The 122731-nt window shown below is 40.8% G+C and overlaps 2 protein-coding genes and 4 non-coding genes across 6 annotated transcripts; 4 read left to right on the top strand and 2 right to left on the bottom strand.

Annotated features, from left to right (window-relative positions):
- Positions 1-4717: 4717 nt before the first annotated feature.
- Positions 4718-71207, bottom strand: LOC119721534 (B-cell lymphoma/leukemia 11A-like). Its single transcript, XM_038191613.1, has 3 exons — positions 71153-71207; positions 17139-17552; positions 4718-9409 (listed from the first exon to the last, which is right to left on the bottom strand). The coding sequence occupies exons 1-3, from the start codon at positions 71205-71207 to the stop codon at positions 7293-7295; spliced, it is 2586 nt and encodes an 861-aa protein (XP_038047541.1). The 3' UTR covers positions 4718-7292.
- Positions 71208-71573: 366 nt separating this feature from the next.
- LOC119721533 (protein TsetseEP-like) lies at positions 71574-72218 on the bottom strand. The gene is made up of 2 exons (XM_038191612.1): positions 72110-72218; positions 71574-71956 (listed from the first exon to the last, which is right to left on the bottom strand). Exons 1-2 carry the CDS (start codon positions 72216-72218, stop codon positions 71574-71576), a joined length of 492 nt encoding a protein of 163 aa, XP_038047540.1.
- Positions 72219-115048: 42830 nt separating this feature from the next.
- On the top strand, positions 115049-115120 carry Trnag-ucc. Its single transcript has one exon. It is a non-coding gene; the product is annotated as a tRNA-Gly (tRNA).
- A 1328-nt stretch (positions 115121-116448) lies between these two features.
- Trnag-ucc lies at positions 116449-116520 on the top strand. Its single transcript has one exon. It is a non-coding gene; the product is annotated as a tRNA-Gly (tRNA).
- Positions 116521-117389: 869 nt separating this feature from the next.
- On the top strand, positions 117390-117461 carry Trnag-ucc. Its single transcript has one exon. It is a non-coding gene; the product is annotated as a tRNA-Gly (tRNA).
- Positions 117462-118107: 646 nt separating this feature from the next.
- On the top strand, positions 118108-118179 carry Trnag-ucc. The gene has a single exon. It is a non-coding gene; the product is annotated as a tRNA-Gly (tRNA).
- The last annotated feature ends 4552 nt before the right edge of the window (positions 118180-122731 follow it).

Below are 122731 nucleotides of genomic sequence, written 5' to 3'. Positions count from 1 at the left end.
GGGTGGGGGGGGGGGGGAACGACATCAGTTCCCATCTTATTTTCCATTTGCTTTGGCTGTTTCTAATGGGACTGTTGGTTGGCCAGTACTCTTATCATATGATGTCATTTGGTTGTGCTGCGGCTATACCACAAAGCATTTTACCATATTTTTTTTTACCCATTTTGGGTCAAAAACCGTATTTTTTGCATAATGTCTCAGTTTTTCGTTCAACTTTTCTCATATTTGGCACCAATATTCTGTGAGGCAATATTCATCAAATTGCGCGTCTTTACGTACCAAGGTCAAGCTACATTTTTGGTAAAATCGTCACCTTTAATGATTTTCTTAACCCAAATTTGTCAGAACCCTTCATCGTTTCTCACGATGATCCTGTCCTATAGCTGTCTAGTTGGCTGAGAGATCTTTTTTTATCAATAAAAGAACTACTATTCTGCTTCATTCAAGATTTAAAAAAAAAGAAGCTTGGATCAAGCACAGAACTATGACCACCACGTACTATGACAAATTCTCCCAAATATAAAAGGTAATTTCTCTAGGAGTAATTGCATACAAGAAAGTGCAAGCCACCACCAAGTGTCGACTTTTGAAGTCTCGCATACAAACTTACTAAATATTGTTAATAACAATGATAATCTGCTCGGCAGGGTTTTATGTTTAACTACACATACATTATAATTCTAAAATCAAAATCAAAACACATACTGTAGTATATGAAAAGCCAAAAACACAACATGTTATAACACCTCCACCAAATGGACCATTAACATTTCAATTTCATTGATACATGGTTACACTAATCATTACAAGTCTTTAAGAATGTAGGATGTGTCCATGACAACATGGGTGCAAAATGAATAACATTTTATGGAAAGTGGAAAAGTGGCAAGAGAGTTAAAGAGTTGTGTATTTGTTTTGAAATTGTTTCATTTTAAAAAGGAGTTCTGAAAATTTTACTCTTAGTAAGCGACAATTACCTAATAGTTAAGTGTTAACATAGCAAGGGTACAACTTATAAGCCATACTTGAAAAATGTCAATTTTAAAGCATCATGAAAAGAAATAATAAGCTCCATAAAAATCGGACACTGTAAAGTCATTTTTAATGATACATTTATGAAATGAGTAACCCATCAAAGTAGTTGCTATAGTTTGTGTTCTGTAGGCACATATTTTTGTATCCTTTCATATTTGACATAAATTATACGGGGTCTTTTAACTTATGTTATTGTTCATACAGGGTGCCAACTAATCCAAAAAGAAAGAAAAAAAATCCATTTTCAAGTTTAAAACTTTGTTTTCATTTCTAGATACCAATGCATGAGGCACAATAGGTTAAAACAGGAATGATGTTGAATTACGGCACAAGATGACCCAGTTTAGACAAAAGTCTAAGTGTCGGATATCAAAGTCAATTTTCAATGACCCAAGCATTTATGAGTTACAATGAGTGGTTCTGATTTGCAACGTGAGCCACTTTTTACGATATGCAGGTTTTTCCAGGTCAAGACAAATTTAAAATTAGTATTTGAAACAAGAACCTTGGAACTGCGCAAGTACCCCCTCAATGGTTACAAAGGGGAGAGTTGGGGGAGACCACCAGGAGGGACCTTCCAATGCATTGCTGGTTGCGTCTCAGGCTCATGCAACAACGCTATGGGCTTGTGCACATTCAGAAGCAGAGTCGTGCCTATTTTATGCCACACATGTACGTTGTGAAAAATGATACCTCGTGGAGACCCGGGTAAAATACAGAACAAACGATTGTAAAGGTCTCCACAAGGCAATTTCTAAAGGTGAATAGGTCGCCACAAGGATTTCACGAAAAAAAGATATCTGGATTTTACCGTCAAAAACTAGGAATTTTCAAGTTATACTTATCTGTACCAAGTTAAAGTATTTTATGTAAGGGATGTAAGAATTTCAAACCCAGGAAAGTAATTTTGGTTAAAATAAGAGCATTTTGAGGGGCAAAAGAACAATTCATCTGGATAATAAGCTGACTCCAGCATATGGCTTGTATGAGAATAAAAAATTAAAAATACAAGCCAGGAAAACAAAACTGATATCATTTCGAACTTTACAATTAACAAACATAAAAATAAAAGCTTGAATTTCTGTCCTTATAGTTTAATGTGTCTACACACATGGAAGTACAAAGGATTGGAAATTTAAGGGCTCCAGTTTTATCTTACATTGAAGGGAATATAAAATACCTGTTAATAAAAAAAAATTATAACTAAATAAAAAGTAAAACTTGTCACCGTTTAATTGATGGCTTGGCCTGGTTAGACGGATAAAATCTTAGGCACTCATGAGTTTTTTCAAGTTGATTTCACAGATTTGGAGATGCATAACAATTTCTGCTTCCTTTTGAACTCTTCTTAGAGTTCCAAAACAGAACCATATTCATTCAAAATGCTTGCATTTTTGTGATTGAAAAATCAAAAGATAATTAAGTTACTACAAACACAGAGAAAAACTTGATGTTTTCATGTTAAGGTGCACTAGTCATATTCACATTGTGAAATAGAAGTTGTACATGATGATTGGTACAAGGACAATCTTTGACCAAACAGTGACCAAGACCATTGAAAAAAAGTGGCAATTACAATCATCGTGACAAGGAATCGTGTCATGCTGTTACTATGGTAACTGCAAGTTTGTTTCCCCCTCTAGTGTCACGACACGATATCTGTGCATACATAATGAACACCTACACAATCTCATCTGTTAATTACTGGAGTTAGGAATGCACCGATGGACAATCAACTTGGTTATGGTACGGTTGGAATATGGCTACTATACAGCCATGGCTGTAGCAATGACTTGGCTGTGGCTCACTAAATCCACTTCTCATAGCCATGTGTGTTACTACGAGCCGTAGTCTTTAGTGGGAACACCATTTTCTGGGAATATTCGAAACAAATAACTGTGACAACATCTTGTAAACAGGTAAACTAACAACTGTTAAACAAAACGCAGAATCTTTCTTCTTCAGATACAAATGTCTGTTCCTTAATGTGGGTGTTTTTCGTCAACCATAAAACATAAAAAGCACTCTTACCATGTAAGCCTGTTTCATACCTCACGCAAATTTCATTGCGAAGCAAATTTATTTGGGTTGCGGCGAACATCACAATAAAACTTCCACTGTTTGACGTCATGAAATTCGCTTCGCTTTCATTTTTTTTGCATGAATTATGAACCAGCCTTTATGCGACAAAACCAGGCAATGTACTACGAACTAACTTGTGCCTTCTGATAGCTGGGGGCATGGATATGGCTGCATCCGCACTATTGGGCTATGGACGACAGTTACACAAAAGTCTACGGAAGGTTGAATTGGTTGGGCTGCTTTATTCCATAGGTGTGCATGTAATTACCGGTCACAGCCAAGTTATACAGCAGCGGCCTTATATTCTAGGCCTGTCTTACAGAACATGCGTTATCGTTCTCAGTTGATCGTGCTTTTCGGATATGGGAGAAAGCACTGCCATGAGCAAATTTTGACTCGGTGATTCAAGAATGTGTGGCTTTTTTCACATAAAATTCTCCAAAGCAATCAAACAATAGGAATTGGGTCACAGTTTTCTTTGTGATTGAAGAATTTACATACAACATAAAACTAAGCCAAAAATAGGGGGGGGGGGCCTGCCTGGGCTTTTCAACTTGAGGGTACATCAATGTAGTATCTCAGTGCATCATGATGGGATCGTAATTTGTGTACATTTCAAAGTTCTGATACAAATTTTCTATTTAGATTTCTTAATTTTACTGACTTTCAGTAAATAGTGAACAAAAAGAAAACACTTGACTTTACAAGTCAATTATTATCAAATTTTTTTTTATCCCCCGCTAAATCTATTGTACACCATTAATATAATAATATTTAAAAAAAAAACCTACAAAGCATAAAATGCACACTACTACAGGGTGTAACCATAAAAACCATTAAATTTAGAAATATCGGATTGTACATGTATGTACTATTTTAATGTTTTAGAAACAGTGTCATGACAGTAGACAGGTTGTGCTAGACACATATATACATGTATTTATATCATATACGGTAACCGTATGTATTTCAGTCAGTTTTTGGAAATTCATTACTTTGACGTTACATAACTAGTGTTAAAAACTCTATATAAAAAGCAGCAATATGTGATTATAACAGACCATGGGTTCGGTCTGTGCAGGTGAAGAAAGTGTGTATAGAAGAATGGTTTTATTTGCATCAGATGGTTAAGAAGAAGGGGTTCACTGTAGATTCGTTCAAAAGATTTTGCATTACTTTGTGCATTACGTGTGGTTAACAATCTGACACACTTTCAAAATCACGTGGGAAAACTCCTTACTCTCGTCTATTTGGGATGAAGTGAATATCTTTCATCATCACAAACACCAGAGAGCAAATTCTTTTGACTTCCCCCTTGTAAAACACTCCAAAACCTTTAAGCACCAAAGCTAATGGTTTCATTATTTGCATAAAAATTCACAGTTTCACTTTGTATAGTTCCCCCAAAAAGGCCAGACTTCATTAGGATTGTAGATTTTTAAAATCTATAACTTGCTTTCAGCTTATACTATGGCTTCATTAAGGTTACTAGTAATTTTTTTTCTTCAAAGACTTTACATACGTTTACGTCAGTCTGACCTCCTTTCACACTAGTTTGACAGTTACTGACTAAATTCAGCTGCGACGTGATTCCATCTGGTAACGGCAAACTGTCACGTATTTCATACATGACAGAATCCACCGGGCATTAACAAAGCCCAAACGTTTTATTTTTTTTTCAAATCCAAACTTACTCGTGCTTATTATATAAAAAAATACACCGAAAAAAAAAAGCCAAACACCATTGTTTTTTTTTTTAATGTTTTGTTTCTCAATTCACGCAACAAGTAATTATAATATATAATTTTTATATTTGTATATTTGTAACAAAGAGCCATTTTGGAAGCCAGCTGCATTTCACAGTAATATTTACACGCATTATAATGCAGATTACAAACTACATACATTTAGAGCTGCGCAGTAACAGACAAATACGGAAAATAATAGAAAAAGGGCAAAAAAAACAAACAAACAAAAAAATCAAATGACAGGAACCATGTTCCCTCATTCACTTCACAGCTTTGGCAAACTGACGTTCATAAACGCTAACTTTGACTACGGCTACTCCAACCTTGTTGGGGTAGGACACATCTCTGGTTATACCAGCAGGAGGAGAAATGCATGATAGAAGCGCCACCACTTTTTCGTCTTCCCTCCAGTATGCAAAATAGCTACCTGTACCTCATTCTATAACATTCACAATATAATATACAAACTTACTGTATACACACAGCTGCAGGTGATACAACAAATAAACTTACTCCCTCCCCCACATTCAAGTTTCGAAGGAACTACGATCCGACCTACATCGTAAACCTTTAGACCATCAAGTCCAACTAATTCTGTGTATGTGTTACGCTGTACAATACACCCATTTTCAGCAAGAACAGGAAAAAAAACCGAAGAAATTTTCTTTAAATATTGCACAAGTCAACCTTCACACGTACCACACCAATTATTAATTAACATTTTTTTTAAAGATACATAATTGTATACAAAGTTCTGTGTATAGGTGCGTTTGACAAGTTGTGCAACTGTGACCTAATATTACTTGATGCACTCATCTGTTCAGCCGAGTCTTAAGCCGCATCCAAATCAGCCGTTTTGGGGCTGAGGCTTTGCGTTTTGACACACTATACAGTAAAAATCTGTGGCTGTGGTCAAAAATGCTCGTTTTGGACCCGGTCCTTTATCTGACCACACTTTGTGCAGCATATCGTAGAGCCGGAATTTCCCCTTTGAAAAAGGCAAGGGTTTTTTTTCTCTTCAAAGACCCTTGCCTAATGTCTATGAGATAATGCCAACGGAATATTTCAAGGCCGTGACAAAAAAACAGAGGCTTTTGACTCCCCTGCATTAATTCCAGGCCTCAAGGCTCGTTTAAAGACCAATCCAGACACATCAATTCTATCATGAAGGCCCCCTTTAATGGCGACAGCATTGTGCTAGCTATTGTTCACATAATCTTTCATGGGGCAGTTGCTTTGTACACTGATTCCTCCATTGAAGGGGGCCTCGTGAGTGTATACTGTGATAACGTACGTGCCTGGATTTAGTATGTGAAGCGATGGTCAATCGCACGACTGAAAATTTATCATGTGATGATCTTACACAAATTCCCCAGTGCTAGGCAACCATCACTATTGGACAATTATCGTATCGCACAATCCCACTATAAACCAGCCTTGAAACGGTGCGAGTTCATGCAAAATCTATGTATACTGCACATCCTTAAATCCAGTGCATTCTTGAGTTCCTTTTGTAATCCATTAATCTCCCTTTGAAAAATAAAGCAACAAATCGTGCACTCCATTCCAACAATGGAAACCGACAATCCCAAATACATTTTAAAAATTTAGAAACAAACAAAAAAATGGGGGGAAAATCCTCTCCCCAAAACACCAAAATTCTCGTTGTCTCTTGCTATAATGAAGTACAGAATTATGGGACTTTACAATATGCACACCACATTTCCCACAATCTGCGTGCATCAAATGCATTTCAATATTTTGAATATTTAAAGAAATGACTCCCTTTTCGGATTGTCATCAAAAGCATGTCAAAAACATTCTGTTTTTTATTGTAAAAAAAAAGTGTTGAATGAAGGTTTCAAGTTACACCCAATTCATTAAAAACGGGTTGAAAATACGGATAGATTTTGTTGGCTGAGATCTATATTTGATACAGTTTGGCCAAGAATAAGCGTCAAAATTAGTTGTACCGTATTTCGAGTTGCAAGAAATGTCTTGCTGACAAAATCCATACCACTCTCCACAGGTTTAGTTTACATAGCCCCTTTAAATCCTGAAACATGCATATTTGTCGTGATAATTTTTGTGAATTATTTCAATCAACTTCAATCATCTTTAGATTTCTTACGGAAACACCCATGTGATGCTGTACCATCAACTGTCTTAGAAACATGTCTGATGTCTGTATAAAACATTTCTCGCAATACACACGGTTCTGGAACATTTTGCTACAACTCAGTGGATTTTTACGGGTTCTTGCTGCAATGAATTGTTCACAAGATACCACTATAATTATTGCATACTCTGTTTCTTTTTTTAAGGTAGAAATGGATGAAATTGTATAAAGTGTGCATTTAATTGACAAATATCGCTAGGCGTACTGTATTCTTACTAGAATTAAGACCATTTGGACCAGTGGTGTTGTCAACGAGTGGTGCCTCTGATGTTTCCCCAATGGTTCTTCTTCATATGTTTCTCCAGCGTGCTGTAAACTGAGAAGGGCATGCCGCAGACTTCGCACTTGAAGACCTCCTTGGCCCCGTGCCCGTGGGTCTTCATGTGCCGCGTCAGCTTGCTGCTCTGTGCGCAGGCGTAGGGGCACAGCTCACATTTGTAGGGTTTCTCCCCAGTGTGGCTGCGGCGGTGAACCGTCAGATTGCTGCAGTTCTTGAATACTTTGCCACAGAACTCGCAGGTGCCAGTGCGGCGATCCATGGCCAGCTGCTTGGGGGACTTGTGAAGGGCCAGGCTACTGTAGGGCATGGTGGAGGAGGGACTGGAATGCGGGGGCCTGTCCGTGCTGTTACTTGCGCTGTAGTAACCTGGCAATGTCCCATTGGTGGCACTCGCTGAGGGACTACTCTGCGACGACAGCAAGACCGGAGAGTGACTGAAGGGATCTTTGCTGGGAAAGCTGCTCGGATCGGGCCCCCAAGCCGTAGTCGGGGGTTCCACCTTGATACGTTTGGTCACCTCCTCCAACCCTAACATAGCATTCCTTGGGGACCTGGTTGGGGATCTAAGGTGCTCCTTCTCTGGAGAACGGTAGCTGGGGCCAGCCAAGACCTCTCTCAGAAGCCCACCTTCACCGCTTCTCTGCTCTTTCAGGTACCGTTCCCGAGCAGCATGCTCTTCTAGTCTTGATGAATGGCGGCGGCTGCTACAGTACCTCTCAGCCATGGCCTGGTGGTAGGCTTCACTGTACTGCTGTATCTCACTCAGGCCTGTGTGTTTCATCACCTCACTCAGAAGTGAGGAGTGGTTCTCCTTTTCATCACGGTTGTCATCTCTATGGCTTGATGGTCGCAGGCCGTCAATATCTGACGATCTCTCGCCAACATTTGCCTCATCGCTGCTGACATCCTCCATTTCTTCCTCCTCTTCTTCTTCCCCCTCGTACTCCTCCGGTTCTTCTTCTTCTTCCTCTTCTTCTTCTTCCTCATTTTCATCATCGTCAATGGATGTGTCCTTGCTTGAAAACTTGGTCTCACTCATGTAGCGGTCCACTGCTGTTTTGATGAGGGAGCTGGCACTGGTCTCACCAGTCACAGCATCATCACTCATGTTTGGTTCTGAGGACGGTGATGTCAGGGTTGATGGTGGCTTATTTGTGTGGGTTTTCATATGTCGTTTGAGCTTGCTGGCCTGACTGCACGCATGGTCACAGAGTTGGCACTTGTAGGGCTTCTCACCCGTGTGAGACCTGCGGTGCACAATCAGGTTGCTCTGAAACTTGAACGTCTTGCCGCAAAACTCGCAGGCTTTCACCTTTGGTGAAAATGGGGACTTGAAGCGGGGACTGAAGATTTGGTAGTGGTAACCCTTCTTTTTGGGAGGGTTCTGTGGCCCCGCTGCGGCCAGCTCCCGTAGTCGCTGCGAGTACATGTCAATGTCTATTGCCCGACTGGTGGATGAGAATGACGAATGGGAACCTGGATCAAATCCTTGTGGTGGCATGAGCATCTGATTGTTCAGAGTAGCTCGCTCCGGTGCACCCAGTACATCCCGAAGTGTTACACACTGGGAAGGATTGATGGGATTGTGGTAAATCCTCTCCCCCATGGCCGGCAGCATGTGTTGCTCACTTGCTGGTGGATGCATATAGACAGAGAGTGGGTTGCCCTCTAGAGGGTGTACTGGGTGGTGGGCGTGGGGGCTGTGCACCAGCAGTGGGGGGTGGTGATGAGCTGGCGGAGCTGCAATGGAGGATGCTGGCAACATGGGTACAGCAGGAGGGAGGGGTGCTTGCGGAGGGGGAAGAGAAGGCCCAGTCGAAGACGAAGGTGTTGAAGAGACGGAGGGCAGGACAAGCTTAACAACACTATCAGGTGACTGCGGGGAGTACGTCTTCCTTGACACCTTAGCCTCGGCGGAGCCATGAGAGCTGGACTCTGACAGTGTACTGCTACTATCTCTGGCTTTCCAGGGTTGCTGATATATCTGCATGCCGTGATCACTTTGGACATGTTCCAAGAGGCTGGCAGCATTGTCAAACAAATCCTTGCAGGCATAGCAAATGTAGGTCTTGGACTGGTCGGGCTCTGTTCACACAAAAAACACAAAAACACCAAAAACGGGAATAAAAATTGGTGCATTGAAACACTAATGAATCAAATTGAAGGAAATATATATAACATTTGCTTTTGCTGTAATTTCCAAAAATGGATGGATTGGGGGGTTAGTATTTTATAGCAAATACTGTTACATTGACTTGATTGAAGTTTTGTGTTCGTAGATGCTGGAAAAACCAAGAAAAACCGATCATGTTCCCTGACCCCACTTAAGATGAAACGGAACAATTTATAGACGTCGGGGAATTGTAAGGTCAGGGACCCAGTCTAGCTGGTTTGTACCCGTTTGTAGATATGTAATCGATTGCAAACAAAATGCAGACTAATTAAATATGGTCAACTTGGGGCAGTATTTGAAAAAAGCCAGTTTGAAATCGATAAAAAATACCACTTTTCTTGAAAATGACAGCACACCAGGTGCTATGATTTTACAGGATGTTTGAGACTGTCTTCACTAACAGTCCAGTAAGGTATTTCATAATAATTCAGGGGTTTCCCTTAACTTTTTCCTTTACTGGCCGGCCGGGCCAGTAAACCAGAGTTTTCACTGGCCCGCAACCTTTTTCACTAGCCCACATGTTTTAATAGTAACTTTCAATCAAATCACCAAAAGCATTTTTGATAACATTTTTGATAATAAATTATGCAATATGAATACAATCGGCAATTATCTTAATCATGTACATAATATTGCATGTAGTTCCTTTTTAAGTAAAGTCAATGTTTCTTAAATCGTCCATGCTTTAACATAGAGCAAGGCTTTAATTAACAGGAATCAAATATAGGGGGAGAAGTTATAATCAAAATTTATGCAGTGTGCTTCGTTCCGAACTTAAGGCTTTAGGTGTTCTATTTCCGACATGTTTTGATAAAACACGAACTAAAAAAGCGTTATCTTGAGGAACAAGAAAACATTGCACACAGTCGTGGTATTAATGGGAGTTTACCAAGTTAGTATAAACTGAACTGTTTTAACTTGTTTGAAAATGAGTGAGAAGGCCAGTATTTAAAAAAAAAAACATCTCTCGCGCGCGCCATGCATTTCTAGCGAAGAATGGTGCAATCAGCGTGCCTAGCAAGAAGCGCTGCGGGCGGGCGACCCACAAACTTACGCTGGTCACGTCAATCCATAACGTTTTCTGGAGCACGGTCCACTTTACATTCACTAGTTTTTACATTAAAAATAGGCCCCTCGAATCTCATATTGTCCTCATCGTTTCGGTACATTCGTTTGATAGTGTTCAAGAAATCATCCCAAGAATCCGTTCGGGCACAAGTTTTGGCAGTGAAACTGTCATGAAAGTTTTCTCCTCACCACGTTGTATGATACGAATACGATGTTAACGTACGCACGTCCGTACCGTGTGGACTGCAGACGAAGTAAATCACGTGCGCTGCATGTGTGCACAATGTGTAATGGCAAATACACGTTGATTCGCCTCGTGTCGTGTTCGTCGTTGGGATTTCAATGCACAGCGCACTGCGAATATACATGGAGTGATATGAATTCAAACTACCAATGTTTTTATTTCAGTCGGCGTGGTAAAAGCATTCATGTGTTGTATCACCCTTAACTTTTTATTTTGATTGATTGAAAAATACTGTAGGGAAAATTTCGTTATTTTTATTTTTTTAACAGTTTTTTGACTCGCCCGTCGGACTACTGAGAGGAGGGTTTTGACTCGCCCGCCGCTGTTTTCACTCGCATTTGGCGAGCGAGCGACCGCTAAGGAAAACCCCTGATAATTTGGTATTTTTTTTTTTTTTTTTGGATGTTTGAAAATGTTGCATTCCCTTTAAGTCTTTGGTTTTTCAAACATCAAAGCACACCTCAGAATGAATGGCCTAGTGGGGAACCTTTTTCCTATTCTGGTAAACATGACAGATTCAACAGATATACGCTGCCCTTAAAAATATGAAATGGACCAGAACTTGAAATTCGGCTCATACATGGCTAGTGGCTCTATTGAACCACAAGTACATGAACCCCATACAATTCAAGTACATTGTACCAAAGAAGAAAAAACTCCTGAATCTTCAGCATGACAAATCCTGGATTTGGGGATTGGGCAGGATTTGAGCAGAAAAATTTCTCAAAATTTTAAAAAAGATGCAAAACAACACACATGTTGAGGTTTCAGCTCAGTGGATACTAGGCCTATCATGCACAATTTTGTTGGCGTCTCATAAACTGGATTCCGTTGCCAACGCATTTAAAAAAAACTGTGCCCACTGCCACTGGCACACTTTCTTAAACCACCTTCAATGATTGTTTGTCTCTGAATGATATCAATTCAGGCGGAGTAAATTCACAGGGTATTTGGTACAAGTCCTATCTCTGAGCGAGGATTTTCTGGTTAAATTGGTACACATAGTGTACATTTCCAGGTACATGTACATGCACAGATACAATTTGTACATTGTATGAGTTCAATATTGGACACATTGAAGTTATCGACTCATAAATATTACCTAATTCAAAAACCTGCCATACCTGAACAAACTGATAATAAACATCAACAATGGAATAATACATTTGAGTAAAAAAGTGATTATTATCAATTGCATTTAAGCACTTTGAGGTCATGGGAAATTGCTGTATTTTTTTGCATGGAAGATCATCAACCAATAATCAAATTGAAATTTTTTTTTCAAAAAAGTTGGCTTGCATTCCTCATTCTTCATAATTATACACTGTATCACGCGATTCTTCCAAATAATGCGGCATACACTATATGCACTGAATATTATTTTCTTATATTTTTTAAATGTTTTATTTACATACAGTACAGACATATTTGTAATAATATGAAGGCCGTTTTGAATAATGGCTAGCTGGCCTCTGCACTCCATGCATGAGCACAGTACAATGTCAATGTCAGGGTCTAGTGACCTCAAGGTCGTGGCATGTCTGGCAGACCTGGCTGGATATGCAAGCTGGCTGTCTGGCTGGAACGCTAGTTTACTTTATGGGCAATCATCGTTCTATTATTTCACTGCATCGGTCGTGGTTGGATGACTTTGCTTGTGCCTAATACACTGGTACTACTCTGTTAATATGTTTCTACCAGGCATATGTACATCATCAGGTTTCACAGCAGACATTTTACCACATAAGTACCGTATGTTCCCCAATCCTAACCCTAACCCTTACCCTACTAGGAATTGGGGAACATAGGTATTGGGGAACATAGGTATTAGGTGGACCCCATATGTACCCATGATATTCTCATTGCATGATTGCAACAATCAATAACAACTAATACACACCTGGCATCATTTAATTTAGCCATTTATAGACCTACGGGTTACAACTGCAGTTTTTTTCGTCTTCAGGTTTTGATTTCTTGCTGAACGACACTCGTACAGTGTACATGTACTTCATAAAGAAATATTTAGAGAGCCATAAAAATAAAGAGGGACAGTCCCTACTGAGTACTCTACATGTACATGTGTATATTACATGTAAAATGAAAGATATTCAGCCCAATCAAGTCCTTCACCAAGGCATAAATTAAAAAGCTTGTAAAAAGATTTATCCACGAAAATTAACTCGGCATATGGCACATTTTATTGCAGTACGTTACCTGCTTACATGTAGGCCCTAGTATACTTTTGTGTGTGTCCTAAGTTACATTTTCCCCCAATACGTGGCTAAAATGAGCCAAGAAGAGATTAAATGAACAAAGTGCATGTAGTGCAACTGCCTCATTTTAAAAATCGGTTGGTACAATTGGGCACAACTCTGTTATTTTTGCATTAAAAACAAATCGTTGTCTTCTTCAAAATCATAGGAAATAAACAGGGGTTGGCCCATTTGAAAGATTTTGTTGGTTTTTATGACATTTTCCTGCTTCTGTAAAGAAATTTGACCTCACAGAAACTCTGAACTACCTACCAGATGAGGTTTACAATCAAACTGAGTGGAGTACAGCAATGTCTGGATTAGATTAAAACAATTCTTAAGGAAAATACAGGAAACTTGCAGAGGACGCACAAACAAAATGGGTGTGACTTGGGTGTTCACATACATTTAACATTCAGAATTTGCGAAATGTATTAACTTTGTTATGATTTTCTTGGGCAATTTTAATTGGGTTAGAATTACGCATGATCATGTAGTACTCAAATCCCCAAAACAATTAACCAAAGAGAAACCACCGAACCAATTCTTGGTTATGACCGCCAAAACGCACCCCTGTGGTCAAAAGCTGTGTCCCCCTTCCTAAAGCAGGGGAGATATACATGTAAGGCTTAATGGTGCATACACAAATGTGTATATATGCAGTTCTTTCCGATCAAGGTACCGTTATAACTAGTTCCTGTTCAATTTCCCCCATTCTCATCAAACTTGTTATTCCATTGGTTCTGTGAAATCCGAACTTTAAAAAAAAAAAATACAAACTAAGATGTCAACGACCAAGCAAAGATAACATCCAGAATGCTATGGCAACGTGCAATTTCCATTCTCAAGTAGGATAAAGGATGCTTTTATCACCATGACGACGGGGACTAGTGTCCTCAGATACTAGCCAGACGGACAACATGGACACAGACAACATGACAATCAATGCATACATTTCCAGACACATTAACATCAAATGTGAGAATGGACACTGCTGCTCACTATTGCTTGTAATCATTCCACTTCAGTTGCCAGAATAATGAACATGTGTTCTGGCTTTTTAAAAATTTTTAGGAAAAATTACATGTTTTCCCCAGAGCGCAGAAGAGCGTGAAATTCTGTGGTGTTGCCATCTAGAGTTTGAGCCTACATCTTGCAACAATGCAAATGACTATATTTTTTTAGACTTGAACCTGCAACTTCCTAGCCACTGCAGATGTAAATGACTATCAAAAGTCAGGGAAAGGAATTCCAGCTTTTTTAGGTGTATATTTCAAATCAAATATGCCTCACCAAACCATTTTAAACCAAACAAAGAAACTAACACGCATTCGCATTCCCACTTGAAGTATTGGTTTCATGTACTTGAGCATTGTATGAAAAATGTTCATCTCAAAGTCTCTTCATACATGTACGAAGCTTTAATTGTTATCAACCTTGACGGACACCCAGCTTTGCAGCAATTGACCTATCGCAGTAGAATCGTGGTAGAATCGCGTCAACGCAGCTCGCGAAATATTGTCCAATTACATGATATACAAATGGACGGGGAACGTGCAAAATCTGAGACAAACAAAACTTTGTGTACTAAAACTCCATAGGGTTGTCTAAGGGGCGTGGCTAACTCCCAAACGGCAATAGGTCAATTGCAATACTTTTCAACATATTTTTTTGTTCAAATTAGATTTTGCCCTTCACCGATGTTTCAACACTGTATACTCAGTGATATTTTTTTGTTCTCACAAGTTTTAAGCATGTGTGTTTTATTTAAAACAGAAAAGGCTACTTTTTTTCTATCTTGCACGTTTTCAACCCTCTGAAAATACAATTTTATTGTGGTTCGTTTTGCGCCCATTATGCACAAAAAGATACGTCCAAATTAATGTTGGTTGGCAAATAATTCAAAGATTGTAAAGTAAATATTCCATCTAGCTAAACATGGTGGATTTTTTTTTTTTTTTAGATGTCTTATTCAAATGCGGATAACTTTTGTATTGCTAGAAAAACAGCAGTTAAATAGCACGCGGGGCGAGCAACTTAACAGGCAGGTTCATACTTTTATCATGAGAATGCGATGCGAATTTGATATCACGAAGCTTTCACTGCGAAGTTTGCCGGAGTTGAAATGTGTTAAACCTTTGCAAGTTGGCAGTGCGAAAACTTGCCTGACATCACAAATTCGCATTTGTGTTCGCTTTTAAGCCGAGTATGAACTGGCCTTTAGATATCAAATACAGAGTGACTTCATGATGACTTTCGAAGACACCATAGTTTTTAAACCTGCAATTTTGTCAAGAAAGAATTTTTGATTAAAGACTGGTACATTTTGCACGTGCCAGACTTTCTCCAAAGTTTGGAAATTACACGTCAGCAACGGGATACTGGAAATGCACTGAACAGAGTGCTTGGTTGCATGTAAAACAACTTCTCAAAGATGTACAATGTATACAAGGATTCGCTAGACCGCATCATATCCAAGGTTGCTGGTAACCATTTCTTTGAGCTCTCATTGAACAAATGGTTGTTCACCCGTTGCCTGGATCGACACTTCCGTAAAGTGCAGAACATGTACATATATGGAAAGTACACTACTAAGTGACCTCCCCGGTACCCACAAAACAGTGTTACTGTCCTCTGTGCATTGTGGGCGGAGATGATTGGATCGTTCTATCAGCAGAATACAACAATCATTATCTATCTTCAACTTGCAAGTATCTCTCTCTGCACCGGGAGTAGGTCCTCCTCACCTGAATACTTATTAAGGTTTTTTTTGCATGCAAACCACTACCTTACAACTGTCACTTTGCGGCTTTTATCAAATGTAAAAATCTAAAAGCAAACCTATACATTGCGGTTTACCGGTGTGTGCATATTTGTGGGTTTTTCCAAGCGCTCGTGACAACAATCTGGCTTGGTTTATGGAAAATAAGTCAGGATTGTGGGCACGTGTGGTCTAGCGGCAGGACACATGTAGTCTAGCGATAGGGCAGGATTCATGATTGTGAGATTGTGGGTTCGAGCCCCGCCATGGCCATGCGTGTTGTGCCCTTGAGTAAGGTGCTTTACCTCAATTACTCCTCTCAACCCAGGTGTTAAATGGGTACCGGCATTATTCAATGCTGGGAAGGTTTGGCGATCCCCCCACAGCAGCATTTCATGGACTTGAGTCTGGCCCAATCGCTTCGAAAGAGAGAGATGGGGCCCCCCATTCCTGTGGACACAGGTTCGCCCCCTAAACTTAGGATTTCTATGTGATGAAAAGTGCTCAGTCTTCTAGGAAGGGGCTAGAGGTACAAACTCTAAAAGTCTACTTCAATTCCTCCTTTTGCATGTACAATGTAGATGCCAAAGAGACTAACCTTTATGCTTCATCTTTCAGATACACTTATATTTGTAAACCAGCGTTACAAATTTACAATATACATGTAGTTTGCAACTAAGGCCACTTTTGCGGCATAGGAGGAAAAAACGTTGGCATCCATTTAAATAATACTGCCGAACAGCATCTTTTTTTAGTGACAGGAACTCAGCAGTTAAAATATTAAGTACATTTTTAATTGCTTCTGAATTAATTTGTGTATTAATTATCAAGGACTGGGCCCAATATGGCTCTTCCAACAACAAAATTCTTTGTTTGCCATCACCATTCTGTGCTAACAAAGCTAGCGAGTAAATTCTATGCTAACCCTGTCAGCACAGTCAGAATATATGTGTATGCGCATTTAGCCAAAATTCCTCGCCAATCAGAGAAATATATTAATTTTAAGCATAGTAAATGCTATAGTAAGTGCTATAGTATAGTAAGTGCTATAGTAAATGTTCGTTTTTTGCTAACACCCTAAAATTGGGCCCAGGTGATATGCCTTACATGTACATATGTAACTGAACTTAGGACACTATCTGCTAGAAGTAGACTGTAAAAAAGTGGCCGCTTTCATACAAACACTTGACAACGCTAAGTATTGTTCTCCCATTGGTGCAACTTCAAAACAGATGTAACCCCAATGATTTAAAACAGGGACAAGCAACATGCAAACAAATATGCTTTTCAAAACGGAGATTTGCGGCACTGACCTGAAGTTTGTGTCTGCGTCTGCTTGACCCGCGGCGAGATGGGATCTCTCTGAACGGAGGACGTCGAAATCCTCTTAATTGGGGTAATAATCTTTGGCTTTTCCGACCTGACGACCACCTCGGCGATGGCGACCACCTCCTCTTCCTCCTCCTGTGCTGGCTCCTCCCCTGTCCTCCCCTCGTCTTCCACTTCTGTCTTGACGAGACTCAGGTCTGTGATGTCTTGGTTGGGCTCGGTCGGGGCCCTTAGCTGCATGGGGTCCACCACCACTGGCCGGGGGTAGCATTTCCGTTTGTGCTCGATAAACTTGACTATGTCGGCCAGGGCAAAGTCTGCGTTACACTCACCGCATTTGATGAGGTCAAAGGGCGGGGCTTCCTCCCCTTCCAGGACTCCGTGCGATTCATCTTCATCTGTGATAAGAAACGAATGTCAGCAAGAAAAAGCAATTAAACCTTGGATAAGAAGAAATGCACACCAGAAATGCACAAGTTCACAATTACTCCAATGTCGACTGGCTGGTGTATCTCTGGTTGAGCACCCAATGTCGATAACCCGAGGGACGGACTAAGTGCTGAAATCGCTCTTTTTACACTGCAGTATATTTAAATGGGAATTTTGAACAACTGTGACTTTTTTTGTTTAACTAAATTATGTTGTAAATGATATTTGTAATGTTTCTTTTCCTGAGATTTTATATGTTTGAAAGTGTTAAATTGTATTTTTAATGCTTAATTCTCAACCCATATTGACTTTTTAGCGAGCAATCAAGTGAATGTCTACTATATTGTATTTGTATACATGCAGCAATAAATCAATCAATCAATCAATCAATACCAGGCCTGTTACCCTGACCTGAGACTAGAGAATGAAACACATCGTCCTTAAGTTGATGTTTTCAGTTTTGTACAAGTTACAATGCATTTCCAAAACTAATCACAACATTCTTAGTTATAGGTGTGTGGAAGTATGTACGAGTTAAATTTGTTCTATTTACTATTAAATAAACCTTCTAAGGCATTTATGTTGGTTTTGTGAAGGAAGTGTTCTGGTTGGCCAAGTACCAGCCAAGTGCACATCATGCATCAAAATCATGCCCTGCGCACAAATGCCACACACTCAATCTGACCATTTTCCATTGACTATTATGCACAAATTTGTCTCACGTATTCCACATGCATGTTAGTCAGTATTACCCGCTGTCCGACGGAGTGGTCTCCGTATACGTAACCAATGTCTGATATATCTGAGCAATGCAAATTGTATGCGATCCCGCGCACCAGCCAGTCGGAGATCACTTCATAAATTGTAACGTCATTTCGAACAGAAATGTGGACTAAGCTGTTGATTGGTCAATTGTGCCGACATGTTTTTGTAATACAACAATGGGTTACGGAAGATAGAAGATGCCTACTGAATGGTCAGAATCTCGAGGTCACGATGCAGTCTTGTTTGGCACAATTTATCGCCAAATCTGTTCGCGTATCATAGACCGTTGCTGTGCAAGGGGATATTCTGTAGACTAAATGCATGTGAGCACGGGTACACACCATTAAATGCCCTTTACACTGTTTTGGTTTTGTTTTGCGATGAGCGCAATGCAAGTCCGAAACATAACCATCGAACCATGGCAAACAAGTCAGCACATGTTCGGCACATGAACATTAGGCTGGTCACGTCTCTTTCCTCCCGTGCACCGATTTATGGCTCATCACGGCGCTGACAGGTAATACTTTAAGACCGGAGGAAATCTGGTAGGGGGACACGTCCCGGCATCCCTCCATGCTGTTAATGTTCTGCTTCCGTCGCAGGAAGTTTGTCGTGACTAAAAATGTTCCCGAAGAGCTAACTCTGGACAATGTGTTTTGGTCATTCCCTGCCAAAATACATGGGTATGGTAAGGACACTGGTACATCAAACTAGGTTTTGCCCTTCACTGTCGTATATAAACACTGCATTCTCAGAGTGTCACCTCCCGAGAGAAAGTTGGAAAAAATCACTCGGGTTGGACTCAAACCCACGACCTCCTGCTTTCTAGTGCAGACGTCTTACATGTACCACTCGACCACCAAGCTAACGGGATCGGTTGGCTGGTTCGAATCTGATGTACCGGGTACATAGCAGCGGGTACCGCATTAACTATTCATAAGATGAAGCTATCCTACATGTACAATGTCTGTTTGGCTGCAAAAACCAGTGTTGCTGCCATTTCAAGTTTTCCCACGACACTAATTTCTTTGTTCTCTCATCAGAAGGTGTTTCTTTACCTCTGGGTGAACGCTTCCGTGCTCAACCGTACCCATGCGCTCCGAATGTACATGTACGTACATTGCAAATATATTAGCAAGTGACCTACCAACAATGCTTTCTTAATCTGCAATTCCTTCGCAAGATTTTGTGAAATGGTTAAGCAGTCACCAGCGCCATTGGATAGGCAAGCAAATCTTGACACCTTTTCGCTGCACTACAAGAGTAATGATGACTGAGTGGAAAGACAAACTTGAAACCGGCCAAGTCCGTGTGCATGTGCTCTGTGCTATTCTCACATTTAAACTATTAGGGTGCGCGGGCACATGTATTTCATTATTTTTGCTCTCCTGACGAGTGGGCCGTACTGTGCCACACATACATGTACTTGTTCAGTAGGTGTGGGGAGCACACACCTGATGTGCGATAGTTACTGTGGGGACCAACTTTAGACTACGTGGAGACTGTCGAAAGTCCCCACAACTGGGTCGTTCCTTATTTCCCTTATAATAAAAAACTTCCCAAACAACGCCCTCACCGTGCCACATACACTTGTTCCGTAGGTATGGGAGGGGTGGGGAGGATATATCCCCCCACTTTTTGACCAGGGGCATGGGCCATTGGATTATCCCCCCACATTTTTGTGATGAGAAACAAAAAATGTCCATTTTGAGGTTACCTTGCAACTTTCCAGTGGTCCAAATTTATTACATACATGTAGTTTTGAAAAACGGATAACAAACGGTACAAAAGTGTTCAAAGCACTGTTTTCATGTAAGGTTTAGGGACGTACTTTTTAGGGGAAAAAATTGGCATCTTTCATTTTCTCGAATACAAAACTCGAAACTTTAAAGGCCTTTTTCTCAGGATTTTACTTTTTTGAGATGTCGATAAATGCGAGTTTTAAACAGCTACAACTTGTCAACAGAATGTCCAATTGAAGTGCAACAAACTGTATTGTAAGGAGAAGTTTAGCCTCTTTCCTACCCACAAACCCTCATATGGCCTCTGCCCCGTTCTGTCTCATTTTGCTAGAACGCCTCACAAATGTGAACATTAAGTCCCACGCCCCAAAAAATGAAAATGAATTTTAAAAAAAAATGTTAACACAAAATTTTCATATTCTCGTTTTAAATTTTTTTTTTTTTTATCTATCAGAAGCGCTTGACTTTGAACTGGCTTTGACTTTACTGGACAGCAGTTCAAGGGGCATTGAATAAATAACAGGAAAAAAACATAAGGCATTTCTGAATGGGAAGCAAACATAGCTACATAATTATTTCTATAAGATATGCTGGTAGTTGATCGTGTCTGATCGAGAATACTTTTTTGGTTGACTGAAGAGGATGCATTGGATCATTAGAAAGAAACAATCTGGCATTTAAAAATAAACCTTTTCATCAGGTAACCATAGCAATCACCACATCAAATTACATGAACATACATTCCAATGATTGGTTAGACAGATTAAAATTTGAGCTCTTTTGTTTTCTTCAAAAGACAAGAAAACTGAGACTTACCGGTACCGTTTGACCACAAAAACTTAAAAGCCTGGCCTGACAATAACAAAACAACAACATTTAATGAAAAAAAGTGTGTACACTGTTACTATAATGCAGTTACTGAACCATCTAATGAATGCGTTCTTCGACTGCATGAATTCCCCCCACAGTTAGCCATCCATTGGACATTTAGCCAATTACAGCAATAATCAATCCAACCTCTTTTAATTTGTCGTACGGCCACTGCTCAAACGATGAAAAAAAAAATATGAAAATAGCGCAAGCGAGCCGCACGTGGCAAAATTGCCGGAGTGGCAATTGATAAAAATATAGGGTTGGACATTGCACTTGCAGACAAACCAATTGGGCCAGCCAGAGCATTCAATGAAGCGTCAATAAAGGGGACAAAACCATCTACAACTGGCCATATTAACCAAAGTACACCCCCCCTTCTCTCTCTGGTAGGATAATTGAGTGCCAGACATTTGACTGAAGGGGGGGGGGGGTAGGGACAGGCGCAAGTCCGTCTGTCGTGGTGTTATTTACATACCTGCAGACCAGGCTGAAAACAGGCCAAGCGAAAGGAATTGTGGCCCCAAGACAACAAGGCAGAACAGTGCGCTGGGCAGCCTGCTCGCACTGCCGTTGGACAATGAGTGTGGTGCAAGTGGGTCAGCCCTATGTACATATAGCATTAAAAAATATCAATGCAGATGGGAATGAATCTAAAGAAAGATTAACTACCGGCAGCATAACCTTAATTATTTGAATTATTTCATACTGTATGTTTTTATTGTGAGAGTCAGAATTATTTAACATGTAGGCCCTACACAATTTTAAGTACATTTGTAAAAATTGATAGAAAAAACCTGGGATGCCTGCACCGGTACACTGCACATTGTTTTTTCAAAACATCCAAGTACATAGCAACATTATAAAGGTCGGGTATATAATTTGCAGCTATCCAAAAAGTAACTAACGAAATTATTGTTGAAAAGCTTACTTGGTTTTAAGATACTAATGGCAATAAACTCCCTGTGAAATTATTCTCTCTGGCATGCTGTCATTTTGAAGAATACAATAAAAGAAGGTCATTTCCTAATGCATCTAAAGATGCATTTTTGGAAATTTCCATTAGTAATTCGGTTTCAATTCGGCGAAGCCGTGAATGGGTGCGCGCAAGCGTTGGCCCAACGCACAGGCACGTGCAGATGCTACATTGAACATGTATAATTTGTCAGTTCAGCACGTAACATCGCGTAACTGCAATCGGCTGAATGAGAACGTGTACTTGACACTGATTTCGGGCGCAACTCAAAACATGACTCGGCAACTTTTGAATTGAAATGGAGAACCTAGAACATTTTTTTTTCTCGGAATATACAAAATTCACTGAACTAAAACTCTATCAGGTTAGTTGTTTAAGAAAAAAAATGCACCAATGACTAATGATATACTCCATCTTTAAAAGAATGGGTACGAAGTCGATCTTAACACGTAAAAGTAATATTTTACATGTTCTTGAATTCATCAGGCATTAAAAAAATACTGGCTGAACTGTCAAAAAGCCCCTTGTCATGTGGTGAAGAAGTGTATATGTACACATGTATGAATAAAAGACAAGAATGACATTCCTTACAAAATAGACAAATAAGCAGTGAACATATATTTACCTTGACAGAGTGATTTCAATAATAACCCTTTCTTTCTCTGTACATATATTTGGTGACCATTATTTGATTTCAAATAAATCAAATAAATGATATCAAACAATGACATTCACCAAGTAATCAATTACATACAGTAATTGCAACAAAAAAAAGCAACCCTATCTTAGAAGTCTTCAATTTATGCACACAAAAGTTATTGAGTCCATTGTTTTTAATGAAAGTCTCAACCTTTGCATTTGGATTTCTGCATCCAACAGCGACAGGATAAATTTGCATTTTCAACATTTTTCATCCGTTTCAATTTGCTCAATTTTGCCTTTAATACTCAGACACGACTGGCCACTTATCCACGATTTAAAACCAAATTTTTACCAAATGTTTTTTGTTGAGCAGTTGCTAAATTTCAACAAAGAGGTGCTTGGCGACTAATTTACGATACCAAAAAACCAAACTAAACGCGTGAAGTTCAAATCAATGATTGACTATAGATTTTGATAAGAATTCATTTTTTTTTTCAGCTTGTGACAAATTTAAAGGCCCATGACATGAATTTCAGTTGGAAACATATTTTGTGCAACTTTCTACTCCTCGGTATTTTACATCCCCTTTTGGTTAGTCTTATCTTAAAATTGTCCACACTTTTTCTGACAAATGATGGCATTTTTTTTCCATGACCTCATTTCAGGAACACACTGTTCAGGGTTTTTCTGTACAAATTTAAAATCCAAAATTTTGCTCATTGAAAACAACTGCGAAAACTTTGCTCACTAGCCTACTGTCATGTACCGAAACAACAAAGAATCACCTAAGAAAAGAAAAATTACGACAGCAAAATTAAATTCTGGCAACATTTCTTGCTCAAATAGCTGTAACATTGAGGTTTCTGCCTGGACTGACATCACAGTTTTGCTCATGAATATGCACATTTTCACTAGCATAAAAACCAAAAAGGCACCAAAATGCCCTTAAAAATGGCAATTTTTTTTTGAAAATAACGTCAAATGGGACACAAAGGAGCATCTGCATCATAAAAATTACATTACATGGGCCCTTTAACCCCCCACCCCCAAAAAGGTCATGACTAAAGCTTCTCCTGAGACAGGCCAGGAATAATTGGCTCCATGAATGATCCCATCTTTGCTTGTACCTCCTCTCCACTAGACCGTGAAACAATAATTGATTTCTGGAGGGCCGCCGCCGACGACCACGGAAGATGAAAGAGTGTGACGTCAGAATCTGCGGTCAGATTGAGCGGTTATAAACCCCACGCGCAGGAGAAGTAGTGCACACACCGGCCTGATGATGACCCAATTCTTCAACATTGCCGGAAGCCAAAGTTTCATTGTCATTTTCGGCAGTGTGAATTTCATGGCACAACTCTGTAAATAACGGTAGGGGAATTCCATAACAACAATTCTAAGCCAGTTGCATTAAAGTTGAGAAGAAAGAAACTAACATTCTAACTTTCCCCTTTTTATCTGATCCTGCATTTGCACTGGCTTAAATCAATACTTTCAAATTGGACATTCAAATGCTTAAAACTTGAAGTTTGAGTAATGTCTGCATTTCAGAAAGTTTGTTATTTATATGTATGTGTACATGGTCAAATTTGTCAGGTGCACCACAGTGACGGATTGTCTATTGACTTTTAGCACACGATACGTCACAAAAACCTTAAACTCGAGTTATACAGGACTTCTACAGAAACTTTTGTTGTCTTTAAAAAAATGACATATTTACTGTAACAAACAGCAATGATAATGAAAGTTGTTATATGTAAACTTAATCCAACTGGTTTTGCATCACTTATTGTTTGGCCGTTTGTCAAATCAAGTTCTTGAAAATATTGCACGATTTTTTTAAAAACATCCCAGCTCTGGAATGTGATGGGCAGTCACCAAAAGACTTTGATTCAAAAGTTGAACGAAGCCCAAATTTAGAGCAATTCCACACCACTGACTTACTGACAAAAACAAATTGCAACCAGCTTTTTCCATCTCACAGCATCCATTCACAACACTGAGTGCTGTAAACTTGAAACACATTTTAAAATCAGGCTGCTGGACCATATTTTATAATCAGCAGCAATTCTTTTCAACGAGTGCATTAGAGACCAGACAGTTCAGCTTTAATTGTTGCGGTTTTGATGGTCACGATTGTGACTGAGGCCTTTCACATGAATTCTCAACATGACAGGAAGAGCCCTGACGCCCCCCGCGCTCTTATTAGGACAGCCTAAAGACTCACGCATCCGTTCTGAAAAACATGAGTTCAAGGGTCAAAACACATGCGGGGGCAGGCAGGAGCAATATCGTAATCAGACCGCGGTCACCAAAACAGGTCAAGCTGATGTTTAATGAAATACGCCCTGGGCGGACATCTCATTCAGATCAATCTCTTCTCTACTCCTCGCAGAGGAAGCATAAGCATGATGGGGTTGGGGGGGGGGGGAGGGGGAGGGAAGGAGGGACATTAAAATGGGTCACCAGTCATGCGCACATTACTAAAAGGAGGATGCTATGTCTTATCGAAACATGACCAGACCCGGAGAACATGAGTTCAAAGGCCAGGAACATGACTAACATTCAATGAGCAGCAAACAGACATTGAGCTCTCCGACTGTGAACTGAAGAATGCGATACATTTTTGGAAAACTGACTTCACAGCATACCAAGTTTGGAATCCTTGTTTTGAAAATGTACCCTCATGAATAAATGGCCACTGATGTCCAAATTTCAGAGTTTTTCCCCTGAAGACTCAGATATCAGACAATAATTTTCTGTTTATGATGACAGAAAGCTCAGCACCATTTAAAAACAAAAACATCAACAACAAAACAAAAACAACAACAAAACAAAACAACTTGCACCTATGCCTTCTCACACTATAAAAAAAATTTCTCACATGATACATTTTGGAACATAAAATGTAAAAACAAAATGATGAATTATTTTCATGATGAAAAAGTGAGGTACAAGTAACATTCAATGTAATAATATTAAGTTTTTGGTTCACTGAACAACAGCGGAGTATGAGAAAACAAATGAAAACGTACTCATTCATTCATTATTGCATTTAAGTTTTACTGCACATAGAAAAAAAAGAAGAGTTTTCTCCCTTGGATTAGGCTTGTGCATCTCCGGTTAGTACAGAAACCGGGTACCCGACGGAAAAAATACGGGTACCCAGGTACCCGTTAAAGAAACCCAACCCCAAAATTCAAATCTCAGAAGATGCTGTTTTGAGCGTTCACAAAGGTCCGCACAGATCGGTGCGTAGATACAGCAAGATACAAGTGTGTACACTTGTGCAAAAGTATTAACGCACCAGCTGTACGATTTTCAACTTGAAATTTTACTGCAAAATATCATGGATGGTCAATAAATTTCCAAACCTGTGTCGTGTCATTATTAGTCAGTAATGTTCAACTTTCCAACACTAGACATCCTTTCCTTCGTGGAAAAACTTGCCGCTTCTCAACACCACTTTGCGACGTTAAACTGCCAGTCCCCCATCTTTAATTGCCTCATAACTTGTTCACGAGCTCATGAATATCATCACGCTGGCATTTTGAACCAATGGGGGAGAAGGCGCGCTGTTTTTCTGCGCCGTTTCAATAATATTTAGCAAGTAAAATCGTTGCCACCGTTCATCAATATTGAAAATAGAATCGCTGGGCCTTATAAGGGATGGTTAATTTGCATGTGAATGTTTTCTGACAGCCCCATGATGCCAGAAGTTTGAACATTGACAATGAATCCCTTACCTAGCTGACGATATTTACAGGAATATTTTTATATAATTTTCCTGATCTTTTGCCGATCCACCAGTCTCGGAATATTTGTACATCATCGTGTCAGTTAGTCCCTTAATTGTGATCGAATTAATAAATATAAACCACGTGCAATGTAGGCCCTAGAAGGGAATTTGCTAAGACGAGAAATATCCCTGTACCTAAAACATTACGTGATGGAGTCGTGCCAATCAAAGGACTGTATGGTCATTTAGCACGTACATGCTCATTTTAAATAAATTTCCCAAGATGAGGAATATGCAAGCCACGTGACAGCTCCACAGTACACGTGCGCGCATCATGCAAAATGCATATATAGTGGACTCCATTTACGTCCATGGTTGGACTTTGTGGAACGTGCTGAAAAGGCAACTCCATCGCCAAGCTTGGCCACAGAATCAAGCCAAGTTGTTCCAAATTCTTCAGTGGATTTGGTATGGTCTGGATTATCAGATCCTTGCAAATCTGTTGATGTCAATGAGCCAGCGGTGGCAAGCTGTAATAAATGCTGGGAGAGCTTTTACTCGGCATTAACTTTTCGTCACTTTTGCGTTCTATGGGCACCGCCATCTTGGATTTTGCACAGACGAAACTAGTGACGCTAAGATAATCGTCATTCTGGACTCAAGAACACTAATTGCTTAAATGAAACATGAATTGTTTGAATAAAATAAAACCACCTGAGACGCAGATATGAATTTTACTAAAATATTTTATTGGTTTACATGACAAAAAACGAGAAAATCAAATTTTTAGTAATTTGTAAAGTTGATTACGGGTCCCCGATTCCATAATCTGGAACCTGTTCCCGACATCAACGGTCGGGTACTCGGGTACCAGGTTCGGATGCACAGCCCTACCTTGGATACAAAGTTTAGCAGGATGATTTCGAAGGCGTCGAAAAATCCTTGTGCTTGATGGCTGCTTGGCAGAAATTGTCTAGGGTCAAGCCCGTCTGCGTGAGTTTTAAGTACATGTATGTACATGTACTTGCTGTTGTAAAACTCCAACAACCAGATTTTAAAAAAAAAATTCCATCAGTGAACAACAGCCACATCAGTGGGAACGTGTGGGAAGTGCGGACTTAGGTGTATTGATCACAAGTACATTTGTACATGTACACGTATGCTTCAACTCTGCAATATGTTTCAGCTCTGGAAATCGTGTTTCATTACCTGGAAGAGAATTGTTACAAATGAAGCAGCGATCATTCTTAAATGATTCGTGAACTGCTCGTACACGTTTGTGACCCCAAAAATAGGGAATTAACTCTTGTTATATTTCAAAAATGTATTGAATTTAACTTGCAAGGAAAGAAAGAATGAAAGTGTGCCATAGTTCCGTGGGAATAATTAAACACAAAACATAGGGCCTATACTACAATCAAACAAACACAAAGCCAAATTGTCTGTAGAAGACTTTTCCCTAAAAGTCTGTAAACTTTACACGGCCTTTGAGACCTGAATTGTTGTACACGCAGCTCCTAATGTCGAGAACATAAATATTACATGTAGGTACATATACTACACAAAGGAATATAAACTTCTGTAGGGCTGTCAAACCATAACAGCAGCCAAAGTCAGCAAAGGTCAGGCTATTTATCAGGCTGAATGCTGGACCCTGGCACAGTGGGTCTAAACAGGCCCCTCGGATCACTCTACAACAATGGTCAAAATAACATTCCCAGCTATCATGAGCATGCTCCTCTGGGCCCCCGCGCTGAGCTGCTGCCACGTACTGAAAGGGGAGGGGATGGTTTATCTCTCTTTGTCGATGATAGGGGTCAGGGGTCATTCGCGCGAGATTGCCGGGCTTGGCCACGCCATGATCATGATCAGCTCATGCCAGGCAAACACATGAATGTGGTCAATGCGTGGGCGGAAGCGACAACAGACTAAATTCTCCCAACCCGGCCCCTCTTTGGTATTCATGTCGCCATCGGAGCATGGTCCACTGGTGGTGAACATTCAGGATGAATTCAGGGAAAGTAGCAGGAAACGTGGCCACTAAATGATAGGAAAAACATACATTGTATCCCCCGCTGACCAGACAGTGTTACTAACAACAACAAAATAAAACAAAATTGATGAGAAAAACAGAACTTGTGGTTTCTGAAGGAAAAAAAAACAATCATGTAGGCCTATTCCAATAAAGTTAAAATCTAATACATATAAAAATGTAAATATCAGGTATGAAGATTTTATAATTTTTTTGTACAAACTCAGCCTTGATAACAGTGTGACAGGGTGGAGTACACTATAAATGAATTACAATTAAATCCAGCTGAAACCCACCCATCACCAAAACTGGCAGACCATGACGCTAGTGTACAGGTTTCATCATTTTAGCAGCGATGATGAATTGAAAAATTCATGTAAAAACACAATCTAGCTCACAACAAACCCAAACTTATTATTGAATTGTTCAGTCAATGACTAAAAGTGTACCACTTTGAATTCTAAATATAATGCTTTATTGTTGAGGAATATCCAAGGAAAACCTGGCTAAATTTGTAGAATGCTCTCCGAGTCCCACTGAACAGTTGCCATGTAAATACACAATGAAGACTGGTTCATGGGTATAGTACAAAAATCTCAGTGACAAGTAAAATACATGGAGTGAAAGATTGTATATATTTGGTACAACTCTAGCTTATAATGTGCAACATGACATGGTTAATGAAATGTTAGCTGAATTATTCAATGAGATATATTATAAACACTGTAAACGATCGTTATGGATGTTACACTTTAGATTTTTAAATTTTCAGTACGCATTGATAAATGACTGTGAAGTTTCTTGGAAGAATTTAATAAAATAACTGTTTTGTGGTAGATACAAGTTTGCTCTATAAAAATACCAATTACATTTCACAAAAAGGAACTTTGATGACATGGAAACATCATGCTTTTGTTGTTCCAGACATTACGGTACATTAGAATGTTACGGACGTTACAAATGTACATGTCAGAAATCAACTTCAAACACGTGATAAAAAACAGAGTGAATCATGGTATTCGAAGTTCTGTGTGATATTTTCATAAAATATGAACCTTTCACAATAAAATAATGCTTACATTTTGCATGTGAAAACAAGATGCCAAAATACATTTAACCACACTCTCTCTCACTGGCATGTTACTCAAATGAAAGACCTTGTTGTCCCCTTTAATTTGATACCACATCTGAAGTTTTGATGCTTGTAGTTCTGATGATTAAATAAATTTTCCAGTTTTCAGCCATGTCCACTTTCGCGAGGAATTGCCCATTTTTAACTGAAAGACAAATTTCAATTTTTCAGCCAATGCATGGCCACAGTTTTAATGTTAGGTTTAAAGTCCCCTGTATGGTAATATGTACTGGTACCATAGTTTAGGCCTACATGTATATTATGCAAAGACTGAACAATACGAACAAAGAAATGATAAAAAGGGTAGTTTTTAGTCTGATACAAAAAGACCTCATAATTAATTAACATTATAAAGACAAGCTGATATTATCAAGTGGTTACACATGTATACATGTACTTATCTTCGTACTATGTAAAAAGGGACCAGACTAATTCTTGGAAATGTCAGATTCTGATGCTGTGATATGCAAAGCTGCCTAAAGAATTATCTCCCTTTGTCTGCTACGAAAACTACTACGTTTTTGTTCTCAGCAGTAAACTGTGATTCTTTTCTTTCTTTCTTTTTTAAACACAAAGCATCTACTATTCTCTGCACTCTATTTTTTTCTTTCACAGCATACACGTAGCTGTAACACAATCAAAAATGAAATATTGTAGTAATCAAAATTCCTTGCTAAATCTGTGAAACATGCTGAGGGATTTTTTTGCCAACTGTAAGCATGCAGAGCTATGAAATCAGGCCAAGTTCTTTCAGAACCAATGCTTCTTCATAGATTCTTCATAGAAGAGAAATGATGTCATCCAAAACCACTAAGTCACAAATTTTAGCGCAGCATTTACAAGCTCCAAACCTGGACAGGTTCTATCAAGTCAATTGTTTCAATACTTTGTATTACACCCCCCCCAAAAAAAAAATCCAACAAACACACAAACAAACAAAAAAAGGCCCCCTTCAAAAAACAAAATGATGGCTATGCTTAATTTATTTCATTCATTAAATTCATTCCTTTACTCTGTCCCATGGCTGTCAATTGGTGGGAGACATGTCCCCCCTACCCCCCTCACTTTTTAAAGTGGGATATCATATCGTTTGTCCCCCCCCCCCACTGTTTTCGTCTCCGAATAAAAATTGTAGCCTATATTTGATTCTATAGCTCAGAATAGCTGATTAAATAACTCCAAACTCAAAAAATGATATTTAAATGATGATCTTTTGCTCAAGAAAAAAAATTGGTTAAAGTGGTCAGAAATTGCCTCAGATCGCACCACATAGCATCTTGAATCCAAAATTTTCCGGGGCCCTTGCCATAAGGGCTTCGCACTTCGCGCTTGCATTAGTTCTGATCAAGGTGTATTCCCCCACTTTTGAAAACGATTGACGCCCTATTAGGGCCTATAAGCTTGCTCTGTCCATCATTAAAACATTTAACTGGGACCTCTTTTTTTGCTGACAAATGAGTTTTGCACATTTTGCAGTCAACCAAGTCCATGCACTATGTGATAACGAGTTGCTGGTGTACGTAAGGGTCATGCAATATATCAGGATTAAGACTATAGTGGTAAGTTCCGTTGCCCTTGAACTTAACCTAGATCTCTGTGTTGGAAGAGTACAGGCATTTAAAGTGGCATTCCTTCACATAAATTGCTATTTTTCTAGTAATATGAAAGTTTTAACCTTTTGACTGAGACATCGACAGAAAAAAACACCCCATGTTTAATAATGATATTATTACTTTACAAATACTTGCAACCAAACAATAATTCTGTTTTCGCTGGTAGACTGTTTCCCGCCCCTTAATTGATAATGTATGGAACTGGAGCCAGTCTGCTCGCAAGGCGGAACTGTTTGTGCCCAAAATAAAACTAAAAATTTCAGATGGTTGCAGATGCCATAATTTTATTTGACATTGTCTAACTCGGCTGTAAATATGTTTGTAAATGGGAAAAAAAAACCCAAAACCCTGGAAAAGTATGAAATTCAAACTTGTTGGTTTATTAAAGCACTATATGATTTGAACAAATCGTCCTTTATGGGTCGATAGATTTCAAAACACATTTTATTTTTCATGTAACTTCTGGTTTGATAACGTCATGTGCATACTGAATACTGATTTAGTTTGAACAGGTTATGCTAGATAAAGTAAAAAGAACTTCTGGAAATATAAAAATACTACGAACACATGTGTACATATTAATGACATTTGACTTCCGATATTATGATACCACAGCATCGTCATAATGAAGCTGACATTCTTTCTGCAGCAATGATCCTTAATATGTACCAAATGATAGATTTTCATTTAAAAACACAAAAAAAAGCTAATTTCAAAGTCTCCCTAAATATGACGTCATCATTCTGAAACATTGGCAAAGCAATTTCTTATTGTCCAAAGAATGTTTATTTGGTAACAAATTTGAAGATTGCTTTGTAAATTAAAAAAAAAATCACTTTCTTTCAAGTGCCCCTAGAGGGCGCCCCTTCAAGCAATGACGTCATCGTGACATTTTCGACTTGAGTATCCCTCACTGAACACTATCTGAATTCATGGTATTAATGTAGTAAAAATGCTCCGTTAAAAATGTCGCCGCCGGCGGAGAACGATTGTCAAAACACCAATTTTGAGGTTCATGCGTTGTTCTGATTCAAAGAAAAGCAGCGGAAAACGATTTTAAAAAAAAACCCACTACTGCTAAGACAAAAGAAATTTGACAACAAAACCAAAGGGTGATGGGGGTTGTAGCCCCATCACCCAACTACAGCTTTTAATTAAACAACTGGACACCAAATCACTGCACACTTGTGGAGGCCCCCAGTAATGGGGAAGTCTTGTGCTGGCTTTTGTACAGAGACAACTGCACCATGATGGTAATTGGGAACAATAGCTGTCACATTGCTTCCACCACTGCTGGGGTCCTGTGTGAGTGTACTGTGCAGGCCCGTGGTCAAAGGGGGGGCCTGGTGGGGCCGGGCCCCCCTAGGCGAGCAATTGCCCCCCCCCCCCCCCCCAACGGCAAAAGCCATACATGTGTATTTTTGAATTTTTAAGGTAGTGGGCCCCCCTAGTGTGGTACTTTGGGCCCCCCCCCCCCCCCCCCCCCCCCCCCCCGACGCTCTAGGGCTGGGGACGGGCCTGGTACTGTGATTATTTGCAGTTTTTCATTTGGGACCCTCCTTTTCATCAACCACCTCTAATCTCTCAACTCAGAATTTACCTTGCAGTTTCTAGGGCCTGTCTACGGTAGCTTATCTTCGCACAGAACTTGACTTAATATCTGTACATAAAGCAGTTGAACTACTAGTCGGTCACAGAACCCACATGTTTAACCAATGAGACACAGGTACACCCTACCTGTACTTATTTTATTGATACAGTGACGGTGAGCCACTCAGACTGGCGCCTCTCGTCTGACCAGACTGTATAGTCAAGTCGCTGTCGGCATCTCTTAACGAGCAGTGGACATTTCTCTAACGTGAACATCAAGGGCCCTTTAAGGAGCAATTCCCCCATGAATACACCGCACTCAGTAACAACCCACATAACTTCTGTTTTAAATGACACTTGGAATTTCAGGCGAGTATACAATTTGAGGCCATTTACGTTCCCGTAATCATGCCGAGGGCTCCTCCTCAGCGTAATACTGTGATATCTATACGCTCAGCCCAATGGTAAGCAAACCGTTTCTTTCTTTTTTTCCTTCAAATTTATAGCATACTGTGCCTGCACACACATGCACTTGAGACAGAGAAACACTGCCCCCAGGAACACTTCCTCCAAAAGCTATCATCACCCTCTCTGGCAGAAGATACATTCTGCAATTTTGTACATCCTGTTTCCAGTCCGCAAGATGACCAGGATCTCCCCACCCCACCAATCAGGGGCCGCTCTCAAGAGGTCCTGGGACTATGTAACAGGATACCGGGGCTACATTCAGTCGTCGTGACAAGTCCATGAGTCATAGGTCCCTCTAATAACATTTCTTTCCCCTTCTTTTTTTTTCTAGCTCTCTATAACCTTGACACTAAATATGTATGATGCTGACCCTGTGTATGTGGACCACAGGTTTCATTTTTTTCCCCACTGATGTTTCCCAGGAAAATGAGACCACAGGAGGGATGAAGATGACGCCAGCAAGATGAAACCCAATTAAGGGGAACAAAGTTTGAAGCTGGGATACACACACTGTATGGGCATCAGAAGGCACACTCATTCCCCTTCTGCTCTAGGGACATTTATTGCTTTTGGGGGGCACTGATCAGCACTGGCAGCTCCCAGTTCTTGACAGCAGGGCATGTTTGCAGGTTGATCAATCAATTAATTCTCTCTGCTGCGGTGGAGAATGCTCCCTAATTATAGTCAATACATCTCAAGTCTAACCAAAGAAGAGGCTACACTGAGGAACGTATTGACCAGTGACTAATTCCAGTCAATGTTTGTGGTTCAAGGGGGAGACAAATCTCTACCTTGCCCTAACCCCCACCTACCCAAAAAGTTTTGTACCTCATTTTTTTGAAATTTGTAGTATTACTTCTTTGTTGTTGTGTACTTCACTGCCCTCTCCCTAAATGTTCCATTAAACCATCATAACATCCTACTTTAAGTAACTTTATAGCATCTATTAGATGACCAGTCCTTCCTGAACCCTTTAGTACCGCCCAAAAGCACCCGACTAGTTACTCCTTATACCGGCCAAAACCACCTCAGCAATCTATGTTTTTTACGGATTCATCAAGGAGTAAATACATTTACAGTGAAAAACGGGGTCCGCCCAATAGTCCGAAGGTTTGATAGTCCGACGGTTTATTGATCCGAAGGTTCGATACACACGAACGCACACATTTCCCATAACCGGGGGTTCATTAGTCCGAAAATTAAATAAGGTTTGTTAAACCGAACATTTGCGATAGTCCTAAGGTTCTTTGGTCCAAAGGTTCGATAATCCGAAGGTTCATTATCCGCAGGTTCAGAATAATGTTAATTAGTTCAGAATAAGGTTAGTCTGAAGGTTGAATAGTCCGAAACAAAAACAAGGTTCAATAGTCTGAAGGTTCAATAGTCTGAAGGTTCATTATTCTGAAAGCACACAAGGTTCGATTGTCTGAATTGACAATAGTGTCAATGCTGTGAATTCAGACAGTGAACCTTATTGTCGATTCAGACTATCAAACCCTATCATCTATTCGGACTATCGAACCTTCAGACAATTGAACCTTCAGACTAATGAACCTTTTGACTAACGACTACCAGTTTACATGTACCTGCTGGAGAAACTCTGAACGTCCCCATCAACCAGAGTTGCGAGTCTCATTCACAAGTCAATCAGAAGTTAATTCTCAAGTCAATACACAAGTCAAGTCACAATATAACAGGAGATGAACAATGACAACGGAATGCCCACGGGAGAGAAACATACCTGACATGATGTCTCAATCTGCCACATGAGCCACATCCTATGTTGAACCTCACTGGAAATGTCCCTGATTTAACCAGATTGCTTACAGACTTTCACACAAACCTGCAGGGAAATCTTGAATCTACATGTATCGACCTACCTCTTCTTTTCAAAACAACCCAGTTTTACTGCACACACTAACTGGTGGTAAGGAAAGGGAAGGGGTTACTGGCGTATGCTGTTTTTAAAATGTATTTTAACAGTTTGCGGAAGTTCTATATATAGATGCATTTTCATGTTTCAACTTCTCTGATGCAGTATTCCTTCATGGTGATCCTCCTTCCTGACTTGTAAGCCTCATCGTTATTGTTTTGTTTTTATGTTTTATCGTTTTTACGTTGAACTAACCATATTATTCCCTGGCTTTCTACAGGTATGAGTAATACCACATGTATTCCGTTGTCTATACCGTGAGTCCCTACTTGTCTGTTTCTTGTACTCCGTCATTTTGCCTGTGAAGAAGAACTTGTTAAGTTCGCAACATCAGACCGCATTAATTTTTTAGGGTTTTTTTTGGGGGGGGGGGGGGGTTATATGAGACTCAACCGTCACAAGGCACTTACATAAAGAAGGGAAGAAAAATAAATCTAAGAAAAAGAAAAACAATCTTCAAGAAAGATAAGTATTAATGCTACACTTGAACTGGGATGGACCAAAATCAGCTGGAAAACAAGATACAGGTATGCCTTTTTTCATACTCACTGACTTGCATTATTATCAATTAAGTGCTTATGTTTTCTAAAGAAAAAAGTGTAACAGTTTTATTGAGTTTATGGGCCTAGGCTACACATCTGATTGAATTTTCACTGACAAGAAACAACTATTTAAAACCTTTTCACAACACACACACATAGCTAAACGCCACACATACTGATTCGTAAGAGTCATTTCAACGATATTTCTAGCCGAAACCTCATATTTTTCAATACTCCCAGTGCACTGGAGCGTAAATTGTAGAACAACAGGCAGTGCACAACGGCAGATTCAAGATCAACACACGGTCCGACTCCACAGACTTCACAGACTTTGTGTGTGTGTACAAAAGACACGAGGGATTAGCATGTTTAGACATTACCCGGAGGCGAGTCGAGGCAATCTTGACGTTTTAACCCGTCAGCCGTGCCCGTTTTTATAAAAACAGCCAGTGCGCGTTATCACATTCTCCAACATGAACTGGTGAACACCTGGAACGATTTCCATGATCTAGGTTCAAACGGCATCCCCTTTCAGATGTGCACCGGATCCGACTGAGTGGCACCTTCCACAAACTCAGACAAGTGATCCGCGGATCGCACATGTCGCCTTATTTCACCATTGATCCCTATGTGTTTTGTGTTCTTAAAAAAAGGTCAAATTTTGTGCATTTTTTAACAATGACCTCAACTGACCCCTAGATGAACTCTGACCTCCAATTTCGGAAGAGTTGTCATGAACCCACACCCAAGGATCACTCCATCCAAGTTACATTAAAATCCATCAAATTCTGTAGACAAAGAAACATTTGAAGCATATTTGAACAATGACCTCTAATGACCCCTACATGACCTTTGACCTCAGTAATCCAAAGAAGAATTGTGCCTTCCCAGTTCCCACCCAAGGGTCACCATCCAAGTTTCATCAAAATCCATGAAAGCATGTAGAAGTTATACATTTTTTTTTCCTCAAAAACTTAACCTAAACTTTCACATTCATACAGGGATACTGGGATACGGTCATGCAGGGATACTAAATTTAGGGCTGGTAAGTGTCCCCCAAAACTTCGTTAAAGTGACACATAAGTGTCAACGTTAATTGTGATTTGAATGAAGCTGTATATATAGGCCCCATTATTGCAAGTCCCAATCCAATCACTCATTTGTTTCCACCCCAAGGGTCTTGTTCCATCCCTTCCCCTCCTCTTCATTAATGGACCGGTTGCTTGTAGACATGCCCCCCCCCCCTTCAACTCGCCTCCCTGCCCATCTATCTACCCTGACAGATGTTGCCTTTTAAGCCATCTCTCATCACATCTGCATATGTGCATGTAATAAACTGACCCTTTTGACATTTACCGGTCCAATAGGGTTACGCCCCCGGGCCGTCTATTGAAATCAGTGTCAGTCAAAAAAGACTGAATGTAGGAACATTCCATCCCCATACTGTACTTCCTCCATCCCCATACTGCACTTCCAGAGAAATTAACATGGAAATGTAATTTGGATATCATGCAGCCTGCCAGGACAATTAAAGTACCTGGTGGTTCAAGCCCCAGGATGGATGGGTGGACGGTTCAGACATGATCTTGCAATGCAAGGGCACGCCAATTGAAATTACCAAGTTCGGTTCAAGTCTTTGTGGCTTGAGTTCAATTACTGTGCTGCATCTTAAATACCGATTCTTTTTTGTTTGTAAGATTTTAAAGACTGTAATTGTAAAACGAGAAAAGGCAAGCCTAGTTAAGCAGCTCCAAGACAACGCCAGATCCAGAACACAATTGGGGGGGGGGGCAAAAAGTTTTTTGTTCCCAAAAAGTTGGGTCAAAAATTTTTCGCTCCAAATTTAATGTGAAATGCAAAGGAAGAGGGTGCAAATGCATTGCTTTTGTTGAGGTTTGTGGGTGGTGTACGCAATGGCTGCCTTTTTTGCGACGTTACTAAAAAAAACCAAATAGTAAATCGAATGCCAAAGTTCCTAAATTTATTCTCAAATTGCTCAGAATGCAACAGAAAGAATCTGCATACTTCACTGAGCCGCCCCCCTCTCCCCCAACCCAAATTTCCTGAAAGCTAGATCCGCCCCTGTGGTCTACACAGTTGGCCGGATTTGACCCATTCATTTGCAGTGTGGGGTAATCCTATACAATAGCACTGCCCAGCTCTCTTCACCAGTCTAGAACAGGCGTCAGTCAGTCAGTGAGATGTGGCACAAAGAGGACACTAGGCTGGGATCAGCTACAATACCATAGTTAGGGAGTACAGTCTCTCTGAAATTAAAAAAATCCACACAGGCTGTACCACAGCTTTGCACAGGTACCAGTACATGTATGAAATTAACAACAAAAAGTCCTAAGACTATCCTATTATGATGCATACATTTTAGTTAATTACAATTTCTCATTGGCCATGTTAAATAAACAAAAACAAATCAGTTTTTGAGCAGATGATGTCTGGTGGTGTCACACCATCATGGTTGGATGGCACAATCAAATGTCACAGGGTTCCCACAGAAATTTTGAAATGAAACTTCATGACTTTTCCATAATTTTTTCAGGACAGAAAAAGGGCTTCCGTGACCAAATTCCTATAGATGCTGTTTTGGCATCTCATAGGAACCTATTTACAAAACGTAAGGAAGTTGTCACACTGATGAGGTGAGGGACGCCACTCCCTTTCAGTCTTCCAGTTTGACACAAGACCACTGACAAAAGCATCACATAGGTGCATTGAACATGTAACAAGTTTTGCATACTTGGTTACACACCTTGGGGCCGTATCGGAAGTCCGACGCCTCATAGGTCCGACGCCTCATAAGTCCGAAATTTCGGACTTATGAGGCATCGGACTTATGAGGCATAAAATTTATTTATTCTGCCTCATAGGTCCGAAGCCTCATAAGTCCGACACCTCATAAGTCTGACATCAGAAAAACGAGGCGTTTAATTTTTCAGACTTGCAAGGCGTCGGAGCCATGAGGCGTCAGAGCTATGAGGCGTCGGACTTATGAGGCATGGGACCTATGAGGCGTCGGACTTATGAGCGGACCCCACACACCTAGTTCCGACACACCTACATGTATGTTCCAACTCACACCCTATGATCTCCGAGCAGAAGTACCCCTTCAACGGCCAGTGAAGGAGAGTTGGGGGAGACCAGGTTCCCGGTCCATCCATTGCGGACTTTGAATGATCCAAAGTTGTTGGGGCGGGGATTAGTCCGGGAGACCATCGCAAGTTACATTCGAACGTATTCGCGCGCCGACACCGTCTGACGCTTCACACACGAAGCAGTATACAGTACGCACACGCTGTGTGTCCCGTCCACAGAGCTCTCAAAAGTGGTAAAAACGCGCCCTCTTTTGTTGGCACTTGGAGCCAATAACCCCAACTCTAACCCTAACCCTAACCGGAACATAGGGGTGTCGGAAAATAGGGGTGTCGGAAAATAGGGGTGTCAGAACATAGGGGTGTCGGAATATAGAGCAGTCACTGGATATATGCATACAAGTACAAAACTGGAATGTATTAAAACTGGGCGACTGACACTGCCAAATATGCATCATCACATTTGGGTTGGGCAGGATTCCACAACTTTTCTATGACTGTTTCTTGGAACCTCAACTTTTCATAACTCCTTGTAATAACCAAATTCCTCGACTTTTTCATGACTCTCCATGATAACTTTATTTTCCGGGCTATTCCACGACTGTGGGAACCCTGGGATTGGTTGTACATGTATGTCATTCATTCTATGGCTTGAGGTTGTCATTACACCATATGGCTCAATCAATCTGAAGATCTGAAGAATGTGAGGATTTTTTTTTCTTTCAAAGGCTGCGTGTCTTTGCCTTTGGGGTGTGGTACCTTGATAAAAAATACTCAATATGAGCTATTCCAGTCTTGACGCTGAACATAAGAAATATGTGATCGTTAAAAAGCAATTTATGCATATATCATGATCTTGAATCTTTGCCAAAAGCACAAAATGAAATTAATGTTTTTCGTCAGGCCGCACAGAATGGCGAGTGTTGGGGGCCTACATGTAAGATTGTTTGGTTTTGTTTTGTTTTTTGGTTTTGGTTTTTTGGGGAAAGGTGTTTTGTTTGCTTAAAAAAATACACTGTTATTCCATGTTTGTCACAGGGAAATCCCTTAAATTACAGTTTCTTCAGCAGAGCAGGGACGTGGCCCAAACTTCAAGGACATCATGCATACCCTGCAGTGGACATCCAGTGTTCAAAAGTGCCTTGCCCCTAACAGGACTTAACTCTGGTGATGTATCCTGGGCCCGCATGTGTGTGTAAGTGTAGTTTTTCCTTCCTTTTTTTAGTCTCATTTCCGACCCTACGTGGACCTCCCTCACATTATTAATGCTACATCCCATGACTCTACTTCCTATTCCGAGGTTCATCACATCGTTGGATGGAGGTTGAGTAAGACACTGACAAACATGAAGCGGACCTTTCTTTCTCTATCTCTCTCTGTCATTTTTAAATTTTTTTTAGTTAGTTAGGTGAGTGGGTAGGGACTTAAGGGGGCCCCCAATAGTCCGAAGGTCCGATAGTCCGAAGGTTCTTTAGTCCGAAGGTTCGATAGTCCGAATGCACAAAATTTCCATGAGAGGGGGCTCGTTAGTCCGAAAATGAAATAAGGTTCATTAATCCGAACATTTGATGCAATAGTCTAAAGGTTCATTAATCCAAAGGTTCATTAGTCCGAAGGTTCATTTATCCAAAGGTTCGATAGTCCAAATTTAGAATAAGGTTAATCTGTCCGAAGGTTCAATAATCCGAAACTAGGTTCAATAGTCGGAAGGTTCATTATTCCGAATTGGCAATAAGGTTCGATAGTCCGAAAAGACTATAAGGTCCCCAATAGTCCGAATCGACAATAAGGTCCCCAATAGTCCGAATCGACAATAAGGTCCAATAGTCCGAATCGACAATAAGGTCCAATAGTCCGAATCGACAATAAGGTCCAATAGTCCGAATCAACAGTAAGGTCCGATAGTCCGAAGTGTCATACTGACGAACCATATTGCCCATTCGGACTATCGAACCTTATTCTCAATTCGGACAATCGAACCTTATTGTCGATTCGAACTATCGAACCCTAACGTATATTCGGACTATCGAACCTTATCATCTATTCGGACTATCGAACCTTATTGTCGATTCGAACTATCGAACCCTATCATCTATTCAGACTATCGAACCTTTGGATTAATAAACTTTATTCTATTTTCGGACTAATGGGCCCTTTGGATTATCAAACCTTTGGACTATTGAATCTTCGGACTAATGACCCTTCGGACTAAAGAACCTTCAGACTATCAAACCTTCGGACTATCGGGCTGTAACCGGGATTTATACATTAGAGGTATAGAGAATCATTTGCATTTTATGCATTTTATTCATTGGTAGCAACAAACTTTCTCAGGTGGGGTCAGGTGCGTAACAATTGACCTGTTCAAATTTTGATACGTACCCTCTTGTGTTCAATCCCTAAATCAACACTCAGAACATGATTCTCCTTTAGCCGATTTATGTATGGGATGTTGAGGTTCCAGTGGATGGCTGTCCCTCACAGTATTTACGGGAAATTACCGAATTTTTAAAAAAGTGTACCCAGGGGCACACTTTTTTAAAACCACCTCCAATTATTGTTTTCTTCCAAGCGATGCCATTTCTAGCAGAATAATTTCACAGGGGTGCTTGGTACCAGTCCTATCTTCACTTTGAGCAAGGTTTTTTCATAAAAACAGTAGGTTAGTTTCCAGATATATTAACAATATTCCTACATGCCTGAAACAGTTTGGAGGGACTACGTCCAAAGAGCAACTGTTGCAGATGTTCCAAACAACTCTGGAGTCGATAGACATGTATGCATTACCTGGCACTTTGTGATCCGCTTTCAAGAGTTCCATTGGGAGGGATCGATACACCACCGCACTAAATTTTAGCTGTATGCTGCCTTTTTGTTTTCCACTGTCAATATACATTTGTAAGTTGCACAAATTTTATGAATGTGTTACATATGTATTTCAAAATTTCTAACAATTATATAACTTTAGTGGTATTAAATTAAGCCTAGGAGCATTGAGAACAGCAATTTTTTTCATTTCAGATAAAGGGGCTTTTCCATCTGACATGCATTTGCTCATAGAAGTAAGAAAAACTAATCTGTAATTTCCAAAGAGTGAAACTAGGAACTAGATGATTTAGATTAGAAATCACTCAAATTTTAGATTGAAATGTTCTGAAAAAAATCCAATCTGTGGGACCGCGCGTGAAAACTTGATCTAGGTACTTAAGTGAATGAATTTCACTCTAAAACGTCTGGTCTCTGTACTTACAGTTGGTGGGAGTGAATTTTGACTTGAATAGAGTGAATTGTCAGTCTTTGGAAATAAGAGACTATACACAATTACACAACTACATGTATTTGGTACTTACGTAAGTAACTGCTTACGGTAAGCTAACGTTCTTGCAACAAATATTTCAAGCCAAAATAACTGTATCAAGCCCTGCCTGATTCAAAGATTGAAAAATCCGGATAATTATTATTTTAATGACAATTCGTTTGATTTTTTGTCATTGTTGGTTTAGAATCTGTTTGAATTCTAGCTGTTTTGTCTGAAGGATTTGTTGCATATGTGTCTGGGTTTTTTTACTGGCAGTGTGCATATTTCTTGTGTAATTGTCTATTACATGTTAAAAATTAAATTTCTTGTTGCACACATTTATTAAATGTGCCTTACAAGTTACAACTTAAAAGTAATGAAAAGCTGTAACTCATCAAATGGTTTGAAATTAAAGGTAATTGTACATATACATGTAGTCACCACTTTAATTTAAAAAAAAAAATTTTTTTGCCAATCCAAAGAACAACAAAATAAATCTGAAGCAGATTATTAAAAAACTAACCTGTCAAAATTTTAGCTCAGTCAATATATTTTTTGAGAAAACTGCGAAAAATGCATCTTAATTTTTCTTGATGCAAAGTATAGGTTTAGCATGGTGGTTTGGTCTAACCATGGCGAGGAAAGGATGGCAATCCGTCTTTTCTTGAAAATGACAACATACAAGGAGCAACGATTTCACAGGATGCTTGATCCTATTATTTGCTTACAATCAAGTAGGATATTTCATGATAATTTGACAGTTTCCTTTTTGAATATTAGCAAATGGTGTCCATAATACCTTTAAGCTTTGGAGTTTTTAGAGCGGCCAAGGTTTCTTTTCAACAGCTTTCCATCTCACATGCTGTTACTTAGATTAGAAGTAACAAAAAGTAAGCAAGATTTGAAACTTTGCATGGTGGTGGTATGAACTAGTGAAGGTTTGAGGTAACACCATGTAGAAATCCAAAAGTAGTAGTAACAAAAAGTACGAGGACAAAAATCATCAAAATTCTGGTCGACTCTTTTTACATCCTTAAAGGAATACCCTTACTGTATGTTGTAAATTTAAACTGACCTATTTTTACCACATCTCAATTACCTAAGCAATTTGTCCTGGCACTAAATTTGATTTTTTTCCCCCCTATTGTCTTTTCAATACATGTTTTATGTAATCGGAAAAACTACTTTTTTGGTCAGTTTTGGATGTTTTCAACCCTCTAAAAAGATGCATTTATTTTGAGTTGCTTTGGCATTGGGCCGCAAATAATTTGTAGCGTAAATATTCCATTTAAACGTGGGTGATTATTTTGGCTTGATGTCTCAATAAAAAGTACTTGACATCTGAAAAGCAAAGTTCAGTTTCAATTATTCTACAACAATGCCACCGTCTCTTCAGATAAAATGTTGAAGGCATTGTATATTTTATCCTGTAATATGTTTATTCTTTGGACCATTGTTAAACCTTTTCATTAGTTTTTTTATGGCATGCCCTTACCTATACAGTGTGCCCCCCCCCCCAAAAAAAACCCGGAACGCCGCATAACGTTGTACTTCTGGCTACCTTGAGACTCAAACCACCTGTACCAATGGATGGAGAATCTTTTTAGAAGAAAAAAGATACCAAGATCTACCAATTCGGTCTTAGTAGTTTTTGCTGCAGAACCTACCTACTTGCCTTGGTCGATCTTCCGAACGAACCACGGAAACGAAGTCTCTCCAGTGCAGAACCTGTTTTGTGAAGCTCACATCTTTCAAGTGGGTATTAATAGGTAACAATTAATCCCTCGAGATGCACTTAAGTTAAATTCGCAGGCACAGTTAGGTAGGCTAATTCATCGGGACAAATTTACTCCGGACTTTGTTTCACAAAAAAAGGCCCTAGACGGAACAAAAAATACTGGACTGAATCGGGCGTTCAAGTGGTATCATTTTTCTTTTAGCAGAATTCCCTCTGCATTGGTATAGGTGTTGGTTGAGTCTCAGGGTATCAGAAGTACCCTGTGTAGCATCTGATTTTGTTTAATTTTAAAGTGATTCCTGAAAGTCTCAAGTAATGACAACAACCACAGCACACAAAATGTGCATATTCGGTACCTGCTTGGGTATAAGTTCAGTTTTAAATAAAACATGTTCGCCTGTAAGTGTTCTTGTCATGTTTGCACCACTTCAAACAGTCTTTACTGCAAAAAAATGTGTAACTCCCCATCGTCAAGGCAAATTCGCCAATAATGTTGCCTGTAATTTCCAAAATAGAGCTTAAATTATCCTAAATTACAACTGATGTTATGTTTCTTCAGATGCCAACTTATTTTGGGCAGAAATCATCAAAATAGTTGATTTGTCAGCTTAAAATGTCAAATACATGTATACCCAAAAACGAACAAATGAATTGTTATGGATATAGCCAAGCTCAAGACTAGATGGTCAACATCATTGGAAGACCTCCCCCCCCCCCCAAAAAAACCCAACCCACAAAAAAACCCATGAAAACACAGAGAGGAGATATTTAGTCCCATTTCTTTGGATACATTGTACATGCCAGATTAAATGTACATGTATCTTGAATGGTTATTTTGCTGTAGAAAACAGGACATAAATGAAAACCTTCCAAAATGCAGTTGCACATGTACATAGGAAAAGAACACAACTTTCATTTCTGGTGTGAAACATACAACAATGGATGAAGACAGCCAAAATATCAAAAAGTAGTTGAGTATGTTTATTAGGGGCCAATCAGTGACATGCACATTTTAGGTCACAATTTCATAAACTTGCTTTTTTGTTTAAAATACCAGTAAATCTGTATTCAATTATTCTGTATAAAAAAATGTATCTTAAAATAAAATGATATACAATTCCTTTTCAAGGAATACAGAATCACGTAAATGTACACCCTTAAAATAAGATCAGTCAACGGCTCCTCGTGCAAAACGGACACTAAAATATTCACATTACATTCTAACCAAACCAGAACAGTTTTGTTACATTTTTGTAATTAGTTATGGTAGCTTGGCCACATAATAAACAAAAAACACAATGTACTAATCAATCAATGGCATCATTTAATTGTTTGGTGTGAAAACATTCGTGTAAAGGGGACACCAAGGTTATTGGTGACTATTTGTAAATAATCCAAACAAGCTGGCAAACTTTCATGCATTGCATGGTACAAACTTTCATCCAAGATCAATTTTAGCTAGAAATTTCCACAATTATGCTCACCAAGTATTTCTAATTCAACTTATTTGTAATGTTATTATTTGAGGGGACACCACAGGGGTTTGGGAATATCTAAAAAATGGGCATATTTCTTAGTTTTTCGCTATAATTTCTACAGATTTAATGCAAAAGCTATTACTATGCACCAACAAAATCAGCAGTCAGTGTGGTGTAAAACTCACTAGTATTGTTTCTTGTGTAGGCCTACATGATTTTGGAAAAACCAAACTCTACGCGAGGGACATTTCATTTGCTAAGCTCCCTGTGTTAAGATTTTACCAGCTGTATATGAAAGGTGAGTTTTATTTTGAACACTGGTTTGTTATTTATCGTTTCAGTGTACAAATAATGAAGTTAACTTTTACCCCGCTATGCCCAGTGCAGTTGGCAGAGAATTATCAGACCTTTCAAAACATTTCAAATTTGCCTGACTAAAAGGTTTCGAAAGGTTTCGGAAGGTGAAGCAACTCTGTGGGCAAATTCAGTAAGTTGCCTTTCAATACCTTTCGAAAGGAATTGAAAGGTGTGGTAGTGCAGTAACAATAGATTCTGGAGGATTTTAAAAGGTCCTGCATTGTTTGTCCTCCAATTTGCCAGAACCCAGATTTTGAGGTGTTTTGAAAGGTCAAACCACAGGAGAGTTAAACCAAGAAAAAAAATTCCATAATTTAGCATCGTCTTTAAATGTCACAATTTTTTCCCAAAAAGTGGTGATTTTGGTGCCTTTTAAATAAAAAATCACACTGAAGCAATTTACCTTACAAAGTCACAGTACATTTAATTTAGCAGTACGCAGTAAAAACACAAGTATTGAGGTGTGGCCTACATTAACACGGCAAAGTCTCTGACAAACGTTATGGAGAGCTGCATTTTTACCACTGATTCCCACATAAAATCACCCAAATGCAAATCCCTAAATTGATATCAAATGTTGGAAAGTGCTGGAGATTTAGACTCTGCATACGAAAGGTAATGAAACCTAGCGACATAAAATCTAAAATATCTCTGTCCAAGTCAATTGCAAATATTTATTGTATTCATAATGACAAACTATCTAGTCAAAACCATCAAACTCAAAAGCACTTTAAAAATATATAGAGATACCGGTACAAAGAGCATACATGTACATTTCTTTCATTGAATTTCGCAATATCTCCTTAAAAAAAAAAGGTATGAAAGAAACCAAAATCATAAGTTTTTTTTTATATCAGTGAAAGAGACAGCAAGCCAATCACTCCAAGAAAGAAGTGATACGCTGATGAATAATTTGGTTTCCAACATAAACAGAGACACAGACATTACATCTCTGTAGACAATGACAGCATATTTGATCATGAACACAATCTTGCCAATGCATCACAAAATCACCAACTCGTCATAACAATAGATGATTAGTTCACAATGTTCCACCTCCTAAAACAAATGTACACACAGTAAAATATAGGCTCTTACCCATGGCGTTCATTTCCACCGTCGTCATTGCCCGACACCGGTTACCTCTGATACCCATTCAGCTAGCCTCATTGCAGGCAGGCCTGCCTCCCCTTATCAGCTGAAGATTTTCGAGTGGATGCGAAAAAAAGCTCGTTGGCCAACCCCTACCAGTACCTTATAACCAGGCAGTCAGACTGCTCGAAGTAAGCAGAGCACATTCCGCTGAACATACACGGATAAATGTGACTGCTCTATCGCAGTGTGGCCCTATCATGCAACATGAGGTCAGGGGTGACAATAAACACATAGCCAGTGGGAGGGCTTGCCTCGCTGCGTGCATGCACGATTGTACTGCACTCAACACCGGCTTACACGCCCCACAACACACCTGTGTGCTGCGCTGCTACATGATCTTTTTGGGGTAAAGACTGAAGAGGTTTACTGCACTACTTGACTGAACCATATCAGTCCCTGAAAACTGAAGTTGCCAAATTGTAAATTTATTTCTTAACTAGTTATATCTTTACCTAAAAGTTTCAAATTTACTACCAAGGGTATTTAAAGGCATAGAAACATTTGCTTTCCACGCACTTTGTTCTTCTCCAACAACACTTTCAGATCAGTGGATATAACTCTTTTCGAGAAAACAGTGAAAACCATGCACAACCTTTTGATCACGAAACACAATTTCATCAATAGCACTATCTGCATCCCAAATATTAGTCAATTGACTGATCACTGGAAATCAAGTATATTCTTGATTTTTTGTTTTAAATGACAGTATTTAGCAAAAGCCAGAATAATGTCATGGGGTGTTTAGTACCAGTGCAATCTTTAATCCAAGTAAGCGTCTTAATAATAATTTGGTAGGATACTTTTGGGAATAGGATTTGCAAGTGATCATTTGCCTTTATAGGCCATCAGCCTGGGGGTTTGGTCAGTATCAAATCAGGGCATCAATGATTATAGTGCGCATGCGCATGGTATACCGCCCCTAGAGTGGTTACAAGCATTTTGATGGACGTTTTGAAAAAAAAGGCTGATAACACCCAAAAAGCTGCCACCGCTGCAATGCTATCACATATTTTCTAATTCTGCATGGAGCTGTATACCTTATCAAAAATCGCTATGTTGATTATTCCCCTCATTTGATACCGGTGGCCTAAATGTTGGACCGAGGCTGATGGCCCATTAATAGTGCCCTTGCATTGTTCAAATTTCGGAGGGAAAATCTGACAACAAAGCTAGTGGCTCAAAATTGTGAAGAAGTAGTTGTAGGGGAACCAGAACCAAAACCATACAGACAAAGAAGAAGAAACTTTAGTCACAACTAGGACACTCTCAACCACTATACAAAAACTTCAGTAAGGGTGAACATTTGTTCACAAAGATAAATTTGACTTGGTGAAATGGGACTTCAAATATAGTGGTGTTCCCTAACGTGGCGCACTTCGACGTTTCCCCGATTTTCCTCGTGCAGTGTTGCCAAACCTCTTCGTAGAAAAACTTCAAATTCATTCAGTTAAATACTGGTACTATTACCTCAATAATGCTTGCTGTTGAACCTTTGTGAACAATTTAAGTGTCATGAAATTAAGTCTGAAATTAAAAAAACATTGTGCACTTCGAATTTTTTTTTGGAAAATCACGCCAAAATAGAATTTCCCTAGAACTTTGAAGCAGGTACGTAAACTCAAGATCTATGAATGGGTATGTTTAGAGCTTGATGAAATTTAACATTTTGTGAAGTTTGAGGTTTACAACAATTTTGCTCTAACAAGGCACCGGAGGCGAAAAAACAAAGTGTGCCACGTTGGGGGCCGCGCCACGTAAGGGTACATCAACAATACAGGAAGTAAATAATAATTAGAAATGGAGAAAAAAAACCACAACAAACAAAAACAACAAAACAAACACAAGAACTGAAACAGCTGGCTAGCTGGGTATAAGTTGAGTCTAAGTCCAAGTCCGAATCTGCAGGGTCTAAGTTTGAGTCATTTGTCATCATGACTCGAGTCTGAGTCCGTGTCACGGAAAATGGGACTTGAGACGGACTCAAGTCCGAGTACCAGACGACCAGTCATACAACTCTGTCAGATACTTGTTTACATGTAGGTTTGTAAACTGAGTGGCAGTTTGTGGTTTACAGAACAAAAAAAACACCAGTCATTCAACTCCCTCGTACACATACCCAAGGGAGTTTACCTTTATTACACAAAAACTGAAAGGTGGTAAGAAATTGCTCCAGTCCCGTTGTCAAAGACAGACCCAGAAATATACACATTCTGGAGGACATCAAACTGATAGAAGACCACTTATCTAAAGCAGAAATATATAGGAAAAAGATAGTCAGGTGCACAAACCAATGAGCCTATTCCGGGGATCAGAAAGTTTTTTTAACATGGTCAAATTGTGAAATAGAATTTGGGGTTTGGGAAGTCTGGCATGCCGAATTCCATCTGTATGAACCCATGTGTCCTTAAGAAAATCAAGATGTACCGTATGCTATACCCGGTACATGTACCGGTATATGTGTAAAGTACATTGCCACTGGTTGCTAACATTCAGGAGAATGAAGCACACATCAGAACTTGGGGCCTCGCAATGCAAAATTCACATTAGTCAATTCATTAAAAAGACGGGACTTTGAAAGTATTGGGAGTACATTGTACATGTACCGTCATCAAGATAATGTTGTTTCATAATTATAGTCTGTTGTTGTAGGCTTCTAAAAAGCAATTAACAACATACAGTACATGTACACAGTATAATCAGATGGAAGGACTCAGTCAGAACGGTTGTAAAAAAAAAATTAGTATTTCTAATGCATGCATGCGTAGCATTTTTTTTTAATGGGCAATTCTGTCTAGACTTTATGGCAATGGCTTTTAAAGTTAAACGAAGGGATATTCGACTGTCAAGGGATATTCGGCAAACTTTTACCATTTGATTGCAAGAACAAATATGAATAGAAGAAATATAAACAAATAATAAGACTCATATACACCGACAAATTCTTTTGATGCATTTTTGGGCCCCCGCGTTTTTTTCATTATGGTTTATAAAACATACATTGCAACTTCACACACAAAAAGTGCAGAGGATTGTCTGCACTGGAAGTGCAATGAGAATTTAATATAACTTTGAAACGGAAGCATTTTACTACAACCAAACAAATTATGGAAATGTTTAGTAAGAAAGAGATGCCAAACACAAAAACAAAACAAAAAACGGCATGATGACGTCACCACACAAAAGGGCGCCCCCTAGTGGCATGTCAAAGAAAGTTGAACTTTTGACAACCACAATTGACTTTGTGGGGTTTCATGAAGTCACCTAACAGCAAGTTATTGTAGGGAGAATTTGAAAAAAAATCATCAGTTTTATTTCTTTTTAATAATTATTGAAATCCATAATTTGATCTGTGTCTTACGAAGATGTTCGTAGCACAAATAAAGATACATCAGCTATGATGTTGACCTTGGGCTTCCTAATGCTGAGACGTCATCAAACCGGAAGTTAGGGGTTATCTTCACACACACTTAAATATATTCATTGAAATCTTTATATTTTCAGATGTTCTATTCACGTCATGCTGTCTGAACTACAATATTCAGTTTGCACATTAACTGATGACGTCTTCAAACCGGAAGTAGCGTTTACTGGTGTGTAAATAAAACGTATGCTGGAAGTGATCAAACCCTAAAGCAAGCACTTATTTTTTCTTAAATTAAAACAAACGGTTCCGCTAAAAAAGGCTTAATTTCGTGATTCTTTTTCTGTTTTGATATAAACATATAAACAACTTAACTATGAATGGGCAATGTCCAATGAAATAGTCGCCTGTTCAATCATCAGTATCCGGCTTTTGATGTCGGGGGGGGGGGGGGGGGGGCAACTGCATTCGCACATCCACGCCAAAATGTAGACATTTTGTTATGGAAATACATGTAGTTACTGAAAATATTTTTCACAAAAATCGGCCAGGGGCCGGAGGGGCTGGAGGGGAGGGGGCAAGGTGCCCCCCCCCCTTCTGAAACACCGTACCAGTAGCTCTAACTAATTTATGTATTATTTTTTTGGCAAGCTCATCATTTTACCCCATTAATGAATGGTCTTTATCGTTTGTTTTGAAATTAATTGTGCTGAGTCATCCATGACTGCGCTGAGCTGATACCCCACCCATTATGATGTAACCATATTGAGCATGTTGAATATTAAAAATAATAACCTTTTTTTTTTTCTATTACACCCGTCATATCCGTTTGGAGCTGCACGAAATCTGTGGGAAAGGGATTCAAACTAATACAGCAAACATGTTGTCATGACAATAGGAGTTTTCACAAAACACGACTTCCTCGCCAGGTTTGGCTTCATTTCTAGTCTTGGTTCAAGCCTGGATAACTCCTCTAATACAGCCAGTCCCAGTAGAGGTATTATACAGCCTGTGGCAGTAGAGGTTGTTATCAGCAAGATGAATCAAATTCAGTCTGGGGACTTCGGCAATGCTATCCAGAAAGTTTCGAGCATACACTGTACCATGTGTGTGAGGTACAGTATGCTCAGAATTTCTTGGGTAGCGCTGCCGAAGTGCCGAAGACTAGACTGGATTCATCTTGTCGCCTCCAACCACTATACCACCACGGTGGCTTTACAGCGCTGTGTTGGATCCTACTGTCATACATGAACTTGTTTTGCTTGTGTGTCAATTAATGTCAATGTTGTTTATTGTCCTATGTATATGATACCGGGGTAGTTTGTTGTAGGTGGGGATCTCTACCACCCACATTACCCTATTCAATAAATTCCAATATTAATCTGATGTACGACACTATATTTTGTGATGTGGAAAATAAAGTGAAAAGAAGAAGAAGAAGTAGATGAAGTAGATGAAGTACCAGTTCGTAGAAGTAGAAGGAGGTGAATTAAATCCAAATCCAGTCTTCGACCAAGACTACTTCATTTCTGGCTCCAGAGTCTCCTAGAATTAGCCTTAATTATCCAAAAACAAATTGGAGATACCGGTACTCTAAAATTCCAGGATTTGATGTTCTTAAAGCAGAGCACTGATCTACTGTACATGTACCGGTACATGCAAGTATTGCCTGTAAGGGGCTGAAAAGATCTTGTAGCCGAGATTGACACTAATGCCGAGGTTTGCAAACACTCCCACTGTCATCCCATATCATCAATGTAGACAAGTGCACACGTGTACAGTACAGCATTACTTACAATGGCCCCCTCTATAGCTCCATTTGATAATGGCCTTGGGCTGAGTTTCCAAAAAAACCACAACAATGTTTGTCTGGAAACCTAGCCAACATACTCAATAACGTTCGGCTCGCTTCACTGACTGTCTGAGCTGAACATATTAAAATGGCCTACATGTAAATTATGCTATCTTTTATGTGCATCGGGAGTGAGAGGAGGGGAGGAGACAGGCACTTAAACCCTCCCTCCCCCCCCCCAAAAAAAAAAAAGGAAAAAAAGAAAAGAAAAAATCTGAGACTTTTTACTGGACATAAATAAGGCTTGATCCCGCAGAACTACATGCCATCGGTCACACCACAAAGTAACATATCATATTGCACAAAGTCCATGGATGATCCGTCATTGCATGGTGCGACAAAACTATCATATTTGTCATTTTGTGCTGCACCCAAGGATGTATTATGTTTGCCCCGGCAATAAAAATCAAAGAAATAAACAAATTTACGCTCTATGTACCCGGTGGACAACATGTGGGGGGAAAGTGGGGGAGGGGGGCAAGAGAAAAACTGGGGGGGGGGGGGGATGCGTTAAAAGACAATTAAAAACATCAAAACACAACACATGAAAATTTAAAAAATAAAAGAAAAAGAAAAACAGACTAATGTAAAATGACTCATTTTAAAACGGATGTATAGGCCTAATTGATACAAAGTTAAGCAAAATGATTATTACTGGATACTATATTGGAGGTTGCAAAAACACTATGGAATAAAGCTACACCTGCTTGTTTTGCATCTGGGCAGATGCATCTGTTTGCAGTTGTCAAGGCATCGGGCACAGGCATTTAGTGTGTGTTCCTCCTCCCCCTTTTGTAGTTACACAACACTGTTGATGCATCAGACCATATAACGGCAACACTCCAAAAGTGCACAGACAGGGATTCAGTGCAAGTCTCATGCATACCATGTACACACTACAAAAAGGACCCCATGATTCAACTTTTGTCCAATAAGCCACAATGCTGTGGAATTGTTGGACCACGTCCAAAATGTGTGGAGCTACATTTACATAAATGTGAGCATGTTCTCATGTGACTGCAAGCACTGAAGTCCTACACAACAACGAATGATTCAGACTTGGCCTTGACCAAGTTCATGTGTACAACATGTATCGTAGTGCTGTGTAGTTTTGATTAATTTAGTATTTGACTATTCTAACTTGGACTTGATCAAATATTCAATTATTCAATATATGCCGATGAAGTTTGACATGTGCCAGCCTAACTGGCCACCGATCAGGATTTACGTGAAAAACTGTCAAAAATTGACAAAGAGCTGAAGTACTAAAAATAAAAGAACTTCATGTATATACATGTATGTATGTATCAACATATTTTTTCGAGGTGCTGGGAAGGCTGGTATGTGACAGATTTTAAAGAAGACATTTGAGCTAATGTTCCTCATGGAAGCTTTCCAAAAGAGAGCAAACGATTTGACAAAATGTTGATCAGACCAAAAAATTGGCAAAGAATTCTGTAAGATGGCTTTTCATATTATTCACATCATCACTCTGTAAAGCTTACAAGTGATTAGAACCACAGTGGAAGAAAGTACCTAGCCAAAGCAAGTTAGCCTGCAATTTATTGACACTTTTGAGATGGAATGAACAGTCACATCATGTTGCATCATATCAGCTCATCTACAGCCTGTCTAAAAAAAAATGGTACAATCGAAAACGATTTTTTTTTTCAATATTAAATCTCAACATAAGTCGTCTTGAGCATCACATTAAAGAAAAAAGACCAGGCTTTCCAATACTTTTTGTTTCATCTCATTTGCTTTTGTCAATCCAGAGATAACTCGAGTTTACTGCGGAACACAAAACTCGAGTTTGTGCCACAGTACTCGAAACAACTCTGCCCATGCATAAAAGTGGCACAAAATCGATTTTGGTGTATCGCACTAAATTGATTATATCTCTGAATTGACAAAAGCAAATAAGATCAAACAAACACTATTGGAAAACCCAGTCTTTGTTCTTTAATATTATGCCAAGTAAGAATGACTTATTTTGAAATTTCATATTTAACCAATTTTTTTTCTGATTGTACCATTTTTTTTTTAGACAGGCTGAAGCTTTATAACATTTGGTCGAACAGACAATAAATAGATCTAAGACATAATGACGTCATGCTTTGTTTATGTGCGCTTTCCTATGTGAGCCAGGTGGGGACGCCAGCCAATCGTCCCCAGAAAGCGCACATGTAGCGCGTGACGTCATTATGTCTTAGGTCTATTCATCATCCCTCCTCCTAAAACACAAAGTGTAGGAAATCAAAGGACGTCAGCAATCCCTGTCAAAACCAACACATTCACGCAAAAAACTGTGACAGTTGTTTTGAATAGACCCTGTACATTGCAGCCATCTTGGAGGAGCAACGCCCGTGCACTGCACGTGCACAGACGTCACCATGATGATGATTGGAGGTGAGTTGTTCCACAGGGCCAGGATACGCAGGAGTAGACCTTTGTTTATTTATTAATTACAGAATTAAAATGACACCTAAGTAAGATTTGAGGCTTTGCATGGTGGAGTATGCCTGACCGTCTTCAGGAGAATGATTCTCCTGAAGACGGTCAGAGCATACTGACCAGAACGTTGAGTTTATACCTCTGGTTCTTTTCAGAACCATTCTCTTAGTTGAGAAATTATTCGCACATGGTGTTTCCGCAAACCTTTCATTATTTAAAATGACACCTCACCTCAAAGATGGCTGCTCAATGCAAAGGGTCCATAGATCATAAATAACAGTTCATGAAAGAGATGTGCGATGATTCTGCAATATCATTTGGTGACAATATTAAAAACATATTGTCACTATACAGTATTTATATAATATTGGATGGCTTTGAGGGGGATACAAGAATATATTGCACAAGCTATAACAATACTGCACGAGTGCAATATTGTTATAGCGAGTGCAATATATTCTTGTATCCCCCCCCCCCAAAAAGCCATCCAACATTATTATTATTATTTCTATTAGGCTGACTACCAGTAGCTTGATCCGCAAGAAATGAATTTTAGGACACATAACAGCCTTTATCTCTCAAATTTCGTAGAATTATCGCGCCGCTTGAAGCTAGTTGTGGCTGCTGACAACAGTGCACGTATACCCTGCTAGTGCTGTGTGCTGCGTCGGCGTGCCGTGTGCGACGCTCTGTCGACTGGTTGACTGTAACTTTCTACGCTCTACATGTAGATTGTGCGGGAACCAGCGAAAATGCCCGGATGACTGCAATATATCAGTATTATTGCAGTCATCCGGGTACTTTATGGACATAATATTGCAGTCATCTGGGAACTTTTTATGAAAGCATACAATACGCTGATTTATTTTTACCACAGGAAGCCTGATATAAATGCATGCAATAATACTTAATATCGTCCAAGCCAAAGCAATGTCTGTCCTTGAACCTGTTAGGGAACATTCGGAAGATGTCAGCAGGCCCTCCTCCCAAAGCCCCCCCCCCCCCTTCCCACTGTGCTGGAAGTGATGACCAATCACCCTGATTGGCCAACCAATGTATTCCATACAACAGGAAATAAGCCGAGCTGTGTCACAAGCAGGGACTGCCCCAATACACCGGGGTGACATACATGCATGGTGCAAATATCGCAGTTGTGAACATTACAGTCAGGGACCAATTCCCACATGCTGACGCTTTCGGGAGGGGAGAGAGTGCTTTACTTTCCCAGGGGGATCTGGCCTTATCAGGACCCATCAACTGACCTGAAGAATAAGACGAGCGTAGATGGACTCAATACGCGAGTACCCTCCTCCCTCAACACTGACAAAAGAGAAATGAGAGACACCTGAATGCCACTGTCGTCATGCATGCGCATGGCACCCATGCGAAGACCCTAATGGCATAATAATATACCAGTAGGCTGGTGCATTGAAGGCTGCAGGGGTTGAAAGGAAGCCCCTCCAAGCATCCCTCTTGGACCCTTTTGCTAAAGTGTTCTTACTTTTTCCACTTCGTCGCTGGTCCCATGGCAATTCCATGGTAACTTGTGTTACATTTAACAAGAATTTGGGCAATTCCACACTAATGGGCCAATAACTTTATGGATGTTGCATATAAAGGGTAAAAGATGAGCTAGTGTTTTCTTTAGTTTTTGCCATACCTTGCAAAGTTGAAAGTGACTAGGACAAGAAAATGCAAGAGATGATATCTTTTTTATTTGAGAAAATATAAGATCTTTTTTTTCTGTGTTATAAATGTGTACGTAACATGGACAGACACACTGCAAGAAAAAGGGTGCTTAGGACAAATTCAGTTTCTAATAGGCACTTTCATTTTACATTATCAACCCATTTTAATTGCTATCAAGCGAAAATATAACAGTTTTTGCACTGCCTTCAAAGTCACATAAATATTGTAAATGATGTGATAAGGGTTACGTACGAACAGGGACAGAAGTTTTGTTACAAATGTCCAGTCTGTTCGTACGTATAAATCCTGATTATATATTATGAAATGATTCTTCACACTGACTCTGGAGTTTCCTAGGTTATGACTGATGGCATTCCTTCAGGACTTCTTGCATCAAATAACATTGGATCATTAAATGTTATGCTTACTTCATGACTTTATCTAAAATGTGTCCTTCATTACGTACGTAGCACTTTTTCAAACAATATCCACCGGTTTTTTTTTATACAAAACCAGTTAGGCCTATATCCTTTGCAAGTGAAGATATTTGTTCAAAGCTTGCTATGTTTACAGCAAAAATTGAGAGACCAAGAACCTAGTTTTGTGATCAAATCTCAAAGGGTCTTCTCAAATGTCCATCTTTTGGACCCATCTTCCATCAACTCTGTGCTGTTATTCTATAAAGTCAAAGCATTAGGGTAGATTTTTCTCACAGAAGATCCCTTGAAGTTAAGAGACTTAACTACAAAAAAAGAGGCCAACAAAATAACTTTTTGTTGGTTAGGTAATTAGGTTTTTGTCAGAAACTCGCGTTACAAAAAAGGACTTGGCAAACATTTGGTACGGTAGCGGTACCTTGCATTTGAAAATGTCCCATTACTGTGCACCGTTGGAAGAACCTTTTCAATGCCCTTCCATCATTAGGGCGTACAAATGTAAGCCATTTGCTACCGTAACATTTATGAAAGCATAATCAATCATGATATCTCTAGGGGGATATTGCATTATAAATCACATTAAATACAGTTTGTCTTAAGTTAAAAGAAGTAAGAAATTAATAATCAAACCAAAAAACTCTTTTGGCATACAGTAGAATATGAACCATTCTGTCTGCCTTAAAAACAAAAATCACAATTGTTGGCATTTTGCATGTGAAAACAAGCTGCCAAAATAACTCCCTAAAGCCCCAAAACTTTTTTTGGGGACCAAAAGTACATTTGCCCATACATGTATTCCATTTCAATGGAACACTAATCAATTTGATACCGCATTTGAGATGGTGATGCTTGTAGTTCTGAAGATTTCATAAATTTCCCAATTTTCAGGCATGGATGGCCACGTTTGCGTGGAATTGCCCCTTCAAATACATATCGGTACCTGGTATCATCTTTGAAGGACCGCTTGTGAGAGTTTCATGGTTTGAATGAATTATGCTCTTTCCTTGAAAAAAACCTGTTTCACTCTTTCACTGATGAACATGAAGGCATGTTTTTTTTTGGGGGGGGGGTCATTGTTTTTTTAAAAATCTTTTGAAAACTGATTGTAGGCCCCTAATAGTGGCGGAAAAACAGTAAAAAAATCTGACAAGTCCAAGAATGATGAAAAGGTTCAAACCTGTCAAAAAGCAAAGATAAATGGAGAAATAAGCTTATCTCATTCCCGACCAATCAAAATTTCATGAGCAGGAATGATTCGGCACTTCTATAATTCTTTCCAGAGGATGCACATTTTTTTCTTCTCTTGGTTTATTTATGGACAATTCAGCCGTCAATGTTGGAAGTGCTTGTGAAGGAGGACATGACACAGTTTGATTCTAATCGGTTCTGCCCATCAACTTTGTTCCCGTCACCGGTCATAATTGAAAAGGGAAAACTGACGTTTTCGTTATTTCGTTGGTTGAAATACCAAAAAAACTACAAGTTAAAGAGGTTGTGGAATGCTCAAAGACATTTCCGTCATTTTTCGGGTATATGTAGCCTATTGTGTGATGAAATAAAAACGACTATTGTGTCTGTCATGAAATGAGTACAAAAGGTACTTTTGAGAGCTGTTTTTCAGGTCCTGTTTCGACCCGAACGTGCAATTTGTGTAAAAGTCGTCGTTGGGGGCAGCAAACAAAACATAGTAAATCGTGACGTAATAAACAGGACTCCCGATGCAGCGTAGTATAATTTACATCACACCTTAGGCTACATACCCGAAAAATGGCGGAAATGTCTTCGAGCATTCCACAACCTCTTTAAGTCTCAAATACATGTACCGGTATTATCAGTATACATGTATGTCACTGAGCAATGTATCAATTATTTGGCCTGTGTACATGTACCGTATATGCCACTTTGTGGTTCGGCTAACATTTAGTGGTGGGTATTTACGGGTAGTACAGGAACTGGGTACCCTATTGAAGTAAACTGAGCCTGTGAGGGTAGTACCCGTAAAAGAAACGCAACCTTAAGTTCAAATCCTGGAAGTTGTCTGAAGGACTTTAGGTCCTATAGGTTTACAGTGTAAACTACAACTGCAGCATCATCTGTTGCATGTTACATAAACAATACTACCAGGAACATGTATCTGTTTTGATTTTCAATGTATTGGTAGCCTGCTTTTTCATCTTGAAAATTTCCACAAATGACATAAAAAACTTTCTTTTTCATTGCCTGAGAAGTAACTCATAAGTCATATCTGTAAAGTTGGTTACGGGTACCCGATTCCATATTCTGGAACCGGTTCCTGACATCAGCAGCTGCACACCCCAGCTACTAACACTGACGTACAAAATATTAAAACTTAAGATAAGTTTGAAATAACTATAAACTGCAAGTCAGCACAAGAGTTGTAATGACATGAGTCTTAGACTTGAATGGACTGGCAAGAAGCGACTCCAGTCGACTCCATTCTGGCATACGGGCAAATGACTGGACTCAATTCAAACCATTCAAACTTAAATGCCGTACATGTATCTCCAAAAATACATACATTGCAACGGTAAAGGTGAGGTCCAAATTCGCAGGGGAGCCCTTAGGAGGGGGGGGGGGACATTTTCTGTAGAGGGGAGGTGAAAGTCTCTTTGCAATAGACTTCACTCGAATCAAAGGATCATAAAAAAAACGAGTCCTTCAAACACAAGACAATAATTGAGGTGACTATTTCCAAGTTTCAACTTCATGTCAGGTTGCAAGCTGGCTTATGCGGGCAAGGTACAGATGCAAATATACACGTCATATCCTTGACTCCTACCTTGTATCATCATTAGTTTGTAATACAAAGGTAGCGTTAAAAACTCACCAGCTCAATTTCTCAAGCGAGAATGTGACTCAGCTAGAGCAAACTTTGCGACTCGATCAATTTAACTCTATTTTGTTGAGTTACCGGTAAATTACTCTACTTGACTCAAGTCACAATTCAGATACGCTTTACACATGTACCGGTCCCCGGTACATCCCCGAGTTAGCATAATCACTACAAAATGTAAAACATATTGTTACACACAAAAGTAAATCAACTACAAAGAGCTAGTGATGAACCAACCTTCCAACAAATCAACCGACAGATTGACAAACCGACAAATTAACAAACAACTAGCCAAAAAATAAAATAAATGCAGCCACATGCACCAGTATTCAACCAATCATTCAATGAAACACCCAGCCAACAAACCAAAAAAATCAAAAAAAATCATGAGATTGCTTCTGACAAGATTAAGTGGATCTTTTGCCAAAACTGTCAACCTTGACATTCTATGGATGCTGAATTTGGTATGTTCCAAAAAACTTGCAGCAGATGTCATAAAAAAGTAATGTACAGTACATGTAACTAATGCAGAGTATAGGCCTATGTACCGGTAATTGTTTAAGCCACTCATCAGAACCCATCTATTTCCGTGATAACTCGCAGACTATTTGATGTTTTAAACAGAAATTTATGAGATTACTCTTTGGAGTGTCAGTTAGTAAAATATGATTCAGTTTTACTAAAGAACTTGTGTAATTAGATCTGAAACTTTACATGGTGGTGAAAAAAAATATGGAAATATTAGGAGTAGTATCACTGAAGGACATCTCTTAAAAGGTGATTTTTTGTTTTTTGTTTTTTTTGTTTTTTGGAGGAAAAAACTCACCAGTTAACACTTAATATTTGATCAGTATTGACTCCATTCAGAAAGATAGAGATAAGGCAGTTAAATGTGAATACACGTACCACTGCTTCCAGCATCCATTACAATGACGTCACAGAATTGTGCCGTAAGTTCATTGTCTTACGCACACGCACATGGTGTGTCCAAGCTGATGGAGTCGAAGCGTATAGATTCTCTGATTATCTTCAGGAGAGCTTACGGTATTTGACCTCTGATCATTACTTTTATTGTTATGATGAATTATTAAAATAATTCATGGTTGGGTTCATATTATAGCAGAGGGACTGAAGACTAAATGAGGCTCGGTGACAGAAGGTTGGGATGGCGTATGTGATGGGCAACAGCTAAGTGATTAAGGGCATGTACAGGTAGTAGCTTACGGTCAAAAAGCACAAGCAACAGCTTGGTTTTAGGTGCTCTGGGATGAATGGAAGTGGGTGGCGGCACACAGGAATGGGGTTTGGGTGGCTTATGGGTAACTGCATACAACTGGGGTGTAAGGGGTATGCCCTAGTGTACCGGTAGGTGGAATTGAACACAGTTGGAAATGGGTGTACTAACAAAGGGTGGCTTTGGGGCAAGAGCTAGAGCTGGGGGGGGGGGGGGAGGGATGCTGGGGGGAGGGGTGCTGGGGGGGTGCTGGGTGCTGGGAGGGGGGGGAGGGGTGCTGTGGTCCAATGGTTACGGTGTTCAACTCGTGTGCCATGGTACATGGGTTCGAACCCTGACAGGGAACATGGTGCTTGTGTATCCTTGGGCAAGGCACTTTACTACGATTGCTTCTCTCCAACCAAGAGTATAAATGGGTACCTAAGGAGGAAGAGACCTTATTGCACGGATCTGGAGCTGCTGCAAAGTCTCATTCCTGATGAACATGGATAATAATTGTGATGTGCATTTTGATCATATTCTTATGGAATTTTCGCAATTTATGTATAAATCATTATTATTATTATTTGATTAAGCCATGCGGAATGTTCCCTTGGGCGAGGTGGGCAAAGAGGGCTGGGTTTGGAGTGCATGGGGTAAGTGGAACTGGGTTACAGCAGATGGAAATGGGTGTATAATGGGTGGCTTCTGGGCAACCACTATCTGACTGAGGTACTGGATCTAGGTGTAATTTGCTACTGAGGGGTTGCTAATAGTCAACGTCACCCGTCATTACTTGATGGGAGGTTTGAGCAACGTTGAGGTCTGATCACGACCAAAAAAAAAAGAATAGTGATCCTCAATGGTGCAATTTGCAAAGTGGCTCATTAGTTGAACATGAAAGCCTCGCAACATTCACTGCACTCTCCATTACACAATGATATCCAAGGAAGCATTAATGTGGAATGTGCTACAACAGCAAAGGAAAGTAAAACCTGCCTGAATGCATCGATCGGCAACATGGGGAAACATAACTGTGGCATCTTCTTGATCAGAGGAGAACATTAATAGCTCGGCACGGTTCAATTCCCACTAATTCTGGTGGATTTAACACGAGGCGTTGTATGATTCCATCCGGACTCAAACAAGTCCTCACAAGTCTTCACAAGCTCATCACAAGGCATCTGGTCCCAAGTCAAATAGGAATTAGCTACATGTAGGTTCAAATGAACTGTGACAAAAGCAGACCTTTGTTCTTACGCATACATGTACATACCGGTTCTTGTACATTGTGACGTGACTTATGAACTGACTTGTGGCCAGACGTGCGATGGACTTGTGATGGACTCAACTACAGACACTGTGAACAGGGTGTTCAAAGTCTGCTCTCATAAGCCCTTTTCACACTAGACAGATCTCGGGGTTGACGCAGGGTTGACGCAGGGTTGAAAACATGCATCGTTTCACACTTGAAAAAATTTCAACCCTGCGTCAACCCCGAGATTGATTTTGCCAAGGGTTGAACTCAACCCTGCTCTAGACCGGGGTTGAGATTTTCAACCCAGGTTCAAATTCTTGCCAGGGTTCGTTTAGTAGTAACTGAGCAGGATAAGCTTGATTTGCATGAAACAAGTGTAAAACGATGCGGGTTGAACGTGGGATTGAAAAACCAAAAACTCAACACGGGGCGGCACTGGGTTCGCCCAGGGTTGAGTTCATGCCAGGTTGAGAGGCTCTACAGTGTGAAAAGGGCTATAGGGGTGGGTTTATGAAATGAAGATGGCGCTTTAAACTTTTTACCAGTGCCACACCGCTTGAGCGTGCAGTGGTTCGGCGCGAAGTAAGCAGCCTTCTTTTATTCTGTGTGTGCACAAACCTATTGCGTCTTCACGTGAGCATCAGGTGCCGACAGAAATGCGTTCAAATGTCCCTCCCAGTGGTCTCCCCCAACTCTTCATTTGCAACCGTTGAGGGGGCACTTGTGCATGGAGTTCATTGGGTTGGCTCCTAACGTTTGTTTTTTGCAATGAGCACTTAGGGCCTACTTGTTCCACAATCTAATAATCCTACAATAAATCTGTGTGACCCATACAGCTTTAATGGACAGAAAATTATACATGTCCTACTACCTTTCGAACAGAAAGTCCCGCCTAATTGATCTATAGGAAAAGTAACGATACAGTGTGCAGGTTATAATGACCATCTAATGGCTTTGACCTAGAATGAGCATGCATGTATCAGATGCAAGTGACCCTTACACAGACACTGGCCATTATGACTCAGGTTAGTTAGTGATTCACCCGTTCTATAAACCCTTCAATTTTCTGAGCCGGACCCTCAATATCACAGTCAATGTCAACAGACAGGGTCATGTACTCTACTTTGTGCAATGTGCAATATGTGCCTGCCCGCCCCAACCAACAGCCAAGCGCAGCTAGTGGTCATGTGTTTTGAGTGTGTGCAATAACCTGTGTCCAGATTGCCTGCGTGCTGAAAAGACTCGGGAAAAAAAAAACGACCGTCGGGCGTATTCTAGTGCTGCCAAAGGTTCAAATGATAATGCGTGTCAACTCATTTGCATACCGCAGCTGGTAAAAAGCGATACATGGCGTTTTCATCAAATGCCTTTTTAGGGTGAAATGAGATCCCATCTAAAACCAAGGATATTGAAACGTTCCTGTTTTTGTTAAGAGCGAATCCCTATCTACACTACCTGCTACAGATCACCAGGTGTTTCAATGGTATTTGTTATCAATGTGCGGGATAGATTTGATTGCAACTACTTTCTATCAACATGTTTAACTGGACCTTTTTGGTTTGTGAATAAGGTTGGGTAGCCTACACCTACCACTCACTAAGAACGGCATAGACCAACGATGGGTATTTTTCAAACTGGACTACAGCCCGATATTTTCAGGTTCACCTCTCCCCCTCTTCCTAAAAAAATGGGTTCGCAATCACCCTTCGGAAACCTTATTCATACATCCAAGCTTGTCTTCGGTATGTAAGAATTATGACCATGTTCTGATGTTAAGAGGCGCAGGGGGCTAAGTCAGTCTTCCCGAATGAGTGTGTGTCACGGACAACATGGCGCGGCCATGGACGTATGTTCGGCGTCGTGAGAACAGTTTCCCCTTTGCCCTTTTGATATACTGTACATGGCGTGGACCCATGCACCGACGACAGGTCACAACGTGTTATCAACTAGCCCGTGTTGTGTGTGTTGTGTGTGTGAATAGACAGACAATAATGTGCTTAGCTCAGCCTCGACTGGCCAGACACTGCCAGCCAGCCAGCCAAGCGAGCCAGCCGGTCCGTGTACAATTACCGCGCGACCCCTTTAACCTAGGGCTCTTGTCTGTCTCCCACTGCGTTAGTACAACTGGCATGACCAGCACAAACGACCAATTCCCAACATGCATGTGCTGTGGGCCCGGCTGCGTGTTTTATTATCCAGTAAGCACTTGAGCATGAACTTGGCTATGCATGAGTCGGTCAGGACCCAGACACAACACAAACATGCCGTGTATATAATTTCCAAAAGACACTGACATTTGTTTAGTTTACATGTATGTATCTGTTTGGTTTGCTTCTAGTTTGCCTTTAATTCATCACATTTCAAAATAATCCCTATCCACAAATAAAGGCTAGTATGATGAAGCAAAATGAACAAAAAGATCAAAATTTTGAATGTTAAATTCTGACCTTAGATTATCAGTCTTCTCCTTGTAAGAAATTGACATCTTTGAATAATTTAAATGCATGCCTGAGAAAACACACTCTACATACCGTATGCAATTAACAAACTAGCTAATAGTAAAAACAATAATAATAATAATAATTGTCAATTTGCATACGTGTGCATGAACATCTTGTAAAAGAATACCGTAGTATACATTTTTAAATAATCATGAGCTCAGACTAAAAGAAGCACTTAATTTAGAAATGACAAATGAATCTACCGGTACATGTATGATTTGTTGTTGAAGCCCAACAACAAGCTGCATCCATGGGCCTACATGTTTATACTACCTGGGTCAACGTACTACTCTCCGCCAAGACAGCATGTACGGTACATGGTATTATAACACCAGTTGGCTACGGTTTTTTTTTATTCCTCCAGAAGCAGAAACGTTCATTTCAATAATGGGTTTCTATTCTGATCAAAATTTCCAGTCGCATAAAAACTTGTCAGGTGGTGTTCGAGTTTATCGACATGTCTGCAAAGCACATTCTCAGCATTTTAGTTGATTGCACAAATGTCAGACAAAATGCATTATAATTTTCAAAACTCAAATTTTTAAATCTGTAGGGCCTATGTATTTGAGAAAACGTTTCTCATTTTACCTTTTGTGATTTCCTTTTTCATAAAATATAAAATAAGTTGCTAAATGCATACTGACTGAACTGACTGGAAACACTTAACCCTTGCAGAATCTCTGTCAAAGGTTAATCACAAGATACACCCCAAAAAGTGTTTTAAAGTCCCATTAAAATGTCTCTGTTTGGAAGTACTGTAGATGTAGTTTTATACCAATTCCCAATTCTAGCTCTGTAATTTCAAAAATAGAAATCCATGTCATCGCCCGTTTGGCACATGAGATTTCCTAGAAATTCTAGTTATGACAGGATTAGTCACTTTCCAAGGAAGTCAGCCGAGCCACTTACGAGCCACATCAGAAGTAAAAGTGTACAAAAGTTGGCTAGATTGGGTTGGCAAGTTTTTCAGTTCATGGAATCCCAAAAACTATTCACTCTTGAGCGCTCCTCAGTCACAATGGGTCCAGTGCTGGCTGGGGAATATGTGTCACTTCTAGTAATACAGCATTTTGAAGCAAAACCATTTTGACACTCATCGTACAACATGTAAGCACTGTCGATATCACAATTTTCAATAATCTATCAGAAATCCAATAATACAGATAACACTTTGATAAAAAAAAAAAAACACCACAATCTTTAAGTCCCAATTTTCCATGTCTTTCTCTGGAGCATATTGCTTGAACTTTTTAAAACACATCTCAGCACCGAGAGTTTGTCCAGAACGGGCGTTTTTTTCATGAAGTTTTACATTGGGGGAGACCGCAAACCCCAGCCAACGCAGAGCACAAAGTGACACCGCTTGGCATTTCGCAATGTTTTTATTTTGAGTCACAAGCACAAGTTGCCACTGAGTTTTATTTCATTATACAGCAAATGATAAGCACAAAGTAAATCTAAAAGACCAAATTGGGAGATTTGTTTTGACGATAATCTTTGCATTTTTGATATTTTCGATATATTCCTCAATATGGAACATTTCGATTTGATATGATTAAAAAATTGTTGTCGCTGTTATCGATATCGAAATAATATCGAATAATTTAGTAACATCGATATATTGATGGTGCTTAACTCATCATCCGCCAATCAGATTATCTTCGTAGAGTTTGTGACGTTTTCCTATGCACTGAATATTCAGGTCCAGAATTATAGGGTCAACTTTGTTAGCCAATAGGACAGCACTTTTCAGGATGGAACATACAGCGCACTGCCAGTTTATTTACATGTATTTGGTGGGAGGTCAATTCTGGGTCAGCTTTTGTAAAGACGGTTCTGATTGGTCAGAAATTAAATTTCAGTCCATATTCGGAAAAGTTCATGAACAATTAACCAAAATAGGGAAATATTCTATTTTTCAGAATACTGTCTTAGAACCTACACGAGTAAGGATAAATGATCTTTTGTCTTAAATATGAACATATGCAATTAATGAAACCAATAAGGCTGTCCCGAATATACCGAATATTCGAATATCAACCGAATATTCAAATAGCTTTTTGCCTGTATGAATATTTAAAACAACAATAAAATATTTGCATGTACACACATGACTGTGATGTTATTTTATCATAAAGTTGCGACGCTTTATTGTCAGGTGCCACTTTCTTGTCGATGGTAACTTTTTTGTCAACGGCGGTTCATTGTTTCCATTCTTAGGTTCAATTCCTTGACAGTTATAATTTAATAAAATGCAAAATACCCCAGCGGCCCATATCGATTGCTGCACGCAATTTTAACCGGCGCGCTCTGCATGCAACTTTTGATCGGTGCGGCAACACAGTTGCAGTTTTGAATATCCGAATATTCAGTCAAATGCAGTTTCGAGTAATCGAATACTAAATTATTCGAAAATGGACAGCCCTATAGAAACCATTCAAACTGCATCTCTCAGTCACTCGACTCATCAGAGAGTTAATTTATGGTCAGCCATTGGATAAATTGTCTAATGACCAATTTATCAACATTTAGAACTGAAAGTTAAATTCTAAGTTAGTGAAGAAATTTGACTTTCTTGCATCTCAGGGCACAAGATGTGGTTGTGGGAGCATAAAAAAAGAGTGGGATGCCACTGAACGAAAGTCGAATACCCCAAAATATGTGGATTCAAAATGCATGGCAGTAATGGGGACCAGAAATCCAGTTAGTGAAGGCTAAAAGTTATGCTTGGATAATGGCAAGAACTTTTGCAACAATATCATGTAGACATCCTTATTTGAAGGTACTCGTTAATTAACATTAATCAACTACATTGAACACAAAAAAATCATCACAGCTGCTGATTAAGCTGTGTATAAAGTTCAGAAGTTGCCATATTTTTTTTCAGTAACTGGTTGTTTTGGCGAGCCAATGTATGTGTCCAAAATGGCCCCTGCTGGAGATTATGAGCCAATTGAAATGGCTCAACATTAATTGCAAATTGTGTTGATTCTTAATTGAACAATTAATTTTAAAGTACATGTATTAAACATTTTGTCAGTTGCACGCACATGTATGGTTGTTGCATGCTGGGTGCACCATGAAATTACGCATTTCACATGCAAAAACCAAATACGCAACACGTGAATGGGCTATGCACTAGATGCAATACGTCATTCCAGGGTGCGGCTGACATTTGTTGCACAAAGTTGCTGGACTGGCAACAGTATGGTCTGCCAAGCTGGACCCACTCTCAAAATGTGTGGGAGACTGGAATAAAAAACCCTCAGGCTTTGAAGCTACGTAAAAAATGGTCTAGGGTTGAATAATGGCAAACTACTGAAGCAACAGACCATGACTCCCGATTTATCATGAATGCACTGTACATGCTGATATTACTACGGTACATACATTGTTTTTGGACAACAGGCCCGTCGCCAACAGGAAGTCCATTTAAAAGAAATAGAGAAAGGGAAAAAAACCCAAATCCTTCAGACTGAGACAGCCTTGTCTGGGGCTGGGTCAAGTGTCAATCCCGCCATTGAAATTACACAACACCTCAGACCGCTTCACTTCTGCAGAAAAGCATCTCGCCAGCCTCATTGTTCAACAGAGCTGCATCCAGCAGTTCACACGGTGCAACATGGGTGCGACACGGCAACAAATGCATGATTTCACTTGTACTTTAGAAAGTCGAAATAAGTTCCGTTACCAATTCAAGTAGCCGTCTAAAATATTGATAGTTTGTGCTAAAAGCCTTATCGGTACTTCAGGTGAAATTAAAGGGAATATACAACATTTGCAAACATCGAAAAAAAAACTACCAAGTTTTTGCGAAATACCTTAATAGGATGTTGGTAAATGACAGCCTGAAGCATCCTGTAAAATTATGGCACCTGGTATACTGTCATTTTCAAGAAAAGTGGTATTTTTGTGTCAATTTCCAACGCTGATCGGCCGATCAGCGTTGGAAACAACTGGCTTTTTTTCAAATACTGGCCCCAATTGACCATTGCACTTGTTTGCAATCGATTACAAACCTATGAACGGGTACGAGCCAGCTAGACTGGTTCCCTGACCTTACAATTCCCCAATGTATGTAAACTGCTCTGTTTCTTCTTATATGGAGTCAGGGAACCAGACTACAGGAAAATGATCGTTTTTCTTGGTTTTTATAGCATTTTCGAACCCAAAACCTCCAAAAAGTCAGTGCAACTATATTTGCTTTATATTTCCAACCCCCAATTCCATCCATTTCTGAAAATTACAGCAAAAGCAAATGATGTATATTCCCTTTAAGTCAATAAAAACATTGGATTTTGTTATGGCAAGACGTCACTGGTTTGCTACAGTCTTTATGAGATCCACTACATGACAACCACTGACAAAATATTTGGGGGTTTTTTCTTTGTATGGAAATCAGGGTTTGACTACAAATTTAACAAAAGAGGAGAGCCCTTTTTTAAATTTAGGATCATTTAAAATTTAGAAAATCTCTTGACCAGAAGGTTATATTGTAAGCATACATGTACATTATGCGTAATCATAGCCCTGTTAAAAGTCAAGCAACCCCCCCCCCCCTCTACTCTCCAAGATTCCGCAAGTTAACTAGAAGATAAACGGCATGGGGTCAAAAAGTGAGCCCATCACTTCAGTGGCAGATCCAGGGGGGTGCGGAGGGGGCACAGCCTCAGCCCCCCCCCCCCCCCCAGTACCCTTTCTTGCAATTCAACACTTCTACAGACAGAAAACTGCATGTGATTGGTGAAAGCGGTAGGCCTACATGGACATTGTGCAGACAATTGTCAGGACCAAAAGACTGTTTTGCGCTGTGAGATATGGCCCAAAGAGTTGATATGGTCTACTGATGACATTGACATTTAAGTACGCAGATTTCACTGTGTGGTATAGTACCTGTACCTGAATACCCACTGACCTTGTCTAAAAATATCCTTTTATCAGGAATATTACACAACCAGCCATATTTGGGGCAATTCATAATATCAGCCTGCACTTGCCTGGGATGTATTTTTATTGGGCTATTGTCCCGGGCCTGGACAAGAAGTCTGAAAGGGCTAGACTGCTTAGAGCTGAATACCCTTTCGACCTCTGTCTAGCATGGTCAAAGACCAACCCAATATGGTTGTGTGTAAACCACTGATCTCTATACAGACTGGATAGTGCATCCATACACCAGTCACACAGTAGACTTTGCTTACTGACCAATTCGCCCCCGGTCTCACGAAGATGGGGGCGTATGATACGAAGGTTCTACACATATATACAGCGCGCGCTGTATCAAGAGTTGACGCACATTTTGGTCATGTACATGTACACGTATTAATATGTTCTAAAAAGGACACATTTTGGCAGTGATTATTATTTCAAAAACGGCAAAAAAATACATCACGTTATTACACTTGTCCGCCAATATTTGAATGCCCGTCCAAAATTTTTTACTTTTTACTTTTATAAAATTATATTAATAACATTGTTTTTCAAAGTTGCATTACTATATTGGTGCTGGGTGGACCTACCAGAACACTGAATTGTTTTTGTAGTCAGAGATTTGTCAAGACATTGAAAGGGTTACGAACTGTGGCACATGTATCAGGAAAGGCATTGCAGTCTTACTGTACCACCCAAAACCACCTCGACTATTACTTTTCATACCATCCAAAACCACCCTCTTTTATGGCTTCATCAAAAGACAATACAGTGTAGTACAATGTAATATGTATACATTTTTTATAAACTTGGGTTAACCAATTAAATACTACATGTATACCATCCCAAACCAACCTGCCCTGTACCATCCCCAAATGCCTGGCCACCCAATAGGTTTATAGATTCATCAGGGAATAAATACAATGTAATACAATTATGTAACTAGTAAAAGTCCTTCAAGTTGAATCTACATGTGTAACATTGTTCTTTTTTAAATTGTGAATCAAGTCTGATTAATTTAAATCTACAAACTTAATCCAACACCAAATCATGGGAAAAGAGAACCCACTCACATCACCTGATGAACAGTTCCACGGTTTGATGGACATGGCTTAGAAAAAGAAAATGATTTTTTTTTCAACCCAGTTTCACTTTTTTATTACAGATTAAATACATTCAAGTATGTGAAATTAAAACCCTATTTTATCAAACGTTTTTGAGAAATCTTGTCGTAAAGTGCAAAAGAGTTTTTTTTTACTACAAAGAACTCTAAATATTACGTAAGGTTTAACCTTGATTGCTATTACTGCAATTAGAGATATTTCAATCACAACCTTACATGTATTTCTAGCTTGTATGATACCGGGAAGCCTTAATCTCTGAAACATATGTGAATTCACAGCTGTCATCCGAACCAAAAAGATATAAAAGCTTTTTCTCACCAACATTTCTAAAGAATTAAATTTTGGTATTTAGGATTTTCCTTCTTCGCAAAAACATTGATATAAATATTGAAACGTCGTCCGGATCCTGGGTTGTCACACGTCAGATGAAGGAAACAACAGACACTATTCTTGTGGGTTTCGGGGATCTAGGCCGTTTATTCTTGCCACTTTCTTACACGAGGCTCTCTCCTTTTATGACTCACAACAAAAGACTTATAAAAAATGTCACACTACTGTGTCGGCGCAGTCCGGCAACGGGTCTCCCCGACAAAGCAGCAGGGGTCGCAACGCTACAACGCACTGTGGGTCCGTGCTGGCGCCCTCTGGTGGCGGTCTGGCACCACCTCCTCCGTTACGCCGCCCCCTTCAAGGACCTTAGTTCGTCCCGGACCAAGGCGGGGTCACCTCTGGGGTCTTCTCTGGGTTCTCCTCTGGGGTCTCCTCTGGGACCACCTCTCATGTCTCCTCTGGGGTCACCTCTGGGGTCTCTTCTGGTTTTTCCTCTGGGTTCTCCTCCGGGGTCTCCTCTGGGTTCTCCTCTGTGTTCTCCTCCGGGGTCTCCTCTGGGGTCTCCTCTGGGGTCTCCTCTGGGGTCTCCTCTGGGACCACCTCTGATGTCTCCTCTAGGGTCACCTATGGGGTCTCCTCCGGGGCCACCTCTGGGGTCTCCTCCGGGGTCTCCTCCGGGGCCACCTCTGGGGTCTCCTCTGGGGTCTCCTCCGGGGCCACCTCTGGGGTCTCCTCCGGGGTCTCCTCCGGGGCCACCTCTGGGGTCTCCTCTGGGGTCTCCTCCAGGCCACCTCTGGGGTCTCCTCCGGGGTCTCCTCTAAGGTCTTCTCTGAGACCACCTCTGGGTCCTCCTCCGGGACCTCCCCTGGGGTCTCCTCCAGGGTCTCCTCCGGGCCACTTCTGGGTTCTCCTCCGGGGCCACCTCTGGTGTCCCCTCCGCGGTCTCCTCCGGGGCCACCTCTGGGGTCTCCTCCGGCATCTTCTCTGGGGCCACCTCTGGGATCTCCTCCTGGGCCACCTCTGGGGTCTCCTCTGGGGTCTCCTCCAGGGTCACCTCCAGGGTCTTCTCTGGGTTCTCTACTGGGTTCTCTACTGGGTTCTCCTCTGGGTTCTCCTCCGGGGCCACCTCTGGGGTCTCCTCCAGGGTCACCTCTCTGGTCTCCTTTGGGTTCTCCTCTGGGTTCTCCTCTGGGGTCTCCTCTGGGGCCACCTCTGGGGTCTACTCCGGGGACTCCTCTGGGGTCTCCTCCAAGGTAACCTCTGGGGTCTCCTCCGGGGTCTCCTCTGGGGTCTCCTCCGAGGCCACCTCTGGGGTCTCCTCTCGGGTCTCCTCTGGGGTCTCCTCCAGGCCACCTCTGGGGTCTCCTCCGGAGTCTCCTCTTGGATCTCCTCTGAGGCCACCTCTGGGGCCACCTCTAGGGTCTCCTCCAGGGTTACCTCTGGGGTCTCTTCCTGGGCTCATCTAGGGTCTACTCCAGGGTCACCTCTGGGGTCTCCTCTAGGGTCTCCTCTGGGGTCTCCTCTGGGGTCTCCTTCGGGTTTTCCTCTGGGTTCTCCTCTGGGGGTCTCCTCCGGGGTCACCTCTGGAGTCTTCTCTGTGTTCCCCTCTGGGTTCTCCTCCGGTGTCTCCTCTGGGGTCACCTCTGGGGTCTCCTCTGGGTTCTCCTCTCTATTGACTCCTGCACGTGGGGAGCAACTGTGCCGGCTTCATAGGTTCCTATGCAGAGCAGCTCTGTCGGCTCCACTGGCTCCGCTCCATAGACTCCCGTGCGGAGCAACTCCATCGGCTCTGCTCCATTGAGACCCGTGTGGAGCAATTGCGCCAACTCGGCCCCATTGACTACTGTGCAGAGCAACTCCATCGGCTCCATTTCATTGACTCTTGTGCAGAGCAACTGCACCGGCTCCGCTCCATTGACTCCCGTGCATAGCAACTGCGCCAGCTCTGCTCCACTGACTCCCGTGTGGAGCAACTCCACCGGCTCGGCTCCATTGACTTGTGCACTGCAGAGCCAACCCGCAGGGGAATACACATCCAGTGCATGGCCATGCGAGGAACGTAGCCGTTCCCAAAAGAAATGTGCGTCCGTCGTATGAATGTGTGTGTTACGGGGCTGTTCTGGCTAGAAACATGCATCCAGTGTATGGAGCTGTACGGAATGGAGCTGTTCCGGAAAGGAACGTGCGTCCGTTGTTTGAATGTGTGTTACGGGGCTGTTCCGGCGGGAAACATGCATCGTTTGTATGAATCTATGTGGAACTGAGCTGTTCCGGAAAGCAACGTGCATCTGTCGTATGATATCTGTGTTACCGGGCTGTTCCCATCGTGGGCCCTGGCATTTGTGTTGGTGCAGAAGACGCAAGGTGCCTCCGGATAATCAAGCCCGCCACCCCTGCTGCATCAACAGGCGCAATTCGGCAGTGTTCCAAATGGAACAGAGTGTCTGTTGCACCGCTGTGCAAAGCGCACGGTGATTCCCCGTGGGACTTGGCACTAGGCTTACTGGCAAAATCATCCCATGGCGTCCCAAAACGAAGCCCCGCCCCTGCCGCATCGACAGGCACAACTCGGCAGTGTTCCCAATGGAATGGAGCACAGTTGCGCCACCATGTACAGCGTGGGGCGAGTCCTCATGGGACTTGGCACTAGATGTACTGGCAAAAGCATCCCATGGCATCCAGAAACGAGGCCCCGCCCCTGCCGCATTGACAGGCAGAGCCCACGACGTTCTGAGTGGAACGGAGCATCTGCCACACCGCCTTGTACAGCGTGGAATGGTTCCCCGTGGGACCTATAGCATGCAGGCCTAGCTGGCTCCAAGAAACACTAAAAAATTCCAACTCCGAGTCATCCAATGTGACGAACATCTTGCTAGCCATCTCACTAGGTTAGCCTACACTCTGCGAGGCCCTGATCCAGTCTGTGTACCCACCGCGTGGCGAGTAGGATGCCAGACAATGAAGACATGGTGTATTCATGGCGAAAAAACACTCAAAATTCTACCTGCTTTCCTCCATCGGACATGCCACGGCTGCCACCAATGTAATGTCGATCGGATCCTGGGTTGACACACGCCAGACGAAGAAAACCACAGACACTATTCTTCAGGTTTTCGGGGCTCTAGGCCCTTTATTCTTGCCACTTTCTTACATGAGGCTCTCTCCTTTTTTACAACTCACAACAAAAGATTTTATACAAAAAAATGTCACACTGAGTCGGCGCAGTCCGGCAACGGGTCTCCCTGGCAAAGCAATAGGGGTCGCAACGCTAAAGTACTGTCAGTCCATGCTGGCACCCTTTGGCAGCAGCCTGGCACCGACGTTACAATATAACTGTTTTGTGAATACTTCCGGTAATACACACATTTTAGAATAAAAGGCAACTAAAGTTGGTAACGTGAGCAACTTTTGTAATGTGAGTAACAAAAAATGTAATGTGGGTAACCAAGGTTTTTTATTCCAAGTCACCTGTACTATACCCAAACAGACTTTTGCTTAATAATATTGCATTTTATTGATAACTGTGTATTTTAAACTAAGGAAACTCAAGCATTAAAGATATTTTAAGCATATTTTATGCTGTTTATGGTGCAAATTGGTCCTTGAGACAGCTTTAATACATATCATAATATCATATAAATTCCATTGAAGCGAAGTAAAGTATTCTTATCACATTTTTATGTAATAAGGCAGACGCCTGTACTTCTCTACATTGAAATTAAAACAGTTTCTGGCGGTGTGGCATTTTCCAAGGGCTATTAATTGTGTGTTATAGTGGCATACATACCGTTTTAACAGAGTCTGAACCTGAGAGGTTTTTATATGTCCGGGACAAAGGTGTGTTGATATCTCTTCAATTTCCCAATTCCATGGCCCTCAGAACTTTCTAATATAGGATTTGAGTGTAGAACTTTTATTCATGAGCTCGGCGGACAGATTTTGGGCCTATTTACTGGGTTGCCCCCCTATAGTCATGGATCACTGATTGCCAATGAACAGTGTCATGCTGATTGCAAAGTGAGTGTTGCAAGATAAAGGGTGTAGGTTATGTATGTGATACATGTAACTGAAGATATGGTGTTCAATAAACACCATGCACTATATATAACTTTGCAAGGAGGCTGCAAATACAATTTAGACAAAGTCTCTAAAGTGAAAAGATGTTAAGCAAACATCACTCAATTAAAACATTTACGGAAATCTGAGGTTTAATCGATCAAAGCATTTTTGATTCCTGTTACTTTTAGTCCTATTCAGTTCAGTGATGAAGGTTGTAAAACTAATGCTAAACTCTACATTTACTGTGTCTTATCATGGCAGCTCTTAATCAACCTCCCATGTTTCCTGATAGAATCTCTACTATCAGTTCAACTGATTGAAACCTTGCTGTTTAGTCCAGCCCTAATCACCTAAACTGGGGATTTTCCGGTGTGGGGGGGGGGAGGGGAGTTGTACGACCCCTCCCCCAATTCGGCCGCAGGTCCACTGTTTCCTCGCAATTGATATTTAAGTTTTACTCAAAATGGGTATGTGTGCGCTATCTTTGGGGAAAATAATTCTTTGGTTATAATGCGGGGATAGTTCAACAGGAAATATATAGAGCAAGTTCCTGGATCACGCACTGCTTTATAGCCTGATGCATTAGTCGTTGCATCGCTGTTGTTCTGGTAGCAGCGCGCGGCACTCATCGCGCGGCTAGTGGCCTGGTCTAGTCTCAACATGATCTGTCCAAAAGATCAGGAAGGCGATGCAGTGATAGTACTGTTAAGGTCCACTATATAGTATTAATTAAGGTCAATTAAGTTCCACTTTACGGTAAAAACGAACATGCTAGATGGCCTGCTACATGTAGGCGATGTAGCTTATGTCCTAGAGACAGTGCACAAGTGCCCCTCAACGGTTACAAGAGAGAGTTGGGAGGGACCAATGACATCACAAGGGAAGAAATACTTGTACGCCTATACTGCTCGCTTTAAGATGTTTCAGATTTATAAACAATTAATTCAGAACTTATGCATGGATGCTTCACACCATACACATGCCAACTACTCTTGTGAGGGGACGCCTTGTGTCCCTCCCAAGGAACTCTCGTAAGCAGTCAAAAAGTGCCTTCTGTTAGTCATGCACAAATTCCATAACCAGTGAACAACAATTTGCTTTTCTGCACTCATTACTTTGGCAAACAAGAGCGACTGACAGTGATAAGTTATCTCAATGAACATCATTCGAGCCCAACGTGCAACACCAACAGAGCATAATGAGTAAATGACTAATTCTGGCTTTAATCACTGAATAAAAAGTGTCACTTCTCGGAAACTCAATTGCTTTCTCAATATGCATGAGGTCGATAAGGGGAACATGTTGTCACCACTCGGCGAATGTGACCGGATCCTAATGCATGAGTCCTATTCGACTGCTTGATGAACATTTCCACAGGATACTTATCTGTGTCCAAGGCCATCTGCACATGTACCGGTAAACTGTGTGCATAAAATACAAGCAAGTTCCAGCTCAGTTTACGTTAAAGTCCATTTCCCAAGATTTCAAGCTGTTCTTTCCGATCTACAGCCATGATCATAAGCAAAAACTTCAGCAGTTTGTTTAATTTTGATAAATATGTAACCCTTTTTAATGCATTTAAACAAATATTGTAGATGGGCAAAAGTTTTAACAAAATGTTTTTCCGAAAAACATAGCAACCAAAAAGAAAAAAGGATTTAGCCACATACATGTACATGTACCGGTATATAACTACCCGGTAAGTGCCAAAAAGTTGGAGGAATTTGAATTCTTAATGTAAAGTTTTTTTCTACAATACTTTTGCACCCGATAACCATTAGCCAACAGAAAAAAAAAGACGTAAAGCAAAATATCAATTTCTCCGAAGTGGCAACACATCACATTGTAAGAATTCTTTGGATATTTGGTTATAAGGCCTGACAATCAATAAACAAAGTTCAGTTTGGTATACATGCATGTAGGCCTATATCTTTGGCAAATTTGTTGGTTAGAGAAACAAATAATGGTATAAATTACAGGTCTGTAAACATGATCCCCATGCAGCAAGCATGCAGGGCCACATGTAAATGACTGACTGGATACTTGTATCATACAAAACAGGGCAAGAGAAAGCTTTGTAGACAAGCAGGACTTCCGAACATTTTGAAAAAAAAACTTCAAATAAACCAAATTGCCAGTGATTTTAAGGACTGAGTTGTGTCGAGCTGTAATTGGGAGACAAGGAAAAAATTAAGTGGAGATGTTTGATTCCAAGGTTGGGAGTGGTACCGTACTCTCATTGGGCGGTGTTGGACACAACGTGACATTGTGGCCTGCAGAAATGCCATCATACATGTAGCTCACACTGCTTGCCCACCCACATCCTACAAAACCCACTGGAATATGAAAGATTTTTTTTAAGGATTGAGGGCTCAGGTTCCGGTATAGAGCCCAGCCACTACTACTTGGCATCCATGGGGCTTTTGATGCTGTTGAAACATTTAGTGTCATGAGGTTCCTGCACAGTGGTGGCTTTTGGAAGATTCAGGAAAGTTCCACGCACAAAAACCAGAGAGTAGCAGGTTTGTTTTGTGATATGAAATATAACATGGTTTGAGGTTGGATAGTTGACATTAGCTCCCCCGAGACTCGTTCCCAAAGGAAATAGTTTGCCAACTTCCAATTCTGAGGGGAGCTAATATCGACTGGCCACCTGAAAGATGTTACATTTGTGTTACTACAGCTATTTTGACACATTCACCAAAATTTCACAAAGTTACGCATCAGTTACATATCAGCAAAACATTGTTATCCATGTGCTGCCATCTTTTCATGATTTAGCAAGGGCAAAGTTTAGTAAAGCACACATATGCGGAATAGACTAGTGGCCGACACATGATGGTGAATAGACGAGAAAGAATTCAGCTCTCGCTCATGAATACAATGATATAGTAGGCCTAATGCTTTCATTAATTTGTTTTCGTGCCAAACTTGAATCAACTCATAATATTGACAACATGTATTAAAGTTATTATTTAGGGTATATCAGGCTTCCTGTGGCAAAAATAAATCAGGGTACATGCTTTTGTAAAAAGCACCCGGATGACTGCAATATTATGTCAATAAAGTGCCCGGATGACTGCAGTAACATTGATATTGCAGTCATCCGGGCATTTTCGCTGGTTCCCACACAATCAAGAGGGTAAAAAGTCATACTCATAGTCAACGTCTCAACACAGCGTAGAGCGGGGCATGTGGATGCAGCATGCTGCACTAGCAGGCTATATGCGCAATGTTGTCAACAGCCACAACTAGCTTCAAGCTGCGCGATAATTCAACAAAATTTGAGAAATAAAGGCTGTGTTCTGAAATGTATTTCTTGCGGATCAAGCTAGTCAGCCTAATTTAAATAATAATAATAATGTTGGATGGCTTTTTTTTTCGGGGGATACAAGAATGATTTCACTCGCTTTATCAATATTGCACTCGTCTTCGACTGCAATATTGTTATACTCGTGCAATATATTCTTGTATCCCCCTCAAAGCCATCCAATATTATATAATTAATACCACATTTTTCAACAAAATGTTGAGTAGAAAGTGAACTTCTTCATGCACAGGAGAAAGTGCTCAATCACAGCGTATGATTCAACATGTGTACTTGTCCAACTTGGAAACTGGTATGTTCTTCTTCACTGAACTAAAAGTTTACTACCCACCACTTCATATAATTAGATTATAATCATGCCAAGTGGAAGTAAAATCTGTCATCGTGCATCACCCTCCTACTTAAAAAAATAATAATAATAAAGACGTAGTCAGTACAAATACCTACAGGTACGTATTTAAATCTCTTTTGTTGTTGTTAGACCATGTTATTTCTTCTAAATTATAATACACAGTAAATTAGAGTACATGTTATGATGAGCTTGCTTCACATGTTCCAAACACATAACTGTACTTGTTACAAGACTGGACAGTAAAACTAATGTGCTATCCTTATGTGCACATCATAGAGCAAGGCACAAACTTCCTCATGCACATACTGTGTTGCATACAAACATCTATTCCTACCTCCATGATACAAATTACCCAGTTGTCTGATGAAGTCAACAAACCCCCCAATACATCAAACTGCTGAACCGTGACCTACATATTCTGGCCTGGTCATAATTCCCTTTTCCCAGGGTCCACAAAAATAACTGGGGATCACTTGTGTCTGGGCCCCCTGACCTTAGGCTCAGGACAAGGTCCCTACATCCAGGGCCACTTGCAGCCTGTGGTCAGTTATGTCAACAAGGCAATCATGTTATGTAATTGTGGTTTAGCCAGGGCACTTTGGCCAGCCTTATAATTCAATGTCCACTCCAGGTGGTCTGGCTTGACCTCAGCTGAGGACAAGCACCATTATTCCCCTGACATTGAATGGCATAATGTATTGAGTCACAATCTGGAATGATGTAACTCAGGTCATTCAACAAGGGTTAGCCAGGGGCATATGGCTACGGTAGTAATGCATTACATGTACTGAGGTAAATGCCCAGGGGGTAAGGGGTGGGGGTGGAGGCAAGAGGTCTACTACCCTCTCCCTGGAAAATAGGAAAACCATGCAGAAAAAAAATAGGCCATGTCTGCTAGCCCATGTCTGCTAACCCCCTCCCCACCCCCTTCCATTGACAGCTAAATCTCCATTTTGAGCCAAATCTGGATGTACCTCTAACATGTATCCTAACATACCGGTAAATGTCTGAATGAGACTGTCGAATGAGTAGCTGAGTAGCTCTAGACTGATCAGCTCAGGAGTGATGGCGGGGTGCTGTTGTGGACCCAACCTGAAATTTCACATTCATCTTTCTGGGCCTTTGTTTTATTTCAGATTTGTTTCTTGTTGACAACATTGCCTGTTATCATTATTATTTTTATCACTAAACATTGTACCTTATTTTTAGCCAGTGACAAGACTACCAACTACATGTAGGTACAGTGTCTTGTGTGTATGTGGTGTATATTTCCTATCACATTATGCAAACTATTGATCTACATGATACCGGTACATTACGACATGTGTGCATGAAGTCAGTACAATATGCTCATTCAATGCAGACTAGCAAACATATAGTGTACAGTGTACAGCTAGTCTACAAAATGGTTCCCTAGTTCTAGTTGAGGTCAAGTTCACCAACAAGTGCATGGTGACTACGATTACAGCTGAAGAAAAACTTACTGAAAGAGTTTCGGTGTAGAAGCATTCAGGCCAATTTAGGCCTATGTGAATTCATGATACACAGAAATGTACATGTACAGAAATACGTGTACAAAATAAACAAAATTATCAAATCCATTTTGAATGCGACTTGATACAAAACCGCCTAGATTGATGAAAAATACTGGTAATTACGCAAATTGTGTATATTTTTCACGAGCAGATAGCAGTTCACAAAATGTCACCATGTTTATTACGTTATCAAATTTGTTGTCCATTATCTGGGGGGTGAGGGGGAGTTGGTTTGGGTGCTTTTTTTTTCATTCATTACAAAATATCATATTTGTGTTGCAGCAAATGATAGGGATATGAGTACAACGTGACAACTAGTTATCGAACTTGAAGAATGAAATTATGCAAACAGTAGCTTTACAGTCGGACTGCATGCAAAGTCAGTTTATTAAAAATGTATAAGCCAATTCAACACACACCAGCACCCAGAGGTCCAATTCCACAAAAGCCCCCCCCCCCCTTCCAGGTCCTGGTTTGCAGTAATTAAACTGTTGACCTGTATGCGTGCACTCCATTACAGACCATATGGTCAGCCTACAAATGCATGACCTCACAGAAAAAAGTCAACACAAGTCCAGCCCTTAAACTATAGACCTACATGTACTGGTATGGTCAGTGCCAGCTGCAAGCCAGCTAAATATAGAATGACCTTGCTGTTGCATACAGTAAATTTACAATAAACTTGACCACTGCAACGACATTGTGCAAAATGGATTGGGTCTTAGTGGCATTATTGATCTAGACTAGCCAGTCTGTTACACAACATGTCTGTGGCCATGCATAGCTCTGGTCTTAAACATTCACTTAAAGAGCCTGTGACTGTTTCATACTGAGGTCCTAGCTGGCTTTTAGACTGGGGCCCAGGCTAGCCAAGTCTAGTTCACTCCAGTTCACTGGTCAGTTATTTTGTCCTTCATAAATGAGGACAAGCCCCTGGTACATGTACCCTTGGCAATGCACAAGTTTACATCTGTGCTGTATACCATCTCATAATCCCATGCTCAACACACAGTCTAGAACCAATGTTTTCACAACAAATTGGTGGATCATGTTAAACACCTTGATTCATGTGTAATTTGCAAGTTCAAGTTCACTGTCAGAAATAAATCCACTAATCTAGGCGTGCAGCCCGGACTGCATAATTTCACAATTTGACCTCTGAACTGGTCACATCTCCTTGACCTACTAGCCAAAGGCTGTGACTTTTTCCCATCCCCCGTGGTTTAGTCAAGGCTCAAGTGGTCATTATATCCATTCCTGTATAGTGTTTCCTGGCCATGGTCAGGGCTGAAGCACGTGTACATGTACATGTAATTTACTTTGCATAACCTTATTCAACCACGGTAATGGCCAATCTAGCGCAGAGGCCATGGCATTGGTCCAATACACAGTGGCTATGCCAGCATTTTGCTGCGGGGTCAAAAGAGCATTGCTTGTACAAGGATGGAAGGTTGAATTCACAGCTTCCATGTAAAAAAAAAAGGAAAGCGAAAATGGCCTTTACTGACTGAAGGGAAAATTACCGTTGTATGTTAACAATGGCGTCTGGCTTGCTGGTTGACTGATTAATACATTACAAAACATGTGCTGCATTACATTTACATCTGTTGTGCAGCCTACATCCTGAAAAATACCTTTTTAGAAAAATGGGAAGACTAAACTCTAAAGGAATCCCAAAGGAAAAACAAAAGAACAAAACATGAGATTTCAATGTTCGTGTGTGTACTACTAGTGAGACTGTAAAATATTAATCAGGTCCACATCTAAAAAGAACAGGCAGAGGTCAAGTGTAGAATAGCGGCTAGACACAATGTGCATGATTTGCATGTCTGCACTGCTTGCACATTATGGCGATCGATCTGAACCAGTCTGGCCGTACAAAATGTCACGAACTGTACCACACCATGGACGAAAATAACCCAAATGCGATTCATAATTTGATATCATAATACAAAATAAGGTATCCTGGAACATGGGGGAGATTCACAGAGCGCCAGAAATAAGAAATTTGGGGAGAGAAATCGGCCTAGCCGCACGGGTTCCGGGCCGGGCTCGGGCAGGTGAAGTCGTACAACACTCACAAACCAACGTACACAAACATGCGACTTTAGCCAATGAAAACAGTCCGATAAACGTTCCAAAACTTCAAATAAACCGAATTGCCCGTGATTTTAGGGATTCCGTTGTATCGAGTTGTAATTGGGAGGTAAGGAAACTTTAAAAAATGAAGTGGAGATGTTTGATTCGAAGGTGGGGAGCGGTACTTTCGTTGGGCGGTGTTGGACACAGCGCGACATTGCGGTCTACAGACACGCCATCGTAGCTCACACCGCTTGACCAGCCCACTGCCGCGTTGTAGGCTTAGGCTTAAAAACGCATGGTCCAATACCACTTCTTCGGTCTTTTTGGAATTCAGTGGGCAGTTGGCGAGCCACCGACCAAATCTCAAGGCAAAAGTCAGACGAAATCCCCCAAAGTGACCCGAAACTTACCGTCTAGAGATCTCCGGAGTTGTTGGGGGTTGTCCTGCTTCCGGCGTGACATGTTTCGCCCTGAATGCCGGCGAAGCGACGGACTTGGGCTGAATTATGAACAAAGGCTGGGGTTACGAGACTGAAAATGGCGGCTGACTAAATACGACTGATTGCCGGGATCAATTACCCAGGGTACACCTCCACACCTGAACTTGGACGGACCATGGGGTCTATCATGACACCCCTTTCCCCCCAGTTTTAGGGTTAAAAATTAAAGAATCGTTTCGTTGAACTTTTTGCCGTACAATTTTCTCCTTTTTCAATACCATCGTGTACTGCGCATGGAGAAATTGAAAGAAAATGAATCAAAATAGTCTCGTGTTCCAAACTTTGTCAACCGAATCTGCTTGGTCGAAGTTTACCAGTTCTTGGCGGCCGCACTTTGGTGTGAACGTTTTACAAACTGGACTATTTTACGTCAGTTACTTTTAATTCAATTAAACAAATTGAATTCCATTTTCGGCACAGCTAGTCATTGTGTGATTTCCGAAGAAAAGTATACGTTTTGTTAGGACACTGTAGCGATAAACTGAAAAGCAAGTGACTTTGAGGTCACGTTTTTAAAGACGCATTCGAACCCAAAATGTAGACAATTAGATGTTGCGCGCGCTTTGGAGAAAAAAAAATAAGGTCAGATCAAATTAAAAAAATCAGAAACAAATAAAAAACTTTTACAACTGAATGTGAATAATTTTTGAATTAACTGCATTTATCTCAATTTTCTCATTTTTGTTTCATTCAGGACATAGCCTGAAAGTAAATTCAGTTTAGTCTGGGCTTTCCTCGACAATTTCAAATTGAACCCATTCAACAAGTTACAATAGCATCATACAAAATGCCTGGTAGTGGTGGGAAAAGATTCTTAATTGTACTTGGGACAATTTTAAAATGCCTGGAAACATGATGATTTTTTTTAGTTTTGTTGATTTTCTATAATTATTTCAATCGTCTTCCACGATGTAGAAACTTTAAATTATCACAATAAATTGCAAGAAATGAATTACAAAGAATGCACATTTGCAAAAACCTTCTAATAAGTGGTTCACAAAATAGACCCCCCCCCCCCAAAAAAAAATTCATTAGGATTTTCTGAGTGGGACGGATGATGGCTCCCCCTCCTCAATTTCTATAAATAATTTTCTATGCATTTTCATTAGATACAACACTACCCAAAATGCAAATTAAACTACCTTTTGCTCTTCGTTTAGCCTTTAGGCTAATATAATTGAAAAAAGTCTTAGATGATGACCAGATAGGCGGTTGATCACATCAGTGGTGAATCAAAATAATCAACATAGTGTATGGATTGCGTTGATCTGTCAATATTAGAAATCCATGAATGAGCCAACATTGATGAATCAATCAATGTTTACTTGTTGACTTTGTTGTTTTTAGATCATGTCAATATCTTAATTAATTTGTCTTCAAAAGTTTCTTTTGACAGGGACCATTACTTAGGCCTACTCTGTTATTCCCAAAAGAGTAAAAAATCGCTTATTTGACTGAAACTATAGGGACAAGATGTTCAGAATGAAATTCATTAACTAAAGGAATAGATTGAGTTTTCACACCAATACCTTAGTTGTTTTCTTTTCTTTATTTCAACTCTTAAATTTCAATCAAACAGAATGTTGGGTTTTTCTTCACTAAATTCACTGTGGATGGTGGTCCTTCAATGAGTGATAGACTGAAACTATAAACTATAGAAATACGACTGTTCTTTGGAAAAATAGAAATGATCCGTGCCTCATTGTCTTACTTATTTTTTCATTTAGTCTGAGGTATGCATATTGGTATAGCTACAGTTATGTGTAAAGAATTCGTATCGACCCTTGAACAGTTCTTATTGACGATTCTCCAAAGGAATTCCGTGAAGTGCGACCAGACCGTGTCATTGAGGGCTCGCTTGGTTTCAGAGTTTTGGATTCATGATGCCTCTTCCTTGCACAGACCAGACGGACCAACGCGGGAGTTTCCCCCTAAGGATGCGTCTTCCAAGAGTCGTGCCAATGAACTTGGGGGAAATCGTGGAATCGGAGGGCAGAGGGCCAACCTAGTGATGACTTACTTACATGAGTTTGGAGAAAGCCCCTCTCTACCTAACAATTCCAATATTGACTGTTTACAGTCGAGGAGGATTTCGCAGAGAATCCAATTTAATAACCATTTAAAAGGTAAAGTTGTTTCCCCATGTTATTTTCGAGTTTTCTACTTTTCTAGCAAGACAAAAGTTCTTCACGTTTGGATCAGATATCCAACGAAAAATCTGCCCAGCTTTAGTTATGGATTAATTACTTTACAACACTTTCAAAAACAAATGCGGCCGGACATTATATTCAGACGGATCTTTTTTTTTTTGTGCGTTGGAGAACTTGGAGGCGCAAAGGCAATCCAAAACTTCTTCACACCTTCTGCAGGCTGAAGGTGGCAGAAACCCAAAACAGCAAATAGTGCTGTTTTCGTTAAAATACAGTACAAATTGAAAAGTCGAAAGTAGTAGGCCTAATTTGTTGCAAAGTACCGTGAGAGCAACGTAACAGTTGTCACACTGTGGACCCAATTACACATAGCTGGTATACAGGCAGAAATTCTGCTTTTAAGATTAACCAAATTAGACCGAGAACTAAAAGCAATGCAAAAACATTTTCAGTGGAAACACATTTTTGCTGTTCAAATGTTTTCAGTGTTTAGTCATTTTATGAACGAGCAGTCATTGCCATTATATTCTAGTGAAGACTCAGTATACCGACCCGACAAATATTTCTGCGTGGGCTCTATACTATAATGACACAGTGTACTTCATTTGTATTTCATGCTAATAAAGAAGAACTCATTTCCCAGAAGACTACCTTACGGATGTTGACGTCTCCTGAATTCTAAGAATATTTCACGGTGAGAAAGCTTAGTTTTAATGATGCCCATTCTTCTTCTTCTTTTTTTAAGTGCAAGACTATTTTGATGACATGATATATGTCGTCAACATTATAAGCATCCTCATCTTGCAAAATGTTGTTTCATCTTTGAAGACGTAAAGATTTACGTAGTGGCGTATCTGGCAGGGAAACGTCTCCGGGATAATATACGCATTCCCGCATAGATGCGTCATTGGGAAATGACTCCTTCCGCCGGAATTTTGCCTTTGATTTATTATTATATATTTTACAGTTTCGTTTACTTTATTTTCATTTTGATTTAAGTATTCTGCAACTGGAGGCACTTCACAACTGCAACTGCACAGCAAATTCATTGAAGACAGTTAATTAGTTACTTATTTATTAAAGATTATAAACTCAAACGGTTTGAAAGTTCTTTTTCATGGTCCTCGTCATATTCGATGTTATTTTCTCCTGACAAATGTTCATATTATTTTGTACCTTTTTATGGTAACGAAAAACTGCCGTTTTTCTATTTTTGATGTCTACAACCCTCTGAAAAAAAATGTGTTAGTTTATATTTGGGATTGTGCTTGCGCCTCTGACGCACGATAAGATCCGTTGAATGACTAAACGTTGTCCTTTTTTTGTTTCGTTCGATGTCTCGTTCAAAAGTAAACATGTATTGATATCAATTTTAAAAAAAATTGTGAGGTCAAACTCGAAAATGGCACAGACTTACATCTTTAAAACCTATTTCTTTCTTACGCAGCATTTTCAATTGAGGGTGTAATGAGTTATCTGTAATCCTAACGGCTTAACGCTGCTATTCCTGGGCTCTTCAACAAAGTAATTTGGAAAATAATCCGGCCTCTCCTAACAAATGTTCATATATTTTTCTATATATGGTTTACTTTAACGGAAAAACGTACTTTTGGGAAAATGTGATGTGTGTTTGTTATTGCGCCTCCAACCAAAAAAATTTATACCCCTTGATCATTGTTGGCCCCAATTTATTCGAAATATAAATAAAGTTATCATTCCATAACTAAACGTGGGTAGATTTTCTTTCGTTCGGCTCATCATTCAAGACTGCATAACTTTAATACTAGAAATAATGGCAATTAAAAAGCACATAATTTTGTTAATTCTTTGTTAATTTATCTTTTTTTGGCCGGGGGGAGGGGGTTGGGGTGGTTAAATTCGAAAATAGCACGGGGGGGGGGGAGCAACTTTAACCCCGAAAGTCGTATAACCGTTAACCAGGAAGTATGGAATTAGGGCAAAGAATTTACATAATCAAATATCATTGTTTTTCATTATTCACGTCTTTAAACTAACCAATTCCTTGCTTTAAGCAGGACACAACATGAGTGGAGATCCATTTCTATCCTTTTTTAGACCTGAGGGCGTGTAGGAATATAGCCATTCATCCTCTCGTTTAAATACGGTAAACCGGTAACCACAAGAAGAGGTTGAGAGGTGGAAGGGACGGAAATTTTAATTGGGTTAAGGAAGCTCGTCACATCAAGAAGATTCTGTGGCCAGGCGCTGATAGTGGCTCATGATTGCGTTTGCCTTGTGAGCTATGACCCACGACCATGACCGCAAGCTCAGCCGTGGCGGAGGGCTGCCGAGAGAGGGCTCACCACAAAGGTTGGTGCATGTCATTAGTGAGGCGGGGTATATGATCAATCAACTTTCCTTCCCTCGCCAAATTTGTAAAGAGCACTTATGAATTTGATATAAGCCTGCACGTCTGAGTCAAGACTTGCCTTTGTCAGAATGAGATCACACAATCGTTGATTGTCCACTGTGAAATCAAGAGTGTTTCAGGGCCAATCCAGTTCATGACAAGTCCTGTCAAAAGTAAATCACAAGTCCCTTCTGAAGTCCATTTACAAGGAAGATGAACAGGGGAAGAATATCAATCGAATCCCTCGTATTGCACCTGACGTTACATCCGAAGACAAGTCAAAAAGATAACAATGGAGAATATGTTGAGAAATACAAGAATTTGTTGGGAAAAATATGTTTTGCCCCCCTCTAGGAAAAATCCTGGCGACGCCCACGGTGAGAAGATTATAAAAGAATTTTAAATATCCTGAAAAATACCTGCAATATACAAAGACACAAAAGAGCGAAGATCATTATAGGCCTATACTTTGTTTCAGCATGATAGGTTGCTAATTGTCATGACGGTGGCAGGAGGGGGAGGGGGAAACTTTACGGTTATGCTCCACAAGAAAAGTTAGAACAGAGAAATAACCTGACTATAAATGTTCACATTTTTCAGTACAACAATTTCCCCCGTTTTTCCAGCTTGAAGGGAACTTTAACTTCCGGTTTTGTAGGGAATAATCATACCTAAGACTGTTTACATATTTCTATTGGTCGAGAGCCCGTCACGTGGCCGGTTTTAAACGGTGGATAAAGACATGGCTGGTTTTTAGTTTTCCAGTGTCATTTTTGGACTTCTACGAAATCCGGTGCCTTTTACCGTTTGAATGGTTGATCGTTTGCATGCGCAAAACTACCAGTGACTTAGTATTTCATCGTTCTAACTTTACACTAACCGGCACAGCTGCGTTCTGCTCCACATCGCGCAGGACGTGCGACGCGCGCGCCAATCTCCATACGAGGAGTTGTTTACCACTTTTTGCGACAGAGAAATTCCATAAGATAGCTAGAGGGGTGTTTCGAAAAACATGAAGTAAAATTGTTGAACAAAGTCGTTGGAAGTTGGAAATTTATAACATTTGACTTGTTTGACTTTGGACCAAAAAGTTTATAGTTTTTGGCCGAAAAGGTATGAATGGGAATACATATGTGCTTGGTCTGTATTAAACACTTTGTTTAAGACCGCTTATTTTCTGGAGAAGGCATGGATGGGTTTCAAAAAATTATTTGCCTTTCCCAAATTACGGAAGGGGGGGGGGCAGTCCTGGGGGGGGCGTTCCCATCATGCCCCTCCCTTTAAGTTTCGCCACCAGGAATGAGCGAAGTTCCCTCGTACAAAATGTTCTCGGTTGTCAGGAAGTTAACTTAATGTAAATTGGCAAGAAAATGTGTCTAATTCTTTCAAACATTTTGTTACCCATCTGACAAACAGTTTATGAAAGGTATGAATGGGAATACATATGTGCTTGGTCTGTATTAAACACTTTGTTTAAGACCGCTTATTTTCTGGAGAAGGCATGGATGGGTTTCAAAAAAATTATTTGCCTTTCCCAAATTACGGAGGGGGGGGGCAGTCCTGGGGGGGGGGCGTTCCCATCATGCCCCTCCCTTTAAGTTTCGCCACCAGGAATGAGCGAAGTTCCCTCGTACAAAATGTTCTCGGTTGTCAGGAAGTTAACTTAATGTAAATTGGCAAGAAAATGTGTCTAATTCTTTCAAACATTTTGTTACCCATCTGACAAACAGTTTAAAAATTCCAAACTATCAAGATTTACTCCTTATACAGGATACTAAGGAAGGCCAACCGGTAATAAGACATCAAAAATGGAAAATGAGATTACGGCATGTGGCCATCAAACCAAATTTTTTTTCGTCATTATTGTTTCATGTTCCTTTAATTTATTTACCCTGCAGTCCTTTGTATAAACATATTACATGAAAAAAAAAAATTCCCGATATCTTATCAAGTTGGAGGTTGATATCTTCTTTGTTTTCGTGTTTGTATTTGTTTTTTGTAAGGGGATTACAAAATCAGACAACAATTAACCGCATTGTGTTGGACAAAAATAATAACCATTCTCCTGCCTATGGTCTTCGATCGTCCTTCTACTTCCACAACTCAAGCACAAATACTAGACCCTGAAAGATATCATTTATGTACTATGTATAAATTCAAAAAGAAAATGTAAATGTATATGCAAGTTGGACGCGATCCCTAGGTCATAATTCCAAAGTCAAGTTACAGCGGCCCCACTCCTGGCTAGCTCGCTATAATAGGTGCTACGTGCCGGTTCAACATTCACCTAGCCAGGTCACTCACAATGCCAGCTAGCTCTGGTCACATGAATGCTGGGCTTTTCAGTGTACACAATACGGCTATAAGCCTCAATATAATAACATATTTTCAGGTTAAAGCCAGTGGTATGCAAGAGAGCGTTTGACCAGTTTCAGGTCCTAATCCAGTTCCCAATACATTGGAAAAGAACCCTGCCCTCTCTGTAGATTGGAATTAACCTGGTCCTCTTTTAAAAGCAGTAGTAGTAGTAGTAACAATTTTGTAGTTCCCGAGAACGTCTATACCTACCGATGGGGTCCACCCGATGTTCCCCAGTCCTTAGGATTATAGGGTTAGTGTTAGGGTTAGGATTTGGAACAAAGGGACTGGAGAACATAGGTAGGCACCCCTACGGATTTAACGAGAAAATCCTTGCTCAAAGTGAAGATAGAACTTGTACCAAGTACTCTGTGAAATTATTCCTCCGGAAATGCTATCATTCAGAAGAGAAAAAAATAATTGAAGGGCACACTTTTTTTTTTTTTTTACGTGCGTCAGCAATGGAATCCAGTTACCAGACTCCAAAAATTGTGCATACGTTTTCTCTCTTTTCCCCCCGCAAAATGTATAGTAGGCCTCTCCCGTGAGCTGAAACTTCATCAAGTAAGTTGGTATGTACTCTTCTTATATGATTTTGAGCAATTTTGTTGCTTAAAAAATGCACAAAAGGCAAATGGTCCTATTACATTATACACATTACATTTTAATATAAAGGAACACTTTCGAGCGGAATCTAAACGCGTGAAACTAAACGCGTTTCTCACGAAAATGCATTTAGAAAGGTCATTAAAAGGTAGAATACAAATGTTCAAACAACTTTATCTTGAAAACCTTTCGTGTGACTGAAGTTTGCTGAAGTTAAAACCTTCACATTGGAGCAAACTATCTAAAGCCTACAGAGGATGGTTTATCTCTGTGGACGGAGGTGACTTAATTGTGTCAATTTGCAGGTGGAGGGTACGTGGGAGGGGGTGCCTCATTCCCTGGAGGAAACAATCAGTGGATTTGGTCATAGTTTCAATCAAAATATCTTGTTTTGTTTCGTCTTAAAACAATGATGGGGGAGGGCACGTGGGGTGGGTCTGAGTGGAGGAGGAGAGGCCTCGCCAGGGCCGGGGATGATTCCCCATTTTGCCCTCTTTAATGCGCTTCATGACTCCTTTTTCTTTCTTTTCACTCTACACTTCACCAAATACAACTGGCATGACACGTGTAAAACATATCACAATTGATTTAATCTATCATGTGATTCTACATCCCCTGTATGGGGTCCGCTCATAAGTCCGACATCTCATAAGTCCGAAATGTCGGACTTACGAGGTGTCAGACTTATGAGGCGTCGGACCTATGAGGCGTCGGACTTATGATATGTTTTGTTTCGTCTTGATGGGGGAGGGCATGTGATGGGTGGGGTGGGTCGGGCTGGAGGAGGAGAGGTGTCGCCAGGGCTGGGGATGATTCCCCATTTCCCCCCTTTAATGCGCTTCATGACTCAATTTTCTTTCTTTTCACTTTTCACTTCACCAAATACAACAGGCATGACACGTGTAAAACATATCACAATTGATTTAATCTATCATGTGATTCTACATCCCCTGTATGGGGTCCGCTCATAAGTCCGACGCCTCATAAGTCCGAAATGTCGGACTCATGAGGCGTCAGACTTATGAGGCGTCGGACCTATGAGGCGTCGGACGTATGATACGGCCCCACAAGTATTGGGTTTGAGATAAGAAATTATGGTGGCAGTGAAACACAACTTTTGGTGCCGAAAACATCCCGATAACCTCACACCCTTTTTCAAAAATGTAATTGCCCTCCCTTTTGAGGTTGATTAAGGCCTACATTCTGCAGCAAATGGACCATACGTGCGACGAACAAAAATGGTACCCGTCGATCCCTCCTGAAATTTAATACTTTAAATATAATGTAGGAAATATAGGAAGATCTGGACTAGCGAGCAAGCCAAAATGGATAAAATTATCTTCATAATATCTTTGCAATCCCAGCACCATTAGAAATAAGTAGATCATTGGCCTATCATGATGAGTGCGAAAGGTTACATCTTTTCATGAAAACAATGAAACTGAGTTCGGGGCACGAGGGCAAGGCAATATAGCATTGTTTGAGTGCATGAGTCCCAGTTGAATGCCTCTAATAGCACTAAGTTCAACCTTTCGAACCCAATTGCAGGGCCACGCGGCTGAGCGTTGATCACAACAATAGCCAACTTGTAGCTATCGCCAGTTTAGGAACACTTTGCGAGTTGTCCGACTGATCATTCAAGGGGAAAACAAAATCGTACAAAAAGTCACATAAACGTAGCAAAACATGTTAAAAAAGAAAGATACTTTTATAGTTCTAGACTATCCTGTCCAAACAAGTTGCTTCTAAACTTTAAAGATGAATTCCCGTACTATTTTCGAATTTCATCCTGAAAAAAAAAACAGATTACTTTTCTGATGGTCTTTTTTCTAGCAAAACAAAAGTTATTCACTTTTGAATGAGACATTGACCGAAAAATCTTCCCGTGTTTAGTTCTTGAATTATAAAATCAGATTTTTGTTTGCAGTCCGACAATAATTTCGTGCGGGGTATAGGCTCGTTCCCGTACCACGGTCAGTAGTATCGGTAATGTACGGACCGGGAGCCGATGTGCTCGCAAAGCGGATCAGCTGTTTGTGTCCAAATAAAAAATTTATTCAGAGGATTGCAGACGTCCAGTTTTTGTGGCTGGAATAAAACATGCAAGTTGAAAATGTGAGAGAGAGGGAGATAAAATGTTTTCAGAATTTGTTGAAGAGCACGGGGAACGCAACTTTAAAATCAATGCATCCGTGTTCCTAAGTTTTCAGTTCACGTCGAGCTGATCTGTCATCTCGAAGTGAGGACATTTCTCCCAAATTGAAACTAATCCGGGGCAGATCCTCCTTGCAGACAGAGAGCACATTTGGGATCTTGAACGGAGACTAGAAGGCGAGCCATATCTGAATAACTTGGTGCGACATGAGGGCATTTACAATGAAAGCCCTGTATGCCCTATATGAACTTTAAGAACACCAACGAATTTGATGCGACATTATGATTTCCGTTTTCACCAAATCACCTCGGATAAACTTCACGGTTTTCAGGACCACTGTGATGTTACCACGGTTTTCTGGACCACCGTGAACGATCTTGATTGGAGCTTATCTTGATTGTTTTGTTTCCGAGCATAGGATGACCCAATTTATCAGATAAAGTTTCCGTATCGGTCGAAGGTACACCCTGAACAGGTTACGTCTCGATAGTCCGAGGTACCATTGGTCCGAATTCCATTGGTCCGACGTCCCATTGGTCCGAAGTCCCATTGGTCCGACGAAACATAATACTGTGTATAGTTCCACTGGTTCGGGTTGACTGACCCTAACCCTAACCCTAATCCTATGGGGCGTCGGACCAATGGAACTTCAGACTAATGGGATTTCGGACTAATGGGACTTTGGACCAATGGGACTTCGGACCAATGGCACGTATGGAGCATGGGCCGTCGGACCAATGGGCCGTCGGACCAATGGGACGTTGGACCAATGGGACGTCGGACCAATGGGACTTCGGACCAATGGGACTTCGGACTATAGAGACGTCCCCCCCCCCCCCTGAACATCGTGAGAGGTTGTCTGCGACATCGCATGGGAACGACTTTTTACTTTGTATGTTTTGTTTTAACCCCAAACCCTCCTTTTAAGTTGGGCGTCTGCAACCCTCTGAAAAAAGGGCTTTCATAGAACCCGCCCTGCGAGAGCCGAATTAATTTTGTCGTGCTGTAAATAATTCGAATTTTGCAAAGAAATAATTGAATAAGGAACCGTTGGTGGATTTTTTTTCGATGCCTCATTCAAAAGTGACTAACTTTTATATTGCTAGAAAATTAGCAATTGAAAAAAAAATCAAAGAATATTTTCGGGTGAAACTATAATAATACGGAGAATTCATCTTTAAAATATATGAAGAAATTAATTGATTTAGGTTAATATTTTGGAAACTCAGTTATAGGCGTAAGATTGTGAATCATTATCATCGGATGATATTTTTTCCAACCATCATTAAACACGGGAGTTGGGTGGTAATTATACACAAATTAGTTTCAAAAAAAACCCACCAATTTGTCACATTTAATTGGAAAAGCTTGTCATTTGACTTAAAGACTCGATGACTATATTGAGATATGACTCTTGCTTCATGGAAGGATGGGCGGGGTCTGGGAGGGAGAGAGGGAGGGCACAGTTCGCTATATGAAGGCTATCAAGCTCACCAACTATACGTGAGGGGAGTTCATCAACCTCCGTCCTATCCAAGAATGAATTTCATACATACTTGGACCTTGCAATCAAACTTAATCCGGCCAGATCTTCTGGATTATGACTGAAAGTGCAGTGAGATGTCTTTAGGGCAAACTAGTAGCCAATCTCATGTTGCTCAACAAGTCAAAAGGAACATCTTTCACTGTACAGCAGGTCGATTGAACCGTTGCCCTATGATTGCACTGTTGCTCTCCTCCAACACATTGCCATCCGTAACGATGAGAGATTGACCTGGCGGGTCACATGGGTGACTCCCAGTTCCCAACCGATGACCCTTTTTAAATCCAGGATCCATGCTGTCGACTCCTTGTATTTAAAGGGGGGGGGAGGGAATCTTGAATTGAAGCAGGGTCTCGATTTGGAGAATTTAACTTCAAAGCCTTTTTATTAATCTTGCCACAGAACTTCTGTAGATTGTCCATTCTGAGCCTGAATCTTAGACAATGGTGTATCCAAAAGGGAGGAGAGGAAGTCGCCACTGGGGGGGGGGGGGGGGGGGCAAAGCACTCTTCAGAAGCGAAGGGAGAAATCACTGGCCATTGAAAAAATCGACGTCCATGTTGTTAAATATACTTTAAATTAACAGCCCCGCCCCTCCCCCTTTTTTTTGGGGGGGGGGGGTAAGTAGACTTGAAGTCCTGAACTTGAAGTCCTGAAATCTGCATGATTTGCCTGACCTAGTGCTAAATATTTTACATATTATTTAGAAAATATCCAAAAAATAATGGAATACACTATTGAAATGTTTAGTTCACAGCTATTACCGGTCTGTATGTTGACTGCAACAGGTTATCCAAACCATTCGCAAAATCATTGCCCCCCCCCGACCGAGGCCTACACTTAAATAAGCCTCTGTACTGATGACGTCACACTTCGTTTACATGTGCATTTTCCTATGGAGCCAGTGGGGGCCCACGGTCCACTGAGCACCATAAGAAAGTATACACGTAAACAACAAAGTTTCTGGGGTTTCACCCGCGAAACCTTGACTTCGTCTCTAGCAAGTTTCTGAGGCCCTGAGGCATGAGGGTCTTCGGCCCAATACGAGTCTCTAACTCTCTGTTCTTTTTTTCTTTAAAAAAATAAATAAAGTACATACTAATCCTAAGGGTATAATAAACGGTTACAGCCCGATTGTCCGAAGGTTCATTAGTCCGAAGGGTCAGTAGTCCGAAGGTTCGATAATCCGAAGCTTCGATAGTCCGAAGGGCCCATTAGTCCGAAAATAGAATAAGGTTTATTAATCCAAATAAAAGGCTCGATAGTCCGAATAGACGATAGGGTGCGATAGTCCGAATCGACAATAAGGTTCGAGAGTCCGAATTGACAAGAAGATTCGATATTCCGAAAGGATAATACGGTTCGTCAGTCTGACACTTCGGAATTTTGGACCTTACTTTTGATTCGGACTATCGGATCTTATTGTCGATTCGGACTATCGGTCGACCCCATAGTCTTTTCAGAATTCGGAATAACGAACTTCCGGACTATTTAACCTTATTTTTATTTCGGACAAACGGACCTTCGGACTGATTAACCTTATTCTAAATTCGGACTACCGAACCTTCGGATAAATGAACCTTCGGACTAAATAACCTTCGGATTAATGAACCTTCGGACTATTGCATCAAAATGTTCGGATAAACGAACCTTATTTCTCTTTCGGACTAACGAACCTCCTCTTATGGAAATTTTGTGCATTCGGACTAACGACCCTTCGCACTAAAGAACCGTCGGTTAATCGGACTATCGGGCGGTAACCTAATAATCATCGCTCTTCTCATGCCTTGCGCGATCGTGACGGCATGCAACTCAGAGAGGTGAGGATGTCCTCTTAATGTGCTATAATGTATGCAATTTCTTTAGAGAAAAGCAAAACAGATGATTGAAATAACTCCAGTACAGGATGATATTTAATGAATCCAATGTGATTTTTTGTGTGTGTGGATGAACAGAAAAAAGCGACAATGACTCGAGCAAGATGTGTCTCTAAAGTCCTCTTGAATTCGAAAGGAAACCCAAATTGTTTAATTTCATTAAGGGATTGTTGATAGATTTGCGATGACTTCGTGCGATTCTGCGTACGACGAATTCGCGATTTATTGTTAAGAAATGTGTGTAGAGACCCAATTGTAAAAATGTGTAGTTTTTTTCTTTGTAAGCGATATTGTTGAGGGGATTGAAATTTCAATTGCTTCATCAGTATGCCATTCCACTGCAAAAAATAATATCACTCATTAAGTGCGTTTTTAGGCTCTGACGTTTGGAAGGTTCATGCCCTGAATTCTTGAATTATGAAGTGATTATATAAAATGTGACAGAAATCTTCGAAGTAGTATTTACATTCATTTAGATGAAAGACGATCATTGAAATTTATCGGCAAAGTCGAGGCTCCAATTGTAAATTCAGCCATTATTGTATGGATTGTTTTTGTTACCGCGGACGTTTTGGTGTTAAAAATAAAATGATCCAGACTGATCGACCGGCTGAGGGCGCCATCTCGTCTCAACGGTTGAGCTTCAAGCCATGGTAATTAAAACACCAGGTGCACGGAAGGCTTTGATCACAGATAGTTTTTTTAATATTTGCTTTTGATTATAAAAAGAAGTTTGTCGACCCCCCTCGCTTAGCATTCGCTTATTCGTAGCCTGTACGTTGACCTCGTCTAGGCCTGGAATAGGACCAATCAGGGACCTAGAAATTTGCGCCAGGCGTCCCGAGTTGGACCAAGTTACTGAAAATGTCAATCAAGCCATCCAATGGCGAGCCAGACAGGCCTTGCATAGGGCCAATCAGGGACCTAGAAATTTGCACCAGGTGTCCGAGTGGGACCGAGTTGCTCAACTGTCAATCAAGCCATACAAAGGCGAACCCAGACATACGCTAGCCAGACAATAGACGAGTCAGACAAAAGCGAGCCAGACAATTAACGCGACCTTTAGACAAAGAAGGGGCTGACAGAGTGCTAGAAACATGTATAGTCTATGATCCAAAAGCTTAGTTTGTTGACCCTGCCGCTACCCATTCACTTATTTATTCCTAGCCTGCATTGACTTCGCCTAGGCTTGCATAGTCTGGTTCCCTGACCCCATTGTCAGACGTGTCTCTAAGTTTCTTGCATTCGAAAGAAACCCCGCTCATTTAATTTAATTTAATTTAGAGAAAATTAATGATAGATTTACAATGACTTCGTGCGATTCTGCGTGCGATAGATCAGTGATTATTATTTTGTAAGGTTTTATTTCTTTGAACATTAGAGGAATTGTTGAGGGGATTGAGATTTCAATCGTTTCAGCAGCAAACTATTCCACTGCAAACAAAATAGAACCACTCAATGTTTTCACATTGGCGTTTGAAAATATTCATGCCCTGAGTTCTTACATTATGAAATGATAAAAATATAATGTGAAGGAAACCTTCAAATAGTATTTCCATTACTTAAGATGATTTTTCAAATTTATCAGCAAAGCCGAGACTTCTACTGCAAATGAAGCCGTTGTATGGAACTCGTTCGCCAGCAACGTTCATTAATTTTTTTCGAGCGGTCGGTGTCCATGATCCTCACTGATCGGCCGGCTGAGGGCGCTATCTCGTCTCAACGGTTGAGCTTCAGTCCCTGCGTGATATGATTCAGATACCAGCTCGCGGAAATTGTGCTTTTAATAAAAATACAATAGGCCGAAAACAGTTCGTCGACCCTCTCGGTTAGCATTTGCTTATTCGTGGCCTGTGCGTTAACCTGGTCTAGGCCTGGAGTGTGGCCAATCAGGGACCTAGAAATTTGCGCCAGATGTCCAAATGGGACCAAGTTACTGAAAATGTCACTAAAGCCATCCAATGGCGAGCCACACGGGCCTTGCATCGGACCAATCAGGGACCTAGAAATTTGCGCCAAGTGTCCGAGTGGGACCGAATTGCTCAACTGTCAATAAACCAGGTCGCGTTTGTCTGGCTCGCTTTTGTCTGACTCGTCTATTGTCTGCATCGCATTTGTCTGGGCTCGCCATTGGATGGCTTGATTGACATTTTCAGTAACTTGGTCCCACTCGGGACACCTGGCGCAAATTTCTAGGTCCATGATTGGTGCTACTCCAGGCCTAGACGAGGTCAACGTACAGGCTACGAATAAGCGAATGCTTAGCCAGGGGTCGACGAACTGTCTTCCGCCTGATTTTTTTTTAAGGCAAACATTACAAAAACCTATACTAAAATGCATTCCACGACCTAATCACGCAAAACGTAACCGTTGAGACGAGATGGCGCCCTCAGCCGTTCGATTAGTGTGGATCAATTTATTATTAACACATAAGGCCAAAAAAAAACCAAAAGACCAAAGTTCCGGAATTGACGCGGCGAAGCGGCTTTTTTTCTTTTTTTTTGCTTTTTTTTTTTTTTTTTCAAGCTTGGATTGTACAGACAAGGTGGGGTACTATTTTGCTTTTTTGGTGTCCTCATGTACATTGGTGTCCTTCATAATTTGCTTTGGTGCTCTCGATCATTTGCCGTGGTGCAATTTCCCATTCCTTGGTGCTCTTTGGTAAAAAAATTGAGGAGGTGCGGCAATAGAGGGCGCTGTTGGAGCTACCGCGGAACATTTTGGAAAAAAAAGAAGATTGACGCGCATGATTAAAATCGACGCGCGCGCTGACCAGAGACCGACTTATTTTTTTTTTTTGGCCTAACCAGTGTCCGCTAGAAAAAATATAAGAACGTTCCTGACAAACGAGTTCCATTCAATGGTTAATTTGCACTGAGTATCGGCTTTGCCGATAAATTTCAAAAATCGTCTTTAAACTTAATGAATGGAAACGCTACTTCGAAGGTTCTTTCAAATTTTATTAATTATTTCTTCATTATTTAAGATTTCAGGGCATAAACATTTTCAGAAGCCATTGTGTGAAACTCGTTCACTCGCCAGGAACGTTTTTATTTATTTTTTTTCTAGCGGTTAAGGGTTAGTGTTTAATAAAAGATCCACACTGATTGACCGGCTGAGGGCGCCATGTCGTCTTAACGGTTGATCTTCAATCCATGCAAAATAAGCCCTAAATGTCCAACGTCTGCCAAATCACGATTTGCGTGTCCTCAAAATCTGTTATAGAACATTTTGTGGGCCATGCATTTTGAGGGTTTGCAAACAAAGAAGGGTAGAAGCCGTGAACAGGGCTGAAATGTTGACCTAAAACTGATCTATTTAGCAATGGAGCGTGGGCATCATTTTTCAAAAAGGCGAAGGGCTAAAGGACTACTTTAAGATGGGAATTCTACCAAAAGGCATCGGATTACTCCCCCGCCCCAACACACACATCTTTGTAAACACCGGCAATCGTAGACCCCCTATTGTCCGTAATCCTCATTCCTTTGTTTGTACTCTTAACTTTTTAGCAACAGCTCTCATTGGTTTTGTACACGAATTTCAATCGTGGACTATCGGTCAATCGTGGACGTATTGTTTGTGCCCTAACTCTTTTGTCCTATGTCCACGATTGCCGGAGTTTACATACTCACATACACACACAAGGGGGGGGGAATGAACATAAATTGACGGATAATGAAATAAGCTTTAATTTGATGTGTATCTCAAACACCTTGAATTAAGAGTTGTGAGTATTTTTCCTGATTTTTGGAAGTGGGGGTACTTATCACTGGGATGTATGGCAGTTTGTGTACTGTTCTGCAACCCAATATACATACATGTACTTGAAATTTGATTTTATCAATTTTAATGTTCAAATCATATTGTTAGCCTACTGGGACCCATGGGAGATCACTTTTGATAAAAGGACTAAATGGGCCACCCAGTATAAAGAAATAAATAATAATAATAATAATAAAAATACCAGCTGGGGTGCTTCATAATGTGTAGGAATTTAAAATAATATTCTAAATTGTTTTGAAACAAAGATATAGTCTGGGTTTCTACGAGTCATTTTCTGGCCCAAGTTCTAATTAATGATTTTATGGGTCAAGACATGGCTGAAAAGAGTTAATTCCAGGCGTTTGTTTATTTTTATGTTTTAAATTTTTAATATAAATCTTGAGACTTTTTTTTTCAGTTGAGGATTGTATAACACTAGGCTCCAGACTCGTCTACAACACTGACCAGTTGCACACAAAGGCAAATTTAGACAAACTTCTGAAGCCAAGTCGCAAGAGGGCTCACTTCGGAAAACTCGGGACCGGGCACGTCGAGCATGAAAGGTAGGATAGGCAAAACCGAGGGCGCTATATTAAAGGCCTTCAACATTTTCCTGCGCTCTTATTATTTTATTTTGAATCCAGATGCTTAATAAGATGCGTTATTAGGTTTAAGTCGTACAAATCGGCATGGGGTCGAAACCGGGTGCCTCTGTTACAATCTTTGTTGCGAGGATTGAAAGAAAAACTCTTAGTTTCGTTCAAAATGTGCGTGCGACTTTTTAATGCTAATTTTATATTCGTCTTCTTGTAGATCACCAATTAGCCTGAATGAAGTATGGCGGACACAATAGAGTTCACCCAGTCCAAACATAGCGGCCTCCCATTGTGCCTACCATACTTCAGAAGTATCTTCCATGAACTTTAGAAAAGTGGGTGGATTATGACAAAGCATTAGTTTAATCTCATGATCCATTGCCCCTAAAAAGACACATGATTTGGATTATTGTTGTATATACACTAGAAGATTCCTCAAAAAGGAAAAAGATCATTACCTGGCCTTATTTCCTGCATTGTGGATGACTAATTCCTTGGTATGATTAGGCCAAAGGTCATGGGTGTAGCTTCTCATCGACGAAAAGCTAACATTGTTTTCTCAGCTATACCAGGATTAGATATTTAACACCATTGGATTTGGATAGAGTAACGATGGAGATGTGAGGTAGCAAAGCGCAGCCCCGCCGGTACATTTCCCCTCTTTCAACGATTTAAAGCGGTGTCGAGGCCCGGGAAGTATCCCCAGCCGACCGGCTAGGGTGTCATGATATTGCCAGGATCGCTGAGTCTGTTGTAGATTGTAGGGAAGATGGACAACCAGCTGGATAACGCGATGCGGGAAAGGTGTGCGGCATGGCCCAGGGCGGAGAGGTGAAATTACCGGCTGCCGTCCAATGGCGCGGCGCGGCCGGGCAGGTGCCGCGCGGCGATTGCCACTTGTCGGTTCGGGTGTTGTTTTTCTAGTTTTGCGTGTCGGTTTGTGTTCAACTCTCAAACACCGTGGAAATTGAGAGGCATGCCGGGGCTTGGCTTCATCAGGCCCCGGCGATCGCCAGGGTTCGACGAACTTGAAACGGAGGGCTGTCTTTCCTTTCGGCCTCCCCCCCCCCTTCTCTCGGTCTCTTACCCTATCTCTGGGTCTCCTCCGAGACTTATTATGTCTTGATGAAAATCGAGAATTGCGGAGGAGAATTGACCGGAATGATATTAATACTGCCAATATATTGGTCAGAATGAAGCCACGGGCGCTCTGTGTTTATGATACTGCCAGGGAAATGAGATTGAGTATTGGTCCAGGGTGAAACATGAGTGCTCGGCAACTGCGACGATCGCTGACACAGGGAAATAAACCGATCGGAGACCGAATTTTACCCAACAGTTAGAGCACCACATCCAACTACTATACACTAAGTATCTCTGATGAAGTTTACATGTAGCTTGCGAAGTATAATGTGCACCACTAAAAGTTCCAAGTCCTTCCTAAGTGTGTGTGCACTTAGAGTTAAAGGAATTTTCCTGATGATGGTCTGAGCATGTTGACTGAAACGTCGAGCCAAACACCCCCTGATTTTTCCTATAAAATATAAAAGACCACTCCAGTCAAATTTGACTATAAAACAGTCAGACCTGCACTCAGCATCCTAGTCATCTGATGCAAGTGGACTGTTTTCTAGTCAAAACTGACAAGGTGTTTTTACAGTGTGTACCGCCTCTCGCTTAGGAGATACATTACGCACGCTAAAATTCTCCCAAACTTCTCTGTCTGAGATCTTTTTTGAAGAGCTTGGTTGATGAATTTCTTTTCGTTCTCGCGGAGAAAAATCTAAATCCTTAGCTTTGACTCACAGGCAGCAGCTTTAAGATTTTGAGTATAGGCCCTAATGTATAGATTAATTTTAAGCTTCCCCTACAGCAGGATCACCGGTGTTTCAGTAAGGATTCCTTGGTGCACTTCAAACTCATCCCCCTCCAAGAATTCTAAATTTTATACGGATTTCCTTCCCCGAAAAGATCCAATTTTGAACAAGAATTCTGAACGTCATGTTGTACAGATTCATTATTTCGAAATGTTCTGGTTCCCAGTGGGCAGTATAGGAAACCAACAACATCGGTTGGGTCACTTTGGTGATACTGCTTCTTCGGGTTCTTTCTAACTTTTTATATTAGCAGTTAAGCATGAAATCTGTCCAAGAGTACTAGACCTCTCTTTCAGGCGATTACACTTGAAGCGAACCACGTAGCCGATATCTTTGAGCGAATTTGGAGGGCGCCCTTTCGATCAACTGTAAATCAGTCTCGCTTGAGTCTCCGCTACGCACCTATACCGTGTTGTACAAACTTATGCACAAGTTTATAAACTGCTTGCAGCCAAACCAGTAAACAAAAGTAAATCCTGTTGAATATAATTTTGTTTCATGGATTTTTGTCTCCATTGTATATACGAAAGAGTGAGGATGTTATCAGCATATTGCGGGAAGCGTGATGTCGGCCTATCAAAGTGTATCACAATTTGTCAAGAAATTTTCATAAAATCTTCATTTCATCACAATTAGCAACGTTCCGGGTATAGGAGACGTAAACTTCCATACAAAGATTTCTTCACACCAGCAAAAAAAATCATGTGATTCCATGAAGGTCAACTCGTCATTCATTAGGTATTTTTTAAGAGAGTGCGTCACAGGCAAAAACTAACAATCGCAAGTTGAAAACATAAAGTTAAATATCGCGCCGAATACAGACTTGATGACGTTTATCTGAACAATTATTATGGCCGGCTGGCTGTAAAGAGAATGAAAATATATATTTTTTTAAATGTGGCAAGGAAGGCATGTTTTATTCATCCATAACCGTCTGATATTCATGTTATGCGGAAGAGCTCTTGGAGTAGGAAACGTAAGACCCTATACGGGGCTCAATCTGATCTGATCTTGAGACAGGTTTACACCGCACGGCGATGAGGGGGAGTGATGATGAGGAAACGCTACCGTTATGGCGCGATATGGAAGTGCGCGGTACATGGTGTGCCGGGCGGGCGGCCCCATATCCCTGCGGGGTTGTCATGAGGTGGTGCTGCTTGAAGTACCGGCTTAAGTTAGCGCGCACAAGTGGATCAAGACGCCGAAAATCCCCGGCGTGGCGGGTCTCAGATGTGCCCGCCGGTGGAAAGTTCCTCGTAGTATCAACAACACAAACCGCACCTCAATCGATGATGGGAAAAAAGGGGGCATAACACTGGCCTACTCGTGTCAGTCTGGCCTCATTTTTTTATCAACGAGTTATGGTTTTCACATTATTTTTTATTAGTTATGATGTCATTTAAATGTCTTTGTCATCATATTATATCTCACGATGTTCCAAATCCATGCTATTATTGACGGTTCATACATTTCTTGCACCGATCGATGACATGACACTGTTAATAAGTAAACGCGCATGCAGGATTTGCAACGCGCCAACCGTTTCTTGACGCAAGTGCATTGAGCATGTTTACACCGAAAACTTCTTCGTTCCTTTTATCAGTAGACTTTATAGTTCGAGATGTTGAATGTGAATCGCCATGGAGGGGGCTATTTTTTTTTTCACTGCACATGCAGTGGCGCACCAAGGATTTGGCTGGGGGGGGGGGGCTCACAAGTTGTTTTTTTCCCAATTTTTTTTAGCAGTTAATTTGTTTTTCAAAAAATGTTGCCCATATTTTTGGCCGCAGATTTTTTTTTTTTTTTTTTGGGGGGTGGTACTATTTTGACGTTGGTGTTGCCACTTACACCCCAATTATACTACTCGAAAATAGGCCACATATCACCAAGGTCAAATCGTGGGACTAAAAAATTCGGGGGGGGGGGGGGGCTCAAGCCCCCGAGGCCCACCCCCTTGGGTGCGCCACTGTGCAAATGCCCATATTAGTGCCCACTGCGCATGCCCATTTTCGGGGCCCTATATATGAGCCTTTAGATCAAGGAGTCGTGTTTCATTTTTTTTCTCTTTCATTTTGAAAAGTTTAGGTTCAGGTGCAAAAATACCGTATATAATTGTCAGAACTTTTCCTAAACTAAAATGTAGATGATACGGATACTGGTTTGGCGGTGTTTATCCATTGGACACTGTATTGAATCTAATGCCCAAATCTGGGAGTTCGAACTCTTGAACCGTCAGATATGTAAACACAATCAACACGGACGGCGATCCCCGGAGGGGATTGAGGGGGTGGGGACGGTGTCCTTGCATAATAATTGTTGGACGCCGATATATGGCAATGTCCCCCTCTCCCCGATAATTATCCAAGTGCGTATAGATTTTGACCTAATGTTCACAAATTTGCACCGTATTTTTCCCGGTTGGTGAAACAGCTCCAAGATTGAGCTTGTCTGTAATGCGCTTTTCACGCAATGGAGCGTGGAGATACTACCTCCATGGATAAAGTATATCAATGACTTCATCATTTTCTTGTTTTGTGTTAAATCATGAAATACACATTACGAAATGGCAGGAAAAATCCGATACATTCTAAAAAGTCTATATAGGGTCGGATTTGACCCGCAATCTTGGACATATTTAACCTGAGAATTTTCAGAATCAAAATGACACTTTTGCCAAGGTTTTCGGATAGAAATGACCTGGAAAATGATCCACAAAAGTGTCATTTTGACACGAGAAGGTGCAATTTTGACCCAAGAAAGTGCCATCTCGACCCGAGAAACTTGAGAAAGTGTCATTTTGCCCAAGAAAGTGCCATATTGACCCTGAAAAGTATCAGATCAAATAGAACCCGGGTTCCAGGTCAACCTGGATTTTTTTAGAGTGTACATAGGGTCGTTCACGTAGTCTTTAAACTTGAAAGTTTTTTTTCAGGATGAAAACTTAATGGTCATTAAACTGTATACAGAAGTCATGTTGAACTTCAATATGAAAAATCGACAGGCGACAACGAAAAACCTGAATAACTTGCTTCTTTCTTAAACACCGAAGGTGTGGAAAACCTGTTGCCAACCAAGGATACAATAGACCATTGTCATGTTGCGGCCATCTTATTTTTTGTCCCATTTAAATCAACATAACCAAAGCGAGGCTGGAATAAAAAATAGTCTGGTCCCTTTTTGCACAAAAACCCATTACGGGTTCCCCATTTTGTCTCAGTCTTTGTTCAAGGGGCGCTGTAGTCAGAACTACAAATTAACTGGCATGTTATATTTTAACATTTTGTCTTATAATAACGTGGCACCAAACTAAAGGTTCCCCAAATTTAAAATTGCAATCAAAACGGGAGCCTGAATAAATCTAAAGGGGCTGGGGACGACGAAATGTTAAGTAGAAGAAGTTCGAGGGCAACCCCTCAATGCATTCCAGGGGAAAATCTAGGGAACCGACCAGGGACTTAAAACCCACATGTCGAGCTTGGCGGGATACGTACCCGGTCAGCAGGGATGGAGGGCGGGGAAAGTATTCCACTGCATCATCCTGACAAAATGACGTCAAAAGTTGGTAAATAAAAGTGAGTTTATTCGATTCCATTGCTTTGTTTCTTATGGCCCATACAGAAGTTACATTTCCCTTTACATTGGTGTATACAATAAAGGTCAGACAACCGTGGTGTCGATACTTCCCACTCAGCTACTCGGCACGGCCAAAACAACATCACCTGATATTCTTCCCACTTATTGTCGAACTATCGTGTTTTGTTTGTTTTTCTCACCGAGAACAAGTAACCTTTGGATAGAAAAAGAAGACGACGAAGAAGAGTGGTGATGAATCTGAGATATGAACCGGCCGAATCCCGTCACTCATCCCGCTCATAACACCGAAATTTCCCCGCAATATTCGCCTGGAAATTGCCAATAATTGGTAGGGGCCTGAAGTCCCCGTTGAGATTGTGCCGGGGCGAGAGCAGATAGCCAGGTAACCTGACTAATGCCTCCCATCCCCCGTTTCCGCTGCCCCGACGGTGTTACGTTTCCATCCCTGAATCAGAGAAAATTAAACACTGCGTAATTGTGTATGAAAACTCGTAATATAAGACAGCACCTGCGATTACGGGTTTGGGGCGCGAGTGCTTTTCTTTTTGTTTAGTTTTGCCCCCTTTTTTGGCCTCCCTTCATCTCGCGCGCTTCCCTACTCTCGTTTGGCGCGATCGGCGAGTGTATAATGAGAAGAGCGCGCCAAATTTTAATATGACGAGCGTTTATTTGGAGTCTATGACAGTTATTGTGGTCTGAATTGCCCTCCTGAGTGTGCCAGTCTGATTATTCTGTGTGGAGCACCGTTTGTGTCCAATATAAAAAAATGGCTCTCGTCAACAGATCAACAACACGGGACATTGCAATACCGTGTGGGCAGTAGATGACACACCCAATGTCAATGAACGCAATGTGGTCAGTAATAAACGTTACAACAGCTTCTCCTCAGCTGGATGGACACAGTAGTGTATTGTCTTCACACGGACCTCCCAATACCGAAGCAAATAATAGTGGTTGAGTCCATGCGGGGCAGTATAATAAGTCCGAAATTTCGGACTAAAGAGGCGTCGGACTTATGAGGCATAAATTCCGCCTCATAGGTCCGACACCTCATAAGTCCGACGCCTCATAAGTCCGACAATGGACAAACGCTGTTTCGGACTTACGAGGCGTCGGAGCTATGAGGCGGAATAAATAAATGTTATGCCTCATAAGTCGGACGCCTCATAAGTCGGACGCCTCATAAGTCGGACGCCTCATAAGTCGGACGCCTCATAAGTCGGACGCCTCATAAGTCGGACGCCTCATAAGTCGGACGCCTCATAAGTCGGACGCCTCATAAGTCGGACGCCTCATAAGTCGGACGCCTCATAAGTCGGACGCCTCATAAGTCGGACGCCTCATAAGTCGGACGCCTCATAAGTCGGACGCCTCATAAGTCGGACGCCTCATAAGTCGGACGCCTCATAAGTCGGACGCCTCATAAGTCGGACGCCTCATAAGTCGGACGCCTCATAAGTCGGACGCCTCATAAGTCGGACGCCTCATAAGTCGGACGCCTCATAAGTCGGACGCCTCATAAGTCGGACGCCTCATAAGTCCGTAATTTCGGACTTATAAGGCGTCGGACTTATGAGCGGACCCCGTACATGCCTCCAAGTTTCACAACTTTAGTTGCAGTTTTCATTAAGTTGTATTTAAGCAAGTTGCAAGATTAATTGATGTCGCTTTTATAAATCACAGCCCTGTCTCCATATACCGTAATTTTGGTTGGATTTCACTTGCATGGGCAGATAGGTTTTTACTTTTATATGTTACTGACTGGTACCCAGCCCCTCCGTTATTCTAGACTGTAGACTTTGGGAGGAGAGAGGCGAGAACCTGGTTTGCGTGCGCTGTTATTGGCATTAATTTAACGTCAAAGTATAAGTTCAACCCAGGCAAGTGCCATTCACTGATAGCCACCTTGTTTTCGTCGATAAAAGTGTATGTGTGAAAATGACATACTTTCACACCCCGGTCATAATCAGAATTCTATGCCCGGAATTCATGGTCAAATGGTCTGTGTATGAATAACTAAAAGCTGCAATATTTGAAGTGCTAAATCATCACTAATCTAATTTCTTATTTTGCGAAAGAATAAATCACGCCTGCGCTTCAACATTGGAGTGATTGAGAATAATAACGGGCGAAGTCCTTATCACTTTACCGTACTTAGAAGGTGCCGATTCCAAGGTTTACTTTCCGCTTAATTTATTGTATTACATGGAATTTATTGGTGTTAGATTCGAGAGTCATAAATCAATGCTGGAGTTGACCGAACAACTTGTACTTGTCTGTGCTTTATTGGTTACGAGGTGGGTGTGAGCGGAGCGGCGGGTGATTAATGGTCGGGCCAGCGGTCGATTGGTTACCCTGCGAAGTTCGTGTGCTGCGTGCTCGACGGGTCGTTGTCGGCGGAGATCGCGTCGGGGCCCCGGTGCCAGTGACTCCGCACTCGACTTGTTAATTTTAAGCGGTGGGGGGGGGGGGGGGGGGAGTGAGGAGAAGGGGGAAAGGCCCGACAAGTCTAAGATTTCAATGTCAATTCTTGACGAGCTTCTCACATGATTAATCTTCTGGAGAGGCCTCGGCGCGCGGTTTATTCGGGGCCGGCATGCACGGAACCCCGGCCAGGCGAGGCAAGCTCAGGTGGCTGAGCCGGCGCGGAGAGCGCGCTACCTTCCCCGGCTTCTTGATTGAGTTTCGTGTTTCGTCCTTGTAATCGTGGATTTGCAAGATTGGTGGAGGAAACTGGATTGATTGCGAGTGTTTGTGCTACGTGCTGCGCGCGCTGCTGTCCCTTCCCAACCCTACGCTCTTCCCGCTACTTACTTCAAAGGATTCCGTTCTCAGATTCCACAGCATTAATGTCCTGTCTGACTTGACTCCGGGGGAAAAAAACCGATGTGACTGACTTAAACGCCTACAGCATTCTTCGATTTCTATATGAAACTTTGTCTAGATTGATAATGAAATCGATTATTATGATGAAAAATTAACCACAAGCCACCATTTAATTTTCATTTGGTGCATGTTCTATTTACTCATTTGTAACACACTTTTCGGTATGTATCTGGTGGCTATGATTTAAAAGAGGTAAGTTCGCTTCATAGTTTGAAACATCTTGTAACTTCATTTGCACTCGCTGTACCGTTAATGGCTGAAATCTTTCTTCTATTAGTCACTGTTTGTCACTCAGTTCAACTGTTCAGTTCCTTGCACGAAACGCCATTTTGGAACCCTTGCACGAAACGCCATATTGGAACCATAGCGAGGCTGCGCCATTTAAAGCTGCTCAACGTTTTCATGTACGTGTTAATTGCTACGCTATTCAGTTAAAACCCAATGAAGTGGTCCAAGCTAGCAACTGCAGCTTTTCTTTCAACCTAACCGTGCAGGGGTTATTAGCTGTGACCGTTATTATATGACATCATCGCCAATAGCCTCAATACCACCTATCATACCGTTCAGTAGGCCAAATCGGTGTTTCACTCACGCATGTGCCAACTCGCCTCATTAAACAATACAATTTTTGGATAAGCAATTCAACTTAAAGGGAAGATACAACATTTGCAAACATAAAAAAACGAAATGATCAAGTTATCACGAAATACCTTACTGGATTGTAAGAGAATGACAGTCTAAAGCATCCTGTAAAATGGTGGCACCTGGTGTGCTGAAATTTTCAAGAAACATCGTGTTTTGCCAAAGCTGGTCGGCCTACCAGCGTTGGAGAAAACTAGGTTTTTTTCAAAAACTGCTCCTACTTTTTCATATTTAGCTATTCCGCATTTTGTTTGCAATTGATTACACACCTGTGAAGGAGTACAAGCCTGCTAGACTGATTCTCTGACCTTACAATTCCCCGAAGTCTATAGGAATAGCTCTGTTTCATCTTAAGTGGTGTCAGGGAACCAGACTTCAAGAAAATGATTGGTTGTCTTGGTTTTTCCAGCTTCTACAAGCCCAAAACATGATACAAATCAGTTTAACAATATTTGCTATAACATACTAACCCTCCAAATCCATAAATTTCTGAAAATTGCAGCAGAAGCAAATGTTGTGCATTCCCTTTAAGCCTTCAACATCATGTGGGTTTGTTTCAGGGGCGTAAAATACGGGGGCGTGGCGTAGTTAACACCCCTGAGAGGGGAGGGGGTCACGTGCCTTGAACAAAAAATGATTTATCATTTGCCTTCAGTGCCCCCTTGAAAATTGGTTCTCCCCAGGTCCCCCCAGGAGTTGAACCCTTGTTATGCCACTGGTTTGTTTACCCAAAACCTCTGTCCCACAACTTCTTTGCTCGCACGAGATGTCGAATTTGCTTATAGACGAATCCGGGCACGCTATCAATTCTCTCACGAAGGCCCCCTTCAATGTCGAAAGCATTGTGCTAGCTATTGTTAGGATGATCCATCATGGCAGCTTTGCACAGTAGCTTGCTCAGTGCTTTTTGCCACTGAAAGGGGCCTTGTGTGCGTACAGTGACCCCATGCTCCCTGATTCGTTTATAGGATTTACTAAGTTTCAAGCAGCCCTCCTCATGTGTTAACGTCATTCCGTGCTCAATAAATGCTTCATCCCATCCAACTTGTCAATTTTGAATGAGAACTTTTATATAGAATGACGGCACTCAGCCAATGATGCGCCGCACTTCACGCGAACCACACAATTTATAATGATTTGATCTGGGGAAAAATCCAGTTAACTGCAGTTAATAGTGCAATGCAGAGATGTATTTTAGTGATTTTATTATTCCCGTTAAAACACTCGATGCGAAAGATCCACTGTTTCAGTCGTTTGGAGCAACGGCTGCATGAGCGTCATAAACCTCGCCTATCTAGATCTAACAATCTAACAAAGGTCGATTGGAGTCGCTCCAACAACATGCATTTTGGTTTTGCGTCTAAATGTTATGTTCTGTGTTGCCATGCATGATTGATTCATATTAACCGTCGAGCTCACTAGCTACTTGGGTAGTAAGCACTGGATTCTCTTACTAACGTCTTCAACACGATTTCAGAGCCTCGGTTAATCGGTGCTTGTTAGTTATAAATACCGCCCTCTGTCAACTCAGAAGAGCCAACCGAATAAACTAGACACGTTTTCTTCAAACCGAGAGTCCTCCCGGACCACCTAGAAATGAAGTGAAGTCGTACTCTGTTTTTTGAAAAAAAAAATTTATGAAGGATTTGTGTGGCTTTTAATAGGAAAACACAACACAGTCATTACATAGTCATGATACAGTGAATGATAACCATAAATTAGCTGTGTCAGTATTTGTGTGTGTGGTGAAAGGCCGTCACCGCGTTAGGGAAGCTTTTTATTGTCACTGTCTGGCAAATTAGGACCGAGTTATGGGAACTTACTGCTGTCACCACAGCGTCTTTGGTCCCCATAGTACCATGGGACAACTCGTGTGCAGTCCCGCAACTACGGAACAAGTATGTGTGTTAGTTTGTCGGCTTACCGTTCCCTTTTCTGTTATGACGTTTAATTATCATGGTCGTAGATTTTGTTCTTCTGAAAAAGCCGTCTCACTCACAATCAGTGCATATTTCTTTGGTCTCTGATCAGAGCTGTACTATCATCTCTCTTTTCCCAGACCGACTTGTCACGTCAGATATTGGCTCTGACACGTCAGTCTGTCGACCTCTGACCTGGCCTTGGTGGTCCCGTCTTGTTTCGGGTTGACCCCCGTTCACGCTCCGCTTGATTTTCCCACTTTAGAAATCAGCGTCGGATGTCACCTCGTCAGCCCGACTGTTAATTTTCGCGCGGTTTCCATCATTATCTCCAGGGTTATCGAGTTCGCGCCACAAAAAAAAATGTGATGAGTTTTTTGGTTTTCGGTTCGGCTTGTCGGTGACAAAACGAGGTTGTGGAAATGATTTGATGGGATGTCGAGACTGGAGAGGATCCCTTGGGACAACATAGGTGGGAATAATGGTTTATTGCAGTTGGAAGAATGTATACCTTCCAGAGCGTTTCAATCAAAGGCGATTATAAGCCTAAGTAATAGACGGTATCGAGCAGGATATAGAATTCGTTCTGTTTTGCAGAATCACCATGTCGTAACTGAAACGATGTTGCACACGCAAAAATAGTGATATTACGCGTTGTTACTTCACTGTAAAAACTGTAGTGTTAATTTAACACCATTCGGTATCTATATAGGACAACACCAGTAAAATTTAACACCAGATGGTCCTATACAACAGTGTAAATTTAACACTGCAGTTAATGCAGTGTTTTTTTTTTGTGCTGTTACATGAGAATCAATTTAACTTTGCCAAACTTACCAGTTCAGTCTCTCTTCGAGCAAAACGTGCACAAAGGGCATGTGGGAAAACACACAAACAAATACCCAATATTGGCATCCGGATTGAGCTTAATCTAAACCATGGAGCTCATTGATTAAAGTGATGGGTTGTCCAAGTTAACCCTAAAAACCAAAACTCGGTTATAAACTAGAATGCATAATTCCTCTTAATTATTCCAATAGCAAAATTGGCCCGTTTCCCCCACTAAAGCTTAATCTCATCGCGCGTTCCTTTCTGCTTGGCATTTTCCATTTATCAGAAAACCGCTTTTCAGAAAGCACTTTCTATAAATGATACATCTAGATAGAGCTAGGCCTACGTTACAGTACAAAGTGAATTTTTCAATTAAAAAAAACCAAACCAATATCCAAGACTAACGTAATGTCATTGAAAACATATCACTGACGTAGGGAAAATCACTGACTGAGGTAACTGCAAGAGTAAAATGAAAACTAACGGTGACCTCCCATAACAATTACAATGTGTTGTTATAAATAGACCAAAAATGATATTTGTTTTTATATATGCACTCGTACAAACTATATAAAATGCTCTGTTTGATAAATGTACTGAAATGGTTGATCATTTGAAGTTCCCTTAGGAGAAACTTTTTAGACTTTTCAAATTAGTTACATTTTTATTATATTAATGGTTTAGAATCCAAACGGCAAGTATTTGGATGCGATTTCATTTTGCAAGGTTGTCCACCTGAAGAAATCCGTACCCTTGCTTGTCGCAGGGAAAATTGTCTTGCTTATTTATTATCGATCGTCAAATTTATCTTCAAAGCGTCCTCGGCCAACGGATAATAACATAGACCCCTACAAGATTTCGCATGATTCGCACATTCTGTATCGGATAATGAGAGAAATGTTATTATGTGAATTCATAGGAGCGTGTCGAGTTCCGAAGATTGTGTGTACTGTTCAGCACGCGATGTGCGCCTATTTTGCCAGGCTGCCGTTTCGGGCTGTTTTTACTACGAGTCTTAATGCGCAGACCACCACGTCCCCCCGCCGTAGTTTGTTTTACTGTACAGTCATCATTGCTGAGTAAAGCGATTGCTGTCAAACGTTCATGACAGTTATCAGCGCAACTTGATGGACCAGATGATGATGATAGTGGATGATGCGCAGCGTAATTCGTGTTTGTCTAAGGACGGAGCGATGAGATTCCACTGCATACACCTGCTCATTGGGCTGTCTGGCCAGCGGGAACACACCGCCCCGCCGGCGGGGCAAACAGTGCGCACCGCCCGCCGAGGCCCTCACGCCACCCGCGCCATAGCCCCGGCGGTAAAGGAGGCAGGGCAGTGGGCGTTAATGAAGAGAGACATCAATTCTCATTGTTGTTTCAGTTCAAATTTATCGCTAATTTTTTTTTCCGTTAGTTACCTTGGAGCGATGGAAGCCGAGTCCGGGTAATAACATTGCTGACGTCACAGCGCAGGCTAAACTGACAACTACAACAAGTCCTTGCAAGATTGTATGTGTAATTTCATAAGGGATGTACAATGCACCAACTGCAATATCATTATGCATTGAGCGTTGATTCGCTGTTTTCTTACAGTTCTCTGACTGAAAGTGTGACAAATACATTTTGCATTGGTTTGACATATCTATAACTCAGTGTAGGACTGTACTGTTCACCAGATAGTATGTATGACAACTCAATAGTTTTTTGTTCCAATGAGGCCAACAAGCACTCATGCACTTGAGAAATCTATTCGGATGCAACAGAGTGGTTTAAAGGTGCATTACGGCCGAAAATTTCTCGCTAGTCTATGTAATATAGACCATGGCAAAAGCCATGGTCTATGATATGTGAGCAGATTCGCTGATTAATTATGCAAGACAACCGCATCTTGACCTCCAGATTTTGACCAATCAACGGGCGCTTTCTATATCTGGTTTTAGGTCATTCACCCGTTGCGCGTCATAGACATGGATGAAAAAAAACATGTGTCACGCGCTCTGTATCATGTTACGCGACGGCGCGCCCGGCTGTTGTTGTATTACAAAACACTGCATTCGAATTAACAAATAACAGTTTTGGTCCTGATTTGGGAATGAAATGACGTCACGATTTAGTAAAGTCGACTCCGATTGGCTGGCGCGCGGCTTACATAAATCTGCATGTCTAGACATATCAGACGTTATACAGGACTTGGCTCCGTGCGGTTGATACTCAGACTTTGTTCTCGCAAGAATAACACAAAAACGTCCAGTTTTTTTAAAGGATGGTTTTGTGGACGTTTGTATACTTTTAAATGCTATTTCTATTTACTATCATTTCGTGGAAAACGCGTTTTGTAGTCCAATTGGGCGCATTCCAGGCCGGAATATACCTTTAAAGATCACTGAGAAGCTCAATCAGTGTCTTGTCTGCATGATTTTAGGGGAACAACATACACATTTTCATTTCGATTGGTTTTTGCCTACCTTCTGAATGATGTAATGCAAGATATTCACCGACAGTCATTAAAAAAAATTCACGAAAACATCCTTTCATTTGTTTGAATTGGGGTAACAATCATAGTATGAAATATATTTCCCATTTACCCCTCGCTTTATGTTCCACAAGCTTTTTTCAGTTGTCAGTTGTTTAAATTCTTTTCAATGCCATTTAAAAAGGTGAATTAGCAGTAGCGAGGTTGATAATTTAAGTGCATGTAAAGTTGAGAGTCATTCCTATTGCCCACTATACAAAAAGTTGTATTTGAAAACCCCCTTCTGATCATATTCAGCTTTTTTGATGATCAATACTGTTTCGGATTCCCTTTTGTACCTTGTCTTCCATGATTCACATTATAGTTTGGATTTCAGCTTTGAATTTCTAAATAACTAGAAAAACTTCAGAAACTACCTTCATTATTCGAAAAAAAATCAGCTTTTTTGATGATCAATACTGTTTCGGATTCCCTTTTGTACCTTGTCTTCCATGATTCACATTATAGTTTGGATTTCAGCTTTGAATTTCTAAATAACTAGAAAAACTTCAGAAACTACCTTCATTATTCGAAAAAAAATCTTGCAAACGGACAACGGCTTTTTTAAACTGTCGATTTGTGCATGTGGTGTGTTGCTGTTCGATCACATAGCATACATGTTCGCTGTCCTGTACAAGACCCCATGGACGCGTACACACGCACAGGCATCAGCAACATACAAGACTGCCAAGTCAGCAATTCTTTCATTGCAACTATTGGATAAGACCTTAAAAAATCCTCTATATTTCAGCAAGCGTTGGTGGTATAGCGGTTAGAATAGTTGCCTTCCAAGCAATTGACCCGGGTTCAACTCCCGGCCAACGCAATTTTTCCTCATTGCAAACGTTTAAATTTCTTTTCATTCTAGTTGCGTCGGATGCATGCATTGATTCAGTTTCAATCATGACTGGGAATTTTCTTTTCCAACTTTTTACACAAAACTTAAAGTTCATGGGAAACTGTATAATTATGTCTCGTCCTAGTGTAACTTCTTTAAGTTTAAAAGTCGAATTTTCTAGTAAAATATACAACCTTACGAAATCACTGCACCTCTACCGTACCAAGCGTTGGTGGTATAGCGTTTAGAATAGGCGTTTTCACAATTCGGCAATGTTAAATTGAAAGCGAGGTAAAATCTTCGCTCGTACCCCCCGCCCTGCAAACAGGACGCTGGGATACTCTGATGAATTTACGCTCTGATTGGTTGGATTTTGCGTGAGCAGTGACCTGCGCGTCATCAAGGTCATGACTCTGCAAGGTTTGAAACGGCCGTTAAGACTGATTCATTACTCTTTTATTCCAGTTTAGAGATGTTTTTTCTCGTTGAAAAGCGTAATAATGTAGGGAATTTGCTAAAACTTATCTGTGTTGTAAATTTACAATTCCCATCACTCGCTCAGGCTCCGTTTTGAATCACGAACGGTCGGATTGCATTATGCGACGCTCAAAATGTTGTCCACATGGTCCGCAATGAAACAGAAATCACATCCGGTATGGAATGCACACAATTCTATGAGAATTTTCGGATAGATATTCACCGACAGTCATATAAAAAAATCACGAAAACATCCTTTCATTTGTTTGAATTGGGGTAACAATCATAGTATGAAATATATTTCCCATTTACCCCTCGCTTTATGTTCCACAAGCTTTTTTTTCAGTTGTCAGTTGCTTAAATTCTTTTCAATTTAAAAAAATGAATTAGCAGTAGCGAGGTTGATAATTTAAGTGCATATAAAGTTGAGAGTCATTCCTATTGCCCACTATACAAAGACTTGTATTTGAAAACCCCCTTCTGATCATATTCAGCTTTTTTGATGATCAATACTGTTTCGGATCCCTTTTGTACATTGTCTTCCATGATTCACATTATAGTCTGGATTTCAGCTTTGAATTTCTAAATAACTTGAAAAACTTCAGAAATTACCTTCATTATTCGAAACAAATCTTGCAGACGGACAACGGCTTTTTTAAACTGTTGATTTATGGTGTGTTGCTGTTCGATCACATAGCATACATGTACGCTGTCCTGTGCCAGACCCCATGGACGCGTACACACGCACGGGCATCAGCAACATGCAAGACTGCCAAGTCAGCAATTATTTCATTGCAACTATTGGATAAGACCTTAAAAATTCCTCTATATTTCAGCAAGCGTTGGTGGTATAGCGGTTAGAATAGTTGCCTTCCAAGCAATTGACCCGGGTTCAACTCCCGGCCAACGCATTTTTTCCTCATTGCAGACGTTTAAATTTCTTTTCATTCTAGTAGCATCGGGTGCATGCATTGATTCAGTTTCAATCATGACTGGGAATTTTCTTTTCCAACTTTTTACACAAAAAGTTCATGGGAATATATAAATATGTCTCGTCCTAGCGTAACTTCTTTAAGTTTAAAAGTCGAATTTTCTACTAAAATATACAACCTTATAATTATGCACCTCTACCGTACCAAGCGAATTGGTGATATAGCGTTTAGAATAGGCGTTCTCCACGATTCGGCAATGTTAAATTGAAAGCGAGGTAAAATCTTCCTTTTTGAAACTTGCAAATAAAAATGAAAGCAATGAAATAAAGTTAATTAGCCTTCAAATTAATACCAGTCTCCTACTCTGATAATAATTTACAAATTTGTGATTAAACATATCCTTATGTTTTAAACCACATTAAAAAAAAAAGGAAAATGAGGCCTGGAACGCATAAATAGTCTGGCACCATCCCATGCAACACTAGTTTACAGTTATTAAAATACATTCTGGGAACACGATCAAAATTGGCTTCCTCATTAATAAGGTCCATTGTGGCCTTTCAAGCAAATGAACCAAGTTTAACTTCCGGTCAAAACATTTTGTTTCATTCGTATGCAATAATTAATTATTAGGATAAACATGCGAAAAGATTCCTTGTAGGCCTACACAAAGCGATTAAAAACACCCTTTTTTCCCTTTTTTTTGGAGAAACAAGAAGATCACAATTTTGTAAACAATGCAAGATGTAAATAATGGCTGTCATAAAATGGTTTATGGTGAAACGTCGAGAAGCTAGAGGTGCGATTTTGCCGTATGAATAGTGTCGCCAGGGGATTTTTTCCAGCAAGCGTTGGTGGTATAGCGGTTAGAATAGTTGCCTTCCAAGCAATTGACCCGGGTTCAACTCCCGGCCAACGCATTCTTTTTGTCACATAAATCTTTCAGCTTTCTTTTAATGTAAATATAATATGCAATAAGATAAGTAATCATTATAGAGAAATTGTTTTCTTCTTTTTTTGTACATAACATAAAATGATAGGCTAATTATATAAATATTGGGGAAATGTTTCAAAATTATCCACCCAGGAAATAAATTAGAATAGATGCTTTGCAATCAATTGATCCAGGTTCAACTCCCGACCAATACATTTTTTTGGGGGGGGTATTCATATTTTGTTTTTAACGATGACATGTAACGGAAATAACCAGTAAATTTCAACTTTTATTATGGAAAAATAAACACTGTGATTATAGCTGTGTAAAATCTATGCTCTTTCATTTAACTCATGTTATCAATTCAACCACAGAATTATACCATCCTTCCACTTTTATATTGTAAAATAAAGTTGGCCATGCACGGTTAGAATAGGCGTCTCCATTTAGCATCCATCTGTGATTTTTTTAAATTTTATTTTAATGCAGTAACAATGAATGGTCTGATACTAAGTAAGCTTTGAGGCTTTGCATGGTGGAGATGCTAAATAATGAAAGGTTTGCGGAAACACCATGTGCGAATTATTTCTCAACTAAGAGAAATGGTTCTGAAGTCAACATTGCTTTGTCAAGCGTTGGTGGTATAGCGGTTAGAATAGTTGCCTTCCAAGCAATTGACCCGGGTTCAACTCCCGGCCAACGCATTTTATTTTAGTATAATGGTATCAATGCTGGGTTGCAATACAATATTTTTGTTTCGCACAGCAAACTGTTTGTTCCAGTTTGTCTTGTTTAATATTCGCATTTTTTCCCTTCCTGAATAGTGTTTTTGAATCAAGTGCTGGGTATTTTCTTTGAGGCAAAGCACCGTGGGTCAGAATAGTGGTAGTATTTAGATCTAATGTCTCATAAACTACAAAGCTAAAACAAAAACCAGATTTACACCTACCCCCGTCGTGCCGATCAGTTTCAACCGTTATTTTAAAATCTGACATTTCTAGCAGTGTGTGTATATCTTGCTGCATGCGCGCGAGCAGGCTGAAAATGTGTGAGCCTAATTATGATGCTAAGAACGCCTGGCGTGTACAGCCGTATCGTTGGCTAATGAAATCCTGCTAATGAACGAAGAACGGGCTTCTGGAAATTAGCCTAGATGAAGATTGATGGCGAGATAGGAAGCTTTATACCCCGCGTGATTCCTGTACAAATACTTAATTGCTGGGGGGGGGGGGGTGATGCGCTTGTTTGTTCTGGGTCTCGAATTAAGATTGACGTTTGTCTGGCCAGAGCTTTCTAAGTAAGAGAGCCTATAAATCACAATGGATTCCCTTTATTGTTTGTTTCCCTTCATTGATGGCAGTTTCAATTAAACATCAATCCAATTACACTAAGTGGGAAAGCAATATATTAAAGACTGTATAACAGATTTATGACAGATCTGTGCAGCTAAAAGGCAAGCAAATGTTTTCGGAGGACATTAAGCACTTCTGAAACATTTTGAACAATCGACCCTGTAAAACGTACAGCCTCCAGGGACACGGACTAACCATAGAGTTAATATTCCTGGATATTGTTCATTCTCATACTTGTATTCGAATTCGTTTACCCCTTCTGTGAAGTTTCAATTTGGAACTGTGAGGACCTGTTCCCAAGTTCTTGGAATATCTAGGGCTTTCTTCCCCTATTAAAATGAAAATTGTTCTTCATTGTCTTCCCTATCTAGGTTTTTCAGGCTTCTGAACTGCAGTATCTATGCACTTTTGAGGAACCCTTATGGAACAAGACAAGGTATGTCTATAGTACAGCTTGACCAAGTCTATAAGTGACAGAGGGGGAGTGAGTCACAGGGGGATGGGGTCGGGGAGTCAGTCAGTGAGGCGCAAAGAGGACCATGTGGGCTGACCCTGAGGATCAGCAACATGTTTACTGCATCTATGTTAGCACAACTTGCATCCTTCTAACTATCACATCAAGATTGATGGTACAATACCATCAATCTTGATGTGATAGTCAATGTATACATGTATTATGAGCGAATTGTCAACTCGCAGCTAGTGTATACGTGTATTAATTTTCCAACTAATATGCAACCAATTTTGAACATGCATGCGAACAAAACCCAGTTTTTGTTATTTCAAAATACATATAAGTATAACTATAACTGAAGGCAACTTAGTTGACCCATGGTTGACCTCTCTGTTTTTTTCGCGTGGATTTCTTTTTTTACAGTGAATGACGTGACGTAAAGTACGAGTTCTTGACACAATTTCATGGGGGCGCATTAGAGTCAGCCAGTTAGAGTCAGATATCAGTGCCTTTCGGTTTGCGGCTTTCTGTACTAGTGATGGACGCCAGCGAATAATGTTCTCCAGCGCAGTTCAGAATATCCTTTATACACTAAAAAAAAAGAAGTGACCAGACACCGCCAAGCTCTAACTAAACACGTTGACTCATCGAGGCAACGACTTTGCCATAACGGCGTAGAGCTACGACTACGTCTATTGCCAACATCTCGACAGTACTCTAGACAATATATTCGGACGCGGCCTTAAAAAAACGTCTATGGCTATCTGCAGATTGTAACCACGGGCCCATACAAATGCATATAGCATCATGACTCAACTATACACTGTCACTAAGATTTTTTCTTGTGTAAGTAGCTTGGAACCAGCATGCACTGAGAAAGGAAGGCATAGGTAATCACCCTTTGTGAAACACCCACGTGGACGGCTTGTTCAAATGTAAAGTTTCATACCAATGCCCCGAGGTATACCTAGAAAACCGTCAAGTTCAATTTAATATGCTCCGGTGAACAGGCATCGCGATTGTTGTCCGTCATAACAAAAACTCATGCGCCGTCTATTATATTAATACGAGATTGACAAGCTTGAACCCCGGCTCAACAAGCAAAGAGGAAGTCACCTGACCAGTTTGTCGTCACGTGATTGGGGTCTACGACCTCCAAAGGTAGATTGGTTCTGACAGATTGAAGTTGTCCTTTTCTTCTTGCAACCATAACAATATCGGGCTATGATATTAAGTGTGGGAAGCGTGTTTTTGTTAATCCAGCCTGGTGTTATTAGCACAGACCTGCTAATAAATCTCACCTACGGAAGTGTTAATGAGATTTTAAACAGTTTCTAATCGCTGACCAAGGCTTTTTATCGCTTGGAAAGCAAACAAACTGCGGACTGTGTCATCGTGATGTTCATTGCATCACATAGCTCGGCTGCGCGCAGCAGCAACGCTCGGAAGGTAATAACTTTCACAGCGGGGAGCCCTGGCCCGAAATTATGTGGGCGTATAGTAGAGAGATCGCAGAGTAGCAGAGGTGTCGGAAGTTACAATGTGATAACTGATGTCTGTCGTAAGACATGCTCGGTCCAGCTGGACGATAAAAATACCCGGGCCGGTCTGTCAACATGTCACGTAAGGTTCGGCCAACCATGGGGCCCACCATGGGCCAACCATGCTCCATGGCCGGCCCGGCCATGTAACAGACTGGCTATCTTGGGCAAATTTTTGCTGAAAACAGAAACGATTTTCTTGCTTAGATAGCAAAATAGGTTACCAGTCTAAGTGTGATGCATATTGCTATCCACTAGTTTTCGGCTGATGGTTTTTGAGTGTTGCATAAATTTGGCATAAAGCAATATTTTCTGCTTAAGTTTTATAAGAGACTTGTTCTGTCTTTAGTGCACTCTCTGTGTACCCTGGAAGATGAAGTTGTGCGGCCAGCAAATGTTGTTACAGTAATGATGTGCCTCTGGCGAGTTTAACACAACATGAAATCCAAGGCTAAAGGGCAAGATTTCTGGAAAAGGGTTCGCTTGCGATCTTCCAAAGAAAAATGTGGTGTTTCACTGCTTTGAAAAATAGCTTAATCTGATGAACAACAGATGCGACTGTATACAGGCGTATATGAAGCTGATAGAAATGAGATTGATTCTTGTTTGTTTACTATAACATTACTCATTATAATGTGTGTGATTCTTGTTTACTATAGTATTACATTCATTGTTGTTTTAGTTGCTACTGCAGATAACACACATTTAGCCTCGATATGTGACCATATAATTACATGTATATCCGGTGTCACGGTCTCACTTCTCCGGCGTGCTAGCTTCTCCAAAAGGGAAATTTCGCTTCAACACGCATGCACAAAATTGCGCAGTAGTGTACATTTTCGTCACTGTATTAGTGTGCTGAGTTTTTCGGGGCTGTACTTGTGTACGTAAGATATTTGTATGCATAGAATTTTCGTGGCGCGCACTATTAACTTTCAATGTTAAAGACTTGAATTTGAAATGCACATTTATTTTAAGCCGTGGTTGCAAAAATAAGGACAAAATGGACCACGAACGAGCAAGGAACACGGACCAAGGAGTTCGTTCTTAATTATTCCTCCATGAACACACACATGCATGACGCTGGAAACACAAAATAATCAGAATGCTTGCAAGACCATGGAATGACTTGACCCACAGGAAGTGTTACATAACACATTCTTGGGTGTCCCTCACTGTGTTATTAATGGGCTTCAGACTTCAGAAAACAGCCCGAGGAAAAGTAAGCACAGCGGACACATGAGCATGAATCGTGCTCATGTAACGTGTACTGTAACGTGCTCAATTATCCGCCGAATCGACCCGGAGAAGCTAGCACGCCGGAGAAGTGAGACCGTGACACCGGCCTTGCGGGGCAGTGCGCATGCGCTATTCTAAGGGGTTGCAAATCTCTTGTCAATCAGCCGACAACGCCAGAAAAGAGTTGAGCTCTTTGCCAGGAATTCACCCTTGGGCCCCCTTCCCCCCTTATACCCCTTCCTGTCACCCGCACCCCATAGATTCAATAGCAGTGATTGACAGGTTCCCATCGGCCCTGTAATTAATTTGAGAGTGATCGAATGGCGGGGAATGGGGGAAAGAGGGCAGTTATGCGGAAAGAAGGACCTACAAAGACGGGTTAATTTGTAAAGCAATACTAGTCACAGCGAGCAGGTATGTGGATACTAGCTGTTCGGAATACCTGGCGAGAAATGGGTTCCCTTTTCCGATCCCTTGATCGGCGAAATTACGTTAGGATCCCCGCACGTTTCATCACTCCTACACCACTATACTTTTTTTTCTCCCCCTCGAGTCAGGAGGAGCGGTTCTAGCGAGGGGACCTAATGAAACGTGAATCAAGACAAGGCCCGGGACGAAGAAGCTGGGCGCAAAATGACATTTTGCCGGCGCAAACAATCGAAAGCAGGCA

This window comes from Patiria miniata, unplaced genomic scaffold (assembly GCF_015706575.1).
Source record: "Patiria miniata isolate m_02_andy unplaced genomic scaffold, ASM1570657v1 HiC_scaffold_13, whole genome shotgun sequence".
Taxonomy (NCBI): Eukaryota; Metazoa; Echinodermata; class Asteroidea; order Valvatida; family Asterinidae; genus Patiria; species Patiria miniata.
This window is presented reverse-complemented; position numbering and strand designations above follow the sequence as displayed.

Coding starts and splice junctions, on each gene's coding strand:
- LOC119721534 (XM_038191613.1), bottom strand. CDS start 71,207: ATGAGAGGTGGTCCCAGAGGAGACCCCAGAGGAGAACCCAGAGAAGAC. Junction 17,553..71,152: donor ACCCAGAGAAGACCCCAGAG/GTGACCCCGCCT, acceptor TTCTTATCACAG/ATGAAGATGAATCGCACGGA. Junction 9,410..17,138: donor GACGCAGACACAAACTTCAG/GTCAGTGCCGCA, acceptor TTGTGTGAACAG/AGCCCGACCAGTCCAAGACC.
- LOC119721533 (XM_038191612.1), bottom strand. CDS start 72,218: ATGAGCCCAGGAAGAGACCCCAGAGGTAACCCTGGAGGAGACCCTAGA. Junction 71,957..72,109: donor CTCCGGAGGAGACCCCAGAG/GTGGCCTGGAGG, acceptor AGGTGGCCCCAG/AGGAGACCCCAGAGGAGAAC.